Source organism: Panthera onca, chromosome D1 (genome assembly GCF_046562875.1).
Source record: "Panthera onca isolate mPanOnc1 chromosome D1, mPanOnc1 haplotype 2, whole genome shotgun sequence".
NCBI lineage: Eukaryota > Metazoa > Chordata > Mammalia > Carnivora > Felidae > Panthera > Panthera onca.
In genome coordinates, this window is record NC_138348.1 from 13,190,451 (window position 1) to 13,334,629 (window position 144,179).

Here is a 144,179-nt window from a genome sequence, read left to right on the forward strand (position 1 = left end):
CTTTTAATAAATCTGTTATGTTAAAGCACAAGTTTTAGAAGGCTTCTGTCCAAATGCAAATAATAATCCTGTATCTTTCATTACCCAGCAAAGCAGTTGATGTCAGGCTGGTTGATGACAGGAGACAGAGCAGAACCCAGAGAGGGCAGGACCAGCTGAAGCATCACAGTGTAAGGGATGCATGGGTATCTGGGCACCTGAGGGCAGAAAAGGAGGATGCCACCGTAAGAATCCTACAAAGTTAGAACTGGAGAGGCTTAAGAGTTTAAGATCACATATTTATTTATTTATTTATTTATTTATTTATTTATTTAGTAGGCAAGGAACCTGTATGGAGGAGAACTACATTGGTATATATGACATGACAGGCTGGTCGTGGAGTAGCAGCTGGAACCTGGGTCGCCTGAAGATGAGATAAGACCAGCTTCCACTGTGCTGGTAGCAGAATCAAGACCAGTGCTCAAGTCGAAGTGACATTCCTGGATCCTTCTCAGAATCAAGCTCTCTCTGCTCCCTGCCCTTTGCCCACACCTTTACCTGGCCCATCTTAATCAACGTTGTATTAAAATGATGTGCATAGGAATCTCGCTTTCCCCAATTAAGTGGACATCTATCACTTGTGGTCTAGTGCTTAATCTCTCTTATTTTGGTAAATTTCCCCCGGCAGGCCATTCTTCCCACTAGTTTTGTGGTCAGGAAGGATTACCTCCACCTCCAGAGTCTTCTGCATGAGCTGATTATCCCTCCCCTCTGCAATTGTTTCAAAGAGGGGCACACAATCTAAGCTGAGCCAGTAAGCTCTGAGGAGATATTTTCTGTAATTCCTGGAAAGAAATGCCTTCTGTCCACCACTGGTTTCAATCATGTGTGGCTGCTATAGACATTTTTTATCAGGAGGGAGACCAGCTAGAGACTGAGGACAACCCAGGAAGGAGGCAGAGCTAAATGATGCAAAGAAATTAAGTCTGGATGTTGTTATTTGAGTCTGTGTATCAAAATGAAACTGAAGCCAGTTCAATCCTTGGACAATAACTTAGAGTGATTTATTCAGGTCTTTCTCTGAAAAACAAATAAACAAAAAATGAATGCTCACCTAACATCTGCAAAACTAAATATGCTGACAAGCTCCCTCCAAGAATGATAGACTCTTGCAAAGGCAAATTTCATTCTTCAAACCAGATGGCAGAAACTTACTTACCACTCTAAAAATGGTAGCTCTTTTGAGCTTAAGAAAATCTTAAAACAGAGCCTCCAGGAGGGATTATATAAGGAGAGTTTTCATAGGGTATTTGACTATATTTTCTCAAAGAATCTTCCTAACAATCATTTTTGACAGGTTATTACAGCTCCCAGATTACAAATGAAAATATGGAGACCCTGTGAAATTTAGAGCTATGGACTAGAGACAAAGGCTCCAGACAGTAATGGCCCGGGGCCTTTCCCCAGTGTAGACCGTGATTTGGCTGCATTAGTTAGACTGACTCTGGCTCTCCCTGTTGTTATGAATAGTTGTTACAAAAACATAGACTCCAGAAGCTCTTATGTCTGGCTCAGTCTGAGAACTTCACATGGTAAAAAGGTAAGATAAAAATGTTTTCATAATGAGTTTACTCATCAACTCTTGCAGACAGACGGCTAGCCAGGTGACCTGTTTGCAGATGGTTCATTTTAGCCTCTAGAATCATCTCTCCAAGCACTCAGGACTCTTCCTGATGGACACTTTCAGGAATTAAACTCTAAGTTCCTTATTAAAGGCCCTTTGTTCCCTGCGTTTGGATATGGTTGAACCATATCCTCATTGGTTCAATGCTCTTGGCATCGTAAGCTAAGTTCTGGACTGGTTATGGCAGTAATACTAGACTATAACTGCCTGAAGGGAGATGCCATGTCTGGCTCCCTCATTTTTATGCCCTCACTCAGCTCAAAATATGACACCAAACATGCATCCCACTTGTTTAAGAAGTGAATTTCTGAAAATTGATTCAGGAATGTCAAACAAGATTGAAAACTGAGTTGAGTTGATCAAGTAAGATTTATGTAATATAATCAGAGACACCAGAGTTGAAAGGGAGTGTTGAGAATCGGAGATGCAATGGATTGTAATGGAAAGAAAACAGAAGAATAAAAAAAACCCCATAAATATCCATCTTCATTTGTGATCCCCTAGCTGAGGGATTTGGAAAGCCATTGAATCATCCTGGATATTGTTTTCTGTGTCTATAAAAGGGGCTAACGACATAGAGTGGATTCACAGAGTCGTTATGTCAGATAAAATGGCATATGTAAAAGTATTTTGCATATTTCTGGACACTGTATATAGTTCTGGTGCGGAAATTAAGGAAAGGAAATGGCAACCCAAACGTGAGTTGAAAGAGAACAATTGATTTAGAAACTAAGCAAATAGAGGGCTCTTCCTCAATCAACCAACTTTCATTTATTGAGGAATCTGGTACATTCACCAGTTGATGTCAAGTTAAGGAACATGCATCTCTGAAAACTTTCCATGTTTTGCTGGGCTGGGCCACAGTGTCCCCTCCACTGACAACAAGAGTAGTAGGGGACAATGGTGGCAGGGGCAAGGCTACACTATACTCCCACCTTCCTGACTGCAGAGGCTCCGCTGAGACAGCTCTTTTAACCTGAAGAAACCCCAAATAGGCCAATTTTGAAGACCCCAGGAACACGCTGACTCTGAGTTCTTGAGCTCAGGTAAGTTCTTGAGCTCAGCTCTGTGCTTGATCTGTGTGGATCAAGCACAGAGCTGGGGCCTGCGGTCCCCAGGACTGCTGGAAGCCGGAAAACGTGAAATAGAGTCAGTTTTGAAAACTACTTGGGATTCTCCGTGGCCGGGGATGGCTTTCTTTCACCAGCCGGTCACTTAGGTCTGGGAAACAGGACGCTATCAACCATCTGGGTTCATGAAGCACAGCTGGGACCATTCCTGGTGCTCATAAAGTTTCTGGTACTACCTGGGTGTGTGTCGGGGGAAGGGGTCCTGGAGAAAGAGGGAGCTCACAAATCACATTTCTAAAGTCCTAGTTGGATCTTAAAATAGTAATTTTCAAGCTCCATTGACTAAATAAGGGCATGCGTAAAAGGTTCCAGTGACTCAGGATGCAACCGATGTCTTGGGTTTTATATAATCTTAGGCTTCTGTGACACGGGGGTAGGAATGGGCTGCAGCATGGTTTAGTAGATAAGATCTCAGGCTGTAAAATTTAACATGCCTCGATCCAAATAAAGCCTGCATCTTTCACTATTAGTGCAATTCTAGGTATCTCTGAAGCTGTTTCCTTATCCATTAGGCACGTATGTAAGCTTTGGTTATTAAACATACACTATGTGACAGCTTATATGGTAAGCTTTTTGCTTACATATCAAATTTAATTAAAAGTATCAACCTCATACAGTGATAGGATTAGATAAAATCATGCATATACAGTACCTATTCCAGGCACATAGTAACTATTCAGTAAATGGTTGCTATAATTATCATCATTATTGGCTATTATCATGGAATTTTGATTTCAGGTCTGGTGTTATTGGAGGTTGTAATTAAGCTTGAAATTGAGTTTTTAAATAATAATCTCTCACCTTTTTATATTCTTCCTTATGCTTAAGTCATACTTCTGAGCATTTATTAGCACTCAGGTCCAAATTGTCACCCAGAGACTCATCTATCAAGAAAGGAAGAGGGAATAAAGGATTGATCTGGTTTTGTTCTGGGTCTAGATGTTTGGGTCTAGATTCCTACTGTCCTGAACAATTGAGTGGCCTTTACTATAAATGCTGTTATGGGTTGAATTGTGCCTGTTCAAAATTCACGTGTCGAAGTCCTAAACGTCACTACCTCAGAATGGGACCTTATTTGGAGAGAAAGTCTTTACAGGGATATTTTAATTAAATTAAAATGATGCCATATTATTCTTGTCCTTACATAAAGGGGAGGTTTGGAGACAGATGCATAGATCCAGAGAACACCGTGTGCACGTTAAGACATCCATCTACCAGCCAAGGAGAGAGGCCGGGAACAGCACCTTTATCTCACAGCCCTCAGAAAGAAACAACCTTGCCAGCACCTTAATTTCAGGCACCTAGCCTCCAGAAATGTGAGACAATAAATTACAGTTTGGTGCTATTCTGTTACATCAGCTCTACCAAGGAGTACAGAAAGTGACATTTTGGCTATTTTAAGGCCATGGGTGGTATCCTGTTAGGGGAGGCATGGTCAGGGAGAGCTGATGGGTAGGAATGAGCAACCACTCTTGGAATTAACTTTCTTCTCCAACTTAACCGTTTGGAATTAACTTCTACTCTTTGGGTCAGCTTGAGCAGGGATTCCAGAAAATGTTTGCAAGGTATACCTTCCTTGGGCAAGGAATAAAGCTGACTTATATTAAAATTAAGTAAAAAATGACAGTCATAAGTGTTTTCAAGGGCTAGGAATTCACCAAAATAGGTAGATTGTGTGAAATGGCCAGTATGAATCATCAGGTACTTTTTAAAGAAATGGACATCTAACATCCACAATAACTAGAACAGAGTAAATAGCATGCTTTCTATTGGAAATCTTTAAGGCACTTGTGTTAATAACTGAATAGAATATTGATTATGTATATACAAATGTGATATTCTGTTTAGAGCTGAAGATATTCTTCAAATGGTATTTTCTGGTAAATACTTCAATAGTCAACTCACTTTAGTTACTTTTTTATTAATTTATTTTTTAAAATTTACATCCAAATTAGTTAAAATCTAGTGCAACAATGATTTCAGGAGTAGATTCCTTAGCGCCCCTTACCCATTTAGCCCGTCCCCTTCCCCACAACCCCTCCATTATCCCTCTGTTTGTTCTCCATATTTAGAGTCTCTTATGATTTTGCCCCCCTCCCTGTTTTTATATCATTTTTGCTTCCCTTCCCTTATGTTCATCTGTTTTGCATCTTAAAGTACTCTTATGAGTGAAATCATATATTTGTCTTTCTCTGACTAATTTCACTTAGTATAATACCTCCATCCACGCAGTTGCGAATGGCAAGGTTTCTTTCTTTTTGATTGCCGAGTAATACTCTCTCTCTCTCTCTCTCTCTCTCTCTCTCTCTCTCTCTATATATATATATATATATATATATATATATATATATATATACCACATATTCTTTATCCATTCATCCATTGAAGGAAACTTGGATCTTTCCATACTTTGGCTATTGTTGATAGTCCTGCTATAAACATTGGGGTGCATGTGCCCCTTCGAAACAGCATACCTGTATCCCTTGGATAAATACCTAGAAGTGCAATTGCTGGGTCATAGGGTAGTTCTATTTTTAATTTTTTGAGGGACCTTCACACTGTTTTCCAGAGTGGCTGCACCAGTTTGCATTCCCACCAGCAGTGCAAAAGAGATCCTGTTTCTCCGCATCCTTTCCAGCATCTGTTGTTGCCTGAATTGTTAACGTTAGCCATTCTGACAGGTGTGAGGTGATATCTCGTTGTGGTTTTGATTTGTATTTTGCTGATGATGAGTGATGTGGAGCATTTTTTCATGTGTCGGTTGGCCATCTGGATGTCTTCTTTGGAGAAGTGTCTGTTCATGTCTTTTGCCCATTTCTTCACTGGATTATTTGTTTTTTGGGTGTTAAGTTTGATACGTTCTTTACAGATTTTGGATACTAACCCTTTATCTGACAGGTCGTTTGCAAATATCTTCTCCCATCCATCAGCTGCCTTTTAGTTTTGCTGATTGTTTCCTTCGCTGTGCAGAAGCTTTTCATTTTAATGAGGTCCCAATAGTTCATTTTTGCTTTTGTTTCCCTTGCCTCCGGAGATGTGTTAAGTAGTTGCTGTGGCCAAGGTCAAAGAGGTTTTTGCCTGCTTTCTCCTTGAGGATTTTGATGGCTTCCTGTTTTACATTTAGGTCTTTCATCCATTTTGAGGGTTTCTTTTTGTGTGTATGGTGTAAGAAAGTCATCCAGGTTCATTCTTCTGCATGTTGCTGTCCAGTTTTCCAAACACCATTTGCTGAAGAGACTGTCCTTCTTCCATTGGATATTCTTTCTTGCTTTGTCAAAGATTAGTTGGCCATATGTTTGTGAGTCCATTTCTGGGTTCTCTATTCTGTTCCATTGATCTGAGTGTCTGTTCTTGTGCCAGTACCATACTGTCTTGATGATTACAGCTTTGTAATATAACTTGAAGTCTGGGATTGTGATACCTCCTGTTTTTTTTTTTTTTTTTTTTTTTTTCAATATTGCTTTGGCTATTCGTGTTCTTATCTGGTTCCGTACAAATTTTAGGATTGTTTGTTCTAGCTCTGTGAAGAATGCTGGTGTTATTTTGATAGGGATTGCATTGAATATGTAGATTGCTTTGGGTAGTGTTGACATTTTAACAATATTTGTTCTTCCTCTCCAGGAGCATGGAATCTTTTTCCATTTTTTGTGTTTTCTTCAATTTCTTTCATAAGCTTTCTATAGTTTTCAGTGTATAGATTTTTCACCTTTTTGGTTAGATTTATTCCTAGGTATTTTGTGGTTTTTGGTGCAATTGTAAATGGGATCGATTCCTTTATTTCTCTTTCTTTTGCTTCATTGTTGGTGTATTGGAATGCAATCGATTTCTGTGCATTGATTTTATACCCTGCGACTTTGCTGAATCCATGAATCAGTTCTAGCAGGTTTTTGGTGGAATCTTTGGGTTTTTCATATAGTGTATCATGTCATCTGTGAAGAGTGAAAGTTTGACCTCCTCCTGGCCGATTTGGGTGCCTTTTACTTCTTTGCATTGTCTGATTGCTGAGGCTAAGACTTCCAATACTATGTTGAATAACAGTGGTGAGAGTGGACATCCCTGTCTTATTCCTGACCTTAGGGGGAAAGATTTCAGATTTTCTCCACTGAAGATGTATTAGTGTTGGGTCATTCATATATGGCTTTTATGATCTCGAGGTATGATCCTTCTATCCCTACTTTCTTAAGGGTTTTTATCAGAAAGGATTCTGTATTTTGTCAAATGCTTTCTCTGCATCTATTGAGAGGATCATGTGGTTCTTGTCCTTTCTTTTATTGATGTGGTGAATTACATTGATTGTAATCAATGTATCCCAGGTATAAATCCCAGGTATAAATCCCTGCATCCCAGGTATAAATCCCACTTGTTCATGGTGAATATTTTTTTTAATGTATTGTTGGATCCGGTTGGCTAATACCTTGTTGAGGATTTTTGCATCCATGTTCATCAGGGAAATTGGTCAATAGTTCTCCTTTTTAGTGGGCCTTTGTCTGGTTTTGGAATCAAGGTAATGCTGGCTTCATAGAAATAATTTGGAAGTTTTCCTCCCATTTCTATTTTTTGAAACAGCTTCAAGAGAATAGGTGTTAACTCTTCCATAAATGTTTGGTAGAATTCCCCTGGAAAGCCATCTGGCCCTGGGCTCTTGTTTTTTGGCAGATTTTTGATTACTAACTCTATTTCCTTACTGGTTATGGGTCTGTTCAAATTTTCTATTTCTTCGTGTTTCAGTTTTGGTAGTGTATATGTTTCTAGGAATTTGTTCATTTCTTCCAGATTGCCCATTTTATTGGCATATAATTGCTCATAATATTCTCTTATTATTGTTTTTATTTCTGTTGTGTTGGTTGTGATCTCTCCTCTTTCATTCTTGATTTTATTTATCTGGGTCTTTTCCTTTTTCTTTTTGATCAAACTGGCTAGTGGTTTATCAATTTTGTTAATTCTTTCAAAGAGCCAGCTTCTGCTTTCATTGATCTGTTCTACTGTTTGTTTGTTTGTTTGTTTTTGTTTTTGGTTCCCATAGCATTGATTTCTTCTCAAATCTTTATTATTTCCTGTATTCTGCTGTTTTTGGGTTTTATTTGTTGTTCTTTTTCCAGCTCTTTAAGGTGTAAGTTTAGGTTGTGTATCTGAGACCTTTCTTCCTTCTTTAGGAAGGCCTGGATTGCTATATACTTCCCTCTTATGACTGCTTTTGCTGCATTCCAGAGGTTTGGGGCTGTGGTGTTATCATTTTCATTAGCTTCCATGTACTTTTTAACTTCCTCTTTAACTTCTTGGTTAATCCATTCATTCTTTAGTAGGATGTTCCTTAGTCTCCAAGTATTTGTTACCTTTCCAATTTTTTTCTTGTGGTTGATTTCAAATTTCATAACGTTGTGTTCTGAAAATATGCACAGTATGATCTTGATCTGTTTGTACTTGTTGGGGGCTGATTTGTGTCCCAGTATGTGATCTATTCTGGAGAACGTTCCATGTGCACTAAGAAAGAATGTATATTCCACTGCTTTAGGATGAAATGTTCTGAATATATCTGCTAAGTCCCATCTGGTCCAGTGTGTCATTCAAAGCCATTGTTTCCTTGTTGATTTTCTGATTAGATGATCTGTCCACTGGTGTGGGTGGGGTGTTGAAGTCCCCTACTATTATGGTGTTATTATCAATGAGTTTCTTTTATGTTTGTGATTAATTGATTTATGTATACTTGGGTTCTTCCACATTTGGAGCATAAATGTTTACAATTGTTAGGTCTTCTTGGTGGATAGACCCCTTAATTATGCTATAACACCCTTCTTCATCTCTTGTTACAGACTTTATTTTATTTTATTTATTTTTTTCAATATATGAAATTTATTGTCAAATTGGTTTCCATACAACACCCAGTGCTCATCCCAAAAGGTGCCCTCCTCAATACCCATCACCCACCCTCCCCTTCCTCCCACCCCCCATCAACCCTCAGTTTGTTCTCAGTTTTTAAGAGTCTCTTATGCTTTGGCTCTCTCCCACTCTAACCTCTTTTTTTTTCCTTCCCCTCCCCCATGGGTTTCTGTTAAGTTTCTCAGGATCCACATAAGAGTGAAAACATATGGTATCTGTCTTTCTCTGTATGGCTTATTTCACTTAGCATAACACTGTCCAGTTCCATCCACGTTGCTACAAAGGGCCATATTTCATTCTTTCTCATTGCCACGTAGTACTCTATTGTGTATATAAACCACAATTTCTTTATCCATTCATCAGTTGATGGACATTTAGGCTCTTTCCATAATTTGGCTATTGTTGAGAGTGCTGCTATAAACATTGGGGTACAAGTGCCCCTATGCATCAGTACTCCTGTATCCCTTGGGTAGATTCCTAGCAGTGCTACTGCTGGGTCATAGGGTAGGTCTATTTTTAATTTTTTGAGGAACCTCCACACTGTTTTCCAGAGCAGCTGCACCAGTTTGCATTCCCACCAACAGCGCAAGAGGGTTCCCGTTTCTCCACATCCTCTCCAGCATCTATAGTCTCCTGATTTGTTCATTTTGGCCACTCTGACTGGCGTGAGGTGATATCTGAGTGTGGTTTTGATTTGTATTTCCCTGATGAGGAGCGACGTTGATCATCCTTTCAAGTGCCTGTTGGCCATCTGGATGTCTTCTTTAGAGAAGTGTCTTTTCATGTTTTCTGCCCATTTCTTCACTGGATTATTTGTTTTTCGGGTGTGGAGTTTGGTGAGCTCTTCATAGATTTTGGATACTAGCCCTTTGTCCGATATGTCATTTGCAAATATCTTTTCCCATTCCGTTGGTTGCCTTTTAGTTTTGTTGGTTGTTTCCTTTGCTGTGCAGAAGCTTTTTATCTTCATGAGGTCCCAGTAGTTCATTTTTGCTTTTAATTCCCTTGCCTTTGGGGATGTGTCAAGTAAGAAATTGCTATGGCTGAGGTCAGAGAGGTCTTTTCCTGCTTTCTCCTCTAGGGTTTTGATGGTTTCCTGTCTCACATTTAGGTCCTTTATCCATTTTGAGTTTATTTTTGTGAATGGTGTGAGAAAGTGGTCTAGTTTCAACCTTCTGCATGTTGTTGTTAATTTTTGTTTATCTGGGAAACTTCTAATCTCTCCTATTTTGAATGACAACCTTGCTGGATAAAGAATTCTTGGCTGCATATTTTCCCAATTCAGCACATTGAATATATCCTGCCACTCCTTTCTGGTCTGCCAAGTTTCTTTGGATAGGTTTGCTGCAAACCTGATCTGTCTTCCCTTGTAGGTTAAGGACATTTTCCTCTTGCTACTTTCATGATTCTTTCCTTGCCTGAGTATTTTGTGAATTTGACTATGATATGCCTTGTTGATGGTCAGTTTTTGTAGAATCTTATGGGAGTCCTCTGTGCTTCCTGGATTTTGATGTCTGTGTCTTTCCCCAGGTTAGGAAAGTTTTCCACTATGATTTGCTCACATAACCCTTCTACCCCTTTTTCTCTCTCTTCCTCTTCTGGGATCCCTGTGATTCTGATGTTCCTTTTTAATGAGTCTCCGATTTCTCTAATTCTTAAATTGTGCTCTTTTGCCTTAGTCTCCCTCTTTTTCCTGCTGCATTATTCTCCATAAGTTTGTCCTCTATATGCTGAGTCTCTGCTGTGCCTCATCCATCCTTGCCGCTGTGGCATCCCTTTGAGATTGCAGCTCAGTGATAGCATTTTTTATTTCATCCTGAATAGCTTTTACTTCTTTTATCTCCACATAGAGGGATTCTTTTTAAAAAAAAATTTTTTTTAACGTGTTTTATTTATTTTTGAGACAGGGAGAGACAGAGCATGAACGGGGGAGGGTCAGAGAGAGGGAGACACAGAATCTGAAACAGGCTCCAGGCTCCGAGCTGTCAGCACAGAGCCCAACGCGGGGCTCGAACTCACGGACCACGAGATCATGACCTGAGCCGAAGTCGGCCGCCCAACCGACTGAGCCACCCAGGCGCCCCTACATAGAGGGATTCTAATCTGTTTTTGACTTCAGCTAGTATTCTTATTATTGTGATTCTAAATTCTAATTCAGACATCTTGCTTGTATCTGTGTTAATTAAGTCCCTGGCTGTCGTTTTTGCCTGCTCTTTCTTTTGGGGGTGAATTCCTTTGTTTCATGATGTTGAAGGAAGAAAAGGAAATAATAAGTAAAAATAATAAAGCTAAAAAATTAAAAACAACACACACACACACACTCAAATCAAATAAATCATGCTAGATCCTAGGTGTGGTTTGGTCTGGTTATTGAAAGGAGCTTGATAGATTAGAGAAAAAAGGGGGGAAAAAAGGGAAAACACTTGAAAATTTAAGAAAATGAATACAATGAAATAGAATAAAATGAAATGATGGAATTAAAGTAGAATTTGATAAATTTACAAAAAAGTAAAAAAAATAGAAAAAATAAAGAAAAATATTTTTAATAAAAATTGAAAATAAAAATAAATTTATTCTCTTTATGTATTTAAGAAAAAGAAAAGAAACAACAACAACAACAAAGAAAATTGAATAGATGGACCAGCGAACAGGCTGGAATATGATTGAAATTACATTGTTTTCTCCTAGAAGTCAAACTATGAAGGACTTTATGGTCAGTAAACTAAGCAGGAGGAGAAATTTGTGGCGTTCCTGAAGAGCGAGGTTGGCCCAGTTGGGCAGGGCTTAGTGTAATGGTCCTGTTCTCCACTAGATGGCGCTGCTTAGCTCACTGGGGTGGATTGCTGTGGCGTTTGTAGGTGTGTATGCGCATGCGTGGGACGGATGAAAATGGCGTCACCCAGGCATTCAGTCTCTCGGATCAGAACTCCGCGCTCTCCCTGACAAGCAATCACACACCCGTCCTTTTTCTCCGGCTTCCATCCACTCTCCGCTTTTACACCGTCTGTGACCAAGCCGTCAGGTTGCCGGGCGGCACCTCCCTCCTGAGTTTTATCTCAGATGCGGCCGTATTGCCCGACACCTCAGTTTTCAGGGATGGCAGCTCTGACCAGCTCAGATCCTCTGTGGGAGGGTCTCGCTGAGCAATGAGCAATGGCCGGGCCAGCCGTCCCCAGGAACGTTTGTGAGACCGTGCTACTGCTGATGTCCAGAGACTGTGGCTGGATGCCAGTCCACCCCAGAAAAAGTTCACGCGATCGTGTAGCAGCAGCATTTCAGGGATTACTGAAAATCACAACACACATCTGGCACCAGGCTTCACCCTCCACGACCCTGCTTTGGCACCAGCCAATGTGGTTGTTCTCCAGGGTCTGCTGGCGCTTTTGCCTGTGCGGGGGCTACACAGCCTCTACCAGATGTCCTCCCAGCAGGGAAACTGCCTCTGCCGTGTGGCCTGAAGACACCTGGACCCCAGTCTGCTCCTGGGGATTCGCCCTTCTCACCAGAGCACCACCAGGTATGAAGCTGCGGAGTTTCAGACTCTGCGCTCCCTCTGTTGATAAAGTTTTAATGGAATTTAAACCCTCTCCTTTCTCCTTTATTTTTAGTTCAGTCCCTGCGGCTGTTTCCCTTTTCCACTTTCTCTCCAGCTGCTTTGGGGGGGTGCTTTTCCGTATTCTCCCCCCCCCCCCCCCCCCCTCCCCGGGCAAAAACCGCATCCTTCCCTCTGCGGCTTCTCTCTCCTCCAGTTTACCTTTCCGTGACGCGTACCTGCTAAGTTCTGTGGTTCAGGTTGTGCAGATTGTTGTGTGAACCCCCACATCAGTTTTTCAGGTGTGCAGGATGGTTTAGCGTTGCTCTGGCTGTATTTCACGGACAGGAGATGCAGAAAAAACCTGCCACGCTGTTCCACCATTTTGGCTCCTTCCCCACTCCGTGCCCAAGTTGTGCCCACTTTAGTTACTTTTATAAACATATTTAAACAGCTCTTTTTAAAAAAGAGGTATTTTTCAAACCGTACTACAGGAAACTTGTGTTCCAAGCTGGTACTGTGTATTTCCTATATTATGTCATATTATATTAGATAGATTGACAGTCAGCAGGAATTTTACAATAATTTTATTGCTCTGTTAAGTGTACATTAGATTTTAAGAGAATCCCAACATCGGAAATATTAAATCATGAAAGAAATGTGCATTTTAGAATCAAGACAGTACAGCCAATGGCCCATAGATTAAAAAGAGTCCTGTGGCCCAACAAATTTGGGAAATACTCCAGGCTCTTTCTGTCTTAGAGATTCAAAATGCACGTTCCTGTGTTATATACTTCTGGAAAGTTCAGTGGTAAACAAATAGGATATTGATTAACTTACAATTTTTACTACTTCTTGTCCTTGGAAGTCTTTTTATGTTGAGCTGCTTGTGAGAATAAGTTCTCTTGACTCCATTTTGGGAAATGCTGGGTTAGGGGAAATTTTGTCACTGTTTGCATTGACACAGAGCTTGTCTGCATTGATGCTGGGTGAGAGCTTTCCATCATTTTTCCAGCCCATGCCAGTGACTGGGCAGAATGTTGCTAGGCCTGATGTCAGAAGTCTGTTATGGTAGCTCACTGCTGGCCATGGTTGTCACCACAGCCATTGGCCAATTGGAGGTGTCTTCTGTCTCTGGGGTCTCTAATGGCTTCAGATCTTGGCAGAGAGCATCTGGGCACTATTGGTGATGGGATAATATGAGATCTGTGTACTTATAGGATCTGGGAAGAGTTTTTTATTGTTGACTATCCTGGAGGTTCTGCTCTGTGTTGGATCTTCATAGATATTTGCTTAATATTTTCTTTTGCACCCCAATCTACCTCAGATGTCTTTATGGACTCTCGTCTGCTTTCCCAGTGTACAAAAAGTTCTCTTTTCTACCTTAGCTGTTCGTGGAAGTGGATGTTGCTTTTCTCAGATTAATATTGCATTGGCTGGTTTTCAGATACTCTTTGAATGATGTTGCTGTAAGCATATTTATTGCTATTTTTTCATACTCTTTATAAAGATCAGTCATTAGCAAGAGAGGCTAGCTCATTAGGCAGAAGGGCTGTGTTGCTCTCCAGATAGATTCATCTCTGTGAAGATTTGATAACCTTTCATGTAATTTAAGGATTTAGGAATCTCAACATTGGAGAAATTGCTTTGAGCAAATAGCTTCTTGTGAAAAACCATTGCTTGGATATTTCCTCGTGTCTAATATTAGGAAACAAGGCCCAGTTCCTAAACACTTCTTTGCTATTGTATTCTTGCTTGCATCACTTCCTTGTTTCTTGGGCTGTAGATCAAGGGTACAACATAGGAATTGCAAGTGTAAAACATGGCAGTCACTTTCATATTTTCCTGGGGTTGTTAGAATCAGGCTGTAAATACACATAAGAGAGGGTCCTATGGACATGGTGCCAGTTATTAGGTGGGAACCACAGCCCCGTCCCTGAGCACATCCTCAGGACAGCAGCCAGATATATGTGCAGGAGAATATGATGGCCATCATGGCAACTGATGCAATATTCAAGTTCAACTCCACGAAGGCAGTGATTGCTATGCTGATATGTATATGGGAGCATGAAGAGTCACTGGGGGTTCAGGACAGACAAAGTGACCGATGGCATTAGAACTGCAGAAAGGTAATGAAAAGGTAAGATATATAGTTACAAGAGCTCTGTTAAAAATTCCGTGAACACTCTGCGGCGCGTGGGTGGCTGAGTTGGTTAAGCGGCCACCTCTTGATTTCAGTTCAGGTCATGATCTCACGGTCCGTGAGACTGAGCCCAGCATCAGGCTCTGCACTGTCAGAGTGGAGCCTGCTTGGGATTTTTTCTCTCCTTCTTTCTCTGCTAGCCGCCCCCGCCTCTCAATCTCACAAAATAAATAAACTTAAAAAAATGCCTTGGGGGTGCCTAGGTGGCTCATTGGGTTAAGCATCCTACTCTTGGTTTTGACTCAGGTAATGATTTTACAGTTTGTGAGTTTGAGCCCCACATCAGGCTCTATGCTGACAGTGCAGAGCCTGTTTGGGATTCTGTCTCTCCCTCTCTCTCTGCTCCTCCAATGCTTGCTCTCTCTCTCTCTCTCTTTCTCTATCAATCAATCATTTATCTATCTAATTAGTCAAGAGTGCAGTCTCTGGGATTAAATTAAAACCCTGGTTTCACCATTTAGTTATGTGGTTTGAACAGATTGTTCAACTTCTCTGAGTTACATAATGTGAAAATAGGGATTACATGTTTTTCATAATCTGAAATGAGGATTATTTTGTTAAAGCTAACGAGATAATGTATTTTCTATATGTGGACATGTAGAAAGCCTATACTAATTTTAGTTAATAATAAGTCTGATTCTGTCTCCAGGCTTTTAATAAACTGTCTTACATAAAAGAAGAACATCCATGGCTTTTGTCCATGGAATGATGCTGTTGTAATTCCATTCTTCCATGAAATGATTTTCCAGGAGACTTATTCCTGGTGTTTGATTTTCTCCAGGTTCCCTTTTACAATTCTTAGGGCAAAGGTCTCATTTTTTCTACCAATTTCTCTGCTTCTCTTTATGCTCACATCTGCCAGAAAATATGAAAACTCACAAGGATCAAGGAGGTACATTCCTCACCTTCTATTCTTTTATACCTCATTGGATTATGGTGCTGGTGTTCACTGAAGTTACCTCAATCTCTGATCATCTGTGATGAAGTTTTGCAGAATAATTTGCCTCAAATATTAAGCTTATGTTCACTTATTAAATGGGCATTTCCACATTAAAATCACCTTTTCAGAATGACATCTGACAAAATGGCTTTGTGTTATAGTGTGTTAAACTTTCTTGAATAAAAATTAAAATTTGTGTTTAGAGAGTCCATAATATACTTTAAACTTTTCCTGGGAACAAGGCAGGGAATAGATGAAATGAAGGAATGAATTCTGCAATATGCTTTTAAAGTTATTTTGATCCCTGCCTGTGTCACCTACTAGAAAAGAGAAAAATCGACAAAAAGGTCATTGTAGATTTCTATAGTTTTAGACACAGATATTACATATTTTTACTGAGAAAAAAAATGCATAGAGGAAGAAAGTGTACTGACCAGCTTTCAGCTAACCCTTTGCACATCTAGGGTTTTCTGTCTGTGCAACTCCTTTTCTTCAATGTCTTGTCCTGCAAACCCTGGTTTCCTTGGTCTCTCCAGATTTTCAGCTCCATTCCTTTAGAAAGTCTACTAACCTTTCTGCACTGTGGTCTGGAAACTTTCTTAAGGCAGAAGTCTGGGAAATTTTAGAGCTCATTTGTTTGTTGCTTCTCAAGAATCATTGTCTTTTATCGCCTGATGCAAGTGTCTTGCAAACCATTAGTTTATATATTTTGTCCACTTTTTCATGTTTCAGGTAGGAGGGTAAATCCAATCCCTATTACTCCATCTTGGGAAGAAGTAGAAGTTCTGGAAGGGGCTTTTAACTGGATGAGTAATACAAGCATTTTGGAGTTGTCCAAACTATATTGTATCCAAGCTACCTTGAGGTTTTATTTTATATCACCTGCCATGAAAAGTAGATAGACTTTGTAGTTGGAAAGATCTAGATTTGCATCTTGAATCTAGCATCCAGTAGGTATGTGATCTTGGACAACAACTGTAATTTCCCTCAACTTCTGTTTTATCTTTGATAGAAGGAGATGGAAAAAATTGACTTCAAACCCAGAAATCCAGGGGATTCTACGAAGTACTGTTTTTTTTTTTACACCAAAATATAAGCAGTAGGTAGGGTGATGCTAAAATAAATGAGAGTGAATCTATAGTTTATGGTTCCATGAAACACCCCAAAATAATGGGGTAGATCTATGTGTATTTTTTAGAAAAACTGTTAATAACGTACTGTTAGGTAAGTAAAGCATTTTGCAGAAAAATGTGTATAGTATGTGAAGTGTTTTTTAATTAAACATCTGCGTGTGTTTATGCGTGTGTGTGTGTGTGTGTGTGTGTGTGTGTGTGTTTGTGCGCGTGCGTGCTTATGTGAGGAAAACTCCATCTGGAAAAATATATGGCAAATTTAAGAAAGCTGAGGAATAAAAATAACTTTAAGACCAGCTATATTTTAAAAGATCATGGGCACATATTAGTTTCTTTTGAGGTAAGAAAATGAGTAACAAAGAGAAGCCAAATTCAAGAGAGGTAATAGATGCACGTGGCACAGTTCTCACCGTCAACACACAATAGCCAACCAACACCAGGAACCCAGATGTAGACGGGCCTCCTTCACCTGCTGCAGTGAGGAAAACCACGTCGCATCTCAGAGCGCCCCGCGTGTTGGATAAGAGGAAACTGGGAAGGACTTTTGAAGGATTTAGACCTGCGCTGGGTGATTCGAAGGATTTAGGAAGTGGACGCAAGTTCTGTTTTGAGTGTTACCAAGAATTTGATGATTAGACACTTTTGTAATTTATACCAGAAAGAGAGACATTAAAGTGATTAGGGAAGAGATGTTTACTCCTTTTCGTTGGAAAGGGGAATATTTGAGTTCTTGTTCCTGTCACTTTTCAGACATCGTCGCAAGAGTGGCCTTTTCTCTGTCTGAATTCATCTCACTCATGGAGTGGCCTTGTCTTATTATTGCTTATATTCTGTGAAAGTTGTTCAGTTCAGCTGGGGACATCATGGCTAACATGTTAACTGTCATCTCTCTGACCGTTTCATAATTTCTCAATATGATTGATAATTTCTTCTCTCCATTTACATTTTTACTTTGCTGAAGATAAGATGACTGTACCCACCTTTGGAGTTAATTATATTGGCACATTGGCTCTAATCCTATAGATTTTATTGTGGTTCCCCCCTGTCAAAATAATGCACAGCTGAACAGGAAAAATTCAATTTGATTTATTTACAGGGGATTTGTCTTTAGATTTCCACCCCCCCACCCCTCCCCCAGCTAGTGCAGGCTTATGTTTAACCAAGTGATTTCTCCACAAAAAGAGTGTATAGTTGAGGTATGGGAGTAAGTATCTGTTCCCTTGAGTGTCTGTGCCTCTAGATGCTGAAACAGGATCAAAGAAAACAGTCTTCATTGGTTAGTTTTCTGCTGAAAGAGAGGAGTTTCCCAGAGGGGAAAGATTTCATGTTGCAAACCCTGGGAGACTTTTTGTTTTGTTTTGGGAGACTTTTTACTGAGAGAGAGAGAGAGAGAGAGAGAGAGAGAGAGTAATGAGGGTATTTTTATAAAGACTGCCACACCTTAGTGCCAGGTACTATGATTTCTATTCTTTAGCTTACCTATTACTAACAAACAAGCAAGCGAAAAAAAAAAAATCTCTTGAGATATGTATTGTTATGGGAAACAAGGTTTGAAAGATGAAATAATTTGTAAAGGACAGTACTGGCAAGTGACAGGGTTGGGACATCAACTACATAGTAAACTATTTAAAATCTTGTGCTCTTAAATATTGCTTTCCAGTGGACCATGCAACTAAAGAAACACTCTGCATGTATAGATATTTATAGTTATTGGCCTCTGGCTAATGTTACTGAATCAATACCTCCAGGACTAAGCAATGATTATTTGCACTTTAAAAACTTTTCCTGGTCATTTGAATACTGCTGTCCACAGATTGGTTTTTAAAGACCACTAGTGCAGGCTACATACTCACAGAACTTACAGTTAGAAAGCTGTCAGTATTATTGTATTTTATCACCAGTTATTCATTCAATATTTATAGAATACCTACTGTGTCTAAGGCTCTATACCAGATGTTAAAAGGTCATAGAAAGACAATGGTATAAATGGTAGTGAGAGTCTTATAAGTAAGTAATTTATATAGGAAGTGATAAATAATAAATAAAGTGCTGTAGGTACTCAGTGGAAGAAAGAATTACCCCCAAGGGGTAGAAAGTTGGCAAGAAATGAAGGCTAAGCTGGGAAAACTTCAAGGAGAGACTGACTCTTGAAATGGCAGTATGATTTGGGCATAGAGGTGTGTTTTGTTTCACATGGTATATATACCGATCAACCGTATGGCTTCCCTGCTTTGAAAAATAAACTGCCATGTTATGAGAGGGGTTATGGAGAGGGCCACACAGAAAAGACTGTGGATAGCCTTTAAGAGCTGGGCGAAACCTCTGGCTGGCGGCCAATAGGAAGGCAGGAATCTCAGTCTTACAACTGCAAGGAGATGAGTCCTGCCTATTACATTAGGGGGCTTGGAAACTGGATCCCCAGTTGAGCCTCAGTTCTCAGTCCTGGTTGACACCTTGATTGTAGCATCTCAGAGGATGTATGTAAGCAGTGTCCACATTCCTGACCCATAAAAGCATAAAATAATAATTGTGTTTTAAGCCCTTAAATTTGTAGAAACTTGCTATGTAGCAACAGATACAGATTTTGGAATCATAACAAATACAAATTTATTTCCCTAGTGAACAATATTCACTTTCTTGGTCTTATCTTCCTAAACAATGCTGCAATTTAATATCTATTAAATATATGACCTTATGGACTGGAATTTCTATTTCCATAGATCAGTTTACACATCTGAAATTCTGAATTGAAGATGTTTCTTTGTTTGTTTAAAAAAGATACTGCCGGGGTGCCTGAGTGGCTCAGTTGGTTAAGCGTCCAACTTCAGCTCAGGTCATGATCTCATGGTCTGTGAGTTTGAACCCTGCTGCGCACCACCCCCCCCACCACCACCACCAAATCAGGGTCTGTGCCGACAGCTTGGAGTTGGAGCCTGCTTCGGATTCTATGTGTCCCTCTCTCTCTGTCCTTCCCCCACCTGCACTCTGTCTCTCTCCCTCTCTCTCTCAAAAATAAATTTAAAAACATAAAAAAAGACATTGCCAGATACTTTCTAGGGTGAAGTAACACTTCAATTTTCCATTCACAATGAATGAGAGCATGATTGCCCTTGCATCACAGCAATTAGTAAGTGTTAGGATTCTTTTTCAGTTTTGCCAGTTACTTTAAACTGGTTATCTCACTGTTAAACTTTAATTTGCAGCTCAGTATTAGAAAGATTGAGCAAATTTTCTCATGTTGCTTGGAGGTTTGGTTTTGATTTCTTAAAAACTGGCACTGTCAGTCTTGTTTACAAGTGTAAAAAATCAGAAATCAATGATCCAACCAGAAGCACTTCTTTGTAACCACTTTTAGGGCTTCCTTCACATCTTGGTTTCTCAGGCTGTAGATGAGGGGGTTTAACATGGGGATCATAATGCCATAAAACACAGAAGCCATTTTTTCTTGCTCTTGAGACTCATTGGTCCCATGGTGCAGATACATGTAAGACAGAGTCCCATAGAAAACAGTGACTGCTGTCAGGTGGGAGGCGCACGTGGAGAAGGCTTTTTTCTTCCCTGCAATGGAAGATATCTTCAGGATGGCAGCCAGGATATATATGTAGGAAAAGATGACAACCAGCACAGTGAACATTAGGTTAAACCCCACAAAGACAGTTAGCAGCATGATGTTGAAGTCAATGTTGGAACAAGAGAGAGCTAAAATTGGGGGTTCATCACAGAAAAAGTGGTTAATTTTATTGGATTTGCAAAAGTTCAGTGAAAAAGTAAAACTTGTGTTTACAGAGGCATTTAGAAAACCTATGAAGTATGAGCCAAACAGGAGTTGAATGCAGACTCTCTGGGACATGACTATTGGATAGCGGAGTGGATTGCAGATGGCGACATACCGGTCCACTGCCATTGCGGCCAAGATGTAACAGTCAGTCGTTACAAAAGCACCATAGACTAGTAATTGCACCATACACCCTATGAATGAGATGGATTGCTCTGTTTGTACAAAGTTTTGCAGCATTTTGGGAGTGATAGCAGAGGTGTAGCAGAGATCAACAAATGCCAAATGTTGGAGGAAAAAATACATCGGGGTATGAAGGCAAGAATCAATCTTGATGAGTAGGATCATTCCAATATTGCCCACGAGGATGGCCACGTAGATCACTAGAAATACTATGAAGAGAATATGCCAAGACTTGCGTTGACCAGCAAATCCCAGGAGAATGAACTCACTTATTTCAGTGCCATTGTTTTGTTCCATGGCTAGCAAAGATTAAGTATCAGCTGGAAAGGTGTAAAGAAAGAAGAGCAGAGAAAGCTAAGACCTTGTGGTCCTTTAACTAATTTTGGAATTGGCAATGGTATAATATTTGGTTTCACAATGGAGTCAGAGGATATTTTCTATGAGACAATTGACTCACATTTAAAGTCTATAGCTTGACATCTGACTTTAGATAATTTAGATTTATGTTTTGGGAAATTTGCCATGGATCGGTTTCTTTGTTATGAGAGTGAAAACTGACTCTTTAATTATACTAAGAATTTAAGCTTTTGTTAAATATATTTCTTAAATCTATTAATTAGGGGACATATGAAAACATTCTTTTAAAAATTAAGCTTTCTTTTATGCTGTATACATTTTAATTCATAAATCCCATTTTACATAAATTATTATGTATGAAAATCTTGATTTACTCATAAATTTCTATATGATCTTGCTTTAATTTTTTTCTGTATTCTCACCTTACTCTTTCTGTCTCCTTACTAATTCTGCTCCCTCCATTATCATGGACTCATGCCCAAGTAGAGTCTTTTATGGAAGTGTTTATCAAGTTATCTATGGTAAAGGACCATTTTCTTTGTAAAATTTGTTATATGTCATGGATCAATATTGTTGCATATAGCAATAAAAAATTATCAGCATTGTCAAAATTCTGTAATAGTTTTAGATGCTTAATCTCACTTTCAATTCTTATCACATCATTGAGTGGAAACAGAGAGTCCAGGACCTGGGGTGCTGGTCCAGGGACCACACATTGAGTAACATTACTCTATGGTGTCCATCTATCATAATTTACCTATGTGCTTTCCTAACAATGGGTAGTCGGCCACCTACAACTTGTTTCCACCACAAATAAGTCAGTGTTTTTTATTTCCACTGTATGTCCACTACAAATAACTAAATTTTTCTAGGAACAAAAAATGTTGACTCTTAGAGTATGCATGTATTTATTTTGACCAAGTTTTCCAGATCACATTGCATAATGGAGGCACCAGTGTGCATTCCTGCTAATTGTTCATGGGGGTTCCCATATCCTCACTTTTTTGGGAACATTGGTATTTTCTTAATAGTTTTTAGACCAGAAAATACTTGTAAAGTGACATCTCCATTTTAATTTGTTTTATTTTCTAACCAGAAACTAATTTGATCTTTGTATAGTGTATTTTTGTAGAATTTTGGAATCATATTTTTTATCGATATCTCTGTGGGTCAATTTATGGATGGATGCTCTTCCTTTATATAGTTTGAGCACTCTGTTATTGAATTGACAAAAATTTTCTTACATTCTGTTATCTATTATCTTTGTCTATAGTATTCTCCGTAGACCAGAAATCTTTACATTTAAAATAACAATTCCTTATTTTTTCCCCTATTGTTTGTTCTTTTGGGGAAAAAATGGAATAAACTCCATTCCTGCCTTGATTCATTTACCCAGGAAAGTCAAACATAGTAGTAAAACTTACTATCCATTTTATACTTGTTTGCTGCTACATGATGTTTGTTGAATTGTGTTTTATTCCATACATATAATTTGGAAAATTTATTTTGTTTAAAAAAACTTTTTAGGAAAAATGTAGATTAAATGGGTAGTGATAGCAGTTGGAGTGATTGTGTGTGTGTGTGTGAAATATTTAAATATATTTAAATATTTTAAAACCATTAAATGACTTTACTTGATATTTTAAAGTTTACTCAAACAAACACTTGTCCCCATTGTGTTATAGGAAAGTTCTATCATGCATTTATGGAACAATGAATTCTAATATTATATAAGCTCTTCCTGAAAATCACAATAAAGAACATTTTCCAATTCATGTCAATATTGCATTGGAACCAAAATAAGTAAAATATGAGAAAAGAAAATTAGACCCAACCTCATTTGTGAATTTAGATGCAAACAACTTAAATACACATTCATTTACCAAATCCATTCATGTATTAAACAAACAGTTTCTAGGATATCAAAGAGGCTCTCGTAAATATCTATTCTCTTCCTTTTTGGATTTGAACAAGTTGATAAATAAAAGATAATGTCTGTATGGGGACCATAATATCACCTTTGGACACCTGGGGGGAAATTTTAGGTTTATTTATTTATTTATTTATTTTTGAAAAGATTTTATTTTTAAGTAATCTCTATATCCAACATGGGGCTCATACCCACAACCCCAAGATCAACAGTTGCATATTCCCCCAACTGATCCAGCCAGGCATGCCCCAAATTGTAAGTATATTAGCCAAATTATTTGCTGCCAATGAACACCATAAGTTGATATTTTTCCCACCCAGTCTTAATGGCAGTGATAGGAACATGCCTCTTGCACATGGTGGGAAAGTGCCTCTGGGAGTTCAGGGGAGCGTGGGCTTTAGTAGGTTGACTGATGCTAAGAATTAAGGCAGGGCAAAACATGCCAGATTGTTCTCAGTTTTACTAATCAGACTTGTCATGCCATCTTTTTAGGAACTTAGTGGATAAGATGGGGATAGAGAGTCTGCGATTATACAGACTGAGTTTTCTTGCAGGAAAGAAACATCAGAAGCAGCGAAAAGGTACTTTACCATCAGTAATCAAAACCTATTTGTATTTATCCCAGGAATGAAAGCATTTTTTAACATTGGAAATTTTATTGATATAATTTGCCATATCAATATATTCTTTAAAAAGCCATATGATCTTCTCAATAGATACAGAACAATTGTTTGGTAAAATTCAATAATTTTTCATGATTCAATAGAACAAAAATGAAAACAGAGACTGTTATAACCTGGTAAAAGTTACTTACCACATTGCTGGACTAAACGTAATTACTATTAAATCATGAGACACAGTGCCTATAAAAAATAAGACAAGGATGCTTGTTATGACTGAATCTGTTCAGTATTTTTTCAGAAGCCAGAACGAAATGAAGAAGACATGAAAGGTAAAATGATTATGAGGAAAAACCACAACTGTTATTAGCTTTAGATAATGTAATTGTCTCTATAAAAAATCCTAGAGAATTGGCAGATAAATTCTTAGTGAGCCTAGTAAAGTTATTTAATAATAGTTTAATATAAACAAATCAATTGCATTTCTGTTCACCAGAAATCAAAAGTGTTATTAAAAAATTTATTTTATAATAACATCAAAAATAAAGTGTCTAGACATAAATCTGAGAAAGAATGTTCATGACCCTAATACAACTTTATTTAAAGGCTTAAAGAAGACCCAAACAGACCAGGATCATGGAGAGGAACTCAATATTATAAACATTACATCCCCCCCATATTAATCTACAAATTCAATGTAATTCTAAGCAAATTTGGAAGAATTTTACATACATCTTGACAAACTTATTCTAAAATTTATGTGGGAGAGAAAATATTTAAAAATAGCAAAGACAATTTTAAAGGAGAAGAGGATGAGAACTTACTCTATCAGAATCAGAACTTCTTAAAAAGTGATAGTAGTAAAGACATTTCATGTGGAATGGTGTGAGGGTGGACAAATGGATCAATGGAATCCATAAAAAAGAAATAAAAGACAGGCCCATGGGCCTCTGGAAGCTTGATGTATGAAGCCAGGAGCATGTACGTCAGTGAAAAATGGTCCAATACATTGGCGCTATAAATGTTTATACACATGAAAAATAATCTTGTATTCCTACTTTACATTTTATGAAAATAATTTCCAAATGGATTAAAGATTTGAATTGTAAAGCTTTGAGAGTAAAACAAAACAAAATACCCATGACTTAGATATACAGAAAAATACTTAAATAGGACATGAATGCACAAAAAATAAAACATTGAAAATCCAACCATTTTTAAATTAAAAATACCAACATTGTAAAAGAGAAGAGGCTAAATACTGACTAGAAATTTACTTAGGTAATTTTTTTTTTGCAACATATATAAATGTCAGGTAATTAGCATCCAGTATATGTAAAGAATTTCTATAAATTATCCCAAGGGAAAACTTTACAAAATATATAATCAGGATATTATAGAAAAGAAAACCTAAATGGTCAATAGAAATGTGAAAGTAAACACAACTCACTAGTTATTTGATAATTATATATTAATGCTGCATTGAAAAATAATTTTGTATTCTTCAGTTTAAAATGCAAAGTTTTGGTGAAGATGTGGAATCATATATTTCTGGTAGAAGGTAAATTAGCATAATCATGTTGGGGGCAAATTTGGAAATATTAGTAAAATTAAATATATGCCTTCCTGAATTTCCATTATAGGTACATATTCTAGAGAAATTCTTGACCACATAAGCAAGGATATATATACACATGAATACATGCACGTGTAAGTGTATCCATATAAATATATTTATACATACACAAAAAGCATTGTTGATCACAGAAAAATATACTATTAAATAAAGTAGTGAAAATTCAGTAAGCTGGAGCCAGAAAATCCATGTGGATAAATTTCTCAAATGGAATGCTGAGCAACAAAAAGCAAGTCGCAGAAGTTAGATGGTGGCTTCATGAATAGTTGTTACATTATCTTAAATATATTTTCATGCACCTTAAATATTAGGTAATAACAGAAATCCCTCACAAAGGAAAAGCCATGTCCCCACTATATCAGTAGAAATCTCCTGTACTCATGTCATTAAAGCCAGGCAGAGCTATAGCTCCATAGATGAGATGATCAGTTTTAGCTAAGAAAGTGCATTTAGTGGTGGAGAGTTTAGCAAACTGCACCTGTTGTTAATGTTTCCTGGGCAGTCTGGTTTTTTCAAATATCTTGAAGAATAGAGTGGCTTAATTCTGTAGTGATGGAAAAAGAAACAGTGCTCTTCAACATTTAGTGAGGGCTAAGAGTTGAAATAGAGCCCTTTCAAGGAGACTTCTATCCAGTGGGTGAAGGCACTGGTCAGAGGAAGCTAGAATTCTCATGAGTCTACTTGGCTTAGAATCTTGATAGAATCCTGACATTTACCATTTCAATGTAATCATCTTGAATTTAAATAAAATGCATGAGATATTGGGGGACGTTTTTTCCAGAACTATGGACAACCAGTAGAAGAGCCAATCCCCCAAGCGTGACTATCCTATACTGAACTCTGGTGCTTCTGAAGCTTCCTTTATATGCAGCACCGTGAGGTGGAAGGGAAAGTGAATAGGCTGACCTGGGTTGGAATTTTGATCATACCACCTCATAGATTCAAAGGGGTTAACTCCCCTTGACCACAGATCTAGTGTCTGTAAAATGGGATCACAGAATTACTTAGAAGGTCATGATGTTTATTGTAACACTGCTTATAAAAGCAAAAATTTGGAAATAGAGTTAAATAAATCAGAAGAGAAACTTATTATGGGATCAACACACTGGCCAAAATGTATGGGATAAATATATGCTCTTATGGAAAGGTGTTCCTGTCTTATTGTCAAATGAGCAAAGAAAGCTGCAGAATAGTACATAATATGTGGACCCTTTAAAAATAACACTTTTATTCACATCCACTCTCTCTTTTTCTCATTTTCTTTATTTATCCATGAAAAAGCTCAAAAGGAATCACATCAAATGTTTAGTGGTTATCTTTGGGCATGAAAGTGGGGAGAGAGTCTTTAAACTTATAAATTTCATCACCATTTCTTTTTGAAATAGTTTTAATTGTTTTCAAAAGGAAGAGGAAGAGAAAGAGTAAAGGCTGCTTTGTAATGATGTGACAAAGTAAGGTTATTGATGTAAAATTCCCAGCACGGGACCAGTCATTGAATGGCTACTCGGAATTGGTCATAAAAACACATGCAAAACAAAACAAAACAAAACAAAACAAAACAAAACAACCAAACAAAAACACATGCAATAGTATACAAAAAAAGTACTTTTCATTCATTCATTCATTCATTCAATCAGCCTTTCAATCTTTTGTTCATTTGTACCCAGTCCAGTTCAGTTCCCTCCCTCCATTGCTGTTGTATCACCAGGGATGAAAGGCTTATTCCTGGTTTTGGGTGAAGCATACTGGAACTTTGGTTCTGACCCTTTTGCTCCACCATTTCCAGCACACACTGGGATGAAAACGTGGCTGATTTGAAAAATGGGATTTGCTTTGTTTTACTTACGCCAGAGTTGCCTCCAGATTCTCTTTCTGCAGCAGTGGGGGCTGATTACCACCATGGTCTTTCTGTGCTTCCTTCTAATTGGGGAGTTTAGAGCAGGGGCCTAAGGGAATCAATACTGGTTCCCTCAGGAATCTGAGATTCCAGGAGCTGAGCTGGAATTGGAATAAACAGTGTTGAGTAGTTATTTTCTGATGAATAACATTCAAGCTTTCTACAAAGGATAAATTTAATTCATGTTCCTGTCATTAGGGACTCGTGTGTGTGTGTGTGTGTGTGTGTGTGTGTGTGTGTGTGTTGCCTTTTATAAAACAACTCTTCAAAAATATTTTCTTGTGATAAATTATGTTGAACGGTTTTTAATATGTCTAATAATCTGTGTTCAGGTCCAGAAAATTGACCTTGTCACCATAATCAGTAAAAAAAACACATGGTTTTCTGAAAAAAAGAAATCAAAGCTAGTCTACATTTAGGAACCTGTGTCCCTAATGGGGCGAATACAGTTACTACTATTTGAACATATTTAAAAAAATTTTTTTATGTATTGAGATTTTTATTTTTTTATTATTTTTAAATATAATTTATTGTCAAATTGGCTAACATACAGTGTGTATAGCATGCTCTTGGTTTTGGAGGTAGATTCCCATGCATGATTCATTGCTTATATAGAAAGACAGATATCATATCTTTTCACTCATGTGGAACTTGATAAATGTAACAGAAGACGATGGGGGAAGGGAAGGGGAAAAAATAGTTACAGAGAAGGAGGGATGCAAACCATAAGAGACTCTTAAATATAGAGGACAAACTGAGAGTTGATGGGGGGGTGGGGAAGAGGGGAAACTGAACATATTTTATATTAGCACCTTGATCATTGTTTACTTGAAGAAAAATACTCTTTGTGTCTTCTTTCTTTTGTTTTTCTAAAAAGTATATATTTAAAAAATAAGCCCTGGATAAATATACTTTTTTTCCTAATTGCACTTTAGGCCATCAGAATGTTTCAGATAACAGTCTGTGGAATAAGCTATTTTGAGAAGTTTTGGGCTCGAAAGTTGCTAGGGTGAAAGCTTTAATCAGTGAGAATAGAAGGCTAGATTCAGTGAGTCTGTAGCTTTTGATTAACAAGCATACCTGAAAAGGAGCGTTACATTCAAAAGGCTGGTGAATCAACATTCAACATTACTTATTGCATGACCAGTGTCTCAGTTAGGAATGTGTCCTACTCCTGGTAGAAAAAACCCAATTTACTTTGGCTCAAAAAAACAGGGACTTATTTTTCTTTTATAACAATAGTTTGGAAGTTTTAACTTGCACTTTGTGATTGACTTAGCCTTTCCCATATGCAGGTTGCCCCACAGTCTAACCTGTCTCCTATAGTGCTAGACATCATATTCCCTTTTCAAAGCAGAAAAAATGATCCAGGAAGGCAGGGTGACAATTATATATATATATATATATATATATATATATATATATATATATATATATATACATATATATGTATATATATTTCATTAGGAAAATGAAAGCTTTCTCCAAATCCAGCAGACTTCCACTCACATCTCACTGGCTGGAAATGTATTACATAGGTAGCAGAGGTCTCAGTGTCTTATGTCTCTCTCCTCAGCTACTCCATTTCATGCATCTGTGGTGGACACCATTGTCTGTGCTATCAGTGACTGGTACCTATATAGGTGCTTCTCTGCCTCAAGAATATCTTGACCTTCAAGCAGTGGGGGAGAAGGATTGAATACTTGTCTGGTCCTTCAGAGACTGAGGCTGAGTTCCAGTTCCTAGGGTGTATGCCAGCTAAGTTATTCACCGTTTCCTTGCTTCTGTCTTTCTATAGCTCATTCTTCCTGCTCTCTGCTGCTTGGGATCACCCTTTTCAAAAAGCTTAGCAAACACAGTCTGAGGGAACAGTTCCCATAGGACTGATGTCACTTCAGATGCCAAATATCCAGGGCTCCCTGGAGCTACACCCATTTGTGGTTGGTAACAAATGTGGGGATCTTTCCACAATCACCCTCAGGTTTGATAATTCACTGGAATGACTCACTGAACTCTAGTGATATGGACTGAATATTTGTGCCCCTCCAAATCCTTCTGTTGAAATCGTAACCCAAGGTGCTGGTATATGGTGGTAAGGGCTTTGGGTCACAGCACTGAAGGTTTTGACTTGCACTTTTGTGATTTGCTTAGTCCTGCACCCACAGCTGAGGGTGCAGCCCTGATGAGTAGGGTTCATGCTTTTATAGAAGAGACCCCAGAAAGTTCTCTAGCTCTTTCTACCACTGAGAACAGAGCAGAGGTTGGCAGTCTGAAGCCCAGAAGGCAGCTCTCACCAGACCCTGACCATGTTGGCACCCTGCTCTCAGACTTCTAACTCTCAGAACTGTGAGAAGTGAGTTTCTGTTATTTAGAAGATACTCAACCTATGGAAATTTAAATAGAGCCCAAACTGGCGAACACATCAGGAAAACACAATACATACAAATTTTAGTTTTATCATAATAAAAAGATACACATTGAAAGTAGTTAAAGGAAGAAATACATAAGGCAAGGTTTGTGAGGATCCAAACACAAAATGTCCATGTATTTTGTATATTACACAAGGATGTATTACCGTTCTGTAGGTCAACGTGTGGCCACACATATGGAGTATTGCTGACTTGCGAGGCTCACCCTTAGTATGCTTTAGTATCCAGTTTCTTTGTGGCACTATGTATGACATAATGCTCATGTGGCTGAACTTTCATTCTCAACCTCTCCTGGAGGTTAAGGATAGTATATTTAGTCCCAAGTTGCCCTGGAGTTTGAAAATGATATGGCATGTCTCAAAGCTTCCATCATAAATCACAATGTTAGACTGTCCAGTGGCCAAAAAGACTGTCCAGTGGCCTCTTATTAGGAAGGACATGTCAGGGACCTATAGATCATGCCAGTAGCTGCAGACAAAGATAAGATAGTTCTTTAGGTTAAGGTTAATTCTTCACTCTATGCCACTGGCATACGTTACCTTTACCAAAGGCCTAAGATACACGCCATCGCAACTACAAAAAAAGCTGAGAAGTGCAATATATTTTTTTACCTGGCTGCATCACCTTCCACATAAAATAGGAATTCTTTTAGGAAGGAATAAGAGGAGAATGGACGGACAACCAGCTACATTTGGGAGCAGCTAGTGAATACTCATGAGGGATGGTGGGTGGATTCTTTGTCTTTAAGCTTCTATAGGTATTCTCTTCCCCGTGTCATTCTTATTCCAAACTTTTGTGTGTGATGCTATATTTTCTTCCACTTTAGTCTAGACTAGTATATTTTTTTTATGAATATAATTTATTGTCAAATTGGCTTACATGCAACACCCAGTGCTCATCCCAACAAGTGCCCACCTCAGTGCCTATCACTCATTTTCTTTCTTCCCCACCCCACCATCCACCCTTAGTTTGTTCTCTGTATTTAATAGTCTCTTGTGGCTTTCCTTTCTCCCTCTCTGTTTGTATCTTTTTTTCCCCCCTTTCTTTCCTCCATGGTCTTCTGTTCAGTTTCTCAAGATCCACATATGAGTGAAAACATGGTAAGTTAGCCATCTTGCTAATTATCAATTTCAAATTTTGGTCGAAGAACTGAGCCCCTATCATAATGTTTTAGAGGCAATTGCTGGACCCCAAAAGCCCTTATAAACCATGGGGTGCTGATGATTTGTGAAACAATAATGTTCGCCTGGTAATTTATGAAAGAATTTATGATTATACAACATCCGACTATTAGTACTCTAGATGTCAGTAAGGAAATTTCTCTTTTGGATAATTGCTAACAATCACTATTTATTCCCTGGTGAGAGCCCAGATCAACCATTTCATCCGTCATATAAATTTCAGGGATTTCACTTCTTGTGTATATTTGTCACAGAATTTATTTTTTTGGGGGGTTTCTTTCACCTTGGTATTAAATGCAGAGTAATATGTGACTCTCCATTTTGCACCCTATTTCCAATTTGGCCTCTTAGATTTCTCAACATGTACTAAGTGTTTCTTTGTTTTATCATGTTTCCCCTACATCTTTACTGAGGTAGAATTGACAAAGTTTGTATGTACTTGAGATACACAACTTGATATTTTGACAGGAGTATCCATCATGAAATGATCACCACAAACTGGTTAACAAACCATCACTTTGCATGATTATCATTTTCCTTATTTCTACTCTCTCAACAGATTTCAAATATATGATACGGTATTTTAAAAATGGTCACCATAAAAAAAATAGTCACCATATTTTACATTAGTCTCTGACTTTCCCCTCTAGAGTCTCAGGACATCCTTTGTCTACTTTGCTGATGACTCTCTAGCAATTGTCCCTAATCCTGGTCTTTGAAGGTTCTTGGACCTTCCCTTTATGGAAGGTGTCATCCTTTATAAAGGTGGAGTCTTTGCTGGAAAGATTCTGGTCATCCCACATTATCTCCATGTTAATTTTTTCTCTTCTCTCAAAATTGAAGCAGGATATCATATTTGAAAAATATATCTTCTCTTGCCCAGTTGTCTTTCTGCTGTTACTTAACATTTTCTGGCCAGATCACTAGTCTGTCTGGTGTTATTTTCATGTGAAACTTGCTTTTTCATGTAGCTAGCTAGCATGGCCTCTCTAGAGTCATGTGGGGGTTTCCACCACTTAACTTCAATATACCTATTAAAGCTCTCTTGTTAACAGTTTGTCTTTCTGATTCAAAGGGCTCTTGGCCTCCCTTCAACTTCTATTGTTTACTATAGTTTAAAGTTATTTGCCTAGACTAAAATGACAGGTGTGCCTTTCATAAATGAATTATTTAGGTTTTTATATCCTTCTACATTCTAGATTTTCTATTTTTATTGGGGAGGGATATAGGAAATGTGTCCAGAAGTTTCCTTACCTTATACAAGAAAGAAATGGATTCGGAATAAAGAGGATAACTAACGACAAATGTAACATCAAACATAACATCTCATAGAAATTAGTTACTAGAGAATGTAACTAATAAAAGAATATTAAGTAGGAAGTATAGCCAGAGTCAAAAAGTACTTTTCAAAGCAGTGCATTTATTTTACATTCTGGTGTATGCAATAATTAGAACAGAACATACTGTCTCTTTGTAGACAACTTAAGGAAGTCATTTAAGTGAACGGTAATTAATGAACTTCAATTTTAATATTGATTATACGCAAAATTGAGGTTTTTTAGTCTTTAAGAACATATATGAAACCTATTTGAAGCAACTAAATACTTTGTGAAGTCTGTACATAATTTTAATATTTTAAATAATCTCAATAAAATATGGATAGTATGAAACATATTTCTTGAGTTATAATCAGGGGAATATTAGTCTCATGAGATGTTGCTATATTTCTCACATTTTAAGAACTTATTAAAAGAGGTAACATTGATTTAAGATGTGAACGTGTTTCCAACTTCAGAAACATTCAATAGTGGTCAAACATCCTTACTTGATGCTTTGAGGTGCTGAATTTTAATGACTTGGGTCCAACCTAGAAGAACTTTTTCCTCATCACTTTTAGAACCTCTTTCACCTCCTTATTTTTCAAACTATAGATCATGGGGTTCAAAAGAGGAATCACAATGCCATAAAATACAGAGGCCACTTTCATATTCTCCTGGGAATTACTAGCTTGGGGCTGTAAGTACATGTATGACAGGGTTGCATAGAAAACAATGACTGCTGTCAGGTGGGAGGCACATGTGGAGAAGGCTTTTTTCCTCCCTGAAACAGAAGATATCTTCAGGATGGTGGCCATGATATACATGTAGGAAAAGATGACAACCAACACAGTGAATATCAGGTTAAATCCCACAAAGACAACAAGGAGCATGATGTTGATGTCAATGTTGGAGCATGAAAGGGCAAGAATTGGGGGAACATCACAGAAAAAATGATTGATGGTATTGGATTTGCAGAAGTACAGTGAAAATGTAAAACCTGTGTGCACGGAAGCATTTATTGAACCCATGACATATGAACCAGCTACCAGTTGGATGCAGACTCTTCGGGACATGATTATGGGGTAGTGAAGTGGGTTACAGATGGCTACATAACGATCGACTGCCATAGCAGCCAGGAGGTAACAGTCACTGGTTGCAAATGTTGCATAAACCAATAATTGCATTATACAGCCCTCAAAGGATATAGATTTGTTTTTTAATATGAAGTTTTGCAGCATCTTGGGAGTGATAGCGGAGGTATAACAGATATCAACAAAAGCCAAATGTTGTAGGAAAAAGTACATGGGTGTTTGAAGTCTGGAATCTGTCTTGATGAGTAGGATCATTCCAATATTACCCACCATGGAAGTCACATAGATGACCAGAAATACAATGAAGAGGAGGTCTCGAAACTTGTTTTGGGCACCAAACCCCAGAAGAAAAAATTCAGTCACTTCAGTGATATTTTCTTTTGTCATGATTATGGAAGTCTAGAAAGGACCAAGAAGAGGACCAAGAAAAGAAAGAAAATCTTTGTGATTTCTTGAAGGAAAAGGATCTTATATTTCAGTCACTTTTTTTTTTTGAATTAGATCCTTATGGAAAACACTCACAAAAGGATTTATTGCTTTCCATATTTCTTCTATCTCCTTGATAAGTAATCACCACATAAAAAATGACATGTGAGTCATGGATTCATTTTCAAACTGAAGGAGATCTCATAGAAGATGATTGACTTCTAATATGTGTGATTCTAAGAAGCATAGGTTAACACATGTTTCCATCATATTAAGCAGGTATCCATATTTGCTGAGAGCAATATTCAAATATGATTTGCAACTTTTCAACATCTGTAGTTTTCCTTAGACATTCATCATTCCAATCCTGGTCAAGCTCCTGAAATTGGTAGCATTAATGAAAGAAATTTTCTGAGATCAATTGGTAGCATTAATGAAAGAAATTTTCTGCTCATGGCCCACATATGTTTGAAGACTTCAGAGTGTCTTTCTACAACTCTCCTTAGCATCCAACTCCCATATTGACATGCCATATAGTCCCCTCATTTTATATATACATACATGCATATATATGTGTATAAATAGAAGGAATAGCAACAACATCACCTATGTTGTTTTAATGGCAAAGATTTATTGAACCTAATCATTATGAAGCAACTTGAAAAAGTCCAGATGTTGGGAAATTCTATAATCAACTGGCTTAGACACTTCAAAAATGTCAATTTCATAAAAGACAAACAAAAAACAAAACAGGGAACTATTCCAGATTTAATAAGGCTAGAAAGACATTGCAACTAAATTTAATACATAATCCTTCATTGGTCCCTGAATCTGAAAATACAACATCTACTTAAGATATTGTGGAGACAAGTGGGAAATTAGAATAGTAAGTATATATGCGATAATATAATTTCATCAGTATCAAGTTTCTTTAGTGGGAACAGGTGGTTATCACAGAGATTTTCTTTGTTTGCAGGAGGTACATGCTGAATATCTCTTATCTGTCCATTTGCCTGTGTAGCAATCCAGCAAAAGGAAAAGAAAAAGTGTTGGTTAATCTAGGTGCAGTGTATCACAGTGCTTACTGCACCATCATTTTAACTTTTATGAAGGTTTTAGATTTAAATGAAGAAGTTAATGAAAAGAATGGATAAAATATTTTCATGCAAAAAACACATGGAGGGTTTACCATCAGTAGTTGAGCACTATATATGCTTCTAAAGGCTGTTGTTCAGAAGAGACTAATGTGATCCTTAAAAAAGTCTCAGAAACAAGAAGACATAGTGAACTTAGAAATTAGTAAACAGGTGAGAAAATTGGAAAAAACAGAGGAAGTATAAAATATTAATAATATTTTCCATTGGGAAGTGGTCAAGAAACTGAATATATCAGCTAACACTGAGGTATTAAGTTGGAGGGTTAATTAGACTTAAGGTGCTCTAAAATTTTTGTACTTTTGACTTGAACTTAAAGATATATGTTTTCAAACATTATAAAAGATAAAAGTTGGGTTTTCTTTTAAAATTTGGGGGATTGGCAGGAATTTAAAAATCAACCAATCTAAATAAACATAAGAAAGGAGATAAAAATACTAGAAAAAAATCATGGCAAACAGAAATCACCTGAGAAGGCATAAATAATCTAAATGAATTAGGATAATAAATATAAATGGAATAAATGCATCATTAAAATGCAATGATTGTCAAATTGGATTTTAAAAAGGTAGATCAGGCCATGTGATATAATAGAAAAAGTGTTAAAAAAACAGACAACTAATGATAAAATAAATAATGGTACAAAAAATAATAGAATATTTCCATCACTGAAAATGAATTCACTAGGCCTACATTTCTTTACCCAAATTTTAAAATCATAATGTTGAGGGAAATAGCTTCTTGACTAATTATAATATGATATAATACTGGGGCTTCCATAGTATTGGTGATACTTTATATCCATAGCTATCTGGTGATTACACATATTTGTTGTATATTCTATATGCCTTTTTGTAATTGTTAAATATTTTTTAATGTATTTTATACCCCTTTAATTGACTTTTAAGTACAGGTCCAGACATACTATCTCTAAGCAAGTCAGAATGCTGCCAGTATTTTGTTTTTTTTAAATAAAAGCCACATCTCTTTACAAGACATTGGGAAAACAAGGGTATTATTGTTTTAAGGGTTAAAAGAGGTCAATTCAGTCCAAAGGAAAAATTGAGCATCTCAGTTGTTGAAAGAAATGGTCGGAGACTTAGGGTCTAAAGTGGTGAGTAAGTTACATCTACAGTTGTCAAGTTTAATTTTCATGTTGGTTCTCTGTGACAAAAATGAGAATTAATAGTGTCCAAAAGGAGATACAAACTGCATGCTGTTTGACTTTAGTTTGGCAAATAATCTCATTTTATTAGAGGATATAGAAACCATCCCTAAAATAAGTGGTTTTAAAATTGGTTCTAGAAATGTGTTTGGGATGGTATAAGGTGGAGATCTGTATGGCTAGGGAAGGCAACTCCAAGCAGAGGAAGTATTTGAACAAATGCATGGTGATGTTTCCCCACAAGCTACAGTAGAGGCAATAGGAAGTCACATTATATGCAATTAAGGAGAAATTACTCTAATTAGGAGTCATTTCTACATTAAGTTACAGTGGACTTTTTCTGTACCTCTTTCGTAGATATTCTCTCCCCCACCCCAATTTTATTGACACACAAATGACATATAACATTGTGTAAGTTTAAGGTGTGAATGTGTTTATTTGATACACATGTATATTGCAAAATGTTCACGGCCATAAGGTTAGTTAACATATCCTTCACCTAATTATCATGTTGTTGTTACGTTGAGAATATTTAAAATCTACTCTTACAGCAACTTTCACAGTACAGTATTGTTAATTATATATAGTAGCTGTGAGGTACATCAGATCCCAGGAACTTATTCCTTTTATAACTGGAAGTTCATACCCTTTAACATCTCATTTCCCCTACCATCTGGTCCCTGGCAACTACTGTTGTACTCAGAGATATTTTTAAATAAAGTAATGATTTCTTCCATTTCCAAAGTGTTAACTGGTAACCAAGATGAATTAGTTTAGTTATAAAACTTTTACTGAGCACTGAGAGTATTCAAGTGTTTTATGATCTGAATGTTGAAAATGCTCCCAACTCACCCCATCAGTAGATCCTGCTACTCTGTTTCAACTTTCGATTTTATGGGGGAGGATTTTCTGGAGTCTGCAAAGAAGCAGAGATAAAATTCCTGGTGTATTTTTCGATTTCTAGGCTTGGATTTTCCTTCCAGACACTACAGCAGGTGTGTCCTTAGAAAAACACTTGCTGCAAGGTGGTGTTTTTGCTTTTGCTACAAATGGGGGAGTTATTTTTGAGGGCTGTGGGATTAAGATCTATGTATTCCTATGAGAATCTCAGACAATGGGGACTGAGTTGAGTGTATAGAACTGAACTTCTCAGTTGAGACCATTAACAATTTTCTTTTTTTCAAGTTCCTACCCTTTAGGGAATTTACATCTTGTTTAATTCTATGAGTTTGGGGATCATCTGTTCCAACCTGGGGCTGATCTTGGATCTGGAAAACTGGTTTTGCATTCTGGATCTTTCTCTTACTCTAAACCTCAGTTTCTCCATCTGTCAAATAGGATTAATGATGCCAGATGTGGCTGCCTCCGTAGTTTTGGAAGAGCAAGGAAGGGAATGCTCATGCATATATCTTTTGATCAGCAAAGGGCTTTGCATTGAAGGGGGTTATCAGGATTATCATTGCTAGAAGGCTCCTCCCAATTGGAGTGCCCCTTCCTCTCATTGCTGTGGCTGTCATCATTGTTATTTACCTCAATAGCTCTCCGGGGTCTTATACAGACAGTCAAGATCCTCAACTGAAGCTCTGTCTGCAGCATCAGTGAAGACATTCACATGCCCTTTTAACTTGATCATCTCCATGCCTCATTTTATTAGCCCCATGGCATCATTAGAAGAACAGTTCACAGGTGCTACCCTATAGTTCTAGACCATCTCTTTGGAGAGCTCTTGAGGACTCAAAGAGCTCTTGAGGAGATCTCTTGAGGAGCTCTTGAGGGTCCAAATCCTGGCTGCATCGATTACTCACTGGGTGAATATGAGCAAGTTACTAAACCTCTTGGGGACTTTGGACTTTAAGTTTCATGGGTTTAAGGACAGTATCATGCATTCAGTTATTTCCACGTTTATTGAAGCTGTCAGCAAATTTGAATCTGTTGTATGATTACCCACCGAGTGGCAGACTGTGTTCTAGTTGTACTTTGATTGACCAAATGCTGACTGTACTAGAAGGATAACCCAGGGAATAAATAAATGAATGGATGCGAATGAAAGAGGCATAATCTCTGATGGAGAAATCTACCCCTTCTACTTTATGGTGGTGACTACTGAAAGCCGAAAACCAACACTGATAGTAGTAATAATGTGTATTTAGTGTTTGCCACTTTGAGGCTTTGGGCTCAGAGGTTTTACATGCATTGTCTTGTTGAATCTGCACACAACCTTATAGCTTAAGAACTGTTATTATCTGCATTTTATAGATAAAGGAACTGCATCTCAGGGATGTGGAGTGAGTCAGCCATGACAAGGGTAATACAATGTGAATATGGAATTCAAAAAGGTCAGTGTGAACCCACAATTTTTAAGACCTCAGTCCCCGAGTCTGAGCCAGAACCGAAGTTTCAAAAGAACCCAAATGGCGAAATCCTGTCTTCTTGAGGAAAAACGTAAATTCAGTGATTGTATGTGAACTGTTCTATTTCAGTACAATGGATATTATTACACCTACCATATGGCAGGCCCTGCTCCAGGGACTGGGGACACATAGGAAATAGCAGCATATGGATACAACTGTCATGGAGGTTGCACCCCAGTGTGTGGAGAGCAGAGTAAACACAGAGAAACCCTTTAATAAGCAAGATAATTTCCGACAAGGAGAAATGCTGTAAGGAAAATAAAGTGCTATGAAGTCATGGTGCTTGATAGGAGGGAGAATCTCAGTCAGGAGAGGCCTCCTTCTAGAGATGGCTTAGTGAGAAAGCAGAGCCACCTGTGGGGAAAGATGGTGCACAGTCCCCACAGTGGAAATGGAATGAGCTTGGCCTGTGTATGTGCTCCAAGGACAAGAAAGTGGGCTGGAGGGACTGAAGGGGGACACGTTACACCTGGGGTCAGAGACCTGGGCAGATGCCTTATCACAGAGAGCCCTCAGGAGTTTGAATGTTAGTATGATAAAAAGTTATCCTAGGGTCAGTGGGAGAAGTGACATGGACATATCATTGCATTGGAGAGATTATTCTTGTTGTTGATTGGACTTAGATTATAAAGGGCAAGAATGGAAGTTGGAAGACCATATATGAGGCTCTTATAGTCTTTCATTTGAAAGGTAATAGTGGGTTGAACTAGGGTAGTATAAGGGATAGGGAGACAATGATACTTAATTGCACTGTTTTGAGGAGGTAAAGTTAACAGGAAATTGCTTTTGGTTTGAATGTAGGGAGTGAGAGAAAGATAGAAATCAAGTTTGACTCCTAGATTGTTGTTCTGATCCATTGTGTGAATGGTGGGGCCATTTAACCGGGATAGAGAAGGGAGAAGGAGTAGGTTTAAAGGAAAATGCAGTTGAAGCAGATAAGGCATTGCCAAAACCCCACAAAAACAACGCTCAGTATAACTGACACATGAAATGGATTTCAAAAGGCTTTGTGAGGGACTTTGTCCCATCTGAAAATGGTGAAAGGCTAACAGGCATCCAGAGGCAGATTCCTTCAGCCCCTTCTTAGAACCTGTCCGTAGCTGAGTCACAGAGTAAATGATCCCCTGGAACAATCCTCAGCAGGTGCATGGTGTGGTTCAGCAGGTTGGTGCAAAAGAAAACAGAGACCAAATAAGCAGAACTCTCCTATAGGCTGACCCCTGAGCTGCTTTAACTACCCAAAGGGAGGCCAGCTGGAGTACATGCAGGTGAGGCCAGCTGAGTCCTTCCTGGCCTCCTGCAGACAGGAGCAGGTACTCCACCCTGAGCCCAAGAGCTTTGAGAGAGAAGTAGCTGGCTTCCAAATCTCTTCCTTTCTGACAGTCTAGTCTGTTATTAAGGCAGCATAAGTAAGACACACTGATCCTTTCCACTTGAAACACCTACTTGTTTATTACCACTCCATCCTGCTATACAAAGGGTGTGAGACTTACCTGGAGGGACACCTGGCTTTGACTCATTTTAGTCACCTTTGTGTCAGCTGATACTATGCTTTGATTCTCAATTCCTAAAACACCTTTTTTAAAAAAATTCTTTTAATATTTATGTATTTGTGGGAGAGACAGAGCACAAGTGGGGGAGTGGCAGAGAGAGAGGGAGACACAGAATCTGAAGGAGGCTTCAGGTTCTGAGCTATCAGCACAGAGCCTGACACAGGGCTTGAACCCATGCACTGCGAGATCGTGACCTGAGCGGATGCCAGAGGCTTAACCAACTGAGCCACCCAGGCATCCCCTAAAACACCTTTTGATAAGGACACTTCCTAGGCGAATAATACCATCATGGCCATCTAAGTAGTTCTACAAACAGGGAAAGGTGAGTTTATAGTGATACCAACTTTATTGAATTGAAACATTTCTAAAATGATTGATGCCTCACGATTTCTATATGACTAAGGGGTTTTGTTACAAAAGGTGGAAGAGCTCAATTTTCAATCATTGAACAGATATTTATTGAGTCTCTGACTTGATTCTCACATAGTTCTCGGCACTGAGGATGTCACAATGAATAAAAGAGAAGTTTGAAACCCTTGGTAACTTCTTACCTGTCAGGAAGTTTACATTCTGGTAGGGGAGAGAGAGGTAGGAAATACTGTTGAAAATTATTAATAAAAATGTTGAGGGCATTTGGGGACCTAGCGGTACATGATGATCCCTCTGGTTATGAAAACTATTGAAATATCAGAGCCATGAAATCTAGCTACCTTTCTATCTCCCTCCCTAGTTTAATTCAGCACAGGAGAAATCCAAGGCACAGAGGCCAAAGCTCAGTAGGCATTGTTGCCAGTAATTTTTTATTCCGGAAGACCACACTGACTTCTTAGAGGATTAATTCTTCTTAGAGTATTAATTATTGTTACTGTTAAATTTTTTTTTTTTTTTTTTTACAAATTGAGTGCTGATGGTTTTGTCGATTTCAGATATGAAATTGAGTTATGTTTTTAGAAAGAAACTTTATGTTTTACATACATATTGAAATATTTATGGATGAAATGACATGGTACCTCGGAAGTGATTGAAAATAATCAGGTGAGGGAGGGAAATGGAAGAGGTCACAGAAAAGAAGATTGGTTATGGGTTAAGAAGCATGGAGGCAGGGGGCGCTTGGATGGCTCAGTCTGTTGGGCATCCCACTTTGGCTCAGGTCATGATCTCATGGGTCGGGCTCTGTGCTGACAGCTCACCCTCACACCTGCTTCAGATTCTCTCAGTCTCTCTCTGCCCCACCCATGCTGCTCACTTTCTCTTTCTCTCTTTCTCTCTCAAATATAAATAAACATTAAAAACTTTTAAAAATAGAAATAAAAAAAAATGAATTACAGAGGCTGAATGTAATCACAGTAGTCCCTTCTGCATTTGAAAAATTTTCAAATAAAAAGTAAATGAATAAAAAGTAGAGCATGAGAATCTTTTGGGTGCAGGTTTCCTGGTTTCTATACCAGCTCCTGGGATTCTTCTCAGGAGCCATCCGCCTGTAGGCCGAGCCTGCAGAAAGGTTGGTGCAGAACCCCCTAAAACAGGGGCCACGCCTCCTCTGGTGGGTTCTTAGCCAAGGACCATGAAAACGAACGAACACCACCTCCCAGAGGTAAAACAGAAAAAGAACATGAGGAAGAAGGAGGAATCCCAAAGACGTTTGTCCTGGCAGAGCAGTGGGGATGCCTTCTTTGGGCCAGGGCCTAAGCCGCACTTGGCTACGAAGATAGACTCCTGGGTTCAAGTTCTGCCTCCACTACCCACCAACCATGTGACCTTGGGCAAGTTACTTAACTTCTCTGTGATTCTGTTTCCCCTCCTATCAAACGAAGATAATAGTATCAATTTATTGGTGAGGGTATGTGTAAATGACTGACACAGAGTAAGTGCTAAATAAATGTTAGCTGGTATTATTATTGCCTGAGCCTCCCAATAATGTGGGGCAAAGTGCATGTGCGGAGGACGGTGGGGACTCCTTTCCTTCCAGTTCATCCGCAGACACAGAAGGTTCTGGGCCTGGTAGCAGGGTTGGCGGGGATGCCATTGTCCAGCAGGAACTCAGCCACGTCCACATAAGCACTCCAAGGGGGAAAAATGTGAACTCAAATGGAAGGTCGTGCATCCTAGATGAGCATCAGGAGGGAAGCCGATTCTGCTGCCCCTGCATCATTTGCCTCCAGCTTTTCCAACTCCTTTTCTCTATTGAGGCACCTCCCACGGGGCTTTCTGGAGCCTGGCAGTCCCTTGCCCCACTGCCCTCCCCCCATACCCCTGTCTGCCTCCTCATAGATACTCCATCTCCCCTCTCCCCACTGCCAGCCTCCCCCCTCTTCTCCCACATCTCTCACCCCAGGCCCATTCTGCAACTTCCCCCACTCAAAGACCCCACCAGCCACTTTCCTCACTGCTCTTGTCCCCTGTCCCCCTTCCCCACATCTCCCCGCTTCCCCATTATCCCCCTTGACTCTTCCCCTTGCATCCTGACAGGGGCAGCTCCTGCATAGGTTCCCAGTGGCACCCCACTACCCACCTCGCCCCGACTATTTCTTTTTTCTTTTCTTTTTTTTTAATATATGAAATTTATTGTCAAATTGGTTTCCATAGCCCCGACTATTTCTAACAGCTCTGGGCTGTCTTAATTTTATCTTTCCTTTAAATTGATATTAGTCTTGTCTTCTTTATGAAATTGTCAACTCCTTGGGGAAAGAACAATGGCATGCCCATATTCCATGTGACCGCAGCACCTGGTAACTACAGTACCGGCTGTCCACAGTTATGTGTTGGATTGGATTCAGTTATCTCTGAAGTGGGCATCAGACATCCTTCTCCAAATATTACTCCACTGGATACCGCTGGAGGCTTTGACCTTGGAAATTCCAGCCAGACCCCGACCACAAACCCTCTGCAAGACCACTGTGTGATGTGGTGGGTGGCTTCAAGAGGAAAACAGCAGTCCTTCAAGAAAAGTATTTATCCAGCACCAGCTCTGGGTGCGAGATAGAACAGTGGACAAGTCTGTCAAAAATCTGCTCTCAAGGACCCGGTGTCATTTTCCCATTCTCCTTCCACTTTGTAAATGACAAAGACATACTTAAATGCACTCATTGCTTTGGGAAGCACTCTTCCAGCCTTCTGTATTAAAACTTATTTTCCAGTGAGATGAGATGACCAGTAAATAAGATAATTTCAGATGGTGTAAAGATTATGAAGGAAAGAAAACAGGTTACTGGTTAGGGAATCTAGGCAATGGTGGTGGTGGTGGTGGTGGTGGGGGGTGGGGTGGAAAGGCACATGGATTCTGTGCCTAAATTGGAGTGGATAGAAGGTGACCAGAATGATGAATAGGTACCTTTAATGCAAACATCTGGGAGATTCCCGGTAGGTAGGACATCAAGTTCAAAGGTGCTAATGGGAGAAAAAGAAGAAGAAGCAAGGAGAACAGTCAGGAAGCTTAATACAGTGACTCCTGAGAGCTGACCGGTGCCAGTCCTGGTTCTGATCATTTTAACATACGTTGTATTTTTAAAACTACAAATACATTAGTCATTTATGAATAAATCATATAATCTCTAGGAAGGGGCAATCTCATGATCACATGGTTAGTTAGTAGCTGTGTAACTTTTAAGAGAACCCTAGTTTGGGACTCTGGTGACTGTACCCCTCTGGCCAGAAGTCCCCCACTATGGCTTAGGGAAGCCTCACTCCTTCCTCAGATCTACCTGATCATACCCCCAATAAATCATGTGTCAGAACCCTAATTTTTAAATGTAAGTCAATGTTTGTATTTGTCCCCATGAGAAAGGGACCCAAATCGCTCTTGTGCAACTTTTTCCAGTTGCTTGAGCAGAGTTCCAAATTATAGGCTTTAATAATTCCAGGTACTTAGGTATTTTTTGTCCTCATACTGAACAGGAAACACCGGTGTGACAGTTGGATTCTGGGCAGTAATTACTAAGAATGTTTGCAATGCTGGCCTTGAGCAGAAAGATCATTTACTGTTTTTGTCACTAGGCAGCAACATTTTGTGGCTTTGGTTGTTCTTGATTGGGAGATTTTGTTGATCACATTGAAATGGTCAAGCTCATCACCTGAAGCCTAGAGTTTACATTTTATTTTGGATAAGATATTTCTCTTTTGCAAATAAATTTTTCAGGACATTGGAGAGGGCTTAAAAGGCCTGGAAAATTACTACCCATCCACCCACTCACCCACCTCCATTTTGGGCCAAATGGGGGTGTGTGTGTCCTGGGAGAAGGGGTGGGGCATCAAGGAGAGGGGGTTGGTAGGAGTTAGGTAGAGAGTAGTGGCTGTTTACCAACTGACATGGCAGTGTCCTCAATGTTTTAATAAATGATAAAGGGGCTGTTTCCTATTTCTGTCTGTAGGACTAGCAGTGAAATCCAGAAATGCCCCTTGAGGTGGTGTAGACCATAACTTTCCAGCTCATGTGATGGGCATCCTGATTTGTTGAAATGTTGATCCCCTCACCTCTCAGTTCAGATGCATGGAGCCCAGGGTACAGCGTTCCCAGGTGGGTTCTCTTGAGCAATGTGCATCCTATCCACTTACCTTTGTGTTTTAGATGAACATTTTAATTTTGTGTCTGTGCCATTACAGAAAAATCTTTGGGTTTCATGCAAATATAAAATCCTTATGTCTAATTTTTATAAATGTTGACAAACTTGAAACAGCAAAATCTTCCCTTTAGAATACCGTTGAACATGTTCAGGGCCCATTCTTCAGCTTGGATATTTGGTTTCTTGAGATGAGCCGAACTCAACTTTGCAAACAAAACAAAGTTCCATGAAATGAAATGGGCTTCCCCTCTGATGCCTTCTCTGGGTATTGGACTTGTTTTCTAGCTGCTCCCCTAACCTTCTTCTTTCCCACCCTCTGCCTCTGACATTCCCTTGTATTTCCTGCAAGGACTCAGTGTGCATCTTTTATTTATTTATTTATTTATTTATTTATTTATTTATTTATTTATTTGCAGGCCCATTTTTCTTCCTCCAACTTAACTGAAAACATCAATAAGGTTCTCTGTCAAATCAAGTCTACCCTTCTGCTCTTTTTCTTGATGATCTCTCTGAGACTATGTCCAAGCTGGTATCTTTTGCCCTTATGCCTCTTCCAAGGTCTAAAAGGGCATTTTTCTACAATTACCTGCTAGCCATTCACACTTAGATTTTCCTCCAATATCATTAACTCAAGATATTTAAAATCAGCACTTCACTTTTGCTCCATCTTCTACTTTTCACCCCTTGGCTAATGTCACCTACAATGCAAACTTTTGGTCATCTTTAGATGACCTTAATGCTTAATTATGGGCTATGTTTCATGGACCCAGACTTTTACAATGTGTCTCATTTATTCCTTTCCATTTCATTTTTTACACCACCAGCTGAATTCAGGTTCCCAATATCTCCCACTGAGGCTGTTGAATTAGTCACCTTGCTGGTCTCCCCTCCTCTGTGCCACTCATCTTCCAATCTTCCCTTTGTGTGTTTCCAGAAGGGTCCTTCCAGAGCTCAGTTCCAATTAAACTATTCTCCAGCTCAAAGATTCCCTGTGGACCCACATAGTCTACTAAACCAAGCATATATTTTCCAGCCTGACATTTTAGACTTTTTTTCAGTGAGAACTCAATTTAACTTCCCAGGCTTATCTACCATAGCTCTAACTAACTAATTATTCATTAAAATATTTACTGAGCACCCACTCAATGCCAAACAATGGGTGGGTTGGTAATAAAACGATGAGTGACAGCTCCCATGGAGTTTTCAGTGTAGTGGGTGAACAGGAAGGAATAAGTTGTATCAGTGAGGTGCACAGGCATAGGAGCTTATCAAGGGAGACTTAACCTGGTGAGTGAAGTCTGGGAAAATGTCCCAGAGAATACCATACTTGTACAAACAACAGGAAATTATTTTTGGATGTTGTAGAAAAGACAAGGCAAACTAGACTCATGAAGAAATGAAGTGTAAGTGAGGGAAAAAGCTGGGACACTAGTTTGCAGTTCACACACCTCTAACTCTATTCTTTGAATAGAATATTAACTTTGAGTTAATAATTTTGCAGAAAGCTAACTATGTTATATTACCTTATAGCAGATTCCTCTAAAATACCTTTAAAGATGAAACTTCTCCACAATTTACACCAATTCTTTATTGAAGAAGAGAAATATGCTTTTGTGGTTGCATAATCTGAGGCTTATTTTTAAATGCAGGCTTCTGCAGGGACACCTGGGTAGCTCGGTTGACTGAACATCTGACTCTTGATTTCAGCCCAGGTCATGATGTCAGTGTCCTGGGATCGAGCCTCATGTTAGGCTTTGTGCTGGGTGTGGAGCCTGCTTAAGATTCTATCTCTGTCCTTCTGCCTCTCTCCGTGTTTTCTCTCTCTCTTTCAAGAAATTAAATAAAAAAAGTAAAATTAAGCCCTTGGAAATTTACTTTGAAGCAATACAAAAATCAGGCAGATTAATAGATAGGTAGATGGATAAACATGAAATGAGACATGTTTTCTAAAATACTAATGTTGAATTTAGGTGAAGCTTACTCAGATGTTCACTGTAAGATTCTCTCAACATGCTATCTGCAATTTCCATAAATGCTGCTGGGAAAGAAAAAGTACCTAAATATAGTCTTGCCATCAAGAGGGTTTAAGTTCAGGATGGGGCCAAGATGGCGCAGCAGCATGGAAGTTCTCAGCTTCTCTACTCTACTCCCTGAAATGCAGTTAGATCAGCACCAAACCATTTTGTACACCTAGGAAATTGATCTGAGGATTAACACGACAATCTGCATAACTTGAACCACAGAACTCATCAGGTACACAGTGCAGAGAGGTGAAGTGGGGAGAAAGAAGCTGCAGAGGGTAGGAAGCTGTTTTGGGGGAGAGAGGATGGGGCGGGGGATAGTATGTCACATAGGAAGAGTGCAGGAGAAGCACTCCCCCTGAAAGTAGCTGAAGAGAAAGAGTGGAAACACAAGGAACTGAACAAGAAATCTGCTCCCCAAAACCATTGACAGGGATCAAGGAGAAGCTTTCAATACCATTTGGACTCTATAAACAGGAGAGAACAGAGTAGGAAATTCTGGAGATCAATACCTTGCAGTGCTCTGGTGGGGAGGAAGGGAGAATCCCTAGGAGCAGGCAGAGAGGTCTGAGGGGTCCTGGGCCACACGGGAGAAGCAGTTCCCCCACCTGGAAAGCATTTGGTATAGGCCAGATAGCCTCCCCATAGGTACAAGTCCCAGTGGACCCCAGAGAACAGCCATGTTCGCTGGTATTGGAACAGAGCCGCCAAAGTGTGGTGAAACCTGGCCCCAGATCTGTGTTGTGATTTTCCATAATCTCTGAACCTTTGCTGCAGTGTGATTGCAAACTTTTTCTGGGGTAAGCCAGCACCTGGCCATGATCTCTGAACCTCTACCATAGCACAATCACATGAATGTTTGTTGGGGTAAGTGGGCACCCAGTTATTGCTCAGTGAGACCCTCCCTGAGAGAGTTGGAGTGGGTCCAAGCCACAGGGTTCTCAGAAGTGAGGGGTGTGGAAACATAGCCCCATCTGAGATAAAATTTGGGAGGAAGGTACTGCCTGGCAGGCTGATGGCTTGGACACAGACAATGTAGAAGCAGTGAATGGACAGAAGCCTGAGACAAAGGAGGGGTGCTTGATTGGGAGTTGGTGAGAGTGCAGAGTTCCTGTGCCAGAAACCAGGATGCTGTGTGAGCCATTTTCACCTCTCCTGTGCATGTGCAACACACTGATCCACCCCAGTAGGCTAGTCAGTACCACCTAGTGGAGAATGGAGCCATTACACCAAGCCCCACCCAACTGGGCCCTCCAAGCACATGCCTTAGAGGAGGACCACAAATCTCTCCACCTGCTTAGTGTACGGACTATAGAACACTTCATAGTTTGACTTCTAGGGGAAACTGGATGTAACTTCATTCCATTTTCATTCTGTTTGCTGGTTCATCTATTCATTTTTCTCTATTTCTTTTTCTTTTTTCTTTTTTTACTATTGTTTAAGTTTTTTTTCTCTTTTTCTCTTTTCTTTTTCTTGGATATAGAAAGAAAAAGAATTATTTTTATTTTACTTTTTTTAAAAAAATAGTTTATAAAAATTCTTTTTACTATGTTTTTATTCTTTTTGTAATTTTTTAAAAATTCTATTTCAGTTTCTTCATTTCATTTTATTCTATTTTATTGTATACATTTTTTTTAATTTTTAAAACTTTTTCTTGCTGTTTTCTTTTTTCTTTTGTTTCCCTTTTTCCTCTATTCTATCAAGTTTCTTTCAACAACCAAACCAAAATGCACTTAGGATATAGCTTCCTTTATTTTATTTTTTTGTGTAGTTTTTAATTTTTAAGTTTAGTTTTTAATTTTCTTTAGTTAATTCTTTTTCTTCCTCCAAAATGACAAAATGAAGGAATTCACCCCAAAAGATAGAACAGGAAGAAATGACTGCCAGAGGCTTAATCAACACAGATATAAGCAAGATGTTTGGACTAGAATTTAGAACCACAATTATAAGAATACTAGTTGGGGTTGAAAAAAGGTATAGAGTCCCTTTCTGTGGAGATAAAATAAGTAAAATCTAGTCAGGACAAAATTAAAAATGCTATACCTGAGATGCAATCTTGAATGGATGCCACAGTGGCAAGGATGGACAAAGCAGAGTGGGGGATCAGTGCTATAGAAGACAAAATAGTGGAGAATAATGAAGCAGAAAAAAGAGGAAAACTAAGGCAAAAGAGCATGATACAAGAATTACAGAACTCAGTGACTTATTAAAAAGGTAACATCTGAATCATAAGAGTCCCAGGAGATGAAAAGAGAGAAAAAAGGGAAGAAGGTTTATATGAGCAAATCATAGTGGAAAACTTTCCTCATCTGGAGAAAGACACAGACATCAGAATCCAAGAAGTACAAAGAACCCCTATTAGATTCAACCAAAACTAACCATCACCAAGACATATGATAGTCAAATTCACAAAAAACACAGACAAGGAAAGAATTATGAAAGCATCAAGGGAAAAAAAATGTCCTTAACTTACAAGGGAAGACAGAACAGGTTTACAGCAGACCTATCCACAGAAACTTGACAGGCCAGAAAGGAGTGGCAGGATATATTCGGCATGCTGAATCAGAAAAATATGCAGCCAAGAATTCTTTATCCAGCAAGGTTGTCATTCAAAATAAGAGAGATGAAGAGTTTCCCGGACAAACAAAAAGTAAAGGAGTTCATGACCACTAAACCAGCCCTCAAGAAATTTTAAGGGCAGGGGGGACTCTCTGAAGGAAGAAAAGATGAAACAAAACAAAATAGACCAAAAACAACAAAGACTAGAGAGGACAAGAGAACACCATCAGAAACTGCAACTCTACAGGCAACACAATGGCAATAAATTCATAGTCTTCAGTACTCACTATAAATGTCAATGGACTAAATGCTCCAATAAAAAGACATAGGGTATGAAAATGGATAAGAAAATAAGATACACAAGAGACCCATTTTAGACCTAAAGACACCTTCAGGTTGAAAGTAAGGAGATGGAGAACCATTTATCATGCTAATGGTCGCCAAAAGAAAGTCAGAGTATCCATACTTATAGTCAGACAAACTAGATTTTAAAATAAGGACTGTAACAAGAGATGAAGAAGGGCATTATATCATAATTAAGGGGTCTAGCCACCAACACCTAACAATTGTAAACATTTATGCCCCCAATTTGAGTGGAAACACCCAAATATATAAATAAGTTAATCACAAACATACAGAAACTAATTGATAATAATACCATAATAGTAGGGGACTTTAACACCCCACTTACAACAGTGGACAGATAATCTAAGCAGAAAATCAATAAGGAAAAATGGTTTTGAATGACACCTGGGCCAGACGGACTTAACAGATATATTCAGAACATTTCATCTTAAAGCAGAAGAATTCATATTCTTCTCAAGTGCCCATGGAACATTCTTCAGAATAGATCACATACTGGACATAAATCAGCCTTTGACAGTACAAAAGTTTGAGATCATACTGTGCATATTTTCAGACCACAATGCTATGAAATTCGAAATCAACCACAAGAAAAAATTTGGAAAGACCACAAATTTTTGGAGATTAAAGAACATCCTACTAAATAATGAATGGGTTAACCAAGAAATTAAGGGGGAAATTAAAAAGTATATGGAAGCCAATGAAAATAATAACAGTCTCAAATCTCTCTGATACAGCAAAGGCAGTCACAAGAGGGAAATATGTAGCAATTCAGGCCTAAAGAAAGAAGAAAGGTCTCAGATACACAACATAAACTTACATCTAAAGAGCTGGAAAAAGAACAGCAAATAAAACCCAAAACCAGCAGAAGACAGGAAAAAATAAATATTGGAGTAGAAATCAATGATATCGAAAACAAACAAACAAATAAACGATAGAGCAGATCAGTGAAACCGGGAGCTGGTTCTTTGAAAGAATTAACAAAATTGATAAGCCACTAGCTAGTTTGATCAAAAAGAAAAAGGAAAGGACCCAAATAAATAAAATCACAAATAGAGAGATCACAACCAACACTGCAGAAATACAAACAATAAAAGAATATTATGGGCAATTATATGCCAATAAATTGGGAAGTCTGGAAGAAATGGACAAATTTCTAGAAACATAAAAACTACCAAAACTGAAATAGGAAGAAATAGAAAATTTAAACAGACCCATAACCAGTAAAGAAATCGAATTAGTAATCAAAAATCTCCCAAAACACAAGAGTCCAGGGCCAGATGGCTTTCCAGGGCAATTCTACCAAACATTTATAGAAGAGTTAACACCTATTCTCTTGAAGCTGTTCCAAAAAATAGAAATGGAAAGAAAACTTCCAAACTCATTCTATGAGGCCAGCATTACTTTGATTCCAAAACCAGACAAAGACCCCACTAAAAAGGAGAACTACAGACCAATTTCCATGATGAACATGTATGCAAAAATCCTCAACAAGATATTTGCCAACCAGACCCAACAATATATTAAAAAAACTATTCACCATGATCAAGTGGAATTTAAATCTGGATGCAAGGCTGGTTCAATATCTGCAAATCAATGTGATACAGCACATTAATACATGAAAGAATAAGAACATGATCCTCTCAATAGATGCAGAGAAAGCATTTGACAAAATACAGCATCCTTTTTTTTAATAAAAACCTTAAAGAAAGAAAGACCATACCTCAAGATCATAAAAGCCATATATGAAGACCCTCCGGTAATATCATCCTCAATGGGGAAAATCTGAGATCTTTCCCCCTAAGGTCAGGAACACAACAAGGATGTCTACTCTCACCACTGTTATTCAACATAGTGTTTGGAAGTCCAAGCCTCAGCAATCAGACAACACAAAGAAATAAAAGGCATCCAAATCAGCAAGGAGGAAGGCAATCTTTAACTCCTTGCAGACAACATGATACTCTATGTGGAAAACCCAAGGATTCCACCAAAAAAACCCAGCTAGAACTGATCCATGGATTCAGCAAAGTCACAGGATACAAAATCAATGCACAAAAATTGGTTGCTTTTCTATACACCAATAACGAAGCAACAGAAAGAGAAATCAAGGAATCAATCCCACTTGCAGTTGCACCAAAACCCATAAAATACCTAGGAATAAATCTAACTAAAGAGGTGAAAAATCTATACACTGAAAACTATAGAAAGCTTATGAAAAAAATGAAATAAGACACAAAAAATGGAAAAATATTCCATGCTCACGGATTGGAAGAAGAAATATTGTTAAAATATTGATACTACCGAAACCAATCTACATATTCATTGCAATCCTTATCAAAACATCACCAGCATTCCTCACAGAGCTTGAAGAAACAGTCCTAAAATTTTTATGGAACCAGAAAAGACCCTGAATAGCCAAAGCAATCCTAAAAAAGAAAACCAGAGCTGGAGGCATCACAATTCCAGACTTCAGGATGTATTACAAAGCTGTAATAATCAAGACAGTATGGTACTGGCACAAAAACAGACAAGTAGGTCAATGGAAGAGAATAGAGAACCCCAAAATAGACCACAAATGTATGGCCCACTCATCTTTGACAAAGCAAGAAAGAATATCCAATGGAATAAAGACAGTCTCTTCAGCAAATGGTGTTTGAAAAACTGGACAGCAACATGCAGAAGAATTAACCTAGATGACTTTCTTATACCATACACACAAAAAAACCCCTCAAAATGGATGAAAGACCTAAATGTAAGACAGGAATCCATCAAAATCATTGAGGAGAAAGCAGAAAAAAAACTCTTTGACCTTGGCTGCAGCAACTTCATCTCGAGAGGCAAGGGAATAAAAGCAAAAATGAACTACTGGGACCTCATTAAAATAAAGAGCTTTTGCACAGCGAAGGAAATAATCAACAAAACCAAAAGGCGACTGATGGAAGGGGAGAAGATATTTTCAAATGACATATCAGATAAAGGGTTAGTATCCAAAAACTATAAAGAACTTATCAAACTCAACACCCCCCCAGAACAAATAATCTAGTGAAGACATGGGCAAAAGACATGAATATACACTTGTCCAAAGAAGACATCCAGAAAACTAACAGACACATGAAAAAAATGTTCAACATCACTCATCATCAGAACCAGATCAAAACCACAATGAGATACCACCTTACACCTGTCAGAATGGCTAACGTTAACAACTCCGGGAACAACAGATGTTGGCAAGGATGCTGAGAAAGTGGAACACTTTTGCGCTGCTCGTGGGAATGCAAACTGGTGCAGCCACTCTGGAAAACAGTATGGAGCTTCCTCAAAAAATTAAAAATAGAGGGGCACCCGCGTGGCTCAGTCGGTTAACTGTCCGACTTCAGCTCAGGTCATCTCACAGTTCTTGAGTTTGAGCCCTGCGTCAGCTGTGTGCTGACAGATCAGAGAGCCTGGAGCCTACTTTGGATTTTGTGTTTCCCTCTCTTGCTGCCCCTCCCCTGCTTGCACTCTGTCTCTCTCTCTCTCTCAAAAATAAATAAACATTAAACAAAAGAAGACTTTTCCTACTTCAAGGTTATAAATTAATTCTCCTGTAACTGCCTTACAACCCAGCAATTGCACTACTAAGTATTTATCCAAAGGATACAGGTGTGCTGTTTCTAAGGGGCACATGTACCCCAATGATTATAGCAGCACTATCAACAATAGCCAAAGTATGGAAAGAGCCCAAATGTCTATTGACTGATGAATGGATAAAGAAGAGGTGATATACATATACAATGGAATATTACTTGGCAATAAAAAAGAACGAAATCTTGCCATTTGCAACAACATGAATGGAACTAGAGTGTATTATGCTAAGTGAAATTAGAAAAAGACAAATATCATATGAATTCACTCATGTGGAATTTAAGATTCAAAGCAGGTCAACATAAGGGAAGGGAAGCAAGAATAACATAAAAACAGGGTGACAAAACATAAGAGACTCTTAAATGCAGAGAACAAACTGAGGCTTGCTGGAGGGGTTTAAGGTGGGGGGATGGGCTATATGGCAAGGGGGACTAAGGAGGACACTTGTTGGGATGAGCCCTAGGTGTTGTAAGTAGGGGAAACATCACTGGATTCTTCTCTTGAAATCATTATTGCACTATATGCTAACTAAATTGGATGTAAATTAAAAAAAAAGTTTAAGTTCAATCTTTTATGCTTTCTGTATCTTTGAGGTTGATGATTAGCATGGAAATAGTCAAGAGATTCCTAAATAACATACTGATTAAGGAACAAACAGTATACTTATATTTGGTATGATTTTCAACAGTGAGGATTGTGCTCTCACACGATTAACCATAAATTGGTATAAGTAGAACCTCTGGTTCTCTACTTGCCCTTCAGCCTGAGATCTGGAGATTTCTGCTGGTTCCAGGGGATTTAATACAGCCAGATGTGGAAGGTGCCTCAAGGGTGTTACTTGTTGCAACGGGAGAAATCATTTTCTCGCTTGTGACTCATAAGCTTCTCACTTGGTGAAAGGTGCCACTGTCATTATAAAAATGATTGTCTGTCCATCTTGTGTTTCTGTGTGACTGACTCTATGGCCCTCTTGCTTCTGGTGGGTCTGCGATTGGAGGAACCTCATTATAACATAATAGCAATAATAAGCATCAGAATGGGTGTTCTCAGCTTATGAAACTATTCCGTTTGCCTTACTCCTTTGTCCCAGTCACACTATGATATGGACGAGCCAGCTAATACTAGGCACACCTGTTACGCAGATTGAGGTAGGAGGGTATAAATGACCTGGCCAATTTCACTGTAGGGTGTTAAGGAGCTGAAATTAGGGTCTGGGTTCTGACTTCTATTCCAGTCACCCTTACTTAATGCCCAACTGACAGTGCGTGCAAGTTCTCACTGCCTCATTTTACCAACAAGAATGGTGCTTTTGAGGAAATAGGGTTTCAGGGAAGACCATATGAAGACAGCCACAGGGAAGATGAATTTTCCCTTGGCTGAATTCATGTTAAATCACCACAAAATCTCAAATCCATTTCTTCATCCTGTTCCTCTACAGTTAATGCAGTATCTGTCATTTCTGAAGGCTTACATCTCAGCTTGAACACTCCCGAGTGAAATTTTTTATGAGCAGGATACTCTTTCAGGACTGGTGAGTAGAAGTGAGTCAATAGGAATCCTTTCTGAGTTAGTGCTGTTCCTGTCATATGCTTCTCCAGCCTTCCCTTCCCCTAGGCACCTGTCCCTGCTGGTGAAAAGATAACTACATTGGGGAGCCTGGGTGGCTCCATTGGTTGAGTGTCTCACTTCGGCTCAGGTCATGATCTTGCATTTCCTGAGTTTGAGCCCCGCATCAGGCTGTGCTGACAGCTCAGAGCCTGGAGCCTGCTTTGGATTCTGTGTCTCCCTCCCTCCCTCTCTCTCTCTGCCCCTCCACCACTCGCACCCTCTCTCTCTCTCTTTCAAGAATAAATAAACTTAAAAAAATAAATACTGGGTGTATTTATAAAAAAAAGATAACTACCTTAATGCCTATTCCATCAGCTCCTGGCAAGTGATTGAAGTTATTCCAGAAATGCCAACTGCCCGTGTCTATTAATATCACTTAATTCCCTCTTACTTTGAATTCCTTGGCATGGAAATTAATGAGCGTTGACTATGGAGTCAGACATTGCTGGGTCTGAAACTACTCCAGCATTTCCTATCTGTGACATCAGGCAAGTTGTTTGGCCTGCCTAAGCCCCAAGTTTTTCATCTGTAAAGTGATATTAATTATAGGTCTTGCCCCAAGGGGTTATTATGAGGACTAAATAGACTAATGTCTATGAAGGGGGTAGCTCAGTACTTACTGCTTGGTAGATGTTCTTATGTTTTGAAAATAATTTTGATAATTCAGAGTTACAATATAGAAATTATTTTCATATATATGACAAATTTTTCCTTTCTATCAAATTAGAAAGAATTACATTCATATACTTGTTTCCCTCCCCTCCCTCCCTCTCTTCTTCCCTACCTCCCTTCCACACATCTTTGTTGTCTGCCTCCAACAGATCAGGCAGTTCCTACTCTCATGGATATTGCAGGCTGGGGTAGAAGACAAACAAATTAATGAATCACACAAACGAAAGTACAATTTTACCTGTAGTAATTGTTACAGAGTGTATAACAATAGGTCTTGACTTACAATAGGCCTTTAGTGTGGAGGCTGCCCTGAGATCAGCAGGTGAGTGGCAGGTAACCAGGAGAGAAGAAGTGAGGGCAGGGAGGGTGACAGAGGGGTTCAGACACTGGACTTAGGGGCAAAGACGCTGTAGCAGAGCAAGTGTCATGACTGGAAGAAGCCACTGGGGCCGAAGCAGAGGGAACAAGGGCCAGACTGGTACAAGGTAGGGGAGGGTATATGGGGAGGGGCCAATGCAGGCAAAGTCTGTTGGCCATCTGAGGGTTGGCTCTTTATTCCAAGAGCCATGAAAACCCATTGAACAGTTTCAGGTAAGGCTGTAACTCAATTCTCAGGAGTCATTTAGTTTAAAGATGCAGAAGTCTGGCCCGGCTTCATTCAAGTGGCTATAGAGCAGAGAGGACAGAAATGAAATACCCTGAGGACTGACCATCTAGATTCTCCCTCAGTGCTCAGTGTTGTGGGAAGCTGTGAACGTCACAGGCCTTGGTTCTCCTCCAAGAGGCTTGTTGAACAGGTAATAAAATGTAGTCACATTCCTCACCAAGTGCAAATACCTGTCAGCACAGGGTGAGGAAGATAAATTAGTTGAGATAGTTCATGAAAATGACTACTATGCTGACTTGGGACGCCTTAAGCAGGTTAAAGTTTACCCACCATAAATTTTTATTCTTACCTAGCAACTTGCTTGAACTAATTTCACATGTTTTCCCTACAAAATGTGTCAAAATCTCCCAGATGTGTTCAGTCCCACAGTAACCAACTCCATTCAGGCAACTGCCGAGTGGTCTGGTCTCAACACAGAGAGGGATGCCTTTGAGTTACTGAGTCTGTCCAGGGAGAAGTCAACTTGCTATTTCTAGTGACCAGGAGGAGAAACAGGACTTGAGCACCTCTGGGGGTTGGACCAGATGAGGCAGAGAAAACAACCACTGTCCCCCACACCCACTTGCAGCCCTGATTTCCGGCAGGAGAAATCACTTATAGATCCACCAGTAGGTGGAATATGGGTTATGGCCATATCCATTAGGGCTTATATTATAAAGAATCATAAAACCAATAAAGCCTTTCTTCCTTTCTATCCTCTGCTTAACTTCCCTGTTCAATATTATTACCATTTCAATGCTCCTCCTCCCCCCCCCCCCCCCCCCAACCAGTTCTTGCTTTCCTGGCTTTGACATACATGGTTAAGTCCCCTGGACCTGTGAGTCACTTCACATACTGTCCTTCATTGCCCCATCTTGTACCTCTCTGGCCCCTGCTCCCTCTGCTTCAGCACCAGTGGCTTCTTTCAAGTCATAACACTCACTTCTGCCAGAAGATCTGTGCTCCTGAACCTGGGGATTTAATTAAGAACAAAGAAAAAGAGTATTTTGCAGGGTTTGGAGTAAGGGAATGAAATGCTTCCTGGTAGCATTTCAGACAACAGATAAATCCCTAATGCTGACTTGCCTGGAGCTGCAGATGGAAGTTTATACTGTTTGCTTTCCCTCCTCACAGCTAGGGTGAGCTCCAACATGACACCATGAACAGATGAGCAAAAGCACTAAAGCCAGACATCAGTATGGTCTTGAGAGTGTCCACTCATCCTTCTAGCATTGAAACTCTCTTATCTTAAGAAATGCGTAACTCGGTGCTAAGCTTGGAAAATGCCTTGACACAGCCTGGGGCCTACATTACAGAAAACAAATCTCTTTCCTTCATCAGAGTTACTCAATAGCAAGGCACAGTATTTCCGCTCTTGTGGGTAGGAATTAGGCAAATCAGTCTTATACTCAGGACCAGTTTATGCTTTAGCAGAAGGCCAGTAATGCTAAAATACGGAAGCTTAACCTCCTGTGTCAGTGGATATTGGGCCTGGATATAGGGAGCTCCTTAAGAGATTTTATAAGTTGGAAGAAAAATACATACACACCATAATTACACATATGCCATTACAATAAGAAAAATCCAAAGTGACGCTTGAAGCATTTAAGGAGACTTTAATGTTAATTATGTTTAATTTTTAGAGAAAAAAGAGGCTCACACATTTAAGTAAGGAATAAGCAAAAATTTGTATGGTCAACAGAAATTTCTTAAATACACCATTCTCTTCTAAGGGCAACCGTGCTGTTTTCCCAAGTGTCCATCAGAGGTCTCTCTTTTGTCCCACTTCTTCTTATACCCAGTTTCTCAGTAAGACTTTTGCCTGGTTCCCTTGCATATGCCCCAGTGATGGAGATGATCTGATTAGGTCTATTAGTAGGACTAAGTTCAAGATTCTATAGAAGAAATAAAGAAAATTGGCTCCCATTTCCCTTTTGGTACCCTAACCATCTTGTGTTTCCATTGTTTTGCAATTGCAGAGAAAACCTTCAGGGAGGGGGTTATCATGTGCCCTTGGGATTCACACTCCTGGCACCGCAGGTATGCCCATGGCACCAGCAGGTAAGCAGGAAAGAGCTCTTGCACATTGATTAACCCCCTTCAGAGACACAGCTACATGTGTGTCAAGGTTGATGCTCTGCTTCATGTTTCATAGTAAGCATCCATCCAGAGGGCTGCAGATTTCTTCAAGGCCCTGTGGGAGAGGTAAACAAAATCATCAGTAGGTGAGACTTTAATGTAAGAGGAGCTGCTCCATGGAACATGTGCACTTTTGCTTGGTTCAAGGCAATGTTTTCATTTTCAGCTATATCTGAAAGATGTCTTTTCTGTTGTCCAGTGGAGGGAGTCAAAGATACTGCATTGATTTTTAGCAGATGAATTCACCTTTTCTTTAGGGGGGAGGTTGAGTTTTTCTTTCATTTTATTCTCTTTTGTGTCCCAAACCATTAACTATCCTCTTCTCTAGCATAAAAAAAAAAAAAACTTCTCTGAGCCACTCTATAAGATAACGCATATACCTCTCTACCAACTCATCCTGTTTTCTACCCACCATCATGCTTTATAATGTGAAAGATGTTTTTCTAGGCTCTGGGGATACAGCAGTGAGTAGGAGAGACATGAGACCGACCTACATGGAGTTCCTGGTTTGGTTTGGGAGACATACATATCTAGATATACATATACACATGTGTATATGTATATCTAGATATATATGTCTCCGTATATGTATATATATATATATTATTATAATTTATTGTCAAATTTGTTATCATACAATCTGTAAAATGTGCTCTTGGTTTTTGGGGTAGTTTCCTGTGGTTCATTGCTTACACTTAACACCCAGGGTTCATCCCAACAAGTGCCCTCCTCAATGCCCATCACCCATTTTCCCCTCTGGGGAGACATTTATTAAATAATTTATTACCCACAATGTTATTTAATCATGACTGTGATAAAGGTAAAGTGAAGAGAAGCAGGTGCTGCAAGAGCAGGTGACAGATTGAGTCCTGGGGTCAAGGGAAGACCAAGATGAGGAAAAGGCATTTATGAATCTTGGGGAGGGGATGGAAATTGACAAGGTGATGTGAGGGGAGGGGACAGACTGGAAGAACATTCTAGGCAAAAGCCAAGGGGCAAAGGACAGAAAATGGCAAGGGGCAGGAAGTTCTGTAGCAACTGAAGAGAGGTTAGGTCTCTGGAGGACAGAAAAGGAAGATGGGAGCGGTGGAGAGTCTGAAGCTGGAGAAACACCCAGGGGCAGATCAGGCCAGATCTGATCTTGTTGGCATCATTCAAGACACTGGTATTTTTTTTCCTAATTCTAAAAGAAAGAGAAACTTATTAAACCCAGATCATGGGCTGTTGATGTTCTCTAGGGGGCTGTGAATGCACCACGATGAGCACAGATTTTCAGTTCCTGCAGGCTTCTCTGCTCTTGGTCGGTTCCCCTACCCCCCAACCCACACACTTATGTCCCTGGACCCTGTAGGCATCTAAGTTTACAACTCTGGGCCAGATGACTTGAAAGTCCCTCCCCGCACATAAATTCTAAACCATGTCAAGGTTCTGTGGGGGATTCAGAGACAACACACAGTCCTGGTTTTAAGAAGCTTGAAATTTAGTAGGCTAGTGAGACATTTTCACTAAGAAGTATCTCGAAGGCAGTAGGTAAATGGTAAGAATTATTTATTATCATTGCATTGTTGATGTTTCCTGAAGGGTCTCATGTCCATGCTGGACATACAGATGCCCCTTAACAAAGAGTTGTTGGGTAAATGATTCACAAGCCAGTGAATAGTCTGGGGACTAGCAGTGAGAGGGAAATGAGAGCTGTGAGCTGAGAGACTCTGTAATTACCTGACAATATCTCCAAATGCTTCCAACATGGGCTTATTCACATACTGTAATCCATGCTTCGCACACAGTGACCTCACCAGGGGTGCCACCTTGTGATAATTATGGCGTGGCATTGTGGGAAACAGACTAGGGAAACAGAAACAGGAGATATAAAACTTAGATCAAAAGAAGAAGTTTTTGTTCCCCTATTACTAGATAAAACTCTATTAGCAATGTAGACATTGTACAATACTTCTCTAGGAAGCTCAAGTACTCTTGCCAAAGCATTCTAATCTTATCTCTTAACCCTCTGCATGCCCTGTGGGTGGCTAATGTTTGGGAAGACCAAAGAGACTTACCTCTATAAAATATATTTATTCTGAGACAGGTGAAATGAAAGTATGGGGTTTCTACCATTTTGAATTACCTGGAGAGCTGGAGATAACTTCCCCAACCCCAGTTCTGTCTCTGTCTCTTTCTGTATATACATATATCTCCTGCACAATGAATAGGTGAATATTAGTAAGTCTTCATCAAGGCATATGGGGAAAAGTTCTAGGAGAAAAGTAAGAAGAGAGATGGGTTTTATCCAAGGCTTTCGCTAATTAGCCAGATGAACTTCTTGGGTTTTAACCTTCTCTTTGATGAAATATGAATAATAATCTTTCTTGTTTTGCTGAGATTTTAAAGGACTAATGAGAGAAAGGATAAGAAAATCCCATGAGTAGGTATAAGATCTTTTTCCTTCTCTGCCTATCATAGATTTGGCTTAGATGAAATGAATGTGGAAAGTCTCTTCCTTGAATATTCTGGAGAGATTGACTTTCAAAGTATTATCATTTCCTCTTTCTTTGGTGCCTATCTAACTGCCTATTGGTAAAGTATTTCCAGATATCACTTGGAAATTGCAGTAGGAACTCGATTTCATTGTTGATTATTTTAAACCTCAGCTCCAAAGATGTAGATACAGATTAATATTCAAATTAAATCTTAATTAAGTTTCAACACAACTCGGATACACAAATGTCATGATTTTTCTTGGGTTTTGCCAACAAACCACATGTAAAAAAACAATCATGAATTCCTAAGTCCTTAGGAATCCAGAAACTGAGTCTTTGGTATTTTTTCAAGATCTTCCTCCATTTACTCACAATTGTTACACCTCCTTTCTTTCTTCCTTTCCTTACCATTGATGCTAATAGAATTGAGAGAATTCTGATTCATTTTTTCCACCAGAAGTCCCGAGTCTAAGGCTTGCTCTGGACTGTATGGGGGGGGGGGGTGGGGACTGTTAAAAGTTACAGCCTTTCGTTTTATCATGAACTGTTTCCATCACTTACTGGTGCTCGATCTGAAAGTTCAGGTGCCCAGTGAACCAGTCATTGAAAATGGACTGTTCAACATTACAGGTGGTCAAGACCTGCAAAGAAAAAGGTTACATTAGATGTAAGGAAGCCCAAGTGTCAAAGGAGATGTTTATTTATTCCCCAGGTGCCCAGGGGGTTCAGTCGTTAAGCATCTGGCTTTGGCTCAGGTCATGCTCTCACAGTTCATGAGTTGGAATCCCACATTGTGTGAGCTTGAGCCCCACTTCGGGTGAGCATGAGTTCCGCTTGAGTGGCCCCCGTTTCTCTCTCTCTTTCTCTCCCCCTCTCTCTCCTTCTCTTTCTCTCTCTCTGTCTCTCTCCCTCTGCCCCTCCTGGGATTCTGTCTCTTTCTGCCCCTCCCTCACTTGTGACCTCTCTCTCTTTCAAAAAAAATATGTATATTCCCTTAATAAGCTAATTGTTCAACAAGTTCCTATTTTGTGTAAGAAACTAAAAGGGATATAAAAGATACACAGTGCCAGGTCTCAAGGAAATTATAATTTAAAAAGGTGCTAAGATATTTTGCTAAGAAGTTTATACAAAGCAACAAATATAAAGAAGTATGTAGGATTTGAAGGGGCTAAGTCACCATCAGCCCTTGGGTACAGAAGGCTAAAGTGTCATAAATGAGGACTCTGGCAGATGGGAAGTGGGATTATAGGATTTTGGTAGAGATTGTTGGGGTTAGAATACCATTTCCATAGAGTACATATGAAGGACTTCTAAATGGGAAGTGAGGCATTCAATTGTTCCAGCCACAGATTCTGAGCATACAAGTACATTTCAGTTTAAGCAGTTTCCTTTACAATCTAATGTATTTTATTTTATGAACTTAAAACCGTTATCCTGAGAAGGAGTTCATGGGCTTCTCAAGACTTTCAAAATTAAGAACCCTTATGAATATCATTTTGTTCAGTGCCTTTTTTTTTATTATGAAATTTATTGTCAAATTGGTTTCCATACAACATCCAGTGCTCATCCCAACAGGTGCCCTCCTCAATACCCATCACCCCCCCTCCCCTCCCTCCCATCCCCCATCAACCCTCAGTTTGTTCTCAGTTTTTAGGAGTCTCTTATGTTTTGGCTCCCTCCCTCTCTAACCATTTTTTTTTCTTCCTCTCCCCCATGGTCTTCTGTTAAGTTTCTCAGGATCCACATAGGAGTGGAAACATATGGAATCTGTCCTTCTCTGTATGACTTATTTCACTTAGCATAACACTCTCCAGTTCCACCCACGTTGCTGCAAAAGGCCATATTTCATTCTTTCTCATTGCCACGTAGTATTCCATTGTGTATATAAACCACAATTTCTTTATCCATTTGTCAGTTGATGGACATTTATGCTCTTTCCACAATTTGGGTCTTGTTGAGAGGGCTGCTGTAAACATTGGGGTACAAGTGCCCCTATGCATCAGTACTCCTGTATCCCTTGGGTAAATTCCTAGCAGTGCTACTGCTGGGTCACAGGATAGACCTTAATTTTTTGAGGAACCTCCACACTGTTTTCCAGAGCGGCTGCACCAGTTTGCCTTCCCACCAACAGTGCTGGAGGGTTCCTGTTTCTCCACATCCTCTCCAGCATCTATAGTCTCCTGTTTTGTTCATTTTAGCCACTCTGACTGGTGTGAGGTGATATCTGAGTGTGGTTTTGATTTGTATTTCCCTGATGAGGCATGACATTGAGCGTCTTTTCATATGCCTGTTGGCCATCCAGATGTCTCTTTTCTCACTGGGTCTCTGTCTGGTTTAGGAATCAAAGTAATGCTGACTTCATAGAATGAGTCTGGAAGTTTTCCTTCCCTTTCTATTTTTTGGAATAGCTTGAGAAGGATAGGTATGATCTCTGCTTTAAATGTCTGGTAGAATTCCCCAGGGAAGCCATCTGGTCCTGGACTCTTATTTGTTGGGAGATTTTTGATAACTGATTCAATTTCTTCGCTGGTTATGGGTCTGCTCAAGCTTTCTATTTCTTCCTGTTTGAGTTTGGAAGTGTGTGGGTGTTTAGGTATTTGTCTATTTCTTCCATGTTGTCCAGTTTGTTGGCATATAATTTTTCATAGTATTCCCTGATAGTTGCTTGTATTTCTGAGAGATCGGTTGTAATAATTCCATTTTCATTCATGATTTTATCTATTTGGGTCATCTACCTTTTCTTTTTGAGAAGCCTGGCTAGAGGTTTGTCAATTTTGTTTATTTTTTCAAAAAACCAACTCTTGGTTTCATTGATCTGCTCTACAGTTTTTTTAGATTCTATATTGTTTATTTCTGCTCTGATCTTTATTATTTCTCTTCTTCTTCTGGATTTGGGGTGTCTTTGCTGTTCTGCTTCTGTTTCCTTTAGGTGTGCTGTTAGATTTTGTATTTGGGATTTTTATCGTTCCTTGAGTTAGGCCTGGATTGCAATGTATTTTCCTCTCAGGACTGCCTTCGCTGCATCCCAAAGCGTTTGGATTGTTGTATTTTCATTTTTGTTTGTTTCCATATATTTTTAAATTTCTTCTTTAATTGCCTGGTTGACCCATTCATTCTTTAGTAGGGTGTTCTTTAACCTCCATGCTTTTGGAGGTTTTCCAGACTTTTTCCTGTGGTTGATTTCAAGCTTCATCGCATTGTGGTCTGAAAGTATGCATGGTATGATCTCAATTCTTGTATACTTATGAAGGGCTGTTTTGTGACCCAGTATGTGATCTATCTTTGAGAAGGTTCCATGTGCACTCGAGAAGAAAGTATATTCTGTTGCTTTGGGATGCAGAGTTCTAAATATATCTATCAAGTCTGTCTGATCCAGTGCATCATTCAAGGTCCTTGTTTCTTTATTGATCCTGTGTCTAGATGATCTATCCAATGTTGTAAGTGGAGTGTTAAAGACCCTGCAATTACCACATTCTTATCAATAAGGTTGCTTATGTTTGTGAATAATTGTTTTATATATTTGGGGGCTCCCATATTCGGCGCATAGACATTTATAATTGTTAGCTCTTCCTGATGGATAGACCCTGTAATTATTATATAATGCCCTTCTTCATCTCCTATTACAGCCTTTAATTTAAAGTCTAGTTTGTCTGATATAAGTATGGCTACTCCAGCTTTCTTTTGACTTCCAGTAGCATGATAAATAGTTCTCCATCCCCTCACTTTCAATCTGAAGGTGTCCTTAGGTCTAAACTGAGTCTCTTGTAGACAGCAAATAGATGGGTCTTGTTTTTTTATCCACTCTGATACCCTATGTCTTTTGGTTGGAGCATTTAGTCCATTTACATTCAGTGTTATTATTGAAAGATATGGGTTTAGAGTCATTGTGATGTCTGTAGGTTTCATGCTTGCAATGATGTCTCTGGTACTTTGTCTCACAGGATCCCCCTTAAGATCTCTTGTAGTGCTGGTTTAGTGGTGATGAATTCCTTCAGTTTTTGTTTGTTTGGGAAAACCTTTATCTCTCCTTCTGTTCTAAATGACAGACTTGCTGGATAAAGGATTCTCAGCTGCATATTTTTTTTTTTTTGTTCATCACATTGAAGATTTCCTGCCATTCCTTTCTGGCCTGCCAAGTCTCAGTGGACAGATCCGTCATGAGTCTTATAGGTCTCCCTTTATATGTTAGAGCCTGTTTATCCCTAGCTGCTTTCAGAATTCTCTCTTTATCCTTGTATTTTGCCAGCTTCACTATGATATGTTGTGCAGAAGATCAATTCAAGTTATGTCTGCAGGAAGTTCTCTGTGCCTCTTGGATTTCAATGCCTTTTTCCTTCCTCAGATCAGGGAAGTTCTCAGCTATGATATCTTCCAGTACACCTTCAGCACCTTTCCCTCTCTCTTCCTCCTCTGGAATCCCAATTATACGTATATTATTTCGTTTAATTACGTCACTTAGTTCTCTAAGTCTCCCCTCATACTCTTGGATTTTTTTATTTCTCTTTTTCTCAGCTTCTTCTTTTTCCATAATTTTATCTTCTAATTCACCTATTCTCTCCTCTGCCTCTTCAATCTGATCTGTGTTCACCACCATTTTATTTTGCAGCTCATTTATTGCATTTTTTAGCTCCTCCTGACTGTTTCTTAGTCCCTTGATCTCTGTAGTAATAGATTCTCTGCTGTCCTCTATACTTTTTTCAGGCCCAACGATTAATTTTATGACTATTATCTTAAATTCATTTTCTGTTATATTGCTGAAATTGTTTTTGATCAGTTCGTTAGCTGTCGCTACTTCCTGGAGTTTCTTTTGAGGAGAATTCTTCCGTTTCATAATTTTTAATAGTCCCTGGAGTGGCAGGGAACTGCAGAGCTCTTCCTCTGTTCTGTCTGGAGTAACTTGCGTTGGTGGGCAGGGCTGCAGTCAGACCTGATGTTTGCCCCCAGCCCACCGCTGGGGCCACAGTCAGATTGGTGTGTACCTTATCTTCCCCTCTCCCAGGGGCAGGACTCGCTATGGAGTGGTGTGGCCTCTGTCTGGGCTACTTGCACACTGTCAGGCTTGTGGTACTGCTTTGATGGGATCTGGTGTATTAGCTGGGATGGATCTGCAAGGTGCACAGGGGCGGGAGGGGAAGACTCAGCTCGCTTTGCCTTTGGTGGTCCTCTGTGGGAGGGGCCCTGTGGCACCAGGAGGGAGGCAGACCTGTTGGAGGCATGGATCTGTAGAAGCACAGCATTGGGTGTTTGCGTGGTGCAAGCAAGTTCCATGAGGGGAACTGGTTCCCTTTGGGATTTTGGCTGGGGGATGGGTGAGGGAGATGGCACTTCCCAGCGCCTTTGTTCCCCACCAAGCTGAGCTCTGTCCTCCAGGGCTCAACAACTCTCCCTCCCGCTTTCCATTCTCCGAGCAGAGCTGTTAACTTATAACATTCCAGATGTTAAATCCCACTGGCTGTCCGAACACACTCTGTCCAGCCCCTCTGCTTTTGCAAGCCATACTCGGGGGCTCTGCTTAGCTGGTGGGCTGCCCCTCCACCCTGGCTCCCTCCCGCCAGTCCGCGTAGCGCTCACCATCTCTCCGCCCTTCTTACCCTCTTCCGTGGGCCTCTTGTCTATGCTTGGCTCTGGAGAGTCCGTTCTGCTAGTCTTCTGGTGGTTATTGGGGTAAATTAAGCAGATGTGGGTGGAATCTAAGTGATCAGCAGGACGCGGTGAGCCCAGAATCCTCCTACACCACCATCTTCCTCAGCAATCTATTCAATGTCTTTTTAATGTTTAATTCCAGTTGGGGTTGTTGCCATTTTGAATGTTATTTTCGTGGTTGTTTTATGTCAATGTTTCTCAAAGTGTATTTTGGAGCACCTTAGGGTTCTCTAAGATCCTTTCAGGGGATCTGCAAGTCAAAACTATTTCTAAGACAGCATTTGCGTTTTTAATTTCCAATCTCTCAGGCTTGTACACTGGATTTTTTTCCAGAGGCTTCTAAACATGGGATGGCATCATCAGCCTGATGTTTAACATGTATTGGTTTTATTCTTGTTATTTTAGAGTTAATTAATAAATAGGTGTTTTAAAATTCTCAGTTTTAATTTCAAATATAGTAAATATAAATGGATATAACTTACATAGACAAAAGCTCTTTGAGGTTCTCAATAACTCTTAAGAGCATAAGGTGGTTTGTGACCAAAAAGTTTGAGAACCAATACCCTATGCCCTAAGGGAAGGTCCACTGAATTTGGGAATGAGTTTGGAAAAAGTGGTGTAATGACTGGATTTTCCAGTTAATCATGGCATGGCCACTGGAAGGCTTAGGAAGCAGGGGTATTCTGTACTGATCATAACTCTGCTAATCCTTAATAGCATGTTCATAGAGCATACAATATCTTCTCTCTGGGGCTTTCTAGCTATACAATGAAATGGGGTGAATTTCAGGGTCCTTCTAGGTGTAAACTTAAATGTAATTCTAGGAGCTCAGATTCACTTGAAAGGCTGTGTTCTGTAGGGGACAGGTCAGCAAACATTTCTTATAATGTGATTTTTCTCTGATAGTTACTCAGTTTTACTTTTGTAGCATGAAAGCAATCATAGATAATATGTAAATATAAAAGCATGACTGTTTCCAATAATATTTAATTTACAAGAACAAGCAGTGGGCTGGATTTGGCTCTTGGACTATAATTTACTGATTCTTAAATATAAAAAATATTTATTTATTAATTTTGGGAGGGGGGAAGAGAGAGAGAAAGAGAGAGCGAGCGAGCAGGGGAGGGGCATAGAGAGAGGGAGAGAGAGAGTCTTAAGTCCAATGGGGGCTTGATCTCATGAACCATGAGATCATGAACTGAGTCGAAACCAAGAATCATGTGTTTAACTGACTGAGCCACCCAGGAGCCCCTTTACTGACCCTTTAGAGCAAAGCCTCTAAAATCAGACTGCCTAGGTTTAAAACCTGATTTATACCACTTATTAACTGTGATGTCATACAAGTTACTCAACTTCTTCATGCCTTAATTTTATCATCTGTAAAGTGGTAATAATCATAGCACCTGTGTTATGTAGTTATATGCAAAGCAGGGGACAGTGCCTGCCTGCTAGCAAGCATTATGTAAGTATAAATTATTATTATCTGAGGTAGCCAGACTCTAAATCAGTATAGTCTGCAGGATCTTCCCCCAGAAACTCCACCATTACCTGAGCACTGAGCCAGTCCCGGTTCTCCTCTTTGCTCATTCTCATTGGTATGTGGCTCATCTGGGTAACATATGTTACCCAGGGACTTTCAAGAAACCTTTCAGAGAATAAAAGGAGAAAGTGATGACTTCTTGGGGTGTTTCAGTTCCCAACACTGGGCTGGCACAACTGCTGGAAGATCTGGCTGAGCAACTGAGGAAATGGAAGGGAATCAAAGATTCCGATAAAATCATGGTCATTTGTTTTCCTCTTTGGAGGCCCTTTATATGTAGAGATGACACAGTAGACTTTTGGTCACATAACCAATCTTGCAGCCTTTTGGAAGCAGTGACCCCCAAGTTTGTTGCAGCATTTGTGCAAGGATCAAAATATACCTAGAGCATATGCAAAGTGATAGACAGCCTCAGCTCTGCCATCAGATAGAACTTGGCTCAAGTTCTGGTGTGGCACTGCCATTGGCCCTTACTTGCCTATAACTTTGATAAATGATTTAATCTCTCTGAGATTAATGAAGATGATGCTACCTACATTACAGGGAGGTGCAAGGATTAAGTAATAAATAATGTAAGGTAAATAAAGTAAGATAATGCAGGTAAATCCTTTATAAAAGTGCATGATGCATAGTAGCTGTCAATATCCTTGCTATTATGTAGGGTTTAGAATCATAATGTGAAAGAATGGGAGAGGAATAAATTGGAAGTTGAAGACAGCTATTTAGTTGAGGGCATTTTGGTTTGGGGAATATCTGTAGCCATAAAATAACATTAAAACTTCTTGTCTTTCCATTATTTTTGGCAAGGATTATGGTATCCAGTCAGATTATAATCTAAAGAACTTGGGGATCAGATGGAATTCTGCAACTTGGAATTAAGCATATGGGAATAAAAGGACAAGACTGGGCAAGTTCTTTTTTCCAAAGAACTCTTCTTATTGAACTATTTCAACTTTAAAAAAAAGTATTTTTGTGAAATGTCTCAGTTACAGAAAAGGCATGGTATCCCAACCTTCTGCTAATCAAAAATATCTCAGATAAGGGAGGTAAGAGGATCATCTAGGTTACAGGAATAAAAGAAATATTCTTGTTTCTTACTTGACCAAATATATGAGTAATATGGTTCCAAAGATTCCATAGAAAGGGCCAAATGTGATGAAATGGCGGATGTAAAAGCTGCTGACCCAGGCAATGTCCTGCGGAGAAAAGTGATTGACAGTTAAATGCTCTGGACACAATTTCATTTCCCCTTCACTGGTCTAGGGCCCTTTCATGAATTGGCTAAATATTATGCCTTATTATTCAAGGAAGCTACATCTGGAAGGGGCCAAGCATTTTCATGCCCCCTTTTCTACCAGATCTAGCTTCAGATGATAAATCAAATTACTCACCTCCCAATATCTTTGGAGGCACATCACTTTCATGGATTCCAGATTGAAATATACAGGCATGAGGAGGGGGAGCCCAACTGAAAAAGAACACAAAAAAGATGGACAGTAAGTGAGTAGAATGTGATCCCAATGCAAATAAGCAGGAGTCTATCTTCTTAACATGCTACTCCTGGAATGTTGCCCCTGAGAAGGGATGCAAAGTGGAAATCCACAACCACATCCTGGATTCCACGGGGCTCTTTTGGTCTCTGAGGTTGAACCAGGTTTTGGTTAAAGCTCTCAGGACACTAAGGAAGTGGAAGCTTTGAAGATTTGTGTCATTCTTATGGAGGCAACCCAGAAGAGCTTCTGCTGTGAATTTTCAAGCTTTCTCAAGGTCCATGGAATCTGTCAGTCCATCACAATCCTTAGGATTGGGCCCTGTCACAATATGTCAGGGTGGCAGAAACACAGGAGCTGTACTCACTTACTGACCAGATGGTTATTTACCTGCTTCTTCTCCAGGACCAGGGAGGTTGCCTAGAGCACAAAGGAGTGTGTTGGAGTCCTTCTGAGTTTTGACAACTCTGTCCTTGACCAGACTTTAGTTGCATCCTCTTTCTCTGCTATGTCCAATGTTGGCCTCCAGACTCTCAAACTCTACATATTCTTAGCACAAATGATTTTGTTTATCCCTCACACTAAGATGCTTGAACAAACGTGAGCATAGTTTCTAACAGCTTAAGGCCATGCCTCTGGAATAACCCCGGCCTCCTTGCAGTTTTGCCTGAGAAAGTTCAACATTGCCAAATGAATTAACTGTTTGTTCAAGCCAAAACTGACTAGAGACCTCAGATCTCCCTTTTTTAAAACTATTTCTGTTAGAAAACTTACAATTGTAAAATTCTTTCTCTGTCTTTGAGACAGATCTTCGGCAACCCAGAAATGTCTTTCTCAAGGATCTGGGAGTCATTCCTTTCATTTTTTTTTCATGCTTATTTATTTTTGAGAGAAAGAGGGACAGAGTGGGAGTGAGGGAAGGGCAGAGAGAGAGGGAGACACAGAATCCAAAGCAGGCTCCAGGCTTCAAGTTGTCAGCACAGAGCCCGATGTGATCACAAACTCACAAACTCACAAACTGTGAGATCATGACCTGACCAAAGTTGGCCGTTTAACCGACTGAGCCACCTGGGCACCCCTGGGAGTCATTCCTTTGAATGAAATAATCCAGGATGGGGCCTCAGTCTCTCCGTATGGGGGGTGGGAACCTAACTTTCATAAGCACCAGGCAGCAGACACAGATGGCTTAATCACACTGACCAACTCTCCCTCCCACCAAGGTCTCTTGGAAATTTCTTTAACACACCCAGTGTTTAAAAGGTCTCCCACCTTTTGGTTCAGCAGAATTGAGCTGAGTTTATACTGAAACCTTTTCCCTTACTATGGAAACCTGAATATAATCTGTCTTGTCACTTTTAAAAAAATTTCCAGTTCTGTTTCTCTTTGACAGTTTGAGCATGATTTACTTGTACCTGAGATGCTAAGTTGGCATTTTTTTTTTTTTTTAATTTTTTTTTCAACGTTTTTTATTTATTTTTGGGACAGAGAGAGACAGACAGAGCACGAACGGGGGAGGGGCAGAGAGAGGGAGACACAGAATCGGAAACAGGCTCCAGGCTCTGAGCCATCAGCCCAGAGCCCGACGCGGGGCTCGAACTCACGGGCCGCGAGATCGTGACCTGGCTGAAGTCGGACGCTTAACCGACTGCGCCACCCAGGCGCCCCGGCATTTGAAGGAAAAAGACATAATGAAACAGCTTCAAAAGGCAAAGAGTTTTGTGAAGTGGGCTTCGTGTAGTGAATCCACAGCATTCGTTCATTCCTCATTAGCTAAGGGCATATTGCAGTACTACAGACAGGGTAGAAAGTCAGAAAAGCAATTCCATCAGCTTTTATTATGTGAACACACTGCTGGTTAGCCTGGAGATCAGCTACCTTTCAAAATGGGGCACTGATGTCTTCATTCCTCTTTTTGGTCATGCAGAAAAAGAGAGGGTGACTTTCATAGAATGAGGTTGCAGAATTCTAGCAGTGGAAAGGACAGCAGTGGGAATTCACCCCCTTACCTAAAAAATAAGCCCACAGGCCATCCTGGTCAAGCATGTTACAAATGACTACTGGTGCCCAACATTTGAGCAAATCAGATAAACTGCAACCCCATAACTGTTGGCATTTGGGGCTAATTTCTTTTTTTTTAAATATATGTATTTATTTAATTAAGTTAATTAATTAATTAATTAATTAATTTACTTTGTGTAATGGAATGTAATTTTTACTTTGTGAATGGAGTGTAATTTTTAAAATATAATTTATTGTCAAGATGGTTTCCATACAACACCCAGTGCTATTCCCAACAAGTGCCCTCCTCAGTGCCCATCACCCATTTCCCCTCTCCTCCACCCCCCATCAACCCTCAGTTTGTTCCCTGTCTCTTATGGTTTGCCTCCTTCACTCTCTGTTTGTAACTAATTTTTCCCCTTCCCCTCCCCCATGGTCTTCTGTTAAGTTTCTCAGGATCTACATAAGAGTGAAAACATACGGTATCTGTCTTTCTCTGTATGGCTTATTTCACTTAGCATCACACTCTCCAGTTCCATCCACATTGCTACAAAAGGCCAGATTTCATTCTTTCTCATTGCCAAGTAGTACTCCATTGTGTATATAAACCACAATTTCTTTATCCATTTATCAGTTGATGGACATTTGGGCTCTTTCCGTAATTTGGCTATTGTTGAGAGTGCAGGGCCAGATAATTTCTTGTTAGGGGCTGTCTTGTGCATTGTAGGGTGTTTAACAGAACCACTGGCTCCCTGGGTGCCAGTATCATCTTTCCCTTCCACTGTGTTGTCCCAACAGGGCAGTATTGTTTCTGGTTGAGAGCTACTGATCTATAGGAAATGTTTGGGAACTTCTGATTTTGTCTTATGTCTCAAACTGTAAGCATATGTCTTAGGTGGGCATATTTTGGAGTTCCATGAAAACATTTTTTTTTGAGCTGTCATGAATTTGATTTTGGTTAAGAGGAAAGCATTTTTGCTTATGATATTTTTAAAATCTTTTTTAAAAATTTATTTATTTACTTTTGAGAGAGAGAGAGAGTGAGAGAGAGAGAGACAGAGAGAGAGCACAAGCAGGGGAGGGGCAGAGAGAGAGGGAGACACAGAAGTAGGCTCCAGGCTCAGAGCTGTCAGCACAGAGCTGGATGTGGGGCTCAAACTCACAAACTGTGAGATCATGACCTGAGCTGAAGTCGGATGCTTAACTGACTAAGCCACCCATTGATAGATTGCTATTTATCAATATCAGAGTTATGTAGCTACCCTATTTTCTTTCAGCTTGAACCCACATTCAGATCTATTTATATATATTTGTACATACATATGATTTTCACTACATTGGGTGCAACTATCATAAAAGATTTCCAGTGACTTGTGTTTATAAAGTGGGAGTTTAAACATTTGCAGGTTTACTGAAATTCAGAAGTTGACTAGAAATACCACTGTACTCTTCAGGTAGAAACTGAACAGTGTTCTAGGTCTTAACAGTTATGCTCTTCTTGAAAGTTTTTTGGTATAAATGACAGCAGTTTAGAAATTAAAAACCCTTTATCTTACAAAATACACTTTGATTGATGGAAGGTTTCCTTTGTGTTTTAAAACATCTTTACACATGAAAAGATGCTCAACATCACTCCTCATCAGGGAAATACAAATCAAAACCACACTCAGATATCACCTCACCCCAGTCAGAGTAGGTAAAATGAACAAATCAGGAGACTATAGATGCTGGAGAGGATGTGGAGAAACGGGAACCCTCTTGCACTGTTGGTGGGATTGCAAACTGGTGCAACTGCTCTGGAAAACAGTGTGGAGATTCCTCAAAAAATTAAAAATAGATCTACCCTATGACCGAGCAATAGCACCGCTAGGAAGTTACCCAAGGGATACAGGAGTGCTGATGCATAGGGGCACTTGTACCCCAATGTTCATAGCACTTTCAACAATAGCCAAATTAGGGAAAGAGCCTAAGTGTCCATCAACTGACAAATAGATAAAGAAATTGTGGTTTATATATACAATGGAATACTACATGGGAATGAGAAAGAATGAAATCTGGCCTTTTGTAGCAACGTGGATGGAACTGGAGAGTGTTATGCTAAGTGAAATAAGTCATACAGAGAAAGACAGATACCGTATGTTTTCATTCTTACGTGGATCTTGAGAAACTTAACAGAAGAAGACCATGGGGAGGGGAGGGGGAAAAAAAATAGAGAGGGAGGGAGCCAAACCATAAGAGACTCTTAAAAACTGAGAATAAACTGAGGGTTGATGGGAGGTGGGAGGGAGGGGAAAGTGGGTGATGAGCACTGAGGAGGGCACTGGTTGGGATGAGCACTGGGTGTTGTATGGAAACGAATTGGACAATAAATTTCATATTAAAAAAAAATAAACCAAAACCATCTTTACCGTTGATTGTTCAAATATTGGCTTTCTGTAAAAAAATTATCATGTTAAATTTAGACTGTACTACCGTATCAATAAATTTTTCTGCTTGGTCAGTTTTAATTACCTAAAAAACCAAAATATGTACATACATACATACATACATACATACATACATATATGTCTCTGTCCACTAAAATATCTTCTGCAACTTTATGTGGGCCATTGGAGCAACCATCTTTCTCTCACACAGTAGCTCTCAGGTGCCTTTTATTCCTAAGTATCTACATCTTATGGCTTCATAATGTCAATGCTTTGGCATTCTTTTCCTATTTCTCTTTCCTCCCTATCCAAATACCACTATTCTTTTATTCTGGACAGGTGTTTAGTTTTTCTATGATAGTCTCAGATGCAAGGCTCCTTGATTGACTTCCATCCCTCTTGAAGCATCTCATGAGATGCACATTAAAATTAAACTGCCTATTTGCTTTCCAATTTTTCCTTTTCAGATGTTTGTCCCCAGGAAGTCTGAAATATGACATGACGCTTTTCCAAGTCACAATAAGACATGGGCTGGTCTCTCTGTGAGAACATTGCTGTTGTGCCGTCTGGCTTGACAACAGCTTGTTTCAGGGACATGGGATGATAAGGAAAGTGGCTCCAACGAGACTCACCCATGTAGAAATACAGGTGCTGCTTTTCATAGTCGATGTACTTGATTTTCATCTTGCCAAACTGAAAGGAGAGAGCATAAAACTAACATAAGAGACAATACTTGTGGTCATTAATGCTCAAGAACATTGCTCTGTGTGTGTGTATGTGTGTGTGTGTGTGTGTGTGTGTGTGTGTGTGTGTGTGTTTAAAATCTCTACGGAAAGAGCCATATGGTCAGAATTTGTTGGCTGTCACACTTGAGGCACTAGAATAACCAGAACTGGAATAAGAGGAAACATTGCAGCATCATTTTGCTTTAATTAAATGTGGGTAATTCTTACATTTGACTACGGGGATTGTGACTTTTTAAAAAAATTCCCATGGAAGCCATTTTGAAAATTTTTTGTCCTTCTATGGAGTGGAGTGGTGACCAAAAGGGAATATTTCTGATGAGTTTTTCTAGCTTCTCTTAACTGTGGTGTTTAGAATTCTGCTTGAAGCTCAGTCTCCATGTCCATTCATTCTTTCAACAGATATTTATCAAATGGTAATATGATAAAAGATATAGACATGGTCCTTCTTATCTGTCCCATCGTTCCTCCTTTGTGTTCTCATTATGGATCTCACACTGTGATGAACTATTTCTAAGGCATAATGATATTACATAAAATCTTAATGCTGGGAATTTGATTAATTTTCTAGGAATCTCCTTAGTTAATTTAGTCTGTGCTCAGTGCATAAGGACAGCAAATACTCTGAGGGGAGGCATAGAGGTAATGGTTATATCTCCTAGTAAACATACAATAAATGTTTAGTTGAATGAATGAAAGTGAAGATTTATGTCTGCTCTATATTTTTACTGTATGTTCACTTGGACACAGCACTATGGGCATTGTTTGATTTCTGCTCTCCTCCATTTTGTTGATACCTCCCTTCCTGCATATAGATTTCTTTTCATATTTGGATAGTAGGGTTGATCTTTCCTTCTTTTAGTGTCATAGATAAAAAGAAATAGCATGTTGATGATGTAATAAGAGCTATTTGCAATTCCTCTCAAACCTCCAGATTTTTAAGTAGTGGGAAACATGGGGAAAAGACCAGGTGGAAATTCCTGGGAGCTGGCACACCTAGATGGAGAACTGCTTTTGAGTCTCACTCCAAAGGAGGGCTGTAAGTCTTCTAGAACATGATCACAGGACCTAGAAAGTAGAATGTTTGAACAAAATGGTAGAAAAATTGGCAGTAAAGTGAGATGGAAGGAAAAGTTCAGGGCTCACCAGAACTATTTTTTTTAAAAATGTAAACAACTGAATTTTAGAGTTTAAATAATTTCAAGCAATGTCTCAGACAGTAGCTCTGAAACTCTATTACACGGAACCCTAAGGTCTAGGGACATGTCCCAAGAGCAGCTATAAAACTTAGGAGGTGACCTCCATCATTTGTGAAGAGGCAGCATGTATACTGAACATAGCCTTAGGGAGGTACTTCTGGGGAGGGGCAGCCTGCTTCATAAAATTCAGTTAAGACAAATCCTTCTTGCTCTGTGGGGATAGAGAAATCAAAGTATCACACTTTTGTTGATGAGCGTAGGAGTCACAAACATCAGAGAAGTCCAACTTATTTGTGGAGCCATTGTCAAAAGCAACTGATTTGTGATCACAGCCAGAGATTTTTTTTAAGTCTAGTCAAGAGATTTGTTTCCTAATTCAACTGGAGAAGAAGGTACAGTCTTCTGAAGCTGGGAAAACTTATTTTTAAAAAGTTACACAATTTTTGGTTTATGTAGCCCAAAGTGCAGGCAGCAACTGACAGAACTACATTCTCAATAAAACCCCTTAGTTGTTTTAGGAAATAGCAGCCTCTTTCTAAGCACCTGACTCTCAGGATCTACCATTTCTCTAGAGGGGGGAGACCTTTCTGTAGTTACCCTTGTACCTCCTTCTTTGAAGTAAGACTTTCTCCTAAAACATTTGGTAATAGTCCTTTACATGATGATTTTAAGTTGAGGTTAAAAAAATCAACTGACAAATTCCGGAGTTGATTTTTTCTCTCCTTTCTCTATTGTTTAACAAGTCCAAATGAGAGGTGAGATGTCTAAGTATCATACAAAGCACTTGGGCTGTGGCTCATGTATAAATGAACCAAATGAACACAAACTAAAAAACACTAGTACAGCCTCTTCTCACTGAGCTAGAATTAGTTGAGATAACTAGTTATTCAGATACTTGTGATTTAGTGCTTATTGAATATACTGACATGTTTTTCTCTGAGAGAATGAATGTCTCCATATCCTCGTTAAATTTTGGAGAGTCATTGCCAGCTTCAGTCATCTGGTTTCACTACTTAACAGCAACTTATGTTGCCTCTGTAGTAGTGGTGACCACTGGGCAGGGATCTGTTTGAGCAGGATTGCTCAAGCAGGGTGATACAAGTTACCATATTTCCTTCCATAAGAGGTTGGCGGCGTGTCATTTAAGACCATAGAATCACATGCTCCACATTTCCTTCTATTTGTACAGCCTCAAATTCAGTTATTTCATGTGTATATCGTGGACTCAAAGAAGGAGACATGCTCTGAGAAGGTGCTTGAAGTGGGAACCCCCAGCTCTATCTTTCTGGGACAAGACCATAGACATTTCCAGGAATCACTTTTGGGAACATTTCTTAAGTGCTCAGGAGTTCTAAACATACCTTGACAGGTTGCAATTCTCCAAGCAGGAAAAGTGCACCCATATCAATATCTGGGTCTTTGGGGTGGATGTTTGTTTTTACATGATGTTGGAAGTGTCGGTGATTCCACCAGGATGTTGACAGGCCCTGAGGAGAAGAGAGGGTTCATTAGCTGCAAGATTTCTCTCCTGGGATGTCCTTCACTCTCAGAGTTTTCTGCATGCATCTCCAAAGTCAAAGTAAGATATCTGAGCTTCTGGAACTTGTTCCCTGACTGCTGGGTCACAGAATGGCCCATTGGACAGAGCCTTTCAAAGCCTACAATCAAATAATCATGGGATTCAGGAAAATTCATAAAATTCACAAAAACCTGTTCAGATGAAATGTTTTTCCATCCTTTTTTTTGGGGGGGGGGAATCCTCATTTTAAAAATTCTGAAGATAAGTAGGACAGAGAAAATCCTTATTTTACAAATAAAGAAAACTCATCTCTAAAACTTCAATTAGCTCTTGGGGTAAAATGGTCCTAGGAATCCTGCTTTCATGAATATTTAAATGAATCATGGATCTGAAATTATCTTGTAGGGGGCTTGGCTCACATTACTGCATGTTCAGGCTTCCATGATCTCATATAAAGATAAATGAGAATAAAAATAATTCAATTGGCTCTGAGCTCAAATCATCTCTGATTAGGTTGTTTGTGATTTTCTCTGTCTCAATGACAGTGTGAAAGTTTTAATAGAGGAAGGATTTGGAAGCACATCAATATGGTTTCATATCCTGGATGTATAAATACTGCTTTGTGGTTTGGGTAAATTTCACCCTTTTTGAGCCTGTATTCCATCTGCAGTAAATATGATATAATGACATTTACTTCCATGGGTTGTTTGGGGGAGACAAGAGATGATGTATGTAAAATGTTGGCATATTGAGAAATTCAATTTCCTCTCCTTTCCCCTATTGCATAAATTATTACATAAGAATAAAGAGTATTTGTTTTTTATTGCATATTTGACATCTCTCAATAACTGGCCTAAACATGTTTTACATTTTCACAGTCCAATATGATAGCTACGAGCTACACGCTGGTTATTGAGCACTTGAAGTGTAACTAGTCAAATTAAGATGAGCAGTATGTGTGTAATATTGGATCTTGAGACTCGGGATGAAAAAAGGAGAGTAAAATATAGTATTAAAAATTTTTATATTGATTACATGTAGAAATGATAATAATTTTGAACATATATATATGGTGAGAAAGTTATCTTTTGAAATGTTGTTAGATAATTTAAAATGATTTATGTCATTTTAATGTGGCTTGCATTATATTTCTGTTGGACTATGCCGATCTGGACACTACATCCATGGTTGAGGGGGATGGGCATGTTTGGAAATCTGCAAGTGTTAGCACTGCCTTCCATAGTCCTTGTTGTAGAGTCCTCTCTTAGCAAACCCCTGGTGACCCCATCTCTCAGGAGCAATAGTCTCTTTTCACCTCTAACACTCCTTACCATCCTTGTAGTGGAATCTCTCTTCCTCCATCCCACATCTATCTGCTAAATCTCATGCGTGAAAGGAAAATCACTTTCCAAACATTTCCTTTGCATGTCTCATGATATGTCAAACTGAACTTGTACTCATCAATTTTTACTCCCCCTATGGGGTCCTCATTGCACTCTGCTCTTCTTGCATCTGACTGCATACCACCCACTCACTTTTACAGTTATGCACTTGCTCTTTTCATTATTTATTTTAAAGTACATCCCATGCATCAGACACTGAAACAAGCATTTGGAATATTGAGTTAGACATGATAAAATGGGGTTCCCATACTTATGAAACATACAACCTATGGGAGCAATAGACAAACAAGGACACTGCAATAAGCAGTGATTCACTTTGTTAATTAAATCCTTTGAGAGCCAACATTTTAACTGTACTCTTGCAGTCAATGACTATCTGTGGAAACTGGTAATAGGAGAGACAAATTTTGATTCATGATAGGTCAGGGAGAAGATCTTGACAACTCAAGGTCCTGGAATTTAGAACAGTGATGGGAGTAATTGTGATCTAAAGCAGCTGGCTCTACCCTTACCCCTCGGTCTGGAAGCCACAATTACTGGAGGCAAGGGATAGAGTGATCCAGCTGGAAGTGAAGATTATCAGCTACATGCGAATAGGCTGCCCCTGCACCCAATTCCATACAGAAACCACCCTAGGTCATTCCTCATTCCCAAGTTAGGTCCTTTCTTGGTGCATTCTAAGAAATCCAAACTTTGGCCTGAAGTCATTTTTTTTTTTTTTTTTTGGCTTGAATTCAAAGCCCTGCTACTGGGTATGCGTGGTCTTGGGCAATTTCCTCATCTGTGGAATGGATGAGAAAAATATTAAAGGAAATAACATGCTTCACACCCCTCCCCCAAAATTATTTTAGGATGTAGTCCTGGAAAGAGGATAGGCCAGATTTTTAAGGCAGGTCTTAATATCAAATACTCTGTCTCTTTGTCCCTAGTATAATCCTTGATTCTTGATTCTTATAGTTTTCAAACTGTGCATGCTGCATCTTGGGAGGGGGCATTGAAAAATATGCTACAGGGAGCCCATTTTGATTTGAACATTGCACAAGAGTCCAAAATATGTGCAGAAATTTCACTTTCTGAAGTATACTTTCAGAAGCACCTTTTATTGCACAAACATTGCAAAGATCAGGCATACACAATTACTAGCACAGCTAGTGAGTGAAAATTCCAAAAAAAAAACTCCGCCCAAAAACCCCTCAGGGCAAGGGTAAAATGATAGTAAGTCAAGTTTTGAAATTTAAAATTGTGATGTATGTAGAAGGTGACGTTGTTGCTGTTTATATTACAATTTTCTTTGCTGCCTCCCTCCTGTCCACCTTTCCTTCCTACAGGTAGTTTGAAGCCTACACTCATTTTGCTCACAAATCACTGGTTTTATCTGCAAAAAGGTAGAGTATGCTCAATTTGCTTTTAGAGCATTTCCTATTTATTTACTCCATTCATGAGTCATCAAGGTTATATTCATTTCAACTAGTGCAAAATTGTTTCTGGCAACATAATTTATATAGAGAGAGCTGTGTACAAATTTGGACAAGTGGGAAAGCAGTGATTTTTTTTAAAAGGACCAGCAAGGGTGGAGCTTGAAATATTACTTATACTGGCATCAAGTCAACTGTCAATTACCTCCAAGACACATGAGTCTTTCTTTTCCTCTGACTTCCTCAAAAGGAATTACCTTAATTCTCACCAGGACATAAGACACTGTTTTTGCTTTTATTCTGTGGTAAACATTTCTGACTGGATACAGAAACACTTTGTCAATCAAGCATGAGTAGAAAGAGGGCAGGACTGTGTACCTATAGAAATTTTCGAGTTAAATGAAACTTATCACATAAAATGACAATTTTAATCATTCTAACCATTTTGAGGAACAGACTTAATTCTAATATGAATCCAGATCCAACTCTGTGTTACTTAATCTACTTAAGCTTAGTTTGCCCAACTGGAAAGAGGGTTGATAAGACTTATTTTAAGTATCTTTCAGTTCAATATAAAACCACTGTGTTAAGGCAAAACAAGTAGGCTCTGAGTCAGTGCTTAGGAGTTTTTCCTAAAATGAGCTGCCTTGAATGCAAGATTTGGCTTAATGGAAGGCTCAGAGGCATTTTCCCCCATCTGGGCCAGAGTACATAGTCACTAAATCCTAGAATGTGATAGAAAAACAGACATCCTGTTTAACTCCTAATATTAAAGATGAGAACACTGAGAGTCAGAGATAGAATATGACTCAGTCAAGATCACACAGGAAGCCTTGTCAAGTCAGAGCTAAAACCCACTCTTGGCAGTCCTGTACTGTTACCTTGGTTCATCCATCCATCTATCCATCCATCCACTCAACAAATGCTATTGAAGACCTACTATGTGCCAGGTACTCTGCTAGGTGTTGCACTGCAGTGGCTCATAGAACAAAGCACCTGCCCTCCTGGAGTTTGGGCAGGGGGAGGCAAGACCAACTGCCATCATCACCACTGCATTTTCCACCAGTCTGGGATTTACAGTCCTTGACTCTTGAACAGTGCCATCTGACCTTTCTTGTCCACTCTTTCTCTTTTTCTTCACTTTTATCTCTTCTGCATCCTTCCCTTTATTTCATCATAGCCTTATCCTTCCAAGACTAATCAGGCTTGCTGAATTCCTGTTGCTTCCCAGCAGTAAATGTTTAGACTTCTTCTAAGAACATTCCCATTCATGATTTTACAGAGCACCTCTTCATTTATAAAGGCACAATCCTCCTGTGTGGTGGTTTTTTAATGGGATGCCAAGGATTGGCTAAAGAGTTTTTTAAGGTAAGAAAAACTGTTGGAACTTCCTAAATAAAAATAAACCTTTCCTTATAAACAATTAAAATCTTAATTTTAGCATATATATTACAATGTCATATTACATATTAGTATGTATGTAATATCTACATTGTTAGCATATTTGCGAATCTATTTGTGCACAAACATTTTTTACTAATATGACTGCACAAACAAACGTGGTAACCATTGTCTTAGGAGCATGAGAATCCCATCATGCTCCATGAACATCCTGTACCTTGCAATGACTCATCATAAGTTTTTGCATCAGGTGGTTCCATTTGGACTTCGTAAATATGGAAAGGTGTCCCAAGTCATGTTGCAGATATGAACTCTGACACTAGAAGAGATGAAATTGTTGTTAAAGAAGTTGAGAAGTCAAGAGGAAATTAATAAATGAGCTCACTCATAGATTCAAAGCCCATAGGAGAAGAATGGTGGGGGATCTTATCTGGCTCCAAGCCAAGTTCACTTTCTATTTCTTACACATTGTGTTCTTTCCCACTAGTGTGCCTTTGTGCATGGGGTTCTGTCAGTATAGAACATTTTCCTTGTCACTGTCAAAATCTTCCAGCGAAGAGTAGAAAGGGTATGGCCTTTGGAGTCAGGAAGATTTGGATTCTAAATCATTCTTGCCAAGAATGATCTTGGCAAATTACTCAGTAGCTCCAAACCTCAGCTCTTCACCTGCTAAGTAGGGATAATAACATTTTACTCATGGACTGTTGGGCAACTTAAATACCTACAAAGTGCTTGGCTTATGCTAAGTACCAAACAAATGTTTCCTTTCCAGTTTCCAAAAGAGTTGCTTTTCAAGGAATAAAGCAAGTTGACTTTACAAAAAAAAAAAAAAATTAACATACATCCTGGAATTAACATTGACATTAATTTTCCATAAAACCTTCTGCACTTATTCCAATGAGAATTAAATGCCTCTTTCTGCTTCAACAGCACGTTTGTTCCTGTCCTTGGCATTAATGTCATTCTGTCATGTTGTATGTTTACAAGTTTGAACGTGAATCTCTCCCACTGAAAGACTCTTTACCCAAGAGCAGGAACCAGGTGCATTTTCCTTCATGTCCGCAATGCAGTGTTGCACTCACAGAAAGCCATGTTTAGAGATTCACACATCATTCAACAAAGATTGATCAGATGTTCTGCTATGTCCCAGTAGTTGATTGGCATTTATGGTGGAATCCACACATTCTTTTTTTTAAGTGTTTTTTAATTTATAGTTAGCTAACATGCAATGTAATATTAGCTTCAGGTGTACAATATAGTGATTCAACATCTCCATACAACCCCTGGTGCTCATCATGACAAGTGCACTCCTTGTGCACTCACGTATTTCACCCATCCCCCTGCCCCCTCCCCTCTGGTAGCCATCAGTTCATTCTTTATAGTTAAGAGTTTGTTTCTTGGTTTGACTCTCTCTCTCTGTTTGTTGATTGAAAGATGGATAAAAGATAAAGGTGAGTGTTACATGGCTGGGAAATGACTTCCGTTACTGAACTGGTATGGGTACAATTGGGCAAAGACTAGCATCTGTCATAAATTAAATACTTCCTATGTGTCAGTCACTGTGCTAGGTGTTTTCACATTAACTTGGTTAGTAGATAACATTTCCATAAAAATTATCCTTATTTTACAGACAAGAGACTGGGGTCTGGCAAGGTGTGGCAACTTGCTGGTGTCAGACACTGATGAGCAGCTTGCTAGGAGGTGTCAGACAGCAGCTGGTGCAGGTCTAAAGGGAGAAGGAAACAATTCTGAATCGTCCCCTAAAGCCACTGCTTGGTTTTAGGGTATGTGCTTACCTGGGAAATTGTGAGAAGGCAGGAGATGAATATTGTCACAGCCCAGCCACTGCCAAAATGCCACACTATTAGCCAAGCCAGAGTTTCTAAAATCAAGACCTGGACGAAGTGAAGGAAGAAGAATGCTGGGTTGGCCTTGAACATGTTCATGGCCTCTAATGTTCTCCGCAATTCTCGGAAATCTTCCACCAACTGGGACTGAGAAATAAATGTTCAAGGAAGGAATTAGTTCCCTCAGGGAACACAAATGAGCACAATAATCCATTATATTACCTTATTAGTACCTTAATTTTATGAATACAAATTTAATTATATTAATAAATTTAATTGGGCAAAATTAAAAACATAAAACTATGAACAAACAAAACTTTTTTGAAAAGTTATGATAACATTTTTTTCCCCTGGAGAATAGAAAGAGGAGTAGTAGTTTGTAAACTGTCCTCAAACTATTTTGGAGCTCAGAATTTGTGGGTTTTTTTTTTGGCAGGGGGCCTGTGAAGATGGTTATTGTGTCTAACTGTTGCCTTTCAAACCATCAGTATTGCTTCAGGTATTGATTGATTGATCTCCAATAATGCTTTGGAGAACTGTGTTGTCTATATGGATCTGTGTCACTGTAGTTAGTGGTACAGTTTACACAGAATTTTCTACATCATCAGCAGTTCAGTATGTGCAAAGGACCCTTTCATTAAAATGATGAACACAGAAAAATGCAGGGGCATTGAGGAGGGCACTTGTTGGGATGAGCACTGGGTGTTGTATGGAAGCCAACTTGACAATAAATTATGTTTAAAAAAATAAAATAAAAATGGACAAAAAAACGCTGTTCACTTGGATTAGCTCAAAGGATGAATTTCTTGTGAGCTGATTGATGGACCCCTATAAACAGGGCAGGATCTCTGGTGGCATTAGTGTGTGTGTGCTGATATGTGTTGTGGGGGGTGGGGGTTTCCTGGTTCTGTGTTTATGTAACATGCATATGTGCATGTGGGTGCATGAGCAAGGCTAGTATTGGTTTATAAGCTTGCCAGTCAGACTGTAGAGTCAGTGAAAGGGCTGGAAAGAAATATCTCTTTGCTTAATGACTAATGAATGGGTTTGAAACCAGGACAGGTGACATAATGACCAGAGCATAAGAAAGAGAGCAAGATTGTTCAGATACATGAAAGGAGAGAATTTATATATATATGAACATAATTCTAGAAGCAAATTCTATGAACATAATTCTAGAAGCAAAAAAAAAATTCACTGATTCAACTTTTAAAAGATCTGTTTCCTGGGTTCATCTCTCAAGCCTCCATCAGCTTTGGAATTTTGGTGACCATGGATAACTTTAAGAGGCATCTCTAGAGTGCTTGCCAACCTGGTCATATTTTCCAACTCATCTAGTGTACAGAGTATGGGGTCAGCAAGCCCAGATGAGCACTGGTCTGAAATCATCAGCAAGTAGGTGATAGAGGCAGGAATTCAACTTATGCTTTCTGACACAAGTGTTGTGCTCATATTAATTGTCTATAGACATATATCTGAGTATATATGTATTATTTTGCACACATACATAGTATCTACATAGATGCACTAAAGAAAAATTTTGGCAGACCTTTACCCCCCAGAAACCAATACTCTTTTAGATAATGAATGGTTGTCTTATAGTTATCAACCATTAGTGGATTTTCTTTTCCTTCAAGAAAATTTTAGCAGAAACAATTAAGCTTTGCATCAATTTCTTTTGTTTACCCTAGAGTCTCCTGCCCTAAATGATGGGGACATATCTGGAGGTTTGTCAATTGCTGGTGCCACAAGTGAGTTAATGATGATAGTATCTAAAATTTATTGAGCATTTACTACATTCCAGACACTGTTCTAAGCACTTGAAGCACTTTTAACTCTTTCCATAATTCCCCAATATCTTCTAGGAAGTTGGTGCAACTGTCGTCGCTCTTTTACAGAGAGAGAAATTGAGCCATGGAGAGGTTTGGGAAGTGGCCTGAACCCATACAACCTGTGGCAGAGTTGGGCTGTGAATCTAAGCTGTGCAGCCTCAGAGCCCTCGCTGCCAAATACAGGGCTGGGTTTCCTGACACACAGCTGTGTGGGATGCATGTGGGCCTGAGGGGTGAGCCTAAGCGTTTGTCTGAGGTCTACACAAAATGAGTTATGCGTCTTCAGAATCTGCCTGTTCCTCAGTGAGTTTGTTTCCTCATTTCCTGAAGCAGAAGTATAATGCTAATTCTATTCTCCTCACAGTGATATATGGGTCAATATTGGGTACAAATTATTTCAGAAGAATTAAACAGAATGTAAGCAGCTTTAACAAAACAGATTGCAAAAAAAAAAAAAATGAAATGCTCAATATTAGTCAAAATCCTTTTAAGCCTTATGTAAAATCATCCTAGTGAATGTCTAATCTTATAAAGACCCTGTCCTTTGGAAGATGGTATTTCAGGTGGCCAAAGTAGTAGAGAAAGAAAGAGTGGCACCCTTCCTTGGGGTCAGAAAGAAGTGACTTGGAATCCTGGTTCCTTGATACACCAACTATGGGGCTTTCAGAAAGTAAATTATTTTCCCTGGACTATAATTTCACCAAATGTAAAAAGGGCTGCTGTTAGGATATATTCACAACTTTCATTTGGTAGCTATTTATGGAGTCCCTACTACATGTCTGATCCTGTGCAGGTGGGTTCTTGAGGACACAGAGATAAGCAAAATATACATACATATCTACTGCTTTCATCAAACTTACTTTAGCAGTGAATATAGGCACAGACATCAAGCAATTGTAAGCAGTCACTGGACAAAAGTTGTATCTGGTAGTTGCCTGACATAAAGGAGGTACTTAGAGACACAGAACTTCTGGGGTACTGTAGGACCAAACAATTCATTCCTTTCTTACACAGAGGTTTAAGAGTTCTGAATGTCTAAGGAGGATGACATTGTTTTGTAATATGTAGAAACTACTCATTTATGCTATTACAGGATCACCTAGGCATAATGGTCAGTTTCTCACAAAAAAGGATCAATTCTTGGATATGTCAGGAATCGCTAAACTGGCCTTTGTCCCCATCCCTCCATATGTTCAAGGGTCCTGAGACCCCACTCACACTTTTGTTTCTCTCCTGGCTGGGCTCTTCTGGGGCAAGCTCTCCAATGAGCAGTGGCTTAAGGTACAATTTTACAATGTCAAGGTCCAGGTGCATGGCTCTGAAGACATCCTGTAAATCACAGAGAATTGATAGAGGCTTACACACACGCTTATCTACAGAATAGTCCCCTTCCTTGCCTCATCCTGTGCCCATCTTGGGAATCAGCAGACTCTATTACAGAGGATTTCTTCTAACCCCAGGTTGATGCTTCAAGTTGAACAATCAAAATTACCCTTGGAGATACTCTATGAAAGCTTCATGCTGGAGATCCACCTACCTGAGGCACTGCTTCATTAGGCAAGCCCAACACAGCCAGGATATTCCTGAGCTTTGGAAGAGATCACTGTTTACTTTACTGAGCACCAGAAGAATTAGTTTGCTTGAGTTAGCGAGCCATGATGAATCTTCAAAGCCCAACATCAGGGTGGTAAAAGTTGCTCACATAGAAGCACGCAGCAACCATGACTAGCTGTGAAAAGCACATCTCCCATCAAATATCCCTCTTGGTTCCTGGCCAAAGCCAAGAGGAATGAAACATTTGAATTAAGTTTTTTTAAAAAAAAACTGGTTAAAGTTGACATTGATAGTGTAGGACTAATGCACAGGAGAGAAAGGGAGCACAGCCCTTGAGGTCTGAGCTGTCTAAAGTACACGCTCTTCACAAGTTTTTCACTGGAGGGGTCTCATCATTCTTTCTAAAAAGTGCTAGGCCAATCTCTGCAAGGGTTGTGACAGCCAGGCACATAGAGGTGACCAACTGCTTTTCCCCATCTCAGGTCCATGTTAAGTAGGACCTCAAACAGGCTATGACAAACAGTGGTGGTCCCTATATCCTGCTTGTATTTGAAAGTTAGAGATATTCTCTTCCTTCCCAAAGAATAAAACAGATTTTGGGGAAGGAGAATTCTCCAAGAGGTAGATATTAGACTTTCTGCTATTGCAGCTTTGAGAACAGGAGTGATCAAAAATGAGTAAATATAACTAAGATCATAACTTGAATACGTGGAAGCCACACACATGACTCTAAAGTGCTGTTGTTCCATAGTACTAAGACAGTGGACCCTGGAGTGGTCTTTCTGTACCTAAATTCTGGTTTCTACTTACTAGCTGTGTAATTGTGGACAAGTTTCTTGAACTTGTCTGTGCTTCTGTTTTCTCTAACATAAGGGTGATGGTAATAGCCAACCAATTCATAAAGTGATTGTAGGGATTAAGCAAATCAACATATTAGCCATCTTTCTTGTATATATACTTCAAGTGCTAATAACTTACTACCTACATTCTCTTCAATATAACAACTCAGAGATTTTCTTCCTATACTCCAAAGCCTAATGTGGTATGAACTCTAAATTGTTTTAGTGAATATAATGAACCTTCCATCTTCAAAGTGTAAAGCAACCTTGGATACATCTAAGAACTACATAGAAGCCTACTTTATAAGAAGGTGTTTATATAATGAATAACATTAATTGAAAGGGTGCAGTATCAACTCTTTAGACTTACTTCTCCTAAGGGTCTCTAGAGTCAATGATGGAAAAAGGATTTTGCATTTGCTAGAACCAGTCCAGTCTCTACTGCTCATTCTGTTTCTGCATACTTCCTCTGACCCACCCTGGGAAATTCTGCACTATATAATTTCAAAAGTTTTTCTTAACTATCACATTCTGTGGGTCTAAAACTTAGTTTCCCAAACCAGGAAGAGAGCCTTTCTGTGATTAAGAAAGGAATTAAAGTATTTCAGAATGATCCATAGTGGCAAATCATATTCTACTTGTTTAAAAGCAGATTAGGATGGAAAACATTCTCATGGATCAAGTTAAGAGTGTAGAAGAAAGGTAAGCCATTGAAATTTTGTTTTACTCTGAGCAGTCATACAGAGTCCTGGAACAGTATGCTGACGATAATGTTCTTCTGGGTTCATCGTTTTTTCTGATTCCCAGCAAGATTTGCAGGCAATGCTGTAATCACATAGCCTAAAGACCAACAGAATTTTCCAGCACAGTAGGCATTGCCCTGCTATGTGGACCTCTTTTCATTGTACTGATGAGCAGCATAACAAAGGAGTTTGGGTAGTCTTAGATATTTGATGTAAAAGCATTTCCTAATAGAGTCTGGATATTGTGGAAGTCGTGAAATCCTTTTTTTTTTTTTTTGAAAGACTTGTAAAAACAGGCTATGTTATCAACACTCTTGGGCAAGTATATTCCTGCTGAAGGAAGGAGAGTGGGTAAACTGAAAGGAAGAGGGGATAGTTCTAACATCTGTTGTGTATATCCTGTGTACAAGAGACTCTATGGGCCAATTCATAACCATCACCTTGGATCTATGAGATTCCATTGCTTCTTCTGTAAAGATAAAGATACCAAGTCTCAGAGGAGAAAACGTCTTGTCCAAAATGCCACAATAATTAGGTAGATAGTAAGCTAGGATTTGAACTAAAGGCTGTGTGATTTTGCAGCCATGAAGCTATAAAGGTTTATTCCAGTCATAACATGTATAATTACTTTTCTGAAAGGCCTCTTAAGAGAGAAATTATTTCAGATTGGGATGATGCTAAAATCAGCATGTATCTGCTGGGCGGATAGTAATATCTTCCCACATTAGGTTTTAATCCCCTCACATTGCCTCTGGCTCCAACCTACCTCTCCAGGCTCACCTTTCACCATTACCTTTCATGAACCATCTTGTTTACCAGACCTGACCTCTCTCCATTCAATAAATATTCCATGCCTGTCTATTGTTCTGAAACTTTGAACATACTGTTTCCTTTGTCTTGACTGACTTCCTCCATTTTCTTTCTATAAAAATTCCTTTTCATCCTTCAAGATTCAGATTACAAATTGTCTCTCCTAACTCAGTAAAGTTATTTATGATTTCTCTGGGCTCCTCTAGCTTCTATAACTTTTCAAATTGTATTTTAATGAAGCTGTGTACTTGCCCCTTCTCAGGTGGTCTTTTTGTGTTTCTTTTTAAAATTTAGTATAATTGACATATAACATTACCTTGGCTTCAGGTGTACAACAGAATGATTTGATATTCGTATGCATTGCAAAATAATCACCACAATGAGTCTGGTTAACATCTGTCACCTTACATAATCCCCAATTTTTTTTTCACTTGTGATAACTTTTAACATTTAATCTCTCAGCAATTTTCAAATATGCAATACAGTATTACTAACTATAGTCATCATGCTGTACATTATATCCCCGTGATTTTTTTTAGTATAACTGGAAGCTTGCACTTTTGAGCTTCTTCACAGGAGAAACCTCCTGCCTCTGGTAGCCACCAATCTATTTTCTGTATCTATGAGCTTGGTTTTTTGTTTTCTTTTTTAGGTTCCACATATAAATAATATCATATGGCATTTGTCTTTCTCTGTCTAACATATTTCACTTAGCATAATGCTTTATGGGTCCATCCATGTTGGGGCCAATGGCAAGACTTCATTCTTTTTTATGTGTTTGTGTGTGTGTATGTGTGTGTGTGTGTGTGTGTGTGTGCACGTGCGTGCATAGGTATCACATTTTCTTTATCCATTCATCTGTAGCTTTGTATCATGTACTGAAATCCAGGTTTGTTCTTTCTCAAGATTGCTAATTGTTGCTTTGGCTGTTTGGGGTCTTTTATGGTTCTGTACACATTTTAGGATTGTTTATTCTATTTCTATGAAAAATACCATTTGAATTCTTTTTTTTTAAATGTTTATTTATTTTTGAGACAGAGAGAGACAGAGCATGAATGGGGGAGGGTGAGAGAGAGAGGGAGACACAGAATCTGAAGCAGACTCCAGGCTCCAAGCTGTCAGCACAGAGCCCGACGCGGGGCTCGAACTCACGGACCGCGAGATCATGACCTGAGCCAAAGTTGGATGCTCAAACGACTGAGCCACCCAGGTGCCCCTACCATTGGAATTCTGACAAGGATTGCATTGAACCTGTAGATTGTTTAGGGTAGTATGGACATTTTAACAATATTAATTCTTCCAATCCATAAGCATAGAATATCTTTCCATTTATTTATATCTTCCTCAGTTTCTCTCATTTATGTCTCATATTTTCTAGTATGTGGGTCTTTAACCTTCTTGGATAAATTTGTTCCTAGGTATTTAAGAGTTTTTGAAGACTAAGGCCATGTGTTATTGATTAAATTATGCCTACTGTCTCACTCTGCCTGGAATATGGCACATTATCAGTGAATGCCTGATGAATACAGGAAAGGAAGAATGAAGAGATGAGTATAGGATTTCTCTAACAAGGAAAAAGCTGGAAGCATTCAAATGTGTTGAGTACAGAGGACATAGGTCTTAACAACCAGCCTCTCTTCCCTACCCAGCATCTCCCATTTCATCTGGCAGTCTTTTGATTGATTACCTTCTCAACCATAATCCTGCTCCTCAATCTATTCATAAATTTGTACCAACACTCATCCAAAACTGATTATTTCCAAAACAATATCAACACAGGAAAGATGTGACTATTTTGCTTTTACAAATAGCTTAGAAATCCTGCTAACTTTCTGCTGTTATTGAATGGGAGATGGGGAGATGTGCTTTATTGTAGAACTATGATCCCTACAGGAAGAGAAAAATATGGAAAGTCCTTCTGACTTTCCCTGCCTTTACAAAAGCCTGCCTTTACAACTTAAGTACTGTTGAGAGGTTATGCCCTTCACAAAGGCACCCAACCAGGAGGGTGTGTATGGTCTAAAATCCAGCAATCATTCCATTTGGAAAATCTTGTGCTACAACCACCCAAGGAGTGTGCCTTTCCTGTTCACATTAAGGCACAGTGCAGTAGGAGTAAGCTGGTTTATATTGGGCAAATTACTTTATTTCTCAAACCTCGGTTTTTTTCTAAATATGGATAATAATGGCACCCACTCTGCCCAGTGGGTTTATTAATTCTTCCATTAATTTATTCAGTCACTGTTAAAACTTATTGAGGATCTAGCCTAGTGGCTAAGAGCTTAGACTTTGGAAATCAGACCAAATAAATAAATCAATAAATGATTGCATTTTTATATTATATTTAGTTCGTCTGGGGTGGGTTGAAATTTCCCAAATTCAGGAAATAAAACACCAATGGCGAATGTTTATACACACCCACACCCACCCACACACCCACACCCACATCCCCCCCCCCCCCCCACACACACACAGAGTTACAAAACATGATAACTAGATCATGGATTTTGATTTACTCACCTCACAAAAGCTCACCAGAGTAGTCAACACCCAACCACATATGCATTACCACATCTTTGAGTAATTTCTCTTATGCTTACCCGTCTCGGTCTCATGTGCTCCAAGGCAAAGGCTAGAACAAGTCCCCTCATATTTTGGGTAGTACATGAATTATGAATAGGTCAGTTTGTAAGGAAAACGCCGTCTTTGCCCTTTATCTGGGAGAAAGCCTTTTCGGAATGGAAAATGTTCACTTAAAGTCACCCAGATTCCCCTTCACCCACAGGAATAAGCAAAGGGTTATTTTTCCACTGCAACTCATTTCATTGTTTGAGAACTTTCATTATTTGAAAGCTCTTCCCTATACTGAGATTTTTTTCAGTGATACTTTCTGCTGAGCTCCAGCCCCAGTTCTCTCTCTCTCTCTGCTCTCCCTCCCAAACCTGCTCATCCTCCTGGCTTCCCTATTCTGTCATGGATATAGTCACCTAGTTCACTATGTCACATATGCACAAGGCAGACAGACTGTTTCTCAACAATTGCTCAACCAGTCACTCATCACATTTTATAAATTATGTCTCTTAGACATCCTTTGCAGCCACCCCCTCTTTTCCATTCCTGTGGTCAATGCCTTGTTCAGATCTTCAACATATTCCCTGGGCTTCCTCCAATTTTGGCTACTCTTCTTCAGTACAGCTTTCACTTGGCTGCCAGATTGGCCTTTCTGAAAGAAAGCATGTCCTTATGATCCATCTCCCCCTATTAGCACCTCAGTACCCCTCTCTCTGTCTACTTCTCCACCTATTTTCTACTTGAATCATTGTTCCAGTGAGAACCAGATAATTTAAGAAATGTTGACAACCTAGAGAAGATACAACTATTATTACTTATTATTACTTTCCTTCATTAATACTTAGAAATCCTGGTTGGTTTTGTTGTGCTGATTGGGGGTGAGGAGGGATGCTGACCAGAGAAGTGTCATTATGTGTAGTGGAAAAAGAGGAAGAAGGGGAAGACATGGCTCAGACTTCAACTCCCTTCCTCTCCTTCCCCTTTCTCTTTCTCTACCCCTCCTCTCCCTTCGTCCTCTCCTCCTCATGCTATGAGAGTCATTGACACTAACTGAGCACTTACTACATGCCAATATTGTCCTAAAAAGAAAGCGGCTAAGCTGAGATGCCCATTTTGCCTGGGTGTTTACTCCTGACGTGAATCCTATTTTCACTCCACCTCTGTGCACATCCTCTCTTCTTCTGCCCTAGCCTCACCTCCATTGGCTCCATGCCATCCTTTTGGAATTGCACACAACTCTCCTGTCTTCCACATGGTAGTCCTCCAAATAGCTAGATGGACTTTTCTATATTTCCTCTAAGTTTTTTTCATCATTTCCGTCTCGTATTGTCCTTTGATCCTCACGAGAAAGAACTCAAGTTTCTCAGTGTCCTACTTAGAGTGTGGTGTCCGGAGATAAGAAGTGGGTTGACCAGCACACAAGATACTTAACTTGCTATCTTTGTCCTGGACATGCTGCTCATGTACATGCATCACAAGATTGCATTTATTCCTTTCATGGTCCTGGAACATACTGTTGCCTTACATGAAACTTGTGGCCAAATATTATTTCATTTGCATGTCTTGTCCTCAAATGCTTTGTCATCCTCATTTAATAATTGCAAAACAGCCCATCATATGTTATCATATTGATAACTATATCATCAATTCTTCTTGGATTTACAGTTTGTTTCTGGCTTTTCCCCAGCAAACTCTCATCAGATTAGAAGACTGGGCCTAGTCTGTGATAATTAGCACTGTGCCATTAGTTTTAAATCGTATAGTTTGAAAAAAATCAGACAACTCAGATGGGAAATAACAGGAGTAGATATACTGATTTTGTTTTATGGAATCTTTTCTTTGGAGAAAACTAGAACCCATCTCAGAAGAACTAAGCAATAATAAAACAAAAGCATTGCCATTTTTTCAGTATCTAATCTGTGCCAAACACCATAAGTACTACTGACTTTCACAAGGCTAAGATGAAAGTGTTGTTATTCCCACTTTCTAGATAAAAGACCCAGGGCTCCAAGAGCTTCAGCAACCTCCTCAAGACATTCTTAGTAAGTAGTTGAGCTCAGATACAAGCCAGGCCTTTTTCATTCCCAACCCTGTACTCTTAATCATTATGCTCGGCCTTTAACAAGGGTTTTAGAATGGATGACTAAATGAATGAGTAAATTAATGATCTTGTGGGAAGGACTATCATTATTACCCTTTTATCAGGAGGGTGGAAGCTTGGAGGAGAGTTTCCATGTAAATAAAAGAATGGTTCTCTCGTCTGGGCCAGTGCAGCCATGCGTTGAGGGTCAGCTCACAGAGATAATACTTTCTTTAGTCCACAGTTGCCTTTCAGGGCACAAACTGCAAACACCTCTTAGGTTGTAGAGTAAGTCTCTGATTGTAGGTCCTTTATGTCCTGGCCTCCTTCACTAGAGAGAATGATGCTTCTCCACCATGGGCTCCTCTGTTCCCAATCAGATGACACCAAATATAATCAAGATTTCTAAGCTGGTGGTAAGCAGGAAATAATAATCACACCTCTGAGGCTATGGATGCCAGTGAGATAAATCATAATAGTTAGAATTTAATGAAACTTTATTAAGTGTTTGGCATTGTGCTAAACACTTTACAAGCATTAGTCCCATTTACCATAAACCAGTTAGATTGGTAAGGTCATTTCCATTTTACAAATGATGAAGCAGAGGCTGTGAGCATTTCAACAACTTTCCCACATTCATATATCCAGTTGCCAAGCTTAGGCTCCCTGAATTCTGAGTAGCTATGGGGTATTACATTTGTCAGAACTCCTCTGGAGCCTCCCATCCTTCTTGAACCATCTTCCTTTGCAAGAATCTTTTCTGCAAACATTTTTGGATTTACTGACATAAAGTCTAGGGTACATGGCTGGCCACGCTCAGGATTTTCATTCTTAAGATATGAATCCCAAGGTGGCATGGGTATTTTATCCTAAAGTCCTGATGGTTTTATTTTATTAATTAATTCCACCTTGTTGGATGTGGAATCATGTTTTTTTTCCCTAACTTCTTAGAGATAAACATCATCAGAAAATTAAAGATTCATCAGCTCAGCTGTCTCAAGCTGAGTGAGTTTATCAGTTATTTCCAAGGTGGTTGAAGGCCTGCATCTTTGCCAACACATCATCTGAGCTGATCCTGTGACTTGGGTTAGAAAAGCACTATCCATAATTGTAGGTTTGTGTTATTGTTATTAACATTTTGATGCCTATCATGTGAATTGCTGTCTTCCTTTTACACACCCCATTTATAAGAGTCTGAGAAATTTCTAGATGGGCACAGACGTGATTTTTCCCAAATTTTACTCATGCATTTGTAACTTTCTTCTTAAAAGACAGTGACAGATGGTAGCCACACTTGTGGTGAGCATAGCCTAGTGTATAGAGTTGTTGAATCACTATATTGTACACTTGAACTAATGAAATGTTGTGTCAACTATACTAAACCAGGAAGGAAACAGTGACTCCAATTCAAAACACAACACCAAGAGAAAACAAGATCCAAAATACACAAACAGTATCCACTGTCAGCATCTGAGCCCATCCCAAAATGAGCTAGTCCTTGAGGCTTATTTGGTTTCAGGTTCTTGCTGGATAGGAATCCTGAAAAATTGGTTTGGGAGGAGATGAGCAATTGTGGAGTTTGAGCACGTACTCAAATGCTTTGGGAAAGAGAGCCAAGTCCCAGCCACCCACCAGTTGGAAGGGAGAAGGCAGAGCTTTGAGTTCCTTACCGTGGCATCTTCCCCAGCATAGTGGTTGAGGACTCGGCTCCCCCCTGGATGCTTGTTGGCCCAGCCAGTAACATCGTAGACCTTGCGATTGATCACCAGCCACTGATCAGCCTTCTGATTGTGTTTCTGGATCTCTTGCCAGCTGTACATGTTTAGACTTTTTCTGGGCACGCCACACTTTCCATTTGCCTCCTGCTTTACAGAGATCTCACCTCTCCCATTTGCTACTGGTTTCCCATTCGCTTGATACTTCTCACCCAGGTATGGCTGACCCTCTCCTACAAGGTCCCCATTACCTGCATGCTTGTCTTCAAGCTTTGTCGTCATTGTACCCCTCTGATTTCCGGGTTGGCTCCTGAAATTCCTAATATTTGCCTCTGATTAGACCATAAAATGACACTTTTCCTTCCTTCTTCTTCTACTGCAGTGTGATGCCTGCACAGAAAACTTTTTAACCTAGTTATCTCTTCACCATCCTGACAGTGAGCTCATCCCCAGCCCCACACTTCTCTGTCTGTCCTGATTTTCTCTGCCCTGCTAGAGGCTTGGTCACCTTCCTTCTCTCTGCGGGCTGATGTCTTAGCAGCATCCTCTTTCATCATTAAATGTCCCCTGGTAAAGAGCTTGGACCAATCACAGTTGGTCTGAAAGTTGTGGCCCGCCCCAGGGCCGCTGGGCAAGACTCAAGTCACAGGGCTGTCCTACACTGCCACTCCATGGAGTTGGGTTCCCCAGCTCTCTGGCGTGCCTGTGGATAGAGACATTTAGGTTTGTTAATTCCACGTGTGAACAAAAGCTATCAAAATCTCCAGGATGACACGAATGCTTGGGGGACTTGGGGGATATTCTGTATGACAGCTGTTATTTCTCCCTAGGGTTTTCATTTTTTTAAGCAATATTTTTTGAAAGCAAGGTTTAAATGTATCAAAAACAGCAATGAGTGGGAAACTAGTTTTTCTCTTTATTCTTTGAAAGCCGTCTAAATCTGTCACACATCTAAAGGTGATAGCAACAGATGTTTGCCAGATTGCATGATGATTTACGAAGCCGTTGTCACATCTGATTTAATCTGATAAAGCCGTTGCTTTATCTGATTTAATCCTCACATCAGTCTTTTGAGGGAGGTACTATTAGTAGTACCTGGTAGAAAACCAGTCTCGTTTTCCAGGTGAGGAAACATGGGCTGAAGGCCTCAGGTAATATGTCAGAATCACTTTGGTAACAAGTGAATTGGTGCATGGATCCAGACTTCCTGATTCCAGATATCTGACCTTTCCCCCTTGCATTCTCCAAACCTAGGGTCTAGACATATATAACAATAACTTGACTCAGTGGTTTAGAAATGAGTCAGAGGAGAGATTTTGGGGTAGTGTAGTGGATGTTGTGGGGAGGGTGTTAGTTTTAAAAAAAAGCAGCAGCATGAAATAATAGAACATGTCCATTTTCATACTTGGAAATCAGTCCTAAGTAAATCATCAGTAATTCAGCCCCAGATTTATATACTAAGGGTTTTGTTCTTGTACTTTTTATAATGGTTAAAATCAGAGATGGCCTAAATGACCAGCAATAAGGAAGAAGGCTGATAAACTATGTACATATTGATATTATATACATATTAAAAGTTAGTTTTTATAGAATTTTTAATTGCATGGACTCATGTTTACAATATAAAAAGTGAAAAAAATAGCAAAATTCTATTTACTGAATAGTATGTGATTGGAAATAAAAATGTCAAAGTGTTGGCATTAGCTTAGATTATAGTGATATTGAAACACTTTTTCATTTTTATTTTTAATACTTTTTCCGAGATTTTCTACAAATAAATACATGTTACTTTATAGTTCAGAGAAAGCAGTTTTTTGTTTAAAAAAATAGGGACCCGATAAAAAAATAAAGAACATGAAGTTTGGAACTAGATGAACCTGTGGTCATATTTCTGTCTATCATGTATTAGCTATAGAGCGTCATGCAAATCACCTTACTTCTCTGGGCTTTAGTTTTCCCATCTGTATAATGAAAGAAGCACTATTCTCAGGATTTCATTAAGTTAACATAAACACTGTGATATTTACAGAAACCCTCAGTAGTTTCCATGATTTCTGTGTGGAAGTTTCATAAACCTGACATATAGACATTTCATATTTGTAGGTTATACACATACATTCAGGTTACCTGCAGAATTTCAATAAAATTGAAGTTTGAAGACAATATTCTGATTGTAAATTTGTCTAGGGCAGGTATGGGGCTTGTCCGGGGGGTTGGCTGGCCCTTTATGTAAGCTTGAGATAATGTCTTTTTGCTATATTACACAATGCAAATACACTGGTGGGAAGTGTGTGTGTGTGTGTGTGTGTGTGTGTGTGTGTGTGTGTGTTTGTGTGTGTGTGTGTGTTGGGGGAGATAACCAAAGAATTTCACATCCTCCCATTGGTGTTGGCATTGAAAACACTCAGTGCACAGCAGGGCCTCTGTAATCATTCATTTCCTGTCTGTACTTGCTTGGATATCAAGTCGACGATAAAGATAGCTACTCATTCCTTTAAAGCTTTTGTGCTTGTTTGTTTTGGAGTGTGGGAGACTTTATAATACTAGAAACAAGAAACTGGATCCAGAAATATCTAAGCTGAGTATTGTTACACAAGATTCTTACTGTCTCTGTGCATCAGGTTTTTTATTCTACAAAATGGGGTGAACAAATGTGTACTTATGAATTTGTAAAGAGGATTAAATTATATTATATATTGGAAGAAGCTAGTTTAGTGCCTAATACCTGGAAATGTTTAAGAGATGAAGCTGCTGTTATTATTTTTATTGTACATGTTTTATTCTTGCTTTGGAATGTAGTTACCTGTGTCTGGCCCTCACTTCATTTTATTTGTTTTTTAAAAAATGTTTTCATTAAAAAGAACATCATTACTAGGCCCAGGAGAAGAGACTGGGGGTGTTTGAGACTGGGGAAAGTGAGTCGTTCTTGATTCTTCCCCTTTCACCTCCAAAACAAAGGGTCTGACATCTGGGACTTTCTAGGCTAGGAGTTCTGTTCTACCTTCTTTCAGGAGGGACTGGTTCCCAGTGGACTCCATTTTTGTTTTACTCAATTCTGTGGAAGAAAGCGGGGGGAGGAGGAGAGCAGCAAAGAGAGAGCAGGAAATGAGACAAAAAATAAAGGGAGTAGATAAGAAAGAAGGAAGTGGTACGGAGTTGAGAAAGAAAGTACATCTGACATCAGTGACCAAGTCCCAGCTTGGTCCCCAACTACTGCAAGTCTTGCTCATTCACTGGGACTGTTTCCTCATCTATAACATGAGATGTTGAAACTGATGGACTCTGGCAACACTTCAAGTTTTTCAGTGTATGGAAAGGGAGAGAAACTGTCCTTACTTCATTTCACAGGGAGGTGTAACAATTGCTTTCTGAGCAGTTTGTGCGTAAACAGCTCTAGGACTATTGCTGGCCAACTGGCATGCACATGTCCTCCCCAGAGGGATCTCTTGTGGGTCAGGGGACAGGTTAGAATGATTTCTTATGCTGGCCTCGTCACAGATGGAGAGCACACGAGCCTTTGCTAGTTGGGACCAGAATCTCTTTGAATAAAGTAATTGGCATGGCTTTGCTCCTGCTTTATGTGCAAGGTGTTTGTAAGGCTCAGAAAGTATTGGTAATGGGGGTTTTTCCCAACAAAAGCCCTCAGCACGCTCAGTTCTCAGCACACACTCCTTTTCAGAATGGATGCAAGTCTGTCAGAATATGGGTGTATGTGACTGTGTCCAAATCTTCCCCAAAGTTGGAGGGGCTTTTCCCAGACTCATAGAGAGCAGATGGATTGCTCCTCAGTAACTATCTTCCTCATCATATTCTAAGTCTTCCTTGTGGAAAAAGAGGTAAACACCTCATATCGGTGGGAATGTTCAAGATTATTTTGATTACAAGAAGATAATCCTTTAAGGACATGAGTCAACATTTGAGATGTCAATCCCACAATGAATTTTTTTGAAATACTAGCATCTTTTACCAGGGGAGGGTCAGTCATTCGTGTATTTACAGATCTATCCATCCAGCCTGTGGAGCTTCTGTGGGCCGGCATTGTGTCTCCCGACCTTTCTGGCATCTTTAAAAACAATGTGAGTCTTTCCTTAATTTTATTTTTTAATGTTTATTTATATTTTTGAGAGAGAGAGAAGAGAGAGCACAAGCAGAGAAAGGGCAGAGAGGGGCCGACACTGAATCAGAAGCATGCTTCAGGCTCCCAGCTGTCAGCACAGAGCTGGACGCGGGTCTTGAACCTATGAACTGTGAGATCATGACCTGAGTGAAGTCAGATGCTTAACCAACTGAGCCACCCGGGCACCCCAAGATAATATGAGTCTTTTTTGATATCATTACTCCATAGGAGGTCAGAATAGGGGTTACTGTGACTTGAATGTCAGCATTCAGTTACTTGGGAGACTCAAGGTGGCATCCTGGGTCAGGCAGGTTAGACCAATGCAGGCCCTTCAGAATCCAGGGCCCCCACCTCTCAGCCTGGAACTTGTCAGAAGCTGGTACAAGTTCTTTTGAGGTCTTTCTTGCCTTTACACAATTCATTGAAGATTTGCAGAGAATTTAATTACTTTCTGGTTGCCATGGTAGACAACCTGGAGATAAGGAGATGATGCTTCCTTTTCTTTGCCCGGAGAGGTGCTAAAATCAAAACAAGGGAAGGGAATGCGCCTCCCCTACCCTCAACCCTTGAGCATTTAGTTTCTTTGTAGTGTTAGACTTCCCCCAGGATTCAAAATCCAGGACTATTGTTTCTAGTGCTGTGAACATGGACCAATGCCTTAATTTTCCCAAGACTCTGTTTCCCCATTTGTAAAATAGGTCTTATGGTAATAACACTGAAAACCTCATAGATTTTCTTTTGTGAAGATTACTTGTGCTAATTCATATAAAGTGCTTAAGACAATGCTTGGCATGTATGAAATTCTCTATAAATGTTAGCCACTGGTGTTATTCTCTTTGTCTGAGTCAGCACATTATTCAGCCATAGCAAGTATTTGATGAACACTTGTGAGTGACAGATAGGGCTCCTTTACAGAAATATTCTTTTCTTAGAGGAAGTGGGAAGATAGGTAAATAGGCAAGAACAAGAGACAAGGATGTATCAGTTCAGCAACTGAAGTAGTGAAAGGAAATACCAAAGTATAAATTACAGACTGAAGAAGCAGGTTGAATGTTCTTCCTCAAACTCTCAGCAGCTTGGTTGTCTGAACCACCTTTTAGCACATGGAATCTCTTCTCCAGGCTACTGGCCTCTGTTTAAGTCAATCAGAGAACATTCTCCAGCTCTGCAATGTCATAAATTAACACAAAAGGGCTATCTTATGCACAATCCTATAGTAATGTCCTCAAAAGTAAAGCATTGTCTTTTTAGGAAAAAGATGAAAATCATCTATTTTTAAAGTTTATTTTACTTATTTTAAAAGATAGAGAGAGAGAGTGCACATGGGGGGGGGGGGGACAGAGAGTGAGGGAGAGAGAGAGAAAATCCCAAGCAGGCTCTGCACTGTCAGCAGCACAGCCTGAAGCAGGGCTCGAAGTTAGGAACTGTGAGATCAGGACCTGAGCCAAAATGTGGAGTTGGATGCTTAACTGACTGAGCCAACTGGGTGCCCCTAGTGTGAAACTATTCTTATTTTTTTTTTTAATTTTTTTTTAACGTTTATTTATTTTTGAGACAGAGAGAGACAGAGCATGAACGGGGGAGGGTCAGAGAGAGGGAGACACAGAGCCCAAAACGGGCTCCAGGCTCCGAGCTGTCAGCACAGAGCCCGACACGGGGCTCGAAATCACAGACCGTGAGATCATGACCTGAGCCGAAGTCGGCCGCTCAACCGACTGAGCCACCCAGGCGCTCCTGAAACTATTCTTATTAACCGCAGAATCACACAGCATGTAGGACTGAGTACAGGGGAGTCAATTCTTCTGCGGACTTGCTATGATTAGTTGCTATCTACCTACCTATCTGTTTATAAAGTGCTTTGAGCTCCTGGAGGACTGACATTATATAAGTGCATGTGAGTGTAGCTGCTCTTATCACCTGCGATCTGCTTTCCAGAAGGGTTCATTTGGCTTGGGGCACACCCTGGCTGTGTGTGAATGGAGCGACTGCATGAAACACACACCCATTTTCCCAAGACAACTGTTCTCAAGTTCTTTATCATTTCAACAGTTTGTTTGAAAGTCATCCCAATTAGCTACTGGTGCTTTGGCTTTGACGAGTCTCATTGTCTGAAAGCCAACATTCAGGAAGGACTGCCTCAGTCACAGACACTCCCAGCACCCAGCTGGTCCCTGTCAGCTGGTGTTTGGCTGGCCCTGCTCCTGCCAGGGACCCAATTCTACAGAGGCAGCGTGGCCTCCTCTTCTCACAGACTCTCACGTGGTCTCAACTGCTGCTTGCTCTCACAGGGAGAAAGGAGAAAGGAGACGGGTTCTTGAGAAAGAAAACATGAACACCCAAGAATCCATGTTCTACCGGCCAAGGAAGAGAACGGGGAGGCCAGGGGAGAGAGCTGGGGATTAAATTCTAAGGTCCGGGGGATGGGGAAGGGCTTTTGCCTGTTCGGTTCATCACCCTGTGTATAGAGTCCAGCCTAGTATTAGGTCCTCATGAAACATTTGTTCAGCACATAGATAAACGCATGAATGAATGATCAGGAGAATGAACTGAGTTTCAGGATTGCCAGGGGCCTTTAGCTGGCCTCCCAGGTACATTGTGGAGAGAACACATGACAAAAAAGAGACATTTGTGAAGCATTTGCACGTATGCATCAGATTTACTTACCTCACTTTACCTACTTCTTAGCAGAGTAGAATGTGACAATGCTCCTGGCTCTATTCCTCAGGCAGGAGAAATCAGATTCCGAGAGGTTGGATATATTAAATACTGTGCAGGGATTACGAGACTCAAAAGTGGTGATGAGGATGGAGACGGTTTGCATCTACTCTCTAATATTAAAGAGTAAATGCGTGCCCTGGCGGTCGTGCTTCAAGTGGCTTCACCTCACTGGTCACCACACTTTTATTAACACTTCCCGGCAGCTTTGCTTCCCACGCAGTACTATCCACTGCAGTCTCATCTCAGTGTTGGAAGATTCTGTGAGTTTACCATGTGGTTTCATGAGACTCTGGGCCATGGTCCCCAGGTTTGGTGAACCTCCTGTAATGTCATTTGGCCTCCAGGAGGCAGTTGCCACCATTGTAGGTACTTACACAGTCTTCCTAAGTACTCCCCACCCCGTGCATGCGTAGGATCAAGTTTGTGGGCATATGTTATTGTAACGCGCTGATTTATTAAAACAAATGCCGTCCCACATCTGTTGTCTTGACGTTTCTTCTCTCCTTTTCCTTTTCTCCTTCATCTCGGCCTATACCCTTCTTTTTCTCCTTCTCTGTTTTCTCCATTCTTTCCCCCCGGTCCTTTCTGCAGACCTTTCAGAGATTAATAAAGTATTTCTCTTTAGGTGAAGAAAAAACTAGCATTGTGCTTCACAAGATCTTGATGCTGCTTCCCCCAAGTCCATGTGTATGAGTGTGTGTGTGTGTGTGTGTGTGTGTGTGTGTGTGTGTTTGCACACGTTTGAGTGTGACTCACAGTGAAGAAGGAAGATTTGACCTGCCAGAGCAAGTTCCTCTGCAGGCAAAATCTAGACTGGTCTTCCTGCATGGACACAGGAATCCACTATGGTGATTTCTATGATATGTGATTATGGAGGCTCTGGAGGTGTTCTGAAAATATATATTGAAAGAAATTTATTGGTCATTTTTGAGTTCAAGCATTTTTTTCCCCTTATTTTCAGCACCACTATTATATAAGCCTTGAACATAGCATTAGGAACTTAGTAGTAGAGATACATACTATGCATCATATCAAAATAATTTACCTTTTATAGGAATTAAGGTGGAAAAATTTAACATTGTGACAAAATGGAACATGAAAGCTGTCTGTGAAAGAGTTAATTAAATTTCAAAAATGACATGAATGATCAGGGTGGGATTTAATCCATCAGTGACAATTGCATCTTTGGTTTTAAAGAGAGATAAAATATTTTTATTTTCAGAGATGAAATTTGAAGTCCATAGTTCACAGTCATTCAAGAACAAACTCACTTGGTTCAGTTCCTCCCTTAAATTAAAAAAAAAATTCAGATTTTTTAACAATCTGAAGCCTACATAGAATTTGCAAGAATAGAGAAAAAATACTTATCTACCTATCATCAAGATCCCCCAACTGTCAAAATTTTATTACACTTGCTTTATCACTTTCATGCATGTATAAGGACATTATCTGTCTATCTATCTATCTATCTATCTCTCTGTCATCTATTACCTATCATCATCATCATCTATCAGTCATCTATCTATCATCTTTATATGAATAAGTACTCATTTTTTTTTAAAAAATAACTGTAATTAATTTTGTAAATTTTACCAATTATAGCTAAAGAAAGCTGATGTCTTGTGCTTTTGATATATTTCCATCAACATTTTTTAAATTTAAATTTTAGTTAACCAACACAGTGCAACATTGGTCTCATGAGTAGAATTCAGTGGTTCATCATTTACATACAACACCCAGGGCTCATCATTACAAGTCCCCTCCTTAATACCCCTCACCCATCTAGCCCATCTCCCACCCTCTTCCCTCCATCAGCCCTTAGTTTGTTCTCCATCATTAGAGTCTCTTGTGGCTTGTTTCCCTGTCTCCTTTCCTCCCCCTTTCATATGTTCATGTGTTTTGTTTCTTAAATTCCACATATGAGTGAAATCATGTGGTACTTGATTTTCTCTGACTTATTTCACGTAGATTAATACATTCTAGCTCCATTCACATTATTGCAAATGGCAAGATCTCATTCTTTTTGATGGCTGAGTAATATTCCATTGTATATATAGATCACATCTTCTTTATCCATTCATCAGTTGATGGACATTTGGGTTCTCTCCATAGTTTGGCTATTGTTGATAATGCTGCTATATACATTGGGATGCATGTACCCCTTCAAATCTGTATTTTTGTATCCTTTGGGTAAATATCTAAGAGTGTAATTGCTGGATAATGGAATAGTTCTATTTGAAATTTTTTTAAAACGTTTATTTATTTTTGAAGACAGAGACAGAGCACAAGTGGGAGAGACACAGAGAGAGGAGGAGACAAAGAATCTGAAGCAGGCTCCAGGCTCTAAGCAAGCTTTCAGCGTAGAGTCCAACACAGGGCTTGAACCCACAAACTGGGAGATCATGACCTGAGGTGAAGTTGGACGCTTAACTGACTGAGCCACCCAGGCATCCCAGGTAGTTCTATTTTTAGTGTTTTGAGGAACTTCCATACTGTTCTCAAGAGTGGCTGCACCAGTTTGCATTCTTACCAACAATGCAAGAGGGTTCCCCTTTTTCCACATCCTCACCAACACCTCTTGTTTCTTGTGTTGTTAATTTTAGCTATTCTGACAGGTGTGAGGTGGTAGCTTATCATGGTTTTGATTTGTATTTCCCTGATGATGAGTGGTGTTGAGCATCTTTTTATGTGTCTGTTAGCCATCTGGATGTCTTCATTGGAAAAGTATCTATTTGTGTCTTTTGCCCCTTTCTTAACTGCATTATTTTTTTTGGGGGGGGTGTCAAGTTTGACAAGTTCTTTATAGATTTTGGGTACTAGCCATGTATCTGATATGTCATTTGCAAATATCTTTTCCCATTCCATAGGCTGCCTTTTAATTTTGCTGATTGTTTCCTTCACTGGGCAGAAGCTTTTTATCTCTAATGAAGCCCAATAGTTTATGTTTGCTTTTTTTCCCTTGCCTTTGGCAATGTGTCTAGTAAGAAGTTGCTTTGGCCGAGGTCACAGAGGTTGTTGCCTATGTTTTTCTCTAGGATTTTGACAGTTTCCTGTCTCACATTTAAGTCTTTCACCAATTTTGAATTTATTTTTGTGTATGAAAGTGGTCCAGGTTCATTCTTCTGCATGTTGCTGTCCAGTTTTCCCAAAACCATTTGTTGAAGAGACTTTTTCCATTGGATATTCTTTCCTGCTTTGTCAAAGATGAGTTGACCATAGGGTTGTGGGTCCATTTCTGGGTTTTCTATTCTGCCCCATTGATTTATGTGTCTGTTTTTGGGCCAGTGCCATCCTGTCTTGGTGACTACAGCTTTGGAATATAGCTTGAAATCCAGAATCATGATGTCTCCAGTTTTGTTTTTCTTTTTCAGAATTGCTTTGGCTGTTCAGGTTCTTTTGTTCTATACAAATTTTAGGATTCTATACAATTCAGTTCTATACAAATTTTAGGATTGTTTGTTATAGCTCTGTGAAGAATGCTAGTGGTATTTTGATAGGGATTGCATTAAATGTGTAGACTGCATTAAATGTGTAGATCATTTTAAGACTGTTTATTCTTTCAATCCATAAGCATGGAATGCTTTTCCATTTCTTTGTGTCCTCTTAAACCTGTTTCTTCAACTTCTATAGTTTTCCAGGTACACATCCTTTACCCCTGTAGTTAGGTTTATTCCTAGGTATCTTAATGTGTTTGGTACAATTGCAAATGGGATAAATTCCTTATTTCTTTTTCTCCTGCTTCATCATTGTTGTATTGAAATGCAACAGATTTCTGCACGTTCATTTTATATCTTGTGACTTTGCTGAATTCATGTATTAGTTCTAGCAATTTTTTGGTGGAATCTTTGGGTTTTCTATATAGAGTATCATGTCATTTGCAAATAGTGAAAGTTCGACTTGTTCCTTGCCAATTTGGGTGAATTTCATTTCTTTTTGTTTTCTGATTGCTGAGGCTAAGACTTCCAGTACTATATTAAATAGTAATGGTGAGAGTGGGAATTCTTGTCTTTTTCCTGAATTTAGGGGAAATGTTCTCAGTTTTTCCCCATTGAGAATGATATTAACTTTGGGTTTTTTGTATTTGGCCTTTATGATGTTGAGGTATGTTCCATCTATCCTTAATTTGTTGAGGGTTTTTTTTTTTTTTATCAAGAATGGATGCTGTATTTTGTCAAATGCCTTTTCTGCATCTATTGACAGGATCATACAGTTCTTATCCTTTCTTTTATTAATGTGGTGCATATGTTTATTGACTTGTGAATATTGAACCAGACTTGCAGCCCAGGAATAAATCCTACTTGGTCATAGTGAATAATTATTTTAATGTACTATTGAATTCAATTTGCTAATATCTTGTTGAGAATTTTTGCATCTATGTTCTTCAGGAATATCAGCCTATAATTTTCCTTTTTAGTGGGTTCTTTATCTAGTTTTGGCATCAAGGTAATGCTGGCTTCATAGATGAGCTTGTAAGTTTTCCTTCCATTTCTATTTTTTGGAACAGTTTGAGAAGAATAGGTATTAACTCTTCTTTAAATGTATGGTAGAATTCCCCTGGGAAGCCATCTTGCCCAGGACTCTTGTTTGTTGAGAGATTCTTTTTTTTTTTTTTCAGAGAGAGAGAGAGAGAGAGAGAGAGAGAGAGAGAGAGAGAGACAGCAGGGGAGAAGGGCAGAGAGACAGAAAGAGAGAATCTTAAGCAGGCTCCATGCTCTGCCTGACACAGGTCTCCATCCCATGACCCTGGGATAATAACCTGAGCTGAAATCAAGAGTTGGATTGTCAACTGACTGAGCCACCCAGGCAGACCTGTTGGAAGATTTTTGATTACTGATTCAATTTCTTTGTGATAATGGATGTTTTCAAATTTTCCATTTCTTCCTTATTCAGTTTCATTAGTTTCTGAGTTTCTAGGAATTTGTCTATTTCTTCCAGACTGCGCAGTTTGTTGGCATATAATTTTTCATAATATTGTCTTATAATTGTATTTCTGTTGTGTTAGTTATGATTTTTCCTATTTCATTCATGATTTTTATCTATTTGGGTCATTTCTCTTTTCTTTTTGGTAAGTCTGGCTAGGGGTTTATCAATTTTGTTAATACTTTCAAAGAACCAGCTCTTAGTTTTGTTGATCTTTTCTACTAGTTTTTTTTTGTTGTTGTTGTTTCTATATCATTTTTCTCCATTCTAATCTTTATTATTTCCCTTCTTCTGCTGGTGCTAGACTTTATTTGTTCTTTCTTTTCTAGCTACTTTAGGTGAAAGCTTAGGTTGTGTATTTGGAACCTTTCTTGCTTCTTGAGATAGGTCTGAATTGCAATGTACTTTCCTCCTAGGACAGCCTTTGCTGCATCCTAAAGGTTTTGGACCATCATGTTTTCATTTTCATTTGTTTCCATGTATTTTTTAATTTCTTCATTAATTTCCTGGTTAACCCATTTATTCTTTAGTAGGAAGTTTTTTAACCTCCATATATTTGAGGGCCTTTCAATTTTTTTCTTGTGATTTACTTCAAATTTCATAGCGTTGTGATTTGAAAATATGCATGATATGATCTTGATCTTTTTGTACCTGTGAGGACTTATTCATGACCCAGTATGTGATCTATTCTGGAGAATGTTTCATGTGCACTCTAAAATAATGGGTATTCTGCTGCCTTAGGATGAAATGTTCTATCAGTCAAGTCCATCTGGTCCAGTGTGTCATTCAAAGCCATTGTTTCCTTGTTGATTTTCTGCTTAGATGATTTGTCCATTGTTGTAAGTGGTGTGTTAAATTCCTTACTATTATTGTATTATTATCAGTGGGTTTGTTTTTGTTTGTTATTAAATGATTATATATTTGGCTGCTTCCAAGTTGGGGCATAAATATTTATAATTAGATCTGGATGGATAGACCCCTTAATTATGATATAGTGCCCTTCTCCATCTCTTGTTACAGTCTTTCTTTTAATATGTATTTTGTCTGATATATGTATGGCTACTCTGGGCTTCTTTTGGTTTCCATTAGCATGATAGATGGTTCTCCATCCCCTCACTTTCAATTTGCAGGTGACTTTAGGTCTAAAATGAGCCTCTTGTAGGCAGTGTGTGTATATACATGTAGTATATGTATATATATATATACATATATATATCCATTCTGATATCCCATGTCTTTTTATTGGAGCATTTAGTTCATTTACATTCAGAGTGATTATTGAAAGATAAGAATTTAGTGCCATTGTGTTACCTGTAGAATTAGTGTTTCTGATGATGTTCTCCAGTCCTTTCTTGTCTTTGTTGCTTTGGTAGTTTTTTTTTTTTTTTTTCTTCTTCCACTCAAAGGGTCTCCTTTAAAATTTCTTGCAGGGCTGGTTTAGTGGTCATGAACTCCTTTAGTTTTTGTTTGTCTGAGAAACTCTCTCTTCTATTCTGAATGACAGTCTTGCTGGATAAAGAATTCTTGGCTATATATTTTTCCCATTTAGCATACTAAATATTTCTTGCCACTCCCTTCTGGCCTGCCAAGTTTCTGTGAACAGATGTGATGTGCTGCAAACCTGATCTGTTTTCCCTTGTAGATTAACAACTTTTTTCCTCTCGCTGCTTTCAGGATTCTTTCCATGTCTGTGTATTTTGTGAATTTGATTATGATATGCCTTGGTGATGAACAGCTTTTTAAAATTTTTTTTAAGTTTATTTATTTTGAGAGAGAGAGAAACAGAGAGAGAGAGAGAGAGAGAGAGAGAGAGAGAATGAGTGAGGAAGGGGCAGAGAGAGAGGGAGAGAGAATTCCATGTAGGCTCTGTGCTGACACAGCAAAGAGCTTCACTTGGGACTTGAACCCACAAACTGTGAGATCATGACCTGAGCCAAAATTGAGAGTTAGATGCCAAACCGACTGAGCCACCTAGATGTCAAGATGATTGGCTTTTGTTGAATTTAATAGGAGTTCTCTGTGCTTCTTGGATTTTGATGTCTGTGTCCTTCCCCAGATTAGGGAAGTTTTCAGCTATAATTTGTTCAAATAAACCTTCTGCCCCATTTCCTCTCTCTCTGTCTTCTGGGACTCCTATGATATGAATGTTGTTACATTTTAATTGGTCTCAGAGTTTCCTAAGTCTGCCTTTGTGGTCCATGACTTGCCCTTCCCTCTTCTTTTCAGCTTCATTATTTTCTGTAATTTTATCTTCTATATCACTGATTTGCTCCTCTGCTTTGTGCAGCCTTGTTTTTATGGTCTCCATTTGGGATTGCATCTCAGTCATAGAATTTTTATATTCAGACTGACTCGATTATAGTTTTTTATCTCTGCAATAAGAGATTCTCTAGTGTCTTCTATGCTTTTTTCAAGGCAGCTAGTATTGTTATAATTGCTATTTTAAATCCTAATTCAGATATCTGACTTATATCTGCATTAATTAAATCTCTAGCTGTTATTTCTTCCTATTCTTTCTTTTTGGGTAAAATATTCCATTTTTTCATTTTGGAGAGAAAGAAAAATAAATGCAAAATAATGCAAATTAAAAATTAAAAAATCAAAGAAAAAATAAAAAAATAAGATAAAATACATAAAGGAAGCTAGATACTGGATGTGTTTTGGTCTGCTTGTCACAAGAAGCTTAACAGAAAAAAAAGGTAGAAAGAAAGAAAAAAAAGGAAAAAAATTAAAAATTAAAAAAAATATATAAAATAAGAAATAATAAAAATATAAAAATTTAAACAAATAAAAATTTGCTTTCTGTATCAAACAAAACAAACAAAAAGAAGCACAAAAACAAAAGCAAAAAAACCAAAAAGAAACTAACCAACCAACCAACCAACCAACCAACAAAAAACCCCCAAAAGACACTAGATCTTTTTTACCCTAGAGCTGAAGCTTTGTAGCACTCTATGATCCTTTGACTTGGTGTGGACAAGGGGTTTGTACTGGTCTATTGGGGAAAGGCCTGCTGCTCTGTTTCTCAGGTGAAATTGCCCATGTGGGGATGTGCCTGCAGGGCACAGGGGGCGGGGCTTGGTGTAGCAGTTCCCTTCTTCACTTGGTGGCTCTGTTTAGTTCATTGTGGTGGATCAAGCTGGTGGGTGGGATAATGGCTTCACCCCATTCTCTCTTCTTGGAGCAGGAAACGTGCGCCACTCTTCTTCAGTAAGCCCTCGCAGATGCGCAGTTACCCTGCCTGTGTCCCTGGTTTCCATCTGATCCCCACCTTCATCTTGTCTGTGTTGGAGCTGTTTGCCTCCCAAACAGGCTAGCACTCCTGTATTTTACCTCAGGGGCAGCTTTGTTTCAAAACCCCACACTTCAGAGACACCCAAGGTGTGGACGGCACTTATCCTCTGGGAGAAGATCTCCCTGTATTGTGACTGGTGCAGCTTGTTGCAGAATACAGCCATGCGATAGCACAGTGGATTAGAGTTTATATGGTAAATCACAACACAAGGCCAGCACTGGGAATTGCTGCCCTCAGTCGATGTCTCTGTTCCTGTACTGGAGAGGGGACAGCTGGATGGTGCCTGCAAGGTCCTTTGACTGTGGAGAGGTGGTATCACCTCTCTCAAATGTACTTCCAGCTGTGACTGGTGCTAGCTTGTCCCAGAAAACAGCTGTGTGATCATGTAGTGTATCAGAGTTTATGGTAAATTGCAACACACATCCAGTGTCAGGGTTTGTAGACCTCTGCCAGTGTCTTTGTTCCCTATACTCATAAGTGGGACAGCTCAAAGGGACTTCCAGGGTCCTTTGCCTGTGGAGAGGCTGTATCACCTCTACCAAATGCACTCTAAGCAGGGGAACTGCTTCTCCCCATGTGACCCTGGGGATCCTCAGACTTCCTGCTGCTGGGGCTCAGCTCTTGTCTCCCACTGGTGCACAGCTCACCTTCCCAGGCATGATCACGGTCATGTCACAGACCTCTGAACTTTGGAATCAGTGTTCCCTTGTTTATAGGAAACTGGTGGTATTGTAACCCTCTCCTTTTTCCACATGGAAGGTTTTGGGGAATGGTTTTCTTGTGTAGCCCTCTGTGTGTGTTTTCACTCTTTCTTTTTCTGCACCTTCTCTCTCTTCCTTTTCTCTCTCACTAATTCCACCATGGTCAGGTCTCCATTCCCTGGGAAGTGCCCGTGACTTTTTTCTCCCATGAACTCTACACAGACCCCTTATACTGGGTCATTTTTTCTAGTATGTACAGCTTTGTTCTCTAAGACTTCCATTTAATTTCTTGGGTGTTCAGAGTGATTTGATATTTATCTAGCTGTGTTTGAGGGAGGAGGCAAGCTTAGGGTCACCCTACTTCTCTGTCATTTTACGTCCAGCCCCCACCCATCAACTTCTGATGGTAATATTTACTTCCTGGCACACAATGTCCCAATCTCACTTTTCCTGCCCCGGCCTTGGAAGCAGATACTTGGTTCATGTTAATGAGACATTGTGTTCAGAAACCATGATCTTGCAGTGATCAGGAAGTCTCCAAGAATTTGACTGTGTCTATTTATCTAGAGGATTTCTCATGGTCCCAATGTGTCCCAAGATCACAGTATGGTGAACAAGAAATAAAGTTTCTTTTGGCCAGTAAATGACCTAAATACATGGTCAGTTCAGAAAAATAGGGCCAATTTACACAATGGAATCCTTCTCCCTCCTTTATTACAGTCCCTCTCTTTTTTTTTTTTTTTAACATTTTTATATGTAGTAAAGAAGGAGAAAAATAAAATGTCAGAGTTGGGATTTCATCTTGCTTCATAAGAGAAAGCTGATCATCAAAAAAGGCATGTGACTCCTAAGTTATACTGCAAGCGAGTGATAAATGGGGATTCTGGCCACCTTTGTTAGGAGGTTGTTGTGATGAGTAAGAAAATGCATTTAGCTCATTGCATGGCACAGTGGAAGAATCAATAAATATTGACCAGTGAAAATGGTTTTTGTGTAGCAGAAGTAATGAGTGTGCTGCTATGCTTGAAAACGGGGCATCTTCTATCATTTCATTTTCCTCAGTACCAAGTAAACCCTGAGGCTCTTGTACCACAAGGGGCAAGGGGAACACTAACAATGCTTAATTTGAGGCATTCTTACTAATGTTTGGGATCTTGAACTAGATTCAATGTGAGTTCAAAAAATAATGTTCAAAAAGTTCAAAAATAAAGTTCAATGAGTTCAAAAAATAAAATATGAGTTCAAAAAATATATTCAGTTAGGCTGGTGGCAAAAGGTGAAATTTTATGGGAAATTAGAATAAAAAGATGTGGGGACAGCAGAAGGATCCAGAAGATGGGGGATCAAGACAGAATAGGGATGTGTCAGAGAGTTATTGCCTACAATTCAAGAGACCCAAGTAAAGAACTTGAATTCAATCATAAGCTATTATATATCCTGCTTTTAGTTATTTAACGTGTTTTTCCCTAACATTTCCTCTTTGTAAAGTATTTTTTGAAAAGCACAACTTCAAATGGCTAAGTGACTTTCCACATTATGGAGGTACCACCCTTTACTTAGCAATATCCCTAACATTGGTTAGGTAATTATCAATTTTTTCCCACTATTAATAACATAATAACAAAATCCCTTTAAGTAAGTATTTATCTGCATTATGTCTATAGGGAAAATGCCTTGAACAGAAAATACAGGGGCAAAGGGTGGACTATTTTTATAGTTCTTGACAACTGCTATCAAACTGACTTTGAGAATTTATGCTTATCAGTTTCATTAAAAGTGTAATAGTTACAAAGGCAAAGGAATATATGAGAACTTTTGTAAGAGCTTGGATTCACAATGCCATAAATCTGCTGCTAGGTTACTTTCCAGAATTTTCCATCTTACCGGAAGACTAACTGGCTGATGACTATACCCTTTCCCAGAGTTTGGGGTGGTGTGGAGCTTCTAGTAGGTGCTCATGGGATGCCTGTGGATTTATTTCTGTTGACACTGCACATGTTGCTTGAACCAGAGCAGATATTAAAGAAAGAAAGAAGGCTTGTCTTTTTGCTGTGTAGGAAGATATCTCCTGAGCAACACGACTCAAGATATACATAATAATTTTATTTTTATTTATTTGTTTGTTTGTTTATTTATTTATTTAAATGTTTATTTATTTTGAGAAAGAGAAAGGGAGAGCAAGCACACAAGTGGGGGAGGGGCCGAGAGAGAGGGAGACAGAGGATCCCAAGCAGGCTCCATGCTGCCAGTGCAGAGCCCTACAGGGGCTCAAACTCACAAACTGTGAGGTCATGACCTGAGGCGAAATCAAGAGTCAGACACTTAACAGACTGAGCTACCCAGGCACCTCAATACATAATAATTTTAGGTAACTATGTAAGAAAATGTGAATGCCTCTTAAGTGTCTATGGGGGACACCTTTACTTTCCACTTTCTGAGTTATTTTACCTTTTGAAAATTTTACCACTAGCAAGTGTTACTTTTTTACCAGAAGCAATGACGACAAAAAGCTAGAAGAGCATGATGTTCTAGCCTATCTGTAGTCTTCAGGCACTGCTTCCATTCCTAAGCACCCACTTACTTCCAAGTAAGCTGGCTACCACCCCACCATCCACAGAAACGTCTCCTAGAGTTACCACAGCTACTTAACTGCTCAACCCAAGAGTTCTTGCTCAGTATTCACCTCCTTGGATTTCATGCAGCATCTGACCCTGTTATGCAGCTCACTCTACTTACCTGGCTTTTGGATGCAGGAAGCCTTGCCTTTTCCAATCGCTCATTAGCATCTTCTCCCATCGGGTAAGCACTTCCTGATGTTCTGCCTCCTTTATGTGTACCTTTTCTCTTTGTGCAATAGTACTGACTCTCCTGACTGCACCACAAGGGTGTCTTAAGGTCTCTACCTCTACTTCTTATCTTTTACTGTGGCTCCAAATCGTATTTGGAAATTTGGTGAAGGCTATGAAACACTCTTTGGAAAGATATTGTAAACACACAAAACAAAATACACAGTATTACCGAAAGCTCAACTATTTAAATCTATGACCAAGGGTATGAGGATCTGTCTTCTGTGTTCAGTAGAACTTTCTACCTCTTTGGAGGTCTACATCTGTGCCCTCCAATACCTGTGGGTGTTGAGGACTTGAAATGTGGTTAGTGCTGAAATGAGGTTACTGAGACGGAATTTTTAATTTCATTTAATTAATTAAAATTTAATTATAAGTAGCCTCATGTGACTAGGGGCTAGTGCATTAGATAAGTACTGATCTAAATATTTATTTCCCCATACCTGCTAGAAAACTCTGAGCAAAGTACCTTCAATCTGCCTCAAAAATAATTGAACCCTATTTTAAAGCATCCCCTTATCCTGACATCTCTTTTAATATTAATGCATTATCAGTCACCAGGAATCAAAACTTCTATCATCTTTTATTCTACCCTATCATATGCCATGAACAGTGAACGTTTATTAAGTTTTCACTAGGTCTCGGGCATTGCTTTAAGTGATTTACATACATTATCAAATTGCATAAGAAGTGAAATGTAGAAATTGTTGTTTGCTAAAATTTGCAGTAGGTTGGAAAGATAAAGTAATTTTAATAATATATCCATATCATGAATTGGCAGCTCCATTTGCTTCCAAGTTCACTAAAAGCATTTTCATTTAAGGTCGAGGAGACTCACTGAAAGTCAGGTTCTTTGTACGTGGCTGGAATTTATTTATCTCACATGGTGATCAGAAGCTTTAAGTGGTAGTTAACCTATGTGCTGAGACACAAACCCTGGTAATAGAAATGGCCTTTCAGAGAAAATAATATTTGCTGACATGATGTTTGATTGAGGACTCTCTACGTGTTGAGATACAAAGATAAAGGTTGTATTTTCTTTAATAACTGCCACCTCCTCTGCTCTTTGGACCCCCTTTCCAGGTGGGCAGGGAGATCCATTAATACAATTGCAGTCAGATGCCTTAGCTGTGCAATCATTTTAGTTATTAAAAGTCTCATTATGGTTGTAAAGATATAGCACTTTCCATTTTAAAACTTCAGTCTCATGAATGAATCTCATGCGCATTGCTGAGGGGAATGTAAAATGGCACAGATCCAAATGCAAAACAATTTGGTAGTTTCTTATAAAGGTAAATACACACTTATCATCTGAATGATACAGCAATTGTGCTCCTGAGTATTAAAACTTATGTTCACACAAAAAACTTAACACAAATTTTATGGCAGCTTTATTTAGCAGAGGTCCAAACTGGTAACAACCTAGATGTCCTTCAATAAGTAAAGGGTTAAACAAACCATGGTATATCCATGCAAAGGAAAACTCTTCATCAGTAAGAAGGAAAAAATGATACATGCAATAATTTGGATGGCATTCAAGGACATTATGCTAAGTGAAAAGAAGGGCTATATACTGTATGATTTCATTTTCATGACGTTATTGAAGTGACAAAATTATAGTGATGGAGAACCAACCAGTGGCTATCAGATTAGTGCTGAGGGGAAGAGGTGACTGTCAAGGGGTAACACGAGGGAATTTTGTTGCAATGGAACAATTGTCTATCTTGATTATGGTGATGCTTCCTGAGTCTGCACATGTGATACCATTTTACAAAATTGTATACCAAAAAAGAAAAAAAAGAAACAAAAAGTTCATGTAAATACTGGTGAAATCCAATTAATGTCTGTCCCTGAGTTAACAGTATTGTACCATTGTTGATTTTCTGGTTCTGACTATGGACTGTGGTTACATAACATTATCAATGGGAGAAGCAAGGTGGAAGGTACATGGTAACTCTATGGTATAATTTTTGCAACTCTTGGGAATCTTAAACTATTTTAAAATAAAAAGTCATTAAAAATCAACCCCATATTCACATTAAAGATTTTCCTATACTTCCCAAAAACCTTTCATGAGCTGGCCCAGTAACTCTATCCCCTCTGGTGTTGGAGAGGGAAGAATAGAATTTCCTGTAATCCCTGTTCTCTTATATCACACTTTCTCAACCTCAGCACTATTGACCTCTTGGGCCAGATAATTCTCTATTGCTGGGTTGGGGTATAGAGGTGGGCCTTTCCTGAGCATTGTAGGATGTTTAGTAGCATTCCTGGCCTCTACCCACTTGATGTCTGTAGGAAGCCGCCCCTACCCCTCTGCCACGTCATGACATACTAACTGTCTCTCCAGATAGTGCCAGTTTTTCACAGTGGGGACAGAATCACCCAAAGCAAAGAATCACTGCCTTATGTGATCATTCCCACAATGACAAGGACGGTGGTTGGATGAAACACCCATAGGCCTCGTGAAGGAAAGAAGACCTAACTCCAAACAACTTCCAGTTAAGTCCTAGCTGACAACAAAATGTTGTCCCTGTACTGTGGTGACCCTGCAGGAAGTATGCAGTTGCCAATTTTGTCTCTATGCCTGACTGTTTCTCGGGCCTATGGGATTCCTCTTCTCCACTGAAGGGGCTGTAATTGCCCCCTTTTGCCAGGTCATGCCACCACATTAGGCTACATAAAAATACAATATTTGTAAATACAGTGACTATGGAGGAAAATAATAAATGGTTCAGGCACATCCTCCACAAAAAGCTTTCTCTACCTTTATAGCCCTTGGAGATCTTCATCTTCAACCCCTCTGGTATCTGTAGTCTGCTTCATTCATTTGGCATAAAGCCAGGGTGACTTGATTGTTAATCACCTCATGGACTATGTCTAGCATATCAACTAGAACAAAGACCATAGGTCGAAAGACCTAAAGAGAATGACCTAAGTGATCTGAGGGAGGCTAGAATTCAACCTCCTCACAAACAGGTAATTGGTACTTTCCAGTGTCAGACATGGAATAAGTTATAGACCCAGGCTGTCTCCAGGGTCTCTAACCCAGGAACAGTGACCTTCTAGTAAAAGTACTTTCCAAAGACAAAGGTATTTGATCAGTCATACAGCATGATAGCTGAGTATTAATTATGGAGCTAAGAGAGATCTAAGTTCCAATGTCAGTTTCACAATTAAATAGGCTACGTGACCTTGACAAAAGTTTGCTCCCTCTTTGAACCTCATCTGTGAAATGAAGACTGATAGAATCTAATTCATAAATACATTGGTGAGGATTAATTAAAATAATGTACTTAAATTGTTTGGCACAGCACTTGCCCCCTGCAAACATTGTCATCCTCATCCTCATCACAGCAAGTGTTTCAGAGTTTAGAAAACTCTTTCACATCCATTTAATCTTCCCAACCCACAGTGGCTTTTGGACGTAGGTGTTGGTACCATTGTAGAGACGAGGAAACAGGTTTAGAAATGCACCTGGCTAATCCACACATCCTGTTGACATGAAAACACAAGCATAGGCCTCTGACACCAAGACTCGGCTTCTCCATCAATGTACCGGACCAGCCAGTTAAGACTTTTGTCCTTGATGGCTATCTTTGGACTTTTCATGTATACAGCAGGTGCTCAATATTTGCAGGGCCAATCATTGTATTGTTCATTGTGTGTTCATCTACCTCTCCCTAACACACTTAGCTAAAAAATCTTAGAGGGTGAGTCTTCATTTCAGATAAAGGACCACAGACACATGGTTTGGAGATGTACCCATAGCCTGTTTTCCATAAATACTTATTGATGCACATGATGTTACAGAATGCAAGGGGGATATGAAGTGAGTTCTGATATCTAGACAGCCAATACATCCATGCAGAGATCAGAAAGAGACCCAAAGGAGACTGTAGGTCAGACAGGAGGAGTGGGGGCAGGGAAAGATCACCAGACCACAGCTCATTAAATGCCCTTTGTCATTTTGATTCTTGGCAATCAAACTGAAATCATCAAACATTGGAGCAAAGAGAATACAAAAGGGAGAAGGTGGAGCTATCTTCCATAATTCAAAATGCCTCAAGGAAAACATACTTTTACCCTCAGATTCATAAAAAAGGAATTTTGCTTTTTGCTGGTACAGCGTAAGTAATGACAACTCCTATTTAATAAAATTTGGACATGAGGTCGAAGTTTATTTAACTTTTTTTTTGTTATTCTTGAAATGAAACAACCTTCTTCTGAGGCTTGAGCCACAGATGTAAAAGAAGCTTGTGTCGGGGGGTGGGGGGGAGCTGAAAATGAAGGTTTGTGTGCCTGGTGTCTTTGATGGGGAGTGGAGTGGTAGCATGTAGAGAATCAAACATCTAACAAATGCAAGGTCATGCCAGTTCCATGATGGGATATGTGTTTTGTTTAAAGCATAACTGGTCACCATTGGGAGGTTTTAAGCAGCTGAGCAACACGATCTGATTTGAGTTTTTCGAAGATCATTCATCTGGATACTACGTAGAAAGAAGGGAGAAGTTGGGGCACCTGGGTGGCTTAGTCAGTTAAGAGTCTGACTTTTGGTTTCTGCTCAGGTCATGATCTCATGATTTGTGGGTTTGAGTCCCACTGGGCTTTGTGCTGATGGTAGAGAACATGCTTGGGATTCTCTCTCTATTCCTCTGCCCCTCCCCTGCTTGCTCTCTCTCTGTCTCAAAATAAATAAACTTAAAAAATAAAATAAAATAGAAATGGGGAGAATAAATGCAAGTGGAAAGATCAGTTAGGATGGCCTGGTGGCCCTTGTCTAGGTAAGAGATGATGGTAGATTGGATAAGAACAGTGACTGTGGAAATAGATTGGACAACTGCATTTATTCTTCAAGATTCTTCTCTGATATATTGCTTTTCTGACCAGAAAACAACTATTAAAAGTTGAACTTTCAAAACTCGGCTCCTTGGTCTAAGTATCTATTTCACTGCTCTCTCACATTGTCTAATGATTAATCCTATCAGAACATGTATTAGATTGCATTATATACAATTATTATTTTTTTGGATGTCAAACCAGTCAAACATCATTAGTTTCAATGGTTCCATGTAACAAATAAACTAGTATCAATTGAACATGCACTTGTTGAGGGTCTATTTTATGCCACTCTTGTGCTCATTCCTACTACGTTGTTTGTGTCTATCTTTAATTGCCTGACTTTGTTATCACACAGGGACCCCCTACTAAGCGGCAGAGAACATGACTTTCATCTCTGCATTTTCAACCCCCCCTCCCATCCCCCCCCAGTGACTGGCAGATTTTAGCAGAAACAGCAGAAGAAGAAAGCCTGAAAAGGTTGAGGTCCTTGGCCAACCCTGGAGAAAAATGTAAATAGAATTAGCAAACAGTGTGGTTCTGGGATGGATTTTCTGGTTCAAAATGTTACTATTCTCACTGTTGGTAATTGATTAAAAAGATAGATAAAGGAGAGGAAGGAATAGAAAGAATTCTGTAATTCCTACCAAAACCTAAAGGAGCATTGATTTCATTGCTTGAAGCAAAGGCCTTAAGAACATGCAGGAAATAATTCTAACATAGAAATTGAGCTGTTGGTGTGGGGTGGTATGGTGGTTTTCAAGGTTGGCTCACACTTTGGAACATTCTTCTGGAAGCACGTGGCTGGATTCTGGTTTGCAGTCTTCATGGTAGGGATTGGGCTGGAAGAGAGGTATATCCAGTAAAGAGTCTTTTACCAAACAAAGTGGAATTGGCATCTCATGATCAAAGTATGCAACTATGCAAAACAAATGGTTTTGTGGGAAGTGAGGTTACACTGGATTTCCCTTGCTAATTCTATGAGATCCGCCATGACCTTCTCAGCAAACTATTGCATGTGATCTTTGAACTTATTCCTTTATGCCCTGGGCCAAGTCCAAGTCTAAGTCTTGATCATTGTGATACAATGGTAAACAAAATGGGCTCTCCTTTTCCAGGTAAAATAAACACACTGAGGAGTCACACATTTGCTTGAAATAATAATGGTAGTTGCACTGATGGTGAAAATGGTAATAAAACATTTATTACTCATCCAAGTTGTGCCAGCATTATTCTGAACCCTTCACATGCAAAAGAAAAGTTAATCCTCACAATAATCCTATGAGGTCAGTACGGGAAGTTCTAGAAACTTGCCCAAGTTAACACAGCTCTTAAGTGGTAGGGCTAGGAAATCACTTATGCAGTGATGAATTTAGCCACAGTGACGACTGCACCTCCTTTCTGCTACACAGATCTTCACTCTGTTTTTGTCAAATGCTTTGTTTAGGAGCCTCCTCACACTACCTGACCTGGAATGTTCTGTATCAGTTAGGACCCCTTAAAGGAAATCTGTGAAGATTTCAAACTGTCTCATGTTTCCTTGGTACTTGGTACATGCCTCTACCACACTAAATTATCATTATGTGTCTATATGTTTGCCTCCTTCATGAAACTGTGAGTTCCAAGAGGAACAGCACTGGGCTTCTTTCTTATCCTCAGGATCAGGACCAAGTTGATGCCAAATAATGTTTTGTAAGTGAATATGAAAGGATAACTACAATGACTGACTTATCTGAATAGAGCCAAAATTCAGACAGTAAAGAGAAGAAAACTTCAAGCAACTCAAATGAATGGTACAGTGCTAATGCATTGAACTTCATGAATTGCCTTCAGAGAAATGTGGCTGAAATATATCAAATCATCTGTCTATCATCTCTGTCTAATGGAATTGCCCCAACCTTTGTATGATGATACAGTTGACCTCTGAACAGCATGCATAAAAAATCTGCGTATAACTTTGGACTCTCTCAACATTTAACTAGGCATTCTTGGAGGATCCACAAGAAAGGGTGAACGTGTGACTTCTGCTCACCACTGGTTTACCATCTGCTACCCTTTTGTATTTTCTGTGCTCCTACATTAGACTATATGTGGACTCACAAAGGGGACACTGTGCATGCTGGCGCGTGCCACCCTGCCTACCCGGGGACTCCTGTTAATTCTTCAAAACTCGGGTTAAGCAGCACTTTTAGTTTTTCCTGATCCACCTTGCTAGAGCTGGATCCCCTCTGTGTTCTCCCCGTCCCTCCAGCACAGTGTGATTGTAGCTCTTGTTGCGTCTTGACTGAACTGTTGTCTATTTCCGCCATGAGTTCATGAGTTATTTGAGGGACAAGCCATTTTCCTCCTGCATTTTTCAGACCTGACACTGCCTAGTGCTCAGTACTGCACTGTTTTTGTTGTTTCTTTCCTCCACAAATCCGTGAATCATTTGAGGGATAGCCATTTTCATTCCTGCATTTTTCAAACCTGGCACCGCCTAGTCCTCAGTACTTGATGACAGAGTGAATGAGTGGCTCGATGGATAACAAAGACTCAGAAATGTTCACATTCTCCTCTGTCATATATTCTCTGTGATGGACGGGGCAAGTCTCAGTTAACGCCTGGCTCCCTTCCCATCTTGGCAGTGCCAGGCCTTGGGACTCATTTCAGTGCTGTCCCTGCTTGTTCTCTCCCACTCTCATTAGAAGTGTCCTTAGGTCTTTCATTCCAGGTGTGTTCATTTTGTTTGGTTTTGTTTTTTTGTTTTTGGTTTTTTTTTTTTTTGTTTTTTGATGTGCTTTTCACAGTCTTGTGTCATCTGCATCATCTTTAGATCTGATGAAAATTGGGAAGACTGCAAAAAAGGAGGAAAGGCGATTTCTGAAGGCCTAACAAACCCTTCAGATGACAAGATAAAGACCCAAACTTTGGGTTTCTAACAAGTGTTTGCTGCTGCAAATGGCTGTTTCATGCCTGTGGGGAATGATTTCAGTAATAAATACTCAGCTCTGCAGTTGATTTTCTGATTCTTGTAGTTTTGTTACTTTTTATGGCAGAAGTATTAGGTTCCAAAGTGTTAATTACCATTTCTCAGGCAGTCTGCACAGCTGACCCTTAGCCTGGTTTTGCAGGAAAGATTCAGAATAGTTAGGAACCTGCTCAAAGTCACAGAGCTGGAAAGTGAGTTGACCAGGCTGTGGACGTGACTCCAACTGCCTTCATCTAAGGCTCTTAATATTTTGTCACGGTGTCAGCTGTCTATAACTAACTTTATTGGATGTCAGTTTATTGTCAAGCTGCATCCTAGTGACCCTCCATCTTTACCCCTCTGTTTGGGAAGAGCCTTTGAATATTTCATAGAGGACTTTCTCTTCAAATTCTGACCTATTGCCTGTGGGCTGATCCCAAACTGGGGGAATGGAATACTGAGGATCTCCCACTCCTGTCCTTTCATCAAATCAGGTGCCAAACACTCCCTGTGTCCCTGGAATTGTGAATTGTGTGAGGCCCTTTAGGAGATACCAAGATATATAGATTAGCTCTTCCCTTACAATATATAAGGGGAACAAAATAGTTCACAAATAGCAATAACACAAGACAGCATCTTAGAACTACCATTAAAGTGGTATAACACCCAGTGTGGGTAGCGAAAGTTGGAAGAATTCTTATTTGCTTGCCATAAACAAAGAGACCTTCATAACGGAGATCTCATTGAATTAGACCATGAAACACAGAGAAGCTGTCCAATGGCAGTGCTCAGGGGGAACACGTGGGCAGAGGTGAAGAGCAAAGATCTATGTTTGCAAAAATAAAGAGCACAGTGTGGGAATGAAAAACACTCAAACTTTCTGGGTCACAGCATGAATAAAAGCAGGAGTTGGAGACAAAATGGGAATTATTGCAAAAGCTTTGGATCACAAAAAGCTTTGAATGCTGAATTTAGAGGATTGGATCCACATATTCTTGGAGATTCTGGGATTTCTATAATTTTATTTATGGGAGAGATTGTGCATGAAGGAGCATGTTTTTATAAGAGCTTTACTTGAAAGATGATGAATTGGGCAAGACTGGATGGCAGTCTAGAATGGTGAAAGACTGGAGACAGAGAGAATAATTGATAGTTTGTGCAATGGTTTAAGCTGAGATGTAATGAGGATTTGAAAAAGGTTAATGGTGGTGGGAGTGGAAGGGGAAGGAAGCTGACATCTCCTAGCCTTTTCATCACAACCACATGCACCATACCTTGACTCTTGTCGACATATCAAGAAATAATATTCCTAGTAGCAGCTCCAGTTGGTAGAATTCACAGCCGTAGAAGAGTCAATTTTCTTTTTCTCAACTTCCACTGTGACAGATGGAGCATTTATTACCTTGAACAGGTTGTACAGATCTCTGCTTTGTCTCATTAGCTGGGTAGAAAATAAAAATTGGTGAAAATACAGCTATAGTGCATTTAAAAGAACATCAAAATTCTTAAAGAAAACTTACTGAAGATTACAGATGGATGAGGTATGGCCTACTGGGAAGAGCTCTAGCATGGGAGCCAGGAGACTGGAGTTCTTGCAATGGTCTGCCCCATCTAATTGTGGCTTTAGGACAGCCACTTACTCTTTTTGAGCTTCAGTGTCCTTCAGATCAAAGGATAAGGTTGGGGTTCTGTATGTTTACAACTTTTCCCAGTGATAGAACCCTTTCAAGTAAGTCCTTGTGAGGAATCCAGGGCATAAAATAGATACATGAAACATGCCGTGGTAAGTAAGGCTGGAGTGAGAAGCTTGAATCTTGCTTGGCCTCTCTATAAACTTCCCTGCCCCCAATTTCTGGGGCTCTATCAGGCATTGTCAGAATTCTAGTGGGCATTGCAGATTATTAGATGGTTTCACATGTTTCTTTAAGCTCATCATAATGATGCATGAGTTTCCAGGCAGAAGTTCCACATTGAGTTACTTATCACTTTCATGTTCCCAAGTTTGCTAGAAAGATGAAGCTACATCCTATACATGGTGGCTTTCTCTCAATGCCTTAGACATCTCAAATCTCTTCTTGCTTTGAGCCTTTGCACTGGTTGAACCAGTGCAATCTCTTCCAAAGATATTGTTTCTCCATATTTTCACATGACTTGTTTCTTTCTCATCATTTAAATCTCTAAATAAATAGGTTCCCAAGGAGTCCTTCCTTTAGAGGCCAATTTTCCAGGAATCCCTTCACTTTGTATCACTCCCTTCCCAGGCCTGTGGAACCCCAGGAATGTGTCACACAACTGTATGTTTTTGCAAAAGTTCCAAAAGTAAGATATTTTAATTTCAATTGATTATGACCACCCTGTCCTCCTTCTCTCGCTTTTCCCTCTGTCACAGTTTTCCTTGTGGGTGGCTTTTGAAGCATTGTGCCTCACTTTCTTCATCCACAAAACAAGAATAATAACAGTGTCTACCTCCCAGTGCTGTTGAGGATTAAGTACATTTATACATGCAAAGTGCTTAGAATTGTGAGCGACCGGTATGCAATAAATGCTTGTTATTTTATTGTTATCACCATACCGAGAAATAGACACAACAGTAGACATCCCCCTGGGTTCAAATTCTGGCCAAGCCACAGAAGTCTGTGAGTAACTTACTAATGCAGTAGCCACACACCCCTCATCTGCAGTTTCGCTTTCTATACTTTCAGTTACCTATGGTCAATAGAGTCAAGAATCAGACGATTCTCTTTCTGATGTATTGTCAGAGGGTCAGTAGTAGCCTAACACCACGTCACAACGCCTATGTCATTCACCTGTCTTCATCTCATCAGGTAAGCATTTTACCATCTCACATTATCACGAGAAGAGGGTGTGTACAGTACAATAAGATATTTTGAGAGCGAGAAAGAGACCACGTTCGCGTAACTTCCATTACAGTATATTGCTATAATTGTTATACTTTATTATTAACATTGTTAAACTCTTACTATGCCTAATTTATGGGTTCAGCTTTATTATAAGTATTTAGGTATGGAAAAAACTGAGTATATATAGAATTTGGTACTGTCTTGTTTTCAGGCATCCCCTGGAGGTCTTGGGATGTACCCCCATGGGTAAATGGAGACAAAGCACACATGGCCCAAATTCCTTCTCCTATACTTGATGTAACTTAGGCCAAGGGAAATGAAGTGGCTTGTCCAAATCTCATAACTAGGAAGGGCCCAAGGTAGGACTCAGACCCGGGTTTCCTGAGAGAAAGTGAATTGACTCACAAGCACACCATCATGAGCTTATATTTTACATAGAAGAAGACTGCCTTCTTTTGACAAAACAGTTGTTCAGTCCCTTCCTTCATGACTTATTTTGTGGAGTCCAGTCATGTGGGCTCTAGCCCTTAGAACAGGCTGGAAACGAACAGGGTATCACAAAACAGCCTGCCAAGAACCCTGCAAAAACTTCAGACACTTGGACCTCCAACCTCATTTTGACTAGTCAGATCCATATTTTGGAGTTTGAGTAGATTTCTCTTAGAGGCTACTGCCCAATTTTAGGGCACAGCCAGACAGATTCAGTAGATCTGAGTTTATACCCCAGCTCCTAGAAGTTAGATTCATACCTCACTACCATATACAAGGATAAACTCTACCTGATGCAATAATATAAAAAAACAAAGCCAAAATAGTGTTTGTAGAATGCAGGGGTGAAGTCTTTATAATCCTGAGTTGGTAAACTACTTTTTAACTATGACACAAACACCCACATACCATAAAAGAAATACTGATAAACTTGATCACCTTAAAGAACAAAACATAAGAAAAAATTAAGTCTTCATTATGGCAAGAAAAAGAACCATCATAAGTAAAATGAAAAAACAAGTGATAAATTGAGGAAAAAAAATTGCAGCTCCCGTCTCAGACAAAAGCTTAATTTCTTAAAATCAGGACAGCTTCTATGAATTGAGACCAACAGGGATCACATTTCTCACTTTCCAGATGGGCAAAAATCCAAAAGTTTACAAGACACTGTTTGAATGAGCTTTGAGAACATTCTGTGAGGTACTGGTAGCAGTAGAAATCTATTACTCCAGTGGACGTGAAATGGCAACTTTTGGCAATACTCCGACCAGGTGATCTCCCTTAAGCAAAATGAAACATATTAATTGCATCAGTGAAGAGCTAGGAACAACCTAGATTTTCATCAAAAGAAGACATTACATAAATGGTTCTTCTGTCTACGGGGGAGCAGTTTATGGAAAAATGAGAAACTCTCTAGGTAGCCATGGAACAGTCGCCAGGATATATTTTTAAGTGAAATAGAAAAGCCGTATGTTTTATGTAGTATATATCGTTTGGGGATGATGAAGGAGGATGGGAATTTGAAAATGTATTTGCTTGTATTTGCATTAACACTTGAGTGATACAAAACCCAAACTAAACCCCTTTTGGTTAGCGCTGGGCATGGGGAAGAGGGATGGGATGGTATCACAAGGAAGAAGGGGAAGCAAGACCACCAAATGAATGTGGCTTCATATTGCTTCAATGAAACGTAAATAATTTGCCTCCCCCAAAAGGAAAAGTAAAGTTAAATGAATTCCCAGAAGTGGAACATCGTTGTAAAGAACTTTGGGCAAGTTGTTTAAACTCAGATTTCTCAGCTATAAGATGGGGAAAACCAGCATTTACTTAACACCCTTTTTTCAGTTGTTCCCACAAATCAAGCTTCTTCTTGATTCAGGACACACACTTGTGTGCCTTCTGTGTGGACTGTGCTGTCACTAGGGGTTTGGAGAGCCCTGTTCTTGATCATTCCACACTCTGCTCTGTTGTCAGTCTCCTCCTCACAAAAGCCTTCTCCCTGTTCCACTCATTAGCATCTGGACTATTTCTCTATTTTGTTTTCTCATAACTTCCTATCCTTAGCTAAACATCTCTCTTTTCCTCTCTTTTTTTACTTGTTTATTTAACATTCGGGTATTGAATTCCCAAAACCCAGAGCCATGTCTCACGTCTGAGATATTTTCCAAATATTCCAAATGTTTGTACCCAATGCAAGATGCACAGAAGAGACCCGGTCCATTTTAGCCATTTCTGTCATGGGCTACATATCAGGGATCAGGCCATGCTGGACATTACTGCCACACCTCTGCAGCCAAATATTAGCTTGTGAGAATATATGTCTTTGTTTAACCTTCACAGCAAGAGTTAACTATATGAATAGCATATGGAGTAAGAATTAAATAAAATTAAAAGACTTTCTAAAAGCAAGGCCACTCTCCTGCTCCCTGGATCGACCCCTCACATTTAATTAGACTTTTGGTGTTCACCCAGCCCCATTATAATCTCACTCTGATTTTATTCCATAACAGACAGAAACCAAAGCGCTGTGCCCTCTCGAGGATGTAGGCTCAGTGAAAGCAGCCCTGCAGCTGCTTGTACCTTGGTGTCAGATAATTGCTCGTAATTAGTTTGCATATCTTATCAGAGAGAGGGAGCTTAATTATCTCCCTCTGCAAAATCTCTGCAGAGAAAGCTCAGTGTCTGTTTTTCTTTTTTCCTTTTTCCTCCTTAAGAAAAGTACTATCTTTGAACTTGATTTCACCTTGGGGATGGAGGCAGGAGAGGGAAAAAAAACCCAGTTATACAAATATCATCTTATTTGTGTGTGTATGTGTGTGTGCAAATTGATTTTTTTACCGCCCCCCCTCCGGCTTTCTGGTTTTGTAGAGAAGTATTTAGAGTGGCAGAAGGGAGTTATACCCTTAAATACAATATGTGTGCAGTGGTGTAAGTTAAATTCTTTCTATTTCATATATTTTTTTCCTTTGGACTTTCCTCCCCCCATGCCCACGTATGGTGGGTCCTATGGGAGGTTTATCTTGTGCGTAATTTACAATGTGTGTAATAATGATAAAATTAATGCTAATTAAATATCATGAAAATAAGTTAATATAAAATGATAAAATACAATAAGTATATTATGTGTGAAAAACGCTTCTAAAGTGGAGTAAGCATCACTAGGAGCATCATTCAGAATAGGGTGGGGAGGATATTGAGGAAGCAGGACGGATCCACTTCCCCTGCTTCCATTTTGAAAAACCACGGGCTTGTGAATTTTGTCATTTGCAGCTTGTCAGCTGCACCTCGACCACCTCCAGGAACACATCCTTCCAATTTGGACTGAAACAGAGATAATACAACATCTGTTCACTAAATGGCCAGTCGTGTCTAAGAGAGTCATTTTAACCCTGTCAGCACCAATCTTAGTTCCTTCAAACCAACTTATGTAACCTCGTGGTTTCTGCTTTTCTAAGCCTGCACTCACCGCTTGCAATTCAGAGCACACTTTCAATTTCTGGCCTCTCTGCATCTCTCAGATTGCAAGCCCCAAACTCCAAATAAACACTTTTGGTTGTTTTACAGATTCTTCTTGGTCAACATATGTTAATATAACATTATGTATACATCTATCTGTGTGTGTGGTTGTGTGTGTGCATACTTTTAACAAAATGAAGAGGTGAATTAGTTTCCTGCCACTTGGCCCTGTGTTACCAGCTTCTCTGACTAATTCCAGGTCTGGCAATAGCAAAATTTCAGGTGTTCATTATTTGGTTGGTTACTTCAATTTCCCACTACACGGATACAGACTTATGCAAGGCAATCTTTAAAGATCTTCCTTTGTGCTTGAGAGTTTAACAGAGCTGTCCAAGGTGGGAGTTTAGAGAGGCAGAGTCATTTCAGTCCCTCTGCACTTGTGTGTGAGTGTCTGTGTCATATTTCTTGCCTACCTGGTGTGTGAGCAAACAGCATTTTGTGCAGGTGCTGGATCGGGGATCAGGGAATTGTACACAATCAAGTAACTCATTTCAGGATAAGAGACTGGAGCCAAACCTCAGTCTAAACTTTACTCCCTTCTCAGCGTGAAGTGAACAGATTTCTGAAAAGCCAGAGTAAGACTCAGAGGGTAAGCCTGATGAACCTAAGGAATGACTGCATTAGATTATAAAAAACTCGAGGCAGGGATTCTGTCTTGTTCAGATTTGCACCCTGTAACAGTATAAGTGGGCAACCAACTGATGGTACTTTTAGTATCCATAATAACAATGTCCTAAGTTTACAGAGCACTTTGAAATGCACCAATCTCACTCATATTTATTTACTTTTTTATTTAATACAAATTCCAGTAGTTCAAACTTGGGTATATTATGCTTATTTTACAGATAAGGAAACAGATTCAGGGAAGTTAAGGTGCTGCCCAAGTCACGGTGCAGGTAGCAATTAATGGCTCTGAAGGCTGGAACAGCTCTTTTATCTCTAAATGGACTCTTCTTATGTCTTAACTGCCTTTATTTATTCTAATACTTGAAAGAAAAATGAATGATTAAATGCACGATGCCGTGGGTAGTGTGCAATGCCTCAGGATTGGAGAGGCTAGCCTGGCAGAGAGGACCCAGACAGACGATCCATTAGGATCCCTTTGAGGAATCCACACTATGGGGTTGGATTACAAGTGGCAAATTCAGCAGGAGGAAATCCATTTATATTGCACTCAGATGTAATGCAATACAGATCAATCTGTTAAATGCTAATTAACCAATCTCTTAAGGTGCTGTCTTTCAGTTGTCTCATTTCTCTGCTTCTCTCCAGGTTAGCCTCTTGAAGTATGGGGAAGGGGCCCCAGGAGACTGTATTGTGAATGACATGGGAGGAGTCTCTTGGGATCACCTGTGGGAACTTGTCTTATCTTCTGGCATCCTAGTCTCTGTGGTAACTTTCCTTCCAACCTGGTTGTTTTCTCATCATCTGGAGGCTGCTGGCTTCTTCAGCTAGTGATTGCTGGGTCTCTTTCTTACATGGGAACGATGCTGTGGACTTGTTTGTCTTCAAGTCTTCACTCTGGTCTTGCTGGTGAAGATGTCATGGGTTATAAGAAGAGGTGAAAGAGGGTCTGTGAAGGTTCTGGGGTACATACTGATTGAGTCTGTAGGTACTAGGATACCTAGATGGGGTCTGTATCCTTAAGTGTTCAGAGCAAACTATCTCCAGCTGCTCTTGCTGTTGAGCCTATGAGAGCACCCTCTACCCCCCATCCTATCATATCACATCTCTCTCCATGTTAACTGCCTCGGCTGTACAGAGTTGAACGGAGGAGAAGTGGTGAAAACTCAGGTTCATCATGAGATCTTGGGTAGTAACCAGTTCTTGTAGAAAGATTTGATTAGTATCCCAAGGAAGGCTCCAGGGCCAGTGGACTCAAACTTTCACAAAAAGGATTGTAAAACACCAGTAGCCATCACCCAACTTCTGAGCATGTGCCTATATAGATGAGGTGGTCTCTATATAGGTGAAATAGCTAGCTGCGAGGGCCTTTGGATCCTGGATAGTGGCTGGATATTGGCTGGGGAGGAACATCTAGTTTTGACCCAGAGTTATGAACCTCAGAGGCTCTTGACTTACCCCAGGAAAACTTATTGCAAATTCACGGTTGGGGTGAAATGAGAACTTAGAATGAGTTCTCATAGCACCTTCTAAAATACAAATGAGTGTTTATTATCTACAATATGCCATACACTATTCTAGGCACTAGGAAAAAACCAAGGGAGTGGGAGTAGAGGTGTTAGGAGGAGAAAAAAATATCCATCTTCACGGAGTTTATATTAAAAAATGGGTGTCAGATAATAAGTAAAATAATGAAGCAAAATATATAGTACCTTAACTGGTGATGATTGTTGCAGACAAAGCAATGAAGGAGAAGAGAGGGAGTGTGGGGGTGCAGTTGAAGTCGATCTGGTCAGGAAACATTTCACGAATGAATGAAATTGGAACCAAAAATGGAAGGAGTTGAAGAAGTGAGTCACGTGGATATCTGGAAGTAGAGACTTCCAGGTGGAAGGTAGGACTGTATCTGGTATGTGTTGGAGGAACAGGAAGGAGACCAGTGGGGCTGGAAAGTCATCAGTCAGGAGAAAAGAAATTGCAAATAAGGTAAGAGAAACAAAGGACCGCGATCATGGAACGGGTTTTTGGTTTTATTCCAGGTGAGATGAGAGTCACTGAGGTCTTGAGCAGAGGAGTTACCTGTTTTGACTTCTTTTCTTAAAGGATCATGTCATTGCTGTTCTGAGATTTGACTTCATTCCTGAGAGGGAAAGGTGGAAGCAGAAAAACCAGTTAGGAGAATGTACCAATAATTCCAGTGAGGGAGCTTATTAATGACTTGGACCAGAGTGGTAGCAAAGGAGGGAGTGGGCCAATAGCATTGATGAGTGGATTGGATGTGGGGCAGAAGACGAGGAGGAAAATGAGGATAACTTCAAAATTTTTGTCTTGAGTAACTAGAAAAATGGAAATGTGATTAAGATGTGGAAGGCTGTGGTTGTATCAGAGGAATATCAGGAGTTTGTTTTTGAATGTATGAATTTTGAGATGTCTCTGAAAAATCTAAGACTATTTGCTGAGTAGGTGTTTGAAGTCTGTGTTTTGGGGGAGGTCTTAACTGGACATATAAATTCAGGAGTTATTGATATATGACAGTGGAACCAGATGAGTCCATCAAAGGAGTAAGTGGAGACAGAAGCAAAAAACTTAATAACATAGCAGAGCAGAACAAATCCATCAACAAAACATGCATAATTTCCCCAAAGCATATGAGTTAGTCTTTACCCACTTGAAACCCAGAAGCTCATTTCCCCTTTGGTATCTTGGTGTCCCAAAGCATTTTTTATGTCATATAGATAGATTTTGTCTGTGTTGAACATTTATCCTGGTCCATAAACTTCTCCACAATGAGCCTCTTCCACTTTTCAGGTTAGGACAAAAATAAACTAAAAAATAATGGATAGGTAGAGAAGTCAATTGATACCATTTCTTCTATTAAATGTACATTAAACAAGTAAAAATGGTTCTTAAAATTTTCCCACCAATCTTTACTCAATGGTAGACATGGGCGGGTTCACAGTAGTCTCACCATTTATAATTAAAGGATGTGTACTTGCAAGTTCCTGACTTTTCTACCTGAAGTACTTTTCTACCCAGAGGCATTTGTCCCCTGAGTTTATCCTTGTGTGACAAGTAAACCACCTTTTCAGCTTTCACAAATTTTGACTCTCATTTCATGAGTAATTTTTTTGCTGAGACAGTTCTGTTAAGTTTTCCTGCTTTTGTGTAGAGGGTACGTGAAGACCTAAGCCATTGCTAAATTTAATATTCCACCCTTACACTGAAGCATCCCTGTTACTTGAAAACCATTACTTTCTCAGCATCTCCATTCCCATCTCCAAAACTAGGATCAGGCTTTCTTGATAGAGCCATTTTTAAAAATCACATCCACCTCTCTCCAAAAAGGGGGTTTATCCATTTAGGTGAGTTACCATGTTCACAATGAGGATAAAATGACAAAGCTTCATAAATATGGGCGTATGTCTAGGCTTCCTCACTAGCTAAGTGATCCTGCTTATGTAGACAGAGTGGGACAAAATTTATGATATAAGAAAATAAAAGGTAGTTGCATATTTTAAGGCGGGCACACTGCCTGAGGATCTCAATCCCCTGTCAAAGGCCATAAACTTATGATAGGTCTTTATCCTCACAAACTCCCAAAATGACATTGGGTCCTTTATTTTTAGAAATGTCCATTTTCCCCCTGCTAATGTAGAGATGGTTTTCATGTTAGTCATTTCGGGTCTGTACTGGTACCAGAAGTCTGCCTCGCTGTTAGAACATTTCTTTTTGTTTTAACAAAATTTTGTTTTAACACATTTTTCGTGTGTTAATAGGCATCCATTAATCTTTTGTGAACATCTCACTTATCTTCTTTTTTCCTTTTTAAAAATATTCTTTAGCTCTTCAAAGGAAAGAACTGTGCTTTTAACATTTACATAAAGCCTAGCAAATTCATATTTAGAGTGAATATTCTTCCCCTGTCCTGTTCTGTCATTTTCTAGCACTTACAGGTTCCAGGAGCCATTTAGTTTTTACTTTAGAATTTTCCTTCCCATTTCTTCCATCCTAGCTCTGATCTCTCCTCTCCTTCTATAGTCTCCTGTCCAAGTATTGCCTTCTGTGTGATGAACTGCTCACTTAATATCTAGATTCCCTGGTCCCAGCTCCTTGGAAAGGGGAGTTAGTCCTCCGCTCTGACTTCTTTTCTTGCAAGTGTCTGTTCAAACCACTTCCGACTCTTCTTTCCTCTTTGTTAGTTAGAAAAAAGGGGCACAACACTAAGCAGGCTGTGGTTAAATTCTGTGGGTGGATTGAGAAACTGAGGAGAGAATGTTGTAAATCTAAATGTGATGATGCTCTCACTATGATCAATCTCTGTGCATTCCTGTGGAGTGGTGTCCAATATCTAGCTTGCTCCTCTAGCTTTTTCCTGAAATGTAAATTCATCCTTGATGATTCTGGAATTGCTGCTGAGTGGAGCCTGACCAAAGGCATCTCAGTCCCTCCTGCATAAACCTTGAGGCTGGGGAATAGTCTTGCTCAGGAGCAAATTCATTAGAATTAGAATTTAGTCTTTCTGTCCAAGACCAGGCTCTTTACTATGAGTAAGAAAGGGAATAAGGAGGAAAGCAACCACTAGATATCCATGTTTTACCCTTCAGTACTTAGATTTAGAGCATGCCCATTGGGACTCACAGTTAGTCAGAGGGTGGGTGTAAATCACTAGGTGATCTGACCATCCCTTTATGGCTGCCTGTGTTGCACTGGGAGGCAGCCAGAGACATGAGTCTCTAGCCCACACCCAGGCTTCTTTGGGGTGGGGATGACATTTGCTCATCTCCACCTTCTAGGGCCCTCCTTGAATTCCATTCCTCAGTTCTACATCCTATTTCTCATGAGATTTTCTTCCCTGTGTTGCTAAGTCAAGTTACAATTCAATTAACAGTTGGCTCTTTTTTTAAATTGTTTTTAATGTTTATTTATTTTTGACAGAGAGAGAGAGAGAGAGACAGAGCATGAGCGGGGTAGGGGCAGAGAGAGAGAGACACACAGAATCTGAAGCAGGCTCCAGGCTCTGAGCTGTCAGCACAGAGCCTGACGCGGGGCTCAAACTCACAAACTGTGAGATCATGACCTGAGCCAAAGTCAGACGCTCAACCGACTGAGCCACCCAGGCACCCCAACAATTGGCTCTTAAAAACATGGTGCCTGTAGCTAACACTGCTATACAATGTACAGAACAGTTGTTAGGAGAGTAAATCCTAGGAGTTCTCATCACAAGGAGAAAAGTTTTTTTCTTCACTCTATCTTCCTTCTTTTTCTCTTTATTTCTTCTAAGTGAGAAGGTGGATGTTAGCTGAACTTATTGTGCTAATCCTTTTACGATACGTACAAGTGAAACCATTATGCTGTACGCCTTAAACTTTACAGCAATGTATGTCATTTATTTCTCAATAAAACTGGAAAAAAACCCAGTTTGCTCTTGGCATTGGGATAATTCCCAGAATTATTTAATGTCTTGATTATACATTACTTAATAAAAAACTCAGCTGCTTACGAGTTTCGAAGCATTATTCTATTTGTGGTTGGACAATGGCATGCTGTAGTGGTTTTTCAAGTCAGGACTTTAATTGCTAACCCTTAATTTGGATCCTGCTTTCCACCTTAATAAACACAGTTTATAGAAAAGTACGTCAGTCTTTCAGGGAAGCATCAATTTTAGTGGATTTGAATCCATCAACAGCCCTTAGGAGAGGGCCTCACAAACGAAACTTCACAGACAGAGACATCTCTGGACTCGTGAATGTTTGCACTGTCTGCTTTATGTTCTAACCTTGACTCAAAGTCCTTTCCACTTCAATCACTGGCAAGTTAACCATGTGACAGTGGAAAGCAATTTATACCAGTGGCTCCAAAGTTTATGTGTAGCCAACCTCGCATCAGCAGCCAAGGTCCAGAATATCCAGCCTTAACTTGATTAGCTTTTGTCATAGACGATCAAATGGTTTTATGTGTGGCAGGGAGAAAGCAGTGATTCGCTCTCTTGTGCTTGAGAGCAGCATAGTTTCTGAGGTTGGAGAGAGGACCCACTTCCTCCAGCAATAGAGCCGGGAGTGGTCAGCCATGAGTTGGATGTACTAGTTGGAGGTACTTAGTGGAAACTAAGTCTGGCCACGAGAGGAAGAGCAGGTGTCAGTCTCAATTGCAGCCAGTTGCCCTTCAGGCAACAAGGGCTGAAAGGAAATATTTGAATTGGGAGAATGAAGGGTTGAGGGGTAGGAATACAGCCAAAAGATGCTTTTCTGACCATTGTGTTCGCACTTTACCCTAAATTGTCCTCTTCTGGTTTGAGGAAATGTAGATTATATGTGTAGATACATATAGCAGATGATCTGTTGAATCATATGCTTATTTCCAGGGATGATCGGAGCCAAGGTGCAGATTCTTGGCCAAATCAGAATGAAAGCAACTAACTACTGATAAACATTCCTGTTCTAGGGTATAAGAGAGCCATGGTGGACAATTTGTACTGGTTTATTAGCTTTGCTTATAAAAAACAGATAGATGGTTTGCACTTGGCTTCTGTTATGCTCTCTTGGTTTCTTCTATTTCTCTTGGTCATGCAGCCTAATTTTTGGCTATGTAAGCAGAGGGGTAGAAACCCACTCAATGGAGAAGACTGTGGCTCTCCTGAGCCCAAGGTATCCTGCATGTATCTTAGTAGTTCATGATTCAGATACAAAAGTGCATCCTATGTGATTGAGGAAGCACCCTGCCATCTGTGTCTGGAAGTCTGGATCTCTTTGATGTTTGCCTGTGCTTCCTTTTTCCTGCTATACTGGTGTCTCATGAGTTATTCCAATTATCAAACCCTGTGTAATTGATGCTTTATGTTAGTTTTGTGTTCACTCTGGAATATGACGTAGTAAAAAGTCTATATACATTTTCAGCTCATGTCTAGAGCAAATGTTAGGTTTAGCTGGACAAGGTCACATGAGCAATTGATAAAGTCAGCCTTTGAGTAACCTACAGTCTTGATTTTCTCCTCTCTTCTTCCCTTCACACTGTTTTTCCTCCATCCCCCTTTGACCCTGAATGCACTCATATTTTTCTCTAACATTCCCCATCAAAATATTCTGTGGATTGCTCTAGGAAACCTTCCTAATTCTCCCTTACCTGATTCCCCTTAAATAAAATTAGATCTCAGTCCTCTGTGGCAGCGAGAGTATGTTTTCACAGAACTGCTGTGACATGTCACATCCTATCAGGCCACTTTTCTCCTGATAGACTGTAAAATCTGTGAAGACAGCAATCCTGTCTATTAATTTCCATGAAATCCACCAGCTCTTGGCACAGTCTCTTATAGGAGCAGGTAATCATTAAATAAATGATCAAAGATATCAATGAATTAACAAATAACTTTTTAAAAAGAAAGGAGTTCTTTCACTTTGAAGAGTTACTGAGGGTTGACTGGTGACGTATCTCCCAGGTGCACTTGCATTCCAAATGTAACAGGTGGATAAGACCTTAAGCTAAACTAATGTTATTTTAATCACAGCTTGTCAGACATTGCCAGAATGTAGGTGAGTCAAATGATCAGGTGTTTGCAAATGTTCTTAAATGGGGCACCAGGGATTTTCAAGAAACTTGAAATGATATCATGTAGATTACTGTGGCCATGGATCCACTTTGGAACATGGAAAGGTCAATGAATACTCACTTGTTTGAGTTGGGGTCAGTTTTACCCCCATTAAACCTCAATATTATTTTTACTGAGGTCATTTCTAGCATGGCATCAGTGTCTCCTATGGTGAGCCTGGAACTCTCACCAAATAGTCACGTTGCATGTGCAAGACCTTCATTTCCTTATTTGTAACATAAGAAGTCTCTAAAGTGATCTCTAAAGTGCCCTTCAGCTAAATATTTTATATAAGCATGAATAAATAAACCACCCAAATATACTTGACTAGGAAGGGCAGTGCTTTGTGTGAAATTAGTGAGATCAATCACCTTTTACTTTTTTGGCTAATGGAAGGGAGGGGCTGAGGCAGGGAGGATTCATAAGTCACCTTTAAATTGGAAAATAGATGTGTGATTATAACAGATTTTCAGTTGTCAATTTATTTCACCTAAAACAATATTACATCAAATTTGCTCCTTTTTGGGATATATTTCTCCAATGGACCTTAGTATTTTTTTCTGATATCATTCAATTAATTATCCGAATGCACATATGGCTGAGGAAGAGGCTACATGGCACTGTGTGAGCCATCATTAAGTCTATGAAATAGCGAGGCGACCACTTATTTCCATCACTGCAGAGAACAAAAACAGGAGCATATATGTATGTAAGCTGAATATTCACTGAAGAAGATTTGTTGATGTTTGAAAGTTAAGTCTATGGACTTATAGTGTCATAGAGTAAGCTAAGAGGTTGCCCATAGACTTTGGACACTTCTTCTAGTCCAGGATCTAGTTAGGTTTTCAAGTACAGAATTTTGGTCTCAAGGGAAATGGGTTGATGAGTTCTGATTTGAACTAAAGGGTATCGCAAGAGAGTAATACAAAAAGCCCCCCAAAGCTCGTGTTGAATGACAGATAAAAGGAGGGTATCACTTTATGATTTTATCATTAGGTATTTAGTTTCCATAGATAGTGAAACTCACATGGGCCTCATTCATTCAGGCTCCCCAGAGAGTATCTACATATGTTTGTGTGAGGTGTCACTTACTAGTTTGAAGCTTGCTTGGTGGATATGGAAATGAATAATGAATTTGTGACTAAAATTTGAATATTTAGTGGCAGCTGGCTAAGCTGCCATAAGAATGATACTCTAGAGTTCCTTACCCCATGTAATACATTTGAATAGGAACTTCAATTTTAGCCTCTGTTTTTAGAGTTCCCTCTCTTCCTTCCTCCCTTCCTTCCTTCCTTCCTCCCTTCCTTCCTCCCTCCTTTTTTCTTTCTTTCTTTCTTTCTTTCTTTCTTTCTTTCTTTCTTTCTTTCTTTCTTTCTTTCTTTCTTCTTCTCTTGTGATTGTATTACTAGCAAACTCCCCTCCTAATGGATGTGCTTTATCATTAGATAAGGAGGTAATTGAATCTTATTTCTGACCAGTCTCAGGACAGATCTTTCAACAGTGGCTTTGTATATTTTTGTTCCCAATTATTTTTCTCAATTACATTTCTCACTTATAGTTGTGCTCTCAATGGTTAACCTCAATTTCCTTTTATTTCAAATATCTTATTTTTTAGAGGGGAGGGACTATGAAGGTAGCAGTGAGGCGTCTTAATGTTATCCCCATGAACTGCTTGTACAACATAAGGTTATGTTTTCTACTTGGTAATCACTAGAAAGATTTAATGAGTAAACCTTATATGCTGTGATGCTTTTTAAGTTCTTAAAAAGCCTGTTTTTGCCTCAACAAATAAATTCATTAACAATAAGGATTTCAGGAACACTGTGTGGGAAATTCTGTTCTGATTTGGTGGTAGAGTTCATAATTAGGGATATCTGAAGCTTTCACAGGCAAAAGAGGCACTGTGGTGTGGGGAACATATTAATAGTTGAGTTTAGATTTTCTGCTGTGATTTTGCATCAGGAGAGGAAAAGCATTTGAAGAGACTGTCAATCAATACAACCAACCTCTTTGTACATGAATATACTGCCACCTGTTGGTATTTTCTTGTCTTTGGCCAGGTTTAGAAGGTTGCTCCTGTGGATTCTTAAGAATGGTTGAATCTAGACTCATTCTAGTTATGACTTCTTGTTTTGAAATCCTAGCAGGCTTTTTAATATGTGTGTGTGTTTTTTTTCCACTGGGGTGGCATTCAGGAAACTTGGATTCTAGTGCCAAATTCCCAGCTGCTTTGGGTGGTGGTTTTCTCATTTGCAAAACAGCCAAAAAATTGATTATGATAGCCAAATATTTATTGAGCTTACAAATGACATTTATTAAATAATTTAGATGTATTGAATTACTGAGGGCAAACAATTCTATCCACTTACAAATGAGGACGCTGGAAAAGAGACAGCAAGCAAGCAAACTATTTGGCAAATGACAGAGAAGGGGTTTGATCTTAGGAAGTTCTGATTTAAGGGCACATATCCCTGAACATGATGCTAAATATTTTTAAAAATATTTCTTCTGGCTCTGGTTTTTCTTCATTTTGTTTCCTAAATAAATAAATTATAATAATAGCTAGCGATTATTGACAAATTTCTATTTGACAGGCAATATTCTAAGATTTTTACAAGTTCTCTCATTAGATCGTTATTATTCTATGAAGCAGATACTGTTATTATTCCCATTTTATACACCAGAACACTAAGTCTTACATTCATTGATTCCTGAATTCCTTAATTGTTTACAGTAGCCCACTTTTAGTTTTTCTTCCTGGTTCAGTGGACATTACTGTGCCATCAAGCTTTTAAAGATAGCACCTGAGAATACATATCTTAGTGAGTTCTTCTTCTTCTTCTTTTTTTTTTGTACAAATAATTGCACTAGGAGGCATAGGGAGGGGAAATATAGAACTTATTCCAGTATAGACCCAGTCCTGAAGGGGACTTCTATCTAGAACAGAACGGTGCCTTGTAATATGATTTATTATGTGTCCTTGTGATGTCTGCAGTGAGAAGGGTCTAGCTAGAACATCAAAGAGTTCAGTGCCTGGGAGATGATAGAAATATGGGAACAGGGGAAACTTTCATGGCAAAGACGACAGTAAACTCACCCTCTAAGCACTGGCACTCTGAGTAACTATGAGCCCAGCTTTGTGCAGCTGGGACATAAGCCCATCGAGCCTTTTGTAAGCCACCTGAGCCACATCTGTTGCACCCAAGCATCTATTTCTATTCCTAACTATATAGACAATTTCTACTTTCTACACGCCAGTATGAGGGATGCTGCTAATTGCTGCTAATACATCCTGAAGTATATATAAACCTTTATATATCTATCTCTATCTCTATATCTCTATCTCTATATCATCTATATATGGAAGCAACCTAAGTGTCTAACAATAGATGAATGGATAAAGAAAGTATGGTACACACACACACACATGCGCACACACACACACACACACACACACACACGGGAATATTACTCAGCCATAAAAAAAGAATGAAATCTTGCCATTTACGACAACATGGATGGATCTTAATGGCGTTATGCTAAGTGAAGTAAGTCAGACAGAGAAAGGTAAATACCATATAATTTCATTTATATGTGGAATATAAAAAATGAAACAAAACAAATAAACAAAACAAAACAAAAACAGACTTGCAGATGCAGGAAACAAACTGTTGATTACCAGAGAGAAGAGAGATGAGGGGGGTGGGTAAGATACGTAAGGTAATTAAGAGGTGCAAACTTCTAGTAATAAAATAAGTAAGTCATGGGTATGTAATGTACAACATAGGGAATATAGTCAATACTATTGTAATAACTTTGTGTGATGACAGATTGTGACTAGATTTCTTGTGAGAATTATTGTGTAATGTATAAAAGTACAGAATCAATATGATGTGCACCTAAAACTAATAGGATACTGTATGTCAGTTATTCAATTAAAACAAACAAAAAACCCAAAATACAACATCAACTTACAAGCAGATTTAAAATGCTTAAAATCACACAGACACACAGACGCATGTATAGACCAAATCTTCATTTTATGCTAAATGTCAAGGAAAAGATGTTCACCTGTCTCTTGGTTGTGAAGAGAGATGTAAGACATATCCTAGCAAAGAAAAAGAACAGAGATATTTTGTTTCTTCATAACCCTAATATTTTTGCTTCTTAGGCCAGGTTGGTTTCCCAGTTTGTGTTTCTTAGAAACAGAACCTAAAACAGGGATTTGAGTTTGAGTAATTTATCTGGGGTGAAGGAAACATCAGTGAGGAACTGAGGAACTGAGTGGGGGTGAAGGAAACACCAACGAGTGAGGAACTGAGACAGAAAAAGGAGGTTGTCCAATAAAAGGCTACTACTGTGGACACCTGGAGCTTGCAATAGTTGAGGAGACTCTGAAAGCATGTTCAGAACACAGACGTCAGAGGTGATCTACCTGAGTGACCAGGGAGGGACTGGGGTACTTCTATACCAGTTCCTATCAGTCACAGGCTGAAGGCAGCTTTTGGGGGTTGTTAATTCCCCCAGTACTTTGGGCCTTCCAGGCAGGTAGCAGTGAATGCTCTCAGGCAAAGAAATGCAACGTCCATCAGTCTTCAATTTGAAGTGGTAGGAAACATAAACTCACCAAGTGGGTCTTTGTGTTTAAGATAGGGGCTACTTCTTTCGTCTTTTGGATTCCACTATCAATGTTGGTATTCTAGCTCTCAGGGACATTGCATACCATATAATGACCATTGGTTCAAAGTATACAGAGAATTGTGAAAAGGTGTCCTAACCATGCCAGGTATCATCTCCAAAATGTTTTCTGAACACTACTCATGAGACCATTACAACATTCAGTCAGCCAGTAGCTTCTGGATGATGTGACATATGGGAGGTCATGTTGGCTTCATGGTCACATGATTTTTCTCCCCAGTCACCATAAGTGTGTCCCTTAGCCTGAAATGCTGTTAGACAGAAACCCATGATGTTAAAGTAAACATTCTGTGACTTGTAAGTTACTAATAGCCAACACATTATAGTCCAGAGAGCAAATCTGCATTTGAAACTTGTGTTAATCCCAGTAAGATCAAAACATTAATTGCTTATTACAATATGGAAGGTGTCTGATATAATCAACTTAGTACCATGTGGCTGGTTAGGTTCCTCAAGGGATGGGGCCACATCAATGGCCCAGGATCAGTTTCTCAGTGACAAGATAAACATTTAGCAGTAGCAGCCCCAGCATTGCAGTAACGGCAAGGTTATCCCATCAGCCATGGTGAGGGAGAGCTCAAGCTGTTGGGTTTTTGCATAGCCTTCTTCCCTGTACCATGGCTGCTCTGTTCATGGGTCCATCGTGCTGGCACTGAAATGACTGAGGACACAGGCTGGCTGACATCCTGTCTACCTGGTCAGTGATGTCTGCAGCAGGTGATATTGTGGCATTGATATAATACACAAAGATCTGCATCTATTGAATACACACCCATAACTCCATCCATGTCCTTCTTTCCCAGAGCTCTTTGTCTGTGTTCTTCCAATCTTCATCTTCTGGGTTCCTGAACAACAGGCCATTTGCAACATCTCAGAAGTCTGAGTGTACTTTTAACTCAGACCATGTCCACTTGTAGTAGAAACTATAGTGCTTTCACCTCTCTAATTATTGATGTTGGTAATTTGTTTCTTTTCTTTTTTCCTGATCAGTATGGTAAGTTTATTGATTGTACTGATCTCCTCAAAGGACCTGGTTTTGATTCCACTGCTTTAAAGAAAGTGTTTCTTTGTTTTTGCTTTTTACTTGATTCCCACTCCAATATTTATTGTTTCTTTTCTTCTGTATCTTAGTTTACTGTGGCTACTGTAACACATTGCCACGAAGCGGGTCCAAATCAAGATGGCGGCAGGGCCACCCTTTCTCTACAGGCTCTAGGGGAGAATTCATTTCTTGCTTCTCCCAGTTTTGTCAGAATTCCTTGGCTCAGGGAACACACCGTTCCATGCTACCTCTGTCTGCATATTGCCTTCTTGTCTCTCTCTTTTTCCCTTTCTCTCTGATCTCCTCTACATCTCTTTCTCTTATAAGAATACTTTATTGCATTTAGGTCCCACCTAGATACCCAGGATAACCTCTTTATCTCAGGTCTTCAATTTAATTATACCAGAGAAAATGTTTAACCAAATCAAGAAACATTTACAGCTTCCAGGGATCAGGACTTGTAAGCTTTGGGAGGGGGCATGATTCTAGTTACCACATTTTGCTTACTTGTTTTTTTTTTTTTTTTTTTTTCAATTCTTTTTCTAGCTTCTCTCAGGTAGAATCTGAAGTCACTGATTGAAGACTTTTCATCTTGTTCTTTGTTGGTGGTGAGTGCTAGACATCTCCTGTAAGTGCAACTTTATATTATCTTATTAATTTTGATATGCTGTTTCCATTCTGTTAAAAATAATTGCTACAGTTATTTTTAAAAATTTAACTCAGAGGTTATTTTTACTCATAGATTATTTTATTTATTTTTCAAATATGTGGGAATTTTCCAAAGATCTTAGTTTGTTTTCTAATTTAATTATATTCAGGTCAGAGAATATACTTTCTGTGATGAATCTGAGACTTTTTGTGGCAATGGATCTTGGTAAATTTTCTAAGTACATTTAATAACAATATGTGTTCTGCTATTGCTGGCCAGAGTCTTCTACAAGTGCTAATTTTTGTGTTCATGGTGTTGTCTAAGTCTTCTATACCCTTACTGATATTTTTCTACTTATTTTGTCAATTACTGACATAACAGTGTTGAAATCCCAACTTTCATTGTGAACTCACTCGTATTTCCTTAGTTATATTGGTATTCACTTTAGGTATTTTGAAGCTATGTTATCAAGTGCATAAATGTATACAGTTGCTATATCTTCTCGATAAATTGACCCCTTATCATTATGAACTTACCTTCTTTATCTTGGTAATTTTCTTTGCTCTAACATATATTTGGTCTGATATAATACAGCCACACCATCTAACTTTGTTAGTACCATGCTACCTTTGTTAGTATTAGCAATGCTTATCTTTCTCCAGCCTTTCAATATTAAACTATTTGTGTCTTCCTATTTAAAGTAGGTTTCTCATAGGTGGCATATTGTTGATCTTGCTTTGTGCACAATATCAAGTTTACACTTTATTTATTACACTTTATTTGGAGCTATTTACATGTAGGGTGATTATTGATATGCTTGGGTTAAAACCTACCATCTTGCTTTTTGTTTTCTTTCTGTCTCATTTGCTTTTTATACATTTTTGCTTCCTTTTCTCATTTCTTTGAATCAGTCTTTGGTTGAAAACTACTCCTAGGGAGTGCTAATTTTTAGGGGTCACTTCTGGCTTGCTGAGTAGTAGAAAAGTAGTAGAGAGAGACATTTTCAGGCAAAGAAATGCAGGTGATGGCAGTGAAAGTTGGCTGGTAAGAGTGGGACACAACAGAATCAGCCACGCTCTGCAGTGTAACAGAGAGAAACAGTGCACACACTACACTTTCTGAGGTGCCTGAAGCTTAGTGAAGATATGTCTTTAAAGCCTCTTTCTTGCTGATGGTAGTGGAGAGGCCATCTCATAATGCGGTAGGAGTGCCCAGTGAGTAAGTGGCTAAGGCTCATTTTAAATGACTGTTTCTAGGTCAGGGGAAACTACAAATATGACTCAACAGCTGGGAATATGAGGGTAAGGTATTATATTTTCATTTATTGAGACAGCAGTACCTTATAAATCTACCTCTTTGCTACATCCCAAAGATTAAATGGTGTACACAAAAGGGATTATGCAGCAGTGAATTGAAGAAGGTAGGTGGGACATCAATAATCCGAAGCCACTTCAAGTTAGACCACAGTTACCCACACCTGTATTATTCCTGATGAAATACATATACATTTTCTAGAGAAGTGAATTTTTTTGCTTTATGGCTAGTGGCTTACATGTTACTTTTTAAAAAAACTTTAGGTAGAATTTGAAATTATAATAAAGGTATAGAGGTAAGAGGTATAGAAGTATAGAGGTAAAAACATGGATAAAATAGTAGATTTGAAAGTAATTCCTTAGTCATATGATGCATGCTATATATACTTTTTATATTCTTTTTTAGATTAATAAAAATATGAATGTTTTTTCATCTGATTAAATATTCCTTCCAACATAATTTCTAAGGTTTGTTATTTTCC

The 144,179-nt window shown here is 39.3% G+C and overlaps 3 protein-coding genes across 3 annotated transcripts; all 3 read right to left on the reverse strand.

The window, feature by feature from the left end:
• Window positions 1-19,791: 19,791 nt before the first annotated feature.
• LOC144612878 (olfactory receptor 5AK3-like) lies at window positions 19,792-20,733 on the reverse strand. The gene has a single exon (XM_078432639.2). It carries the CDS (start codon window positions 20,731-20,733, stop codon window positions 19,792-19,794), a length of 942 nt encoding a protein of 313 aa, XP_078288765.2.
• An 11,620-nt stretch (window positions 20,734-32,353) lies between these two features.
• On the reverse strand, window positions 32,354-33,283 carry LOC132662551 (olfactory receptor 5AK2). The gene has a single exon (XM_060608007.1). It carries the CDS (start codon window positions 33,281-33,283, stop codon window positions 32,354-32,356), a length of 930 nt encoding a protein of 309 aa, XP_060463990.1.
• Window positions 33,284-57,318: 24,035 nt separating this feature from the next.
• LOC132661755 (fatty acid desaturase 2-like protein FADS2B) lies at window positions 57,319-95,554 on the reverse strand. Its single transcript, XM_078434069.2, has 12 exons — window positions 94,997-95,554; window positions 85,948-86,058; window positions 82,847-83,044; window positions 81,268-81,369; window positions 76,674-76,799; window positions 73,997-74,063; window positions 68,848-68,921; window positions 68,555-68,652; window positions 67,465-67,561; window positions 60,835-60,914; window positions 59,516-59,641; window positions 57,319-57,851 (listed from the first exon to the last, which is right to left on the reverse strand). The coding sequence occupies exons 1-12, from the start codon at window positions 95,321-95,323 to the stop codon at window positions 57,800-57,802; spliced, it is 1,458 nt and encodes a 485-aa protein (XP_078290195.2). The 5' UTR covers window positions 95,324-95,554; the 3' UTR covers window positions 57,319-57,799.
• Window positions 95,555-144,179: the final 48,625 nt, after the last annotated feature.

What these genes read in the sequence shown, in the direction of transcription:
- LOC144612878 (XM_078432639.2), bottom strand. Translation starts at nt 20,733, where the DNA reads ATGGAACAAAACAATGGCACTGAAATAAGTGAGTTCATTCTCCTGGGA.
- LOC132662551 (XM_060608007.1), bottom strand. Translation starts at nt 33,283, where the DNA reads ATGACAAAAGAAAATATCACTGAAGTGACTGAATTTTTTCTTCTGGGG.
- LOC132661755 (XM_078434069.2), bottom strand. Translation starts at nt 95,323, where the DNA reads ATGACGACAAAGCTTGAAGACAAGCATGCAGGTAATGGGGACCTTGTA. An exon ending in GCCAGGAGAGAAACAAAAGT is followed by an intron (nt 83,045 to 85,947) that starts GTGAGTGGGGTC and finishes TTTATTTCTCAG; the next exon opens with TCCCAGTTGGTGGAAGATTT. An exon ending in AACTTTCAGATCGAGCACCA is followed by an intron (nt 59,642 to 60,834) that starts GTAAGTGATGGA and finishes CTGTTTCCCTAG; the next exon opens with TCTGTTTCCCACAATGCCAC.